Here is a 118914-nt window from a genome sequence, read left to right as displayed (position 1 = left end):
CCACTTTTCTGATAGTCTTCTATTCAATAAAGTAGGTAATCTCAATACTGCTTTTTAAAATGACACTTAAAACTACTTTCTAATTAAAAAAACATAGAAGCCCCAGGCCATGAAACTCCATCCCTCCAAATCAAGCCTCTGACAAAAAAAAAAGTCATTTTAACAGGACTGGATTAGATGATCTACCTCATTCAGGGCTAAAATGTGGTGATTTTAAAATCTGGAAAGATAAACCCAGATGAAACGACCTTCAGAAGCTTTCTTTGCACAAGGTCCAAGAACTGCAGACAGCTGGGCATCCATGTGTATGGGAGGAACTGTAGTAATATAGACCACAACATACGTTTGTATAAAACTTAAGAACCTAAACTAGAAACGTATCTCACAGCCACAACACAATAGGCTACTTCACTGCCTGGGCACACAGAATTTGAGGCAATTAGACTCAAATAAGACTCAGACATTCTCATCCAGCACAGTGCCTGAGATTCAGTGATTATCCAGTAAACAGTCATTGAACTGAAATATATTTTATGAAATACAGTTCAGTTCAGTTCATTCACTCAGTCGTGTCCGACTCTCCGCGACCCCATGAATCACAGCACGCCAGGCCTCCCTATCCATCACCAACTCCCTGAGTTCACTCAAACTCATGTCCACAGAGTCGGTGATACCATCCAGCCATCTCATTCTCGGTCGTCCCCTTCTCCTCCCGCCCCCAACCTTTCCCAGCATCAGAGTCTTTTCCAGTGAGTCAACTCGTCGCATGAGGTGGCCAAAGTACTGCAGTTTCAGCTTTAGCATCAGTCCTTCCAATGAACACCCAGGATTGATCTCCCTTAGAATGGACTGGTTGGATCTCCTTGCAGTCCAAGGGACTCTCAAGAGTCTTCTCCAACACCACAGTTCAAAAGCATCAATTCTTCGGCGATCAGCCTTCTTCACAGTCCAACTCTCACATCCATACATGACCACGGGAAAGACCATAGCCATACAATTACTTATAAAAAAAACTGAGCAGACACTCCGTGTACTAAAATTACTTTATTACAGTTGATTTTTTTTTAAACATTTCCTTTGCTATGATACAAAGGATACTTACAAACAAAATATTACATATGACCTTGTTTTCGCTCTTATGTTCTGACAACTTGGTAACAGCTTTAAATGCACAATCTATACAATTAATACAGGTTATATATGAACTATAAGGTATGTTGAACCAGAAGAATACTGACAATATACTGTACAATAAGCCTTACCAGTTAGTGCTGCAAACCATTTCTACCAAAAGGAAAATGCACATCTGTACAGTCACTTTTACCAGCTGGTGCTGACAGTAGGGGAGAGCTTCTTCTCCACTGGAACCCTTAGGAAGCCTCCACTGTGGGCGTCTGTTTGGTCCAAAAATTAAGAGGACTGTGTAGATTTAAAATTAGTCATTGAGAAAGTGGCAGAACATCACTTTCAACATGATTTTTCTCACCAAAAAAAAATCATGTCCCAGCTTTAAAAGACTACGGTCCTTTGTCCACCATGAAAACCCAACAGGCTCAAGGGCTTTGGGAGATGAGAAGATGAAGGCTGCCAAAAAAGGAGGCAATAAACCAAGCCAAAATCTAGGTTTTGCAAAATCTTTGTTTTTCCCCTTCACCAAAGGGAACTAGAAATGTACAAATTCATTGATGAACCTCAATGATAACATATCAGTTAGCTGATAACCCTCATTTTATCTGGACCCTTGACTTGTGGGAATAACTGAAAGAAATTGTGGATTATATACACCATTTTTAGAAAAGAACCTTTTGATTAGTTAAAATATTCCATTTAGTCACCAAAGCTGGTCCTGGTCTGTTACAGGTGTGCATTCATCTTTCAATGGTCTACTCAGAAATGATAAGGTTACAGCTTTTTTTCTTTTTTAATTTTTTTTTTAAATAAAAAAGCAATTGACTGAAGCATTTTTCTTTTTTTCGGTAAATAGCAAAAATAAAAATAAAAACCAACCCTGGCATTTGCATAAATAATGCAAATGGAGCGATATGGCCTTTAAGGTAACGGGTTAGTAGAAAGGGATGAGTGAAGAAAATTCAGAGAAAATGATGTATTGATTTTTCTTTTTAAAAATTTCTACAATACATGTGCAAAAAAATCATGCTGGTTGAGGAAAACAAAAGTAAATGAGTATATAAAACTAAAATCATAAATAATATGTTTGGATGACTGGTAAAAGCAGAAACCAACCTGGGTTACAAAAAGGATTATACATTCAAGATGCTCTTAAACCCAGTGGGATAACTTATGTTAAAACTGTGTTAATAGTTACGTTAAAAATCTCAAGTTTGTTTTTAAATCTTCACAATACAAGCAAAGCTGTTTTAAAATATACACTATACATATTTCTCATAGTCTCTCCAACCTCATTAATGCGCATTAGGCTATCCTTTTCATATACTAAAACAAGGGGTTTCTGAAAGCTAAATTGTTCAGAGCAACCCATCCATTATTTAAATGTTTACGTTTTAAATGGGTTAAAATCTTTAGCAGACGTACATAAATAGGATTTAGCAACACAAGTGTTAATTTAAAAAACTCTAAAGCATTTACAAATTATCAGGTTGGAATAGTCTGGGGAAGTTATGTGCACTATACTTCAAAATGTTATTTACATCAGACCATTGCTTTTGTAAAAATTTCCCTAAAAGATAAAAAACAAATTTGGAGAATTAACCCATTCTAACCTAGCAGGGGAGGATCATAAAAGGAGAGGTAAAACAATAACAAAATTATCTCTTAATAGAAACCCCACATATCCCTCTCCACTTGGATTTTGCCCTATGAAACCACCTGCAATTTCTAATAGGCTCATATATCAAATGTCAAGATAATGTGGTAAAATACCTTGTCAGATAAATTACTGGCCTCGAGTGGACGTAAAGGAAAAAAAATGTTTTTCTCACCTGTGTCTCCGGCTTGGATTATTTTGGACACATGTATGTAATTAATTGGAGGAGCATTCTATAAACAGGCACAATTCCCATTTAATATAGGATAAAAGGTATGACATATAAAATGCTTTAGAGAAGAGGTGGTGGTTTCTTTGATATTATGAAATGCAAGAAAGCACATTTGGAATGGACAGCAAAAAAGAGCTTTCTGGCAACACACCAGGGGCAGTCAATATCTTGATAAGCTAAATACACTTGTCTATGACTAAACAGGGGTTAGAAGGCTTCCAATATTTCCCCCCAGTTTTGTTTGATATGTGCCAAACAGTCACATGGCCAGCTAGAATCTGCAAACATCAAGCAGTTCCATCCTTTTAAGTCGCATAATTCATTCCATGACCATGTGTAATTATAGAAACAATAATGTTCATGCTGAGGCAATGTATTTGAGGGCTCAGAAAAAGCAAAATGTGCCACCGAGAGAAACCTGTTCCCGTACAACTGGTCTTCATGCTTTCAAGTGGCCCTAATATACCTTTGATGCTAAGCCAAGCCATGCAAAAGCAAAGAGTACACACTTTTCATTAATATTGGTATCTCATTTCTAAACTCCACGGACCTCAGAGTTGCCACAGAAACATGAGTAATGAAAGCATACAAGTGAAGGTTCATGGATTTTAAAAAACGCATTTCCCTCATCTATGTTTACCAGCTTTTAATACCTTAGGCTACAAGGCATATCAAGGGATAACGACAAAGGAACATATGCAGTTCTGGAAATAGGAAAAATGCTCCAGAAATGGGATCAGTGTGCCAGTAATAAGCATAATTCATTTGAAAATTCAGCAAGAGAGCCCAATAAACAGTTCCAAGCCATAATGTTATCACCTGCGTAATTTACACAAACATTAAAAACTCTTGCACTTTATAGACAACACACAGTTCTGTAAACATGGCCACTGGGGGAGGGAGGTTCCCTACCTCATTCATGACTGAGGACATGTAATCATTATATTAAATAAAATGACTCTGCTTCAAACAATTTTAAACCTGACCAATGGTTAAACTTAACTTCCCCGTTTAACAACATTGAAGCATTAATTCTAAAAATGTCACCTAGGATGGTTTCAGGGTTAGATGCTAGGACCACACTGGCAATGACAGCAACTCCTCTCTAGCTGGCACAGACTTATAAACTTTAGTACAAAAACAAAAAATACAGAAACTAGGTCAATTTGTTAGCTACATATTTACAGATAATTACATGATTTCTTCACTCACAATTGCTAAAAACTATGAGTGAAAAGGAAACTGTGCAGGTTGAATTACCCGTACTTTGGGGGGAATTCTGGGGTATCAAGATACCCTTTTCATTCATTCACAAGTCTCATCTTCTCTCCACTTTTTCATGGCAAACTACCTACAGATGTCTAGATTAATATATCCAATGGGCATCCTGTTTCAGAGAGGATTAACCTTTTTCTCTATTTAAAAAAGAATCTCTTGTATACTTAAAAATAAAACCCAACACAATCAAATGGATACACACACACACACACACACGCACACATCCTCTGAAACTTCAAACAGTTCTGATTGTTGGTAACAGTTAACAGTGATGGTGACATAGTAAATGGCTCCCCAGTTTTTATTCTCTGCCTTTATTTTCTTTAAAGGATATCTATTTTGGGGTGGGTGAAAGGGAAGTGCAAGTTTAAGAAACCCACAACAGGCAGATAAGGTGCAAACTAATTTATGATCTGAGGACTACTATTAGGCCAAATGGATTCTCTTCCCTTGCATGACTGAAATTTTGGAAATCTGAATATAAGTGAGGGAAGAATTAGTCAATGTGACTTTAAAAGGGGCTACCAAAATTCAGTAGAAAATATAAAAACACAACAAAGGAAGAGTTCTCAGCTTCACTTTCTTTTTCTAGACAGTGTTTAATAGAACTTCTTTACAAATTAAGTCATTTCCAATGTAGACTTATTGTAGTGATTTAATAAAAGTGCAGACAACATAACCAGACACACAGCAAAATAGACTTCAATCAGTAGTCCTTGCATACAAGAGGCAAGTCTGCTAAGTGTACAGCATACTCTTCATCCTTTAAGGAATCTGAGGATGGAAAATTTCCAGTTCTTAACAACTGAGGGCCTTTTCAAAGGTAATGCTACAAACTGGTTGGGGGTACTATCATGACAGATGAGGGAAAACAGAGAATCAGTTTCTCTTTAACAATAATAATCTGTATTTTGGTAAGCAACTCCAAGATGACAGCCCAAGCTTTAGATCTGTTCCGTAGAGAAGACAGTTTTTTTTTAAGACGTAAGAGCCTCCTCTTTCATCATTATAGGAGATTCACACTTAAAACACCTTAAATATATTATTTTCTGACTTGAATACACACTAGACACTTCACACTGTGGGCATGGAACAAAACGCAGGGCCATATAAACTTCCTAGAAAAGGGTTGCAGTGTGGGGCCAAATCTGTGCTTAAAAAGATTTGCCTCTGAAGGGGTGGACGGTACATGAAGAACTCACTATTAGCAAGCAAGAAGAGGCAGCTGAAAGGAGAAAGCCCCTTGCCAATACCAAATCCTTCTCTCCCAGTGGCCATTTCCTGTTGATTTTATTGTTTAGGAGAACCTTAGATGCTTCAGCAGTAATTCCTTTCTTGGATGTTTTGGTCCTTAGCAAAGTTTATAATTATTATCATCATTATTAATGGAACAAAAAGGGTAAGAGGATCAATGGCACCACTACTAAGAAATAATGTATGGAGTGCACATGAAGATTGTGTGATTTATTGGTTCTCTATCTCTGCAGAGGAATCACCACCAGTGTTTTTAGTTTCCATGGTTCATTTCTCTCTGCATCACTATCTTCCACTGCATCACGACACAAACTCACAGGAACACTAACTGGTTCCTTCCCCAGCACTACTTTACTGCAATGCAACTTATGGTTCCACGTTTTACTTAACTTTCTTTTCCACCCACTAAAGTGTTAAGAAAGGATCAAAAAAGAAAAGACCGCATCTAATGACCACCTTCTCATAAATATCAACCCAGAGTATTCAATTGTTAAGAAACACATGCATTCTTGCCTTAACTGAGGACTGAAATAACAAAAAAAAATAACAGAACCTTAAGTGCCCTGATGGAAATGTACAGTATGAGTTATATCCATCTATCTATACACACACATAGACACTCATATGTATATACAATATATACATACAAATGATAATAGCTATACCAAAAATGTGCATATTTAACACAGTTTTTAAAAGCCAGTAGATTATGGTATAATACAATTTATTTCCACTAGTGAATGGCACAAATGGAGAAATGCAAAGCAGGTGTTTCAAGTACAATAGAGTCATTTTTCACAGGTGAAAATAAACAGTATTATTCCAGTGTCCAACACAATGTATTCTATAAAAGTTTAAATGCCAGACATAAAGAAGTAGAAAGTTACTAAAGTCTGCCTTATGGTTTGAAAAAGATACTCAAAGTATTTTTGATTTTTGAAAAGGGGGAGAGGAAAAATAGGTGGGAGTGGGAGAGAGTCAAGGACAGTTTCTTTAGTGTAATAAGTGGTGTTTACTTGATGTCTAGGCAGCTGAAAATCATAATGACTATGCTAAAAAGTTCAATATACCAATAAACCCTTGGCCTAGAGTACCAAGCATCTCATATCCGTGGGTGTGGCTTCAATTCCAGGACTGTTCATCTCTAGGCACAGAAATGACTTAGAAAAGAATGGCAGCTCTGAATAAAATATAAACATATTTTCCAGCTAATGTTATCTATATGATGAAAATACTTTCAGATACTTTAATTTGGGGTTAGAGCTGACTTTAATAAGGGGAAATATAAGTGCAAAAGGAAGAGAACCCCATTAGGAACAATATATCAAGGTATGAGGTTTTGCATTTCTCAAATGCTAACTTAAAAAAGGGGGAGAGAATGAACGTAAGAAACTTACACTGCCAAGCCCTGGATGCCAGACATAGCATTATGACTTTCTGATATGCGTGGACAAATCTCCCATACTTTTTATTTTCTCAAACACATTTATATATAGTGAACACCAACACTGGGGAGGAGGTAGTAGTACTTTGATCAAATGTTGACGTCTGTACACTGATTTAGAAAGTGCCTGCTTCTTTCTTTAGGATCTCTCAAAACCTTTCAAATTTTCTTGCTACAAGCTTTACTGATGATTCCTACTATGTATGATATTCTTCAGAAGTTAGATATTACAAACACACACAAATCAATTAATTTGAACCATTTTTGCAAACTATATATACTTTAATTAAAATTAACTTAATGGAATAATCCAGGTATAGTCATGACCTACATGTAAAACTGGTTGCCACACAAATCAGATACAAATACCTATTGGATAGACATCTGGAGTCAGTATTCAATCACAATTTTACAAGTACATATGGTCTGCATGAATTCAATAACTCAATTTTCTCTAATTCAAGTCCACGAGTGGACTTTAACATGTATTATTGGTGGTATTTTTTAAAGAGTTTTCTATGTAAAATTGATCTGCACTTTTATTCCACCCCTCCAGTAGTACAGAGGGGCCAGATCTAGTAAGAATTTTTATAAAAGGTATCAAATTCATTATATTTTCATACATTTTATTAATTCTAAAGCTCTCTCCTATCATTTTCCTCCAAACAGGTAGGTAGATACCTCAGTTTGCTTGAAATACTGTATACAACATGAATGCAAAAAGACAGAAAATTAAAAGCCCCTTTCATTAGACAGACAAGCAAGTACATGTCATGTTCACCTAAAAACTGGTGACTTCAAGCCTGGCCAAGAGGACAATGTACCAGAGTGCTACCTGAAACACTGCCTAAAATTGTGTGAGTTCTACTGTGATCTTGGTTTTTAAAAGATTTACATTAATTTTTCTTCCAGTTACCTTTAATAAATGCCAGAAATTCCTGAAGGGGAGGATTCATGGAGATTAGACTGACATACCTGGGGAAGACTTAAATTTGGCTGAGAAAACCAAGATTTCAACAAACAGATTACTGGTTGGTCATTAGCCTGGATCTAGGTGAAGAGAATCATTGAGAGGGCCTTAGAAAATTCTACCTGGGAGTCCTCTGACTATATGAAAAGCAGGATCCAGAGTTAGCAGCAAGGGTTCTTCAAGACAAGGGAGGGGGCAAAACAATAACTTGTAAGAAACTCTGATCTATCACTGAAAAGAACATTTTTTTTTTCCTTCAAGTCATACTCACAGCTTCCTACCCACCTTCAACTCAACTTCCACACTAGCAGTGGAATACCAAGTAACATCTAACTTTCAGCACTGGGTTGATCCTTCATTGCAAAACAAAACAAAACAAAACAAAACATGCCCCTCTGTGGGAAAAAATAAAAAAGTTAGCGTTTGTCAAGAGATTTCCTGACCACTATAACTTACTTTTTTTCCTAATTTGCCAAACTAGCTAGTTCCTTTTCAGTAGTACTTTAGCACTGAGGCTAGAGACTTCTGGAAGTGGTGTTTCCTGTTGTGTGATGTCAACATGATGCCGAATGGTCACTAAGTCTCAAGGAACTAGAAGTTTGTAAAGTACTGCAGCAACAAAAACAGCAACTAAAAAAAAAAAAAAGGACCTGCACATGCAGCAAAATCTACAGTGGTGATGAGGATTAGTCAGCAGCTGGTAAAGTCATTGGCTCAGTGACTCCTGGTTCACTATGGCAACTAAATATTTAAATAATTGGCTATTCTACTTGTAAACAGGAAATCCCATAAGCCAAAAGGGGGTAATCAAATTATGTCTATGTAGTGTGGTGAAAATTCCAATAGATGGCAGTTTGCAAATATGGCATCATTCAAATACCTCTGGCATTTGATTTGTATTGGCTATATATCTTTGTTTTTGTACAAAGTAGAAGTACTGTTTGGGGTCTTGGAAGCTATAGAGCTTAGCTAGGATGAGATATCACAGTATAAGCAACGAAACGTCAGGATACAGAGGCTTCATCTCCTCACTATTGCTGCTGAACATACCCACCATTTGAACTTTCAGGGGCCTCTCTCACCCTTCTTGTCTTCCCCTTTAAAGGCTCACGGGTTCGTTGATACAATTCCCACACCACGTGTGATCTCCTTAAGCACCTCCATCTCACCATGCCACAAAGAAGGCACAATTGAATGCACCAAAAAAAAAATTTCACTGACAAATCTATGCAGCATTCAGAAAAAGAACTAAATTGTTTCCTACTCTCTGAAAAAGTCAATGCAATCCTTTAGTGTTCATGAATTTCCATGTTCTTTTTCACTCCAAATGAGGCTGAGAAGTCAGACTAATTTAATAAAGAAAATACGCTGGTAAGGGGACACAGATGTGTTTCAGTAAGAACTTGCTTCAGCATATGCCGCCTGCTGTGAGTGGCTTATAAGAATCTGGGGTATGTAGAAAGGCTTTAGATCTTTTCACACCGTTCTTAGGGTCTATCATTGCCCCAAAGTGATGACTCAAGATACACTGCTGCATTCTATTTTTGCAGTATTCAAAAATACCCCCTATCTACCCAATTTCTTATAACCACAGGCTTGATACATATATATGTATGTGTATGTATTTGTATACACACCTACACGACAATTCCCCTTTTCAAAATTTCTTCAAAAGTTAAAAAAAAAAAAACACCTGGCAGCCAAATACTATGACATCCCAATTAGTAAACACAAAACAGAACGCTTTACAAAAATGAGTAAGATATACCATATGCACTCAGCTTCCACACTGTAGTACCCAAGTGAGGAGGCTGCTGTGACGATGTCTGTAGGCAGTTTCTTTTGGCAGACAGCTCCAGCGGAATCGCCACTCTCAATTATTAAGTTATGTATAAGACATGTGTGACCCATTGGATATTTGAGAAGTGACACTCGTGCTTCTGCTCATGCCCTGCTCCGTCCGTCCCCCAGAAGCTGTCCGCCTTAGAGCCTGAGGGCTATTGCGGACTCCCATACTGCTACCTCGGGGTACCCCTTGCATTGGCCCTGAGGGGTGACCCCACGGCTGGGGTCCACCTTGCATTGGATGGCCCCAAGCTTGTGGTGGGCCACCCATGGGATGACCCCAGTGAGGTCCTGGACCCCCGGTAGGATTGTGAGACCAACCAGAAGCTCCCGGGTAGCTGTGGCTGAATGCCTCAGGGGAGAGATTAGAAAGGACCATGTTACTAAAACCTAGTCTCATGCTTTCAGAGTCAAAAGCTTCAATTTCTCTGGCTTGACGTTCCAGCAGGCTTCGTATTCGCTCTGTGCGTTCATTCTGCAAAGCCAACATTTCTTCTTCAATCTGTTGGGGGTTAGAGGGAAGCAAAAAGAAAGCTGATTTATTTTTAAAATCTATAAACTAATAAGGAAGTCATAATTAGTCAGCTTTGAACTGAATCATAAAAAGTTCACAATGGTTATTTTGTGGATGCATATTTAAAAATCAAAGAGATGTACTACAGAAATCATACACAATTTATATTTCTAAGATGTGTAAAACTAAGTTCTTAAAAGCAAAGGCAATAACCTCTACTGAAATAATAAATCAAGGCAATTATCATCAATGGCTACTAAATCATTATGTAAAACACTGCATCATTAGGGAAAACAGGGAAGACACCTGGGACTCTCCTTGGCCAATCTTGTAAATAACAATACCTTAGCCATCTCTGTCTCTAGATTGTCAACTGGATGACTTTTGAGTGAGTGAGTAACAGTCACTCAGTCGTTCCCAACTCTTTGCGACCCCATGGACTATATATAGAGCCTGCCAAGCTCCTCTGTCCATGGAATTCTCCAGGCGAGAATACTGGAGTGGGTTGCCATTTCCTTCTCCAGGGGATCTTCCCAACCCAGGGATCAAACATAAGCCTCCTGTACTGAAGGCAGAATCTTTGCCATCTGAGCCACCAGGAAAGCCTAAAACACTGACTAAAAAATGAAAATGGATGAAGGGAAACTAGCTTTATCAGACACACCAAAATATCACTCTATTAAATGTGGTAGTGGTGTAGGGACAAATTATTAGTGAAATAGAAATAAAGATCTCAGTTTGTAGGGTTTTAAAGCAGGACAAGAACATTAATTAATTCAATGGGGGAAAAGATGAAATTTTAACAAATAACACAGGCACAATGGCCAACTATCTGGAAGGAAAGAAAAATGGAACTCCATCTTACACCGTATTCCAGATATACCAAAGCCTTAAGTAAAAAGCAAACAAACACAAACCATAAAGTTTTTAATAAAAAGTTAGGAGACTCTATATACCTAGAAATCAGAGGTTGGGTAGCCATCATAATCAGTTCTGGAAAACGGAAAGGTATTACAAATAAGTGTAGTTGACTGTACATACATTTTTTTTTTAATGTAAAATAATTCATAATAAAGTCTGTAGGCAATGAAAAAAGTTCATGGAGAACTTTTTTATGAATGATCAAATTGAAAATTGCCTAAACCCACTGACCAATATTAATATCACTTAAAAGGGGGACAGCTAGACAGTATATATCTCCTGATGTAATGTAAAAGGAAGTACATAGTAACCCTCAAGAAAATTCCTTGCAAAAAATTTTTAAAAAGAGAAGAGAATTTAAATATAATCATATCTCTGGATCTAATTACCAGCTGATGGGAAATATGAAGTAAAAGAGAGGATACATTTTTAAATGACACCAGAGGGCACAATAAGCCAAAATCGGAATTCCTACAGAGCAAATGATCCAATTCAAATGGAAAAAAAAAAAACATGGGGGGAAGACGGTCCTATTATAGACTCAATGACTTAAAAGACAATTAACCAAAAGCAGTATCTGGACCTTGTTTGGACCCCAATCCAAAGAGGAATTTAACATTTATAGTTATGTTGCTATTTTGCTGAAATTTTAATGTAAATGAAATGAGAAAAGTCATAAAAGGGCTTCATGTGAGCCAAATGAGGTTTACTTGTTATACTCTGTTAGTGGTGGTGGTTTAGTAGCTAAGTTAATGTCCAACTCTTAAGACCCCATGGATTGTACCTGCCAGGCTCCTCTGTCCATGGGATTCTCCAGGCAAGAATACTGGAGTGGGTTGCCATTTGCTTCTCCAGGGGATCTTCCCAACCCAGGAATCGAACCTAGGCCTCCTGCATTGCAGGCAGATCCTTTACGGACTGAGCTACGAGGGAAGCCCTAACCCTAACCCTAACCCTACTCTGTTAGTGCCAAACCTAAAGGAACAATTCTTGATTATTTGGAGATTAAAGTAATCTTCAAAGAGAATTACCCAGCATGAAACAACTAATATTCACTCTGGTTCCACCTCTATTTTCAGATGACTGTTTCTTATCTGTATAGCCAGTACAGAGTGGAGAAAATATAGTTGCTAAGATTTTTTGGGTTTTGTACAGAGGGTACCTTGCCTTGGTAGCTGCCAACTGATCCCAAACTGCTTTACTGTCATGCGCTTCACTTGAAATGTAAATATTAGCCCTAAAAATCAAGGAGCAACTCAAAATAGATTTATAGATTTATCACTCTACTGTTCCTTTATTATTTGTAATACTAATTAATCAAACCTATTTTCTCTTATCAAATTAATATAAGCCATATTAAAAAAGTAAAATAGAGGGAATTCTTTGGCAGTCCAGTGGTTAGGACTCTGCACATCCACTGCAGGGGGCACAGGTTTGATTCCTGGTTCAGTGAATGCTGAATGGTATGCTGCATGGTATGCCCTTCAGTTCAGTTCAGTCGCTCAGTCGTGTCCGACTCTCTGCGACCCCATGAATCACAGCACACCAGGCCTCCCTGTCCCTCACCAACTCCTGGAGTTCACTCAAACTCATGTCCATCGAGTCAGTGATGCCATCCAGCCATCTCATTCTCTGTCGTCCCCTTCTCCTCCTGCCCCCAATCCTTCCCAGCATCAGAGTCTTTTCCAGTGAGACAACTCGTCGCATGAGGTGGCCAAAGTATTGGAGTTTCAGCTTTAGCATGCCCTTATTCCCCCACAAAAAAACAAAAAACATTCTACCACATTAATATAGCCACTACTAGCATTACTTCAATTCACTTTTATTCAATACATCATAAGCATTTTTCTATATTAATGTTATCTTTATAGCTATCATTTAAATGGTTGAATAAGATTTTATTAAGTGGCTTGGCTATAATTACTTGATTACAGCTCTGTTTTAGATGGTTATGTATTTTAAAACATTATGAAGTATGCTATAATTACCATATTTATGCATCTTATTTTTCCTATATTTGGATTTCTTTTCCTTAGAATAAATTCTCAAAGTCTTAAATATGTAACATTTCCAAAGCTCAATATATACTTCCAAGTTGTTTGCAAAATGCATTAACTATGTATGACAGTGTCACTGTACCTTGACCAATGCGTATCAGTTTTATGCACACATTTTACTAGGCTCTGCAGAACATGTCCACTTAGTTCATGTATTGAAATAAGACTGTGTAAGAAAGTTATGACCAACCTAGATAGTATATTGAAAAGCAGAGACATTACTTTGCCAACAAAGGTCTGTCTAGTCAAGGCTATGGTTTTTCCCGTGGTCATGTATGGATGTGAGAGTTGGACTGTGAAGAAGGCTGATCGCCGAAGAATTGATGCTTTTGAACTGTGGTGTTGGAGAAGACTCTTGAGAGTCCCTTGGACTGCAAGGAGATCCAACCAGTCCATTCTAAAGGAGATCAATCCTGGGCGTTCACTGGAAGGACTGATGCTATAGCTGAAACTGCAATACTCTGGCCACCTCATGCGACGAGTTGACTCACTGGAAAAGACTCTCATGCTGGGAAAGGTTGGGGGCAGGAGGAGAAGGGGACGACAGAGAATGAGATGGCTGGATGGCATCACCGACTCTGTGGACATGAGTTTGAGTGAACTCCGGGAGTTGGTGATGGACAGGGAGGCCTGGCGTGCTGTGATTCATGGGTCGCAGAGAGTCAGTAACGACTGGACTGAACTGAACTGAAGATACTAATTGGGGCTTCCCTCATAACTCAGTCGGTAAAGAATCTGCCTGCAATGCAGGAGACCCGGGTTCAATACCTGGGTTGGGAAGATCCCCTGGAGAAGGAAATGGAAATCCACTCCAGTATTCGTGTCTGAAAAATCCCATGGACAGAGGAACCTGGTAGGCTACAGTCCATGGGGTTGCAAGAGTCAGACATGACTTAGCGCCTAAACCACCACCAAGATACTAATTAGCACTAACTATGAACCACTAGGTGGAGCTAAAAATACAAATACATAGCCCTACTCCAGTACTTTAAATCATATCTAGATTATTTATAATACCCTATACAAAGTAAATACTATGTAAATAGTTGTTGGGGCTTGCAGCAAACTGCAGTTTTGCTTTCTGGAACTTTTGGGAACTTTCTGGAATTTTCTTTCCCCTGAATACTTTTATCATAATCTGTTAGTTGAATCCATGAATGCAGAACCCACCGGTGTGTGGGAGCTCACTGTAAATAGTGCCAATGTATTTCTTACAACACCATGGGAATGTCCATTTCAGTAATAACTTTTTTTAATAACTCTTTCTTGCCCTTTAAAAAAATTATTTATTTTAGGCTGCACTGGGTCTTCACTGCTGTGCGTGGGCTTTCTCTAGCTGCAGTAAGTAAGGGCTGCAATCCAGTAGTTGTGTGTGGGCTTCTCACTGTGTTGCCTTTTACTGTTGCAGAGCACCGGCTCTAGGTGTGTGGGCTTCAGCAGTCGTAGCACTCAGGCTTCAGTGGCCTCGCATATGGGATCTTCTCAGACCAGGGAATAAACCCATGTTACCTGCATTGGCAGGTGCATTCTTGACCACTGGACCATCACAAAAGTCCAATGATAATTTCTTGAAGCATAAGAGACAATATTTCAGAATGAATTTTATTTTTTTAATTTTTTTTGATTTCACATTTTTAATGCAGAGACTCTTCCATCTTGTGATCAGCTTCCAATGTTTTACAGGTGAGTAAAGTAGCTGAAACTGCAATACTTTGGCCACCTCATGCGACGAGTTGACTCACTGGAAAAGACTCTGATGCTGGGAAAGGTTGGGGGCGGGAGGAGAAGGGGATGACAGAGAATGAGATGGCTGGATGGCATCACCGACTCTGTGGACATGAGTTTGAGTGAACTCCGGGAGTTGGTGATGGACAGGGAGGCCTGGCGTGCTATAATTCATGGGGTTGCGGAGAGTCGGACACAACTGAGCGACTGAACTGAACTGAACTGAACTGAAAGTGAAGTCACTCAGTCGTGTCCGACTCTTTGCAACCCTGTGGACTGTAGCCTACCAGGCTCCTCCGTCCATGGGATTCTCCAGGCAAGAATACTGGACTGAATTTTAATAAGCAAGTTGGAATCAGATTTATGAAATCTGTTCATGGGACAAACTAGACTTTTCTCAAAATTTATATGCATTTCTATCTTTCCTACTATGAATGGGAAACATAAGTGAGATAATTTTTAGAGGCAAGTACCCCTTGAAGAAGCCAGTGATAAGAGTTGTGACAGAAAGGAATATTTTATTTAGGTATCCTATTAGCTCAGTTCAGTCCAGTCACTCAGTCGTGTCCAACTCTTTGCGACCCCATGAATCACAGCACGCCAGGCCTCCCTGTCCATCACCAACTCCCGGAGTTCACTCAAACTCATGTCCATCGAGTCAGTGATGCCATCCAGCCATCTCATTCTCGGTCGTCCCCTTCTCCTCCTGCCCCCAATCCCTCCCAGCATCAGAGTCTTTTTCAGTGAGTCAACTTTTCACATGAGGTGGCCAAAGTATTAGAGTTTCAGCTTTAGCATCAGTCCTTCCAGTGAACACCCAGGACTGATCTCCTTTAGAATGGACTGGTTGGATCTCCTTGCAGTCCAAGGGACTCTCAAGAGTCTTTTCCAACACCACAGTTCAAAAACATCAATTCTTCGGTGATCAGCTTTCTTCACAGTCCAACTCTCACATCCATACATGACCACGGGAAAAACCATAGCCTTGACTAGACGGACCTTTGTTGGCAAAGTAATGTCTCTGCTTTTTACATATGCTATCTAGGTTGGTCATAACTTTCCTTCCAAGGAGTAAATGTCTTTTAATTTCATGGCTGCAATCAGCGTCTGCAGTGATTTTGGAGCCCAAAAAATAAAGTCTGAAACTGTTTCCACTGTTTCCCCATCTATTTGCCATGAAGTGATGGGTCCAGATGTCATGATCTTAGTTTTCTGAATGTTGAGCTTGAAGCCAACTTTTTCACTCTCCTCCTTCACTTTCATCAAGAGGCTCTTTAGTTCCTCTTCACTTTCTGCCATAAGGGTGGTGTCATCTGCATATCTGAGGTTATTGATATTTCTCCCAGCAATCTTGATTCCAGCTTGTGCTTCTTCCAGCCCAGTGTTCCTCATAATGTACTCTGCATATAAGTTAAATAAGCAGGGTGACAATATACAGCCTTGACGCACTCCTCTTCCTATCTGGAACCAGTCTGTTGTTCCATGTCCAGTTCTAACTGTTGCTTCCTGACCTGCACATAGGTTTCTCAAGAGGCAGGTCAGGTGGTCTGGTATTCCCATCTCTTTCAGAATTTTCCACAGTTTATTGTGATCCAAACAGTCAAAGGCTTTGGCATAGTCAATAAAGCAAAAATAGATGTTTTTCTGGAACTCTCTTGCTTTTTCCACGATCCAGTTGGCAATTTGATCTCTGGTTCCCCTGCCTTTTCTAAAACCAGCTTGAACATCTGGAAGTTCACGGTTCCTGTATTGCTGAAGCCTGGCTTGGAGAATTTTGAGCATGACTTTACTAGAGTGTGAGATGAGTGCAATTGTGTGGTAGTTTGAGCATTCTTTGGCATTGCCTTTCTTTGGGATTGGAATGAAGACTGACCTTTTCCAGTCCTGTGGCCACTGCTGTGTTTTCCAAATTTGCTGGCATATTGAGTGCAGCATTTTCACAGCAGCATCTTTCAGGATTTGAAACAGCTCAACTGAATTTCATCACCTCCACTAGCTTTGTTCGTAGTGATGCTTTTTTAAGGCCCACTTGACTTTACATTCCAAGATGTATGGCTCTAGGTGAGTGATTACACCATCGTGATTATCTTGGTCATGAAGATCTTTTTTGTACAGTTCTTCTGTGTATTCTTGCCACCTCTTCGTAATATCTTCTGCTTCTGTTAGGTCCATACCATTTCTGTCCTTAGGAAAGCCCATCTTTGCATGAAATGTTCCCTTGGTATCTCTAATTTTCTTGAAGAGATCTCTAGTCTTTCCTATTCTGTTGTTTTCCTCTATTTCTTTGCATTGATCGCTGAGGAAGGCTTTCTTATCTCTCCTTGCTATACTTTGGAACTCTACATTCAGATGCTTGTATCTTTCCTTTTCTCCTTTGCTTTTCACTTCTCTTCTTTTCACAGCTATTTGTAAGGCCTCCCCAGACAGCCATTTTGCTTTTTTGCTTTTCCATAGGGATGGTCTTCATCCCTGTCTCCTGGACAATGTCACGAACCTCCGTCCAGAGTTCATCAGGCACTTTATCTATCAGATCTAGTCCCTGAAATCTACTTCTCACTTCCACTGTATAATCACAAGGGATTTGATTTAGGTCATATCTGAATGGTCAAGTGGTTTTCCCTACTTTCTTCAATTTAAGTCTGCATTTGGCAATAAGGAGTTCATGATCTGAGCCACAGTCAGCTCCCAGTCTTGTTTTTGCTAACTGTATAGAGCTTCTCCATCTTTGGCTGCAAAGAATATAATCAATCTGATTTCAGTGTTGAGCATGTGTAGAGTCTTCTCTTGTGTTGTTGGAAGAGGGTGTTTGCTATGACCAGTGCGTTCTCTTGGCAAAACTCTATTGGCCTTTGCCCTGCTTCAAATTTGCCTGTCACTCCAGGTGTTTCTTGACTTCCTACTTTTACATTCCAGTCCCCTATAATGAAAAGGACATCTTTTTGGGGTGTTAGTTCTAAAAGGTCTTGTAGGTCTTCATAGAACTGTTCAACTTCAGCTTCTTCAGTGTTACTGGTTGGGGCATAGGCTTGGATTATTGTAATACTGAATGGTTTGCCTTGGAAACGAACAGAGATCATTCTGTCGTTTTTGAGATTGCATCCAAGTACTGCATTTCAGACTCTTTTGTTGACCATGATGGCTACTCCATTTCTTCTAAAGGATTCCTGCCCACAGTAGTAGATATAATGGTCATCTGAGTTAAATTCACCCGTTCCAGTCCATTTTAGTTAACTGATTCCTAGAATGTTGACGTTCACTCTTGCCATCTCCTGTCTGACCACTTCCAATTTGCCCTGATTCATGGACCTAACATTCCAGGTTCCTATGCAATACTGCTCTTTACAGCATTGGACCTTGCTTCTATCACCAGTCACATCCACAACTGGGTAGTGTTTTTGCTCTGGCTCCATCCCTTCATTCTTTCTAGAGTTATTTCTCCACTGCTCTCCAGTAGCATATAGGGCACCTACCAACCTGGGGAGTTCCTCATTCAGTATCCTATCATTTTGCCTTTTCATATTGTTCATGGGGTTCTCAAGGCAAGAATACTGAAGTAGTTTGCCATTTCCTTCTCCAGTGGACCACATTCTGTCAGACCTCTCCACCATGACCAGCCCATCTTGGGTGGCCCCACACAGCATGGCTTAGTTTCATTGAATTAGACAACGACCCCCACGCCCAAGGTCAGGGTGGCGGCTGAGAGGAGCAACCCCATGTCCAAGTAGCGGTGGCTCCGTGGGCGCAGGAGGGCCAAGAGGAGCTACTCCACATTCAAGGTCAGGAGGGGCGGCCGTGAGGAGATACCCCTCGTCCAAGGTAAGGAGCAGTGGCTACGCTTTGCTGGAGCAGCTGTGGACACTCCATGACCAAGGTAAGAGAAACCCAAGTAAGATGGTAGGTATCGCGAGAGGGCATCAGAAGGCAGATACACTGAAATCATAACCACAGAAAACTAGTCAATCTGATCACACGGACCACAGCCTTATCTAACTCAATGAAATCTTATTAGTAATATCCTATTTATATTTTAAGAATATATTTTTAATTTAGTAAGGCATTCTATTTTTATCAGAAGAACTACTGGAAGTAGAGGAAAATCTATGGACCACTGGTCTAGAAACCATGACAACTTTTAATAAATTAGACAAATACTAACATACAAAAGATCATTGGACCTAAGACTAATCACCTGCTGGGAACTTATGGCTCAGGAATTCTGAATATAGCTCTGAATCCTGGGTACAACTGGTATTCTATTACTTCTTATGACAGAACTTTCCTTTATCTTTCAAAATTTAAAAATCTCTGTCCATTAGCTTTCCCCCCAAATATGCACACACACAGAAAACACAGCTATAATACCGTAAAGAATGGAAATAAATTTGGGGATTCTAGTTCTATTCTCTAATATATCTGACAAAGAATAAGTTAAAAGAGAGAAGAGAGAGAGGAAAAAAAGATACATCTAGAAGTAACTATTTCAGCTTGTGTAGAACAGGTTTTACCTTCTGTGTCCTAGTACTCTTCCACCAGTCTGTATAGTTCCAGGCCCAGGATTATAAGAGTAAAGTATATATTCCAAATCTTTTGCCTCTGCCTCTCTCAGGCAACTACTAAAGTTCTTTTTCTTCTAAGAAAAGAAGTTTTTTATCTAAGTTTTTCACCAACCTCTTTAGGTAGAGCTAGGTACACAAAAAAAGTGAGGAATACAGAGCCAGAGGTACTCACAATTCAACTGTCTTCACATAACCCCATATCCTTCCTCTAGCATTAACTACTTAATTATATTCCCTTGATGTTTAGAATTCATTAAGGTTCATTACTGAATCAATAATTTTAAAGAAAAACACTACAAAATTAGAATTAAGGAAATATGGTATGGGAAAACAACCTAATGCCACCTCTCTCAATATGAAAAATGTATTTATAAAATACTTCTGATGAAAGCAAATGTTACCACAAATAACTTCCTTCTATCATCTATACCTTTTGTTCTAAGAGTGCCCTGCGGAGGGAGACCCTCTGTTCAAGCTCCCGAAGCTCTCGATCATGCTGTGCCTCCGCTTGCATCTTGATTTTGCTCTGATACGCATTTAACAGCTCCAGTTCCTGCTGCAGCTGCATCTTCAAAACCTGGCACTCTGCTTCCTGTGCTTCATCCAAACGCAGCTGAAAGAGAGGGAAAAAAACAGATATATCCTACTGTGGACTATTTATTCAAGATCTATGGAAAGGAGGTGTGAGAAAAGGCAGACTACTCTTTTATAGGATAGACAATTGTTCTCTCTTGTGTCTTGGAGTAAACATCTCTGAAAAAGGAAGGCACAGTAACCAATGATGATAATAAGAAGATAAAAGCGATCATATGCTATTTGGAGGATGTCTGTACAACCATATTTTTCTTAAGAAAAATCTAGAATCTGATGAAGTGATAGAAGACCCTCTCTTCTCTGCAACGAAAATAATTATAGAACAGGGACCAGCAAACTACAGCTCCAGACCAAATTTCGACAGTTGCCTGTTTTAATTAATTAATTTTATAGTATGCTAATTAAGAATGGTTTTTATATTTTATATGGCTATAATATAAGTACTCACATAATATCCTCAATTTTGAATCCTGGCCCACAAAATCTAAAATATTAACTATCTATCTGGCCCTTTAAGAAAAAGTTCACAAAACTTATATAGAAAATACTTTGTATTTGCCTCCATTAAAATGTGACCATTTAGATTTCTAAAATAGTACCTCTTTTTGCCCAATGCCTAACAAAGCTGTTGCTCTAATCTTGGTATACTCTTGGGATATGCACTAAACACCTGAGAGGCACTGGCAAGGAGCCTATTTACAATCTCATGTCTAAATGTTTCAATGAGAATTCTATATAAATCATGCCTACTTCCAAACAACGCAGAGACAGGAAAAATACAGATAACCACTACTATTTCGCAGGCTGTAGGAGAGCTACCACTTCCTATTAGTGTTTTAATTACTGAGACTTCATTCAGGGGGTGGAAGAAAAGGGGCCCTGAATTTGTTTTGCCTAAATAACACAAACTCACTGCTTGGGTGGAGAGCATTTCATTAATGCTGTGGTCATATTGTTCAGCCAAGATGGCTAACTTCCGGGTCTGCTCCTCCTTGAGCCGTTTCAGAACAGCTTTGTGCTCACTCTTTGGTGTAGTCTCCAATAGGTGATTTCTTAATGCTTTGTACTGTCTGGTTTGGATTTTACAGGTGTCCTGAAACTGCTTTTTTATTTGGAGTTCTTTAGACTGAGAAGGAAAAAAAAAAGATATATATAATTTTTAACATATGGCATTTGGTACACCTTATGCTTATGAAAAAAAAAGACTATTAGGAGAAAGGGAGAGGGAAAAACAAAATGGTTAGATCATAAGGTTGCAGGTACAGTATGTTTCTACTTGGCTATTAGGTCAAACCATTAGATTCTACGTATTACAAGAGCTCCAATTTAAAACATTAGAATACCAAGTACCTCATCTTTCATATGACTTCAAGTAGTACTCATTATTTTGGTAACAGTTACAAATAAATATTAAAATTAATTTTGATTACTGTGTATATTGATGACAGAAAATTAAATTTCTTCTCATGCATTAAGAATAGTAGATATAAAAGTTTTTTATTGGCCAGACAATATCTTATCAGATTTCTAAGGCAGAAAATAAGCATATTTATTGTTTCTTATCTAAGACACCTTGCTCCAATTTCTTTTAATGACAATCTCAACTCTGACTACAGTCTGTGACAGACCCCACAAAAGCAGGCTACACTAACATTATTATAATTATCTTTCCCTTAAGGGGAATAAACTGTGGGGCAAGGGAGGGGACAGCCCTTCTTGAGGTGATGATAAAAGACATGAACTATATAAACATTCTAGAGATAAAACAATTTGAGTTCAGAGACAAAGGGGTTTGGTTTTAGTTTTTGGTTAATCACAGGTTAGTTATTTCTATGAACAAAATTTGAGAAGATGAGATATATTTCTATAAGGTATATTGTTCAAGCCTACAAGTGAGAATTTACTCATGTACTTCACTAAGGCAGAAGCTATAGTTGAAATATTGACTGGTTGATTCAGTGTGCAACAAATGCATATAAAACCAAAGTAACATACTTTTCAAGGAAGTAACTATTCATCCTCTCCACCACCTCTGCCAATAAATACCAAAATATCAAATACACAGCTTCCGTATTTTGTACCAACCATGTCATTAAGTTACAGCCATCCTGTGAAAGGTCAAGAAATGCCTCACTACAAAGAGAAACTCTTAGTGCAGCTATGTTTAGTGGTGCCACTCTTAAATACTGTTCCTGGTTAACAATATTGAAAGAATAGTCAAGTTAGCCAGGAATGGGACAATGACATTTAGCCATTCTTTTCTACCTCTGTATAACAGCCTTCAGTCTTTTAAAAGTTTTTATTTTTAAAATATTGTGTCAAGAAAACACTGCAATTATTCCACACCACTAGTCTAATGAGAGGGAAAAAAAAACTCCTTGAAAAATGTGCTTTTTCTTTAAGAAGAGTAATACTTGTACCAAGAATAAACTATACCCCTTAATGTTTGACTCAAGTGAAAACAAGAGGAATGTTAAGTTACAGTTGTTTCTACTCATCTAACATTGACAAATCATCATCTGGATGGCAGATGAAGAAACAACAGAGCAGGCAACAGGTGTGAATCACCTACTCTGTTGACACGGGTACCCCAGTCCTCCCCAAATCCCAGCTAAATTACATAAGTAGTAAAACTGATGTCCCCGTCTCCTTTAAATTCCTGGAGAAAGTCGAAAGATGCAACTATTAGGGAAACAAAAATGGGATAACTTGATGTTAAAATCAAGTCAGTTTTGTTCAAATTGAGTAAGTAGATACAGATACATCACTAAGAGGAAATGGTCATTTTCTTCCCTAGTAAAGTAACAGCAATTTCCTTTATGGAAAATCTTGAGCTCATTTGCCATCAAAAGCAGACACTCTATTCAAAGCCTGACTATAATTGTGAAACATTGTTTTTTGCCTCACTTTTTGTATAGTATCTGCAAAGATCACACTAGTGTTGACAAACTTTCAAACTGAAAAGGTAATAATAAGAAAGAGAAAGGAAATGTTAAACACAAACAACTCTATGCCAAGCCCTACTGCTGCTAACTTTAAAATCATCATTCATTTCACAGACATGTTACTTAAATAACTTTAGCTTAGGCTAAAGGTACCTTCAGACTCTTAGGCTGTTGTCGAACCTCCATGACATGCTTTCGCCTTAGCTCTCGTTCTCTTCGCTTATTATATTCTAGCTGGTTAGTGAGCTCAGTTTGATGCTGTAATCTGATCAACTCACAGCGCATCTTCTGAATTGTGTTGAGGTGGCGGAACTCCAATTCTTGCATGGATTCATGCTGTCGCAGTAGCATGGCATGCTCTAAGTCCTTCTGAGTCTGTCTTTTATTTAACTCCTAATCCATAATACAAAAGACAAAGGTATATTTATCGCTATACAATGCCAGGGGAAAAAACCCTAAGAAACAGATTAACCAGGAAACAAATGTAATCCTCAGATTCAATAATGACTGCACAGTAAATATCAGATTTTATGACCTATACAGTAGTAAATGGGCAATTAGTAAAGACAAATTTCCTTATTCTATTCATTTACTATTCATTAATACTAGTTTATGCCATAAGCTTAAAACATATCAAATCTCAGTAGATTTAATGTCCTTCTTTCTTTCCTTCTTTCATTGTTTCCCAATTTTATTTGAAGAGAACCCCAAAGCCATTTTTTTAATTTCTTCAGAATGTCCTATCCAATTCTATTACATGCAGTATACCCAGTATAGTGTAATGGATAAGAACATGGACCTGGCTCTGCTACCTACAGTCACCAAGTCCTTGGGGGTTAGTTGTTTAAACCTTACGTGCTTTAGTTTCATCACTTTTCAAAGAAATAATAGTATAACTATTGTATAGTTTTAATGTGAGGATGAAATGAATTCATAAACAGAAAGTTCTCAGAACAATACCTAGCACATGATGCTCAATAAATGTTCTAATTCCTTTTTCTTTCTTTCAGATTAAAAAGAACAAGTGTAAAACACACACACACATGTCAAACCTATTCCCTTTGCCCCTGCAAACCCTTTCTGCAAAGGACAACAGTTTGAAGAAAATGCTTCCCAATCTTCCCCATGTTACTGTGAAACAACTATTATACAAAAACTTATAGTTTTAAAAACTGAGTAACAATATAACAATACAGGCATATAATGTGCTTTCTTCAGCTAACAATATAATGGACATATAGACAGATCTGATCAGTATATACAGATCTTTTATTTAAGTTTCACCATAGGTTTCTGCTTTGAAATACTATAATTTTCCATTTTTTGCTTTATAAAAAATTTTTCATTAAATGTTGATGCATCATGCATCATATAATCATGTTATTATTTCTTTAGGATAGAGTTCTAGAAGTGGATTTGTAGGTAAAAGCATATGAGCTCCAAAAGGGCAGTATGTTTTTTTTTTAAATTAATTTATTTTTTTTATTTTACAATATTATATTGGTTGGTTTTGCCATACATTGACATGAAAAAAGGGCAGTATTAATTTATACTCTTACCAACAATGCACATTTCCCAATGCCGTTACTAGGATTCAATGTTGCCAGTTTGTTAAACTGTTCTTATTTAACTGATGCAACTATTTCAATTTGAATTTAATTATTAGTAAATCTGAACAATTATGCTATACTTGAAGTTTATTTTAAGCCACTCTTGGAAACAAGCTAATCTGTGCTCAGAGGTATCCCTGATACTGTTTGTCTTCCCTGACACAAGAGCTTCTATGTTTGCTCAATTAAGTACATGATTATTAAAAAAGTATTTAATGGTAACACATGGAGGATATAAAGACTGGAAGAAAACAAAACCAGTGACTTCATAAAATTTTCATTCTAGGCAAGAAGAGAAACTTCTCCCCCAAAAGTGTGTGTGCATAGGAGAGAGAAGTGCAGAGAAGAATCTTTAAATAAGAAGGAGGATTTGGATATCAGGGGAGGCATTTCTGAGGAGAGACGCGAGTGGGGGGAAGCAAGCCATGTAGATAATCTAAGAAAGAAGAATTCAGACTGAGGGAGGCACAAGTGCAAAGGCCCTGAGACTGAGAAGGGACTAACATATTTTCAGAAAAGATTCGAGTTTCACACATACCTCCCTGACAAGGTCCTGCTCTAAGTTATGACGCCCAAGTAACATTCTTCTCTTGAAGCGACGGCATTCCAACTCTAGATACTGTCTCTGACGCCGTAGAAGATTAGCCTCTTCTTCTGCTTGGAAATGCTGTATATTCTCCTTCTGCTTTGAAAGCCACTCCTGTTTTTCTTTTTTAGGGGTGCTCTGATTTTCATTCAGCTCCTGGCAACATAAAAAACAATTCAGTTCAAAATACATAAAAATCAATTGCATAAATGTATCATGTGGTATTTAGTATTAAATAAAAGTACCTCCTTAAGCTGCTCTTTTCGAAGTTTATATTCTCTTTTCTGAGACTCCAAAAAGCTGTTTAGTTCTTTCTTCTGTTGGGCCTGAATATGTTGCTGAAATTTTTTCTCTTCATTGGCCATCACTTTAGCCTATGAGAAATTTAAAAAATGGATCAAATTAGTTAAGTAGACAGATTCAAAGCAACAGTTTAATATATACCACTTAGGATAAAATCTGTATAAGCATTACCAAAATAAGAACATTCAACAAATTACTAATAAGTATTACTTAAGCATTTTATTTGCATTTCAGAGAACCAGTAAAATGGGACTAATCTTTAAAATGTTGACCTATTACAGAATTAAAAAGCTTTCACCTTTTAAAAAATTTAACAATATGCCCCCCAATAAAAAAATAAGTATTTATTCAAAATATAATAAAACCATATTTTATCTAGATTGACTTGTATATTAAATAATATACTCCTCTTCAAAGCAAACTCTGACCTTTAACTTATACATTAATTAACAATGTAAATATTAGATACATATATATCACACTGTTTTATTTCTGATTACATATGATTACATATGCAATGTATATTCATTGTGGATCATTTAGAAAATACAGAAAAACACAAAGAAAAATCTTGTATGATTTTAGCACTCAGAGAAAAACAATAAAAACAGTTTGGTACACACCTTTCCTATTTTTTCTATGTATGCATACATTTTAAATAAATCTGTAATCACACTGCATGTCCTATGTCATGATCTGCTTTTCTAAATATGTTAGTATCTATCTCTTCCCAAGTTATTAAAAATACTTTCTAATGCCCAACAGGATTCTAAATATCTATACATTCTTTACTCAAATTAACTCAAAATTAAATAATTATTTACTCAATAAATTATTTTGCCAATTCTCTACTATTGTGATTGCAGCCATGAAATTAAAAGACGCTTACTCCTTGGAAGGAAAGTTATGACCAATCTAGACAGCATATTAAAAAGCAGAGACATTACTTTGCCAACAAAGGTCCATCTAAGTCAAGGCTATGATTTTTCCAGTGGTCGTGTATAGATGTGAGAATTGGACTGTGAAGAAAGCTGATTGCCGAAGATTTGATGCTTTTGAACTGTGGTGTTGGAGAAGACTCTTGAGAGTCCCTTGGACTGCAAGGAGATCCAACCAGTCCATCCTAAAGGAGATCAGTCCTGGGTGTTCATTGGAAGGACTGATGCTGAAGCTCAAACTCCAATACTTTGGCCACCTCATGCGAAGAGTTGACTCACTGGAAAAGACCCTGATGCTGGGAGGGATTGGGGGCAGGAGGAGAAGGGGATGACAGAGGATGAGATGGCTGGATGGCATCACCGACTCGATGGACATGAGTTCAGGTAAACTCCGGGAGTTGGTGATGGACAGGGAGGCCTGGTATGCTGTGATTCATGGGGTCACAAAGAGTTGGACATGACTGAGCGACTGAACTGAACTACTATTATGAGAGTGGGTCTTTTAATTTTGGGGGGGGTGGTGGAGAAGGTGAACAAGGTAACTGTAATAAATAATGCCTCCATGTGGACTAACTAGATGTATTTCTAAATATTGTGTTAATTTACTGAGAAGCTTACATTTTACTTGACAAATGTGACTATCAAAATAAAATTTAACTGATGGGACATCAATATCATTAGGCTTCCCATAGAAGAATCCTAAAAAATATATACTTAAATCATATAGTAGAATGACACATTTGTAAATAAACAAAATGGGCCAAATCTTAATTTGAATCTCTCTTAACTTATTATCTCTAACATTTTGTTAAATTATAGTAATCTTTAATTTTTCTGATATTAAAATGCTACTATAAATTGAAGGAAGGTTTCTAAAAAACACACAAAGAGAATCATAAATGATTTTTTGAGACCTATATCACCTATTGATAGATGATTAAGAAACTCCTCATACTATCAGAGTACCTAGGGCCTAGAATGGTTGCATGATTTACCCACTGTGGTACAATAAAACTATGAGCGTTAGGAAATAATCCAATGTCTATTGGTTCCCAGACTTAGTACCTGATACTATACATGTTATATATAAATGCTTCTCCCTATTCCCAGTTGGAACTGGCTTGGTTTTAGGGAAAATATCCTAACATCAAAATGCCATCTTGGTTAATTCTGAGATGCTTATGATCTACAGTAAATAAAATAATAATAGTGAATCAGCCACCTCTTTTTCCATAGCAGCCTGATGTTTTTTGATAAGTTTCTCCATTTCTGCAGCAAAATTGTTACGCTGTGTTTCAAGATCTTTGTCTAATCTGAGGCGATGTTCATCCATCTCAGCCTTTAACTTATTTTCCAGAGTCATCAGCTGCTTTTGATGTTGCCGCCTCATTCTCTTATAGCCAGACATTTGTTCTCTAAGTTCAGAGTCCTGCTCATGTTCCTGCATTTGCCTTGTAACCTAGACACACAAACAATGGAGAGAAACAGTAAAATAAAGCAAAACATTTTTTCTTTCAGAAGCATTTTAGACCACTCTATTATTTATCCAAGTAGACAATTACTGTAAGAGATTCCAATGAGCAGTTTCCAATTAAAATTCCAGGCGATATTTTAAAGAAACAAATAAGCTAGTTCTAAAATTTACATAGAAATGTAAAGGAGCTACAAGAAGCAAAACATTCTTGAGGAAAAAAAGTTGGAAGACACACATTTCAGTAATCAAAATGGTGTGGTACTGGCAGAAGGATAGGCTGAACAGATCAAAGGAACCAAATAAAATCTAGAAATAGATCATATATATTTAGTCAACTGATTTTTCTACCAAAAAGTCAAGTTAGGTCAAAGAGGAAACAAATGTATTATCAAATTATAACTGCTTCTCTGTATATAAAACAAAAACAAAAACCTTGACTTCTATATCACTCTATACCAAAATTAATTTGAAAAGAATCATTTGATATAAACACAAAATCCAGAATCATAAAGTAGAAGAAATCACAGAACATCTTCATGACCATAGGGCAGACAAGTATTTTCTGGGCAGGACACAAAAAGCACTGACAATAAAGAAAAAAATGTGTAAACTGATTTTTTTAGTTGAGGTGAAATTCACATAATATGAAATAAATTATTTTAAAGTGAACAACACTAGCATTTAGTATGTATATGTATTTTCTTAGTTGATGGTTGGCATAATGCGTACCACTAAAAATACTTCAAACTGAATACCTAAGATCTATGTATTTTATTGTATAAAAAAAACCCCAAGGCAGAGCAGTCAGACTGACTTATAGTACATGGTACTTTTATTGAAAAATATAGCTACGTTTGTCTCTGTACACAAATCTACATACTGTATGAATGTTTTATCTGAAATAAATAGACTTAATAGGTTTAGGGATATGGATTTTAAGTTTTCCAAATCCATAACTTAAGAGAATTCCTCAGGAATCCCCTAGTTGTCCAGTGGTTAGGACTCTGTGCTTGCAATGCTGAGGGTGTGGGTTCAATCCCTGGTCCTGTAAGCTGAGTGGCATGACCAAAAAAAAAAAAGTTTCCTCAATTAATTTGAGGGAGCCAAAATTTGAGACAGAAGGCTTGCTTGGGAAACATTAATATGTGCCCAGTCACAAAGATGTTTTCCCAACAAGCTGGCCTTGTCCAGGTATTCGTTAAAATGGTCATGAAAAAACTAAGCAATCTTTGTTACTTGCTCTGTTCAAAGAATTATTTACATGTTGAAGAACAGTAGGAACGACTTATCATAGGGGATTGTGTTTATCTTTTTGTTTTTTAATTTATTTTTATTTCTGGCTGGGCTGGGTCTTCTCTAGTTCCTGACTGCAGGCCTTCTCTACTTGTGGCAAGTGGGGGCTACTGTCTAGTTGTGGAGCACAGGTTTCTCATTGTGATGGCTACTCTTGTTGCGGAGCATGAGCTCTAGGTGCTTGGGCTTCAGTAGTTGCAGCACATGGGTTTAGTTGCTCTTTGGCCTGTGGGATCTTCCAAGACCAGGGAATGAACCCATGTTCCCTGTGCTGGCAGGTGGATTCTTAACCACTGGACCACCAGGGAAGTCCAGGGGATGATGTTCTTGACCCCAGATGTCATTCAGATTCATGGGCCACAGCATGAGATTTACAAGATCTGTTATGTAGTTGATAATTCAGACAATTTCCATATATTTTTTTCTTTCTGTCATATTTACTAATAATCTATTTCCCTTTGATATCTTAACATCTTTCTATCCCCACCTTTATCATGTTTTGGTCCTACATCTCTGACTGATCAGGGTTATAAGCACCCCAGTATAACAAAATCCTTGTAATGAACAAATAATCCATTTTCATTATTTGGGAAGTCAGAAGAACTACATTTTAAGTATATCAAATTGGATTACTTGCTATTTCACAAACACTTCCCCTCATTTTTGTTAGCCTGTCAATTCTTAGGTGGAAACTACATTTTTTCTCTCCCCCGGTGCTTAAAACTAACCAATTATTAAAGGCTCAAATGATTTATAAATACTCACCCTAAATCAAAGGTAATCTGAATTCCTATTTAGTACCTTTTAACCCTCTGGATTGGGAAGATCCCCTGGAGAAGGGGATGGCTACCCACTTCTTTCCTGGAAAATTTCATGAACAGAGGAGCCCGGCAGGCTACAGTCCATCGATCGAAAGAGCTGGACACAACTGAGTGACTATCACTTTCAGCTCTCTTAAGCATTTAATATATTCTAATATATTTAGTTATTTGTATACATATCTCTCAGAGTGCTTTCTATAAGATCTTTCTCATAACAGGCAGTTAAATGCTGAATAAATATTCGAAATATAAAATACACACAAAAAAAGAGATATAATTATAGTGAATATAGATGCCAAGGTCTAACATGAAAAACGTATTTCTAATTTGGGGTAGTACATACCAGTGATGCGGTCCGTATAGTAGCAAAGTGTTCTCGATTACGGTAGTGTGATTTATGACGAGATACTTGAGGTGGAGACTGTGGATCCGATGCCCTTGTTCTAGGATCTCCCTCTTCTCTGTAATTTTCTTCCTCCTAGGCAAAGAAACAAACATTATTATCTGTTGTGAACAAACACAGTTTGGGTGAACTTTCTAGAAAATTAAATTTTAAAGACAAATGGATCAATAAATCTCAAAGACATAATTCTAAAAAGCAAAAACAAAAAATGGGAATGCTGACATTTTATTTTCAACATAATTTGAATCAGGAGACATTATTTCCTCAATGTATGAAACAGTATACAGAATCAGGATGATGAAACATTATGGCTAGATTTATATAATATTCATTAAGTGCAAAATTACAAAGCCTTAATATAACTTAAAAACAAAGATAATAAAACATGCAGCCAGTATTTTAAATAGCAGTAATAAAATTAATTACTCTAGGGCTCTTGGGTTTAAGAAGTAATAATATAGCTTAAAAAAACTTTATAGTACTCCTGCCACTGGTCCAAAGTAAACAAAAAATAATTGTAAAAATTTTAAGAATCAATGCCTTTCTTGATATATACATTACTTCCAATTACTGAAAAGGAAGTCAATTAGCAACCAATTAGTTACAGGAAGGCAATGGCAACCCACTCCAGTACTATTGCCTGGAAAATCCCATGGACGGAGGAGTCTGGTAGGCTGCAGTCCATGGGGTCACAAAGAGTTGGACACGACTGAGCCACTTCATTTTCACTTTTCACTTTCATGTGTTGCAGAAGGCAATGGCAACCTACTCCAGTGTTCTTGCCTGGAGAATCACAGGGACAGAGGAGCCTGGTAGGCTGCCATCTATGGGGCTGCACAGAGTCGGACACGACTGAAGTGACTTAGCAGCAACAGCAGCAGCAGCAGTTACAGGAATAATCTATTTTATGGCTGATCCTTTTGCCTAAGAATATAAACTCTTCATTTCATCCTCTACTCAGCCCCTGGGAACCTCTAATCCATTTTCTGTCTCTATGAATTTGCCTATTCTAGGTATTTCTTATAAAAGGAATTATAGAATATTTGTCCTTTTACATCTGACTTATATATCACTTAGCATAATGTTTTCAAAATTCACTGTTATATCATGTATCAGAATTTCCTTCCTTTGTATAACTGAATAATATTCACCATATGTATATACCATGGTTTTGTTTATCCATTCTTTCCACCTTTCATCTATTTGTGCCTAATAACTTTTTACGTAACACTACAAGCTGTGAAGTTAAAAAAGGAAGCATTCCTATTAATTGTTAAAAGGAGCTATCTGATCTTAAAATATTTTGAAGAACATTTAAAATTTTGCATTCAAAAGTATAATGACTAATGTAGTAAATACCCTTTATTTCCTAAACCCAGAATTTATATTTTTCCATAATTAGACTCTAAGTTTTATTTTAAAGCTGTAAACATTATATGGATAATGTAAAGTGACCAAAATCACTTTTGGTCACCATCCATCCTAATCCTTTCTCCCATGCTTCAAAAATATTTATACTAATATTACAATGAATTTCATGAGTATACCTACTATTTTTAAAGTACTTCATTTTCCATCTAAGTGACTTCAAATAATACATTATATATAGTATTTCTTCTAAGATATTTTTAAAATATTCTTTCCATATTCTGAAGACATTAGTTTTACAAACGCAGATATTACACTGGAAATTAACAAGCCTATTGCCATTTTCAAATAAGTTACTTATTTGAAACAGAAAAAAACATTAAACTCTAAACTAACCAGATGAAGAAAATTATTTACCAAAGCTGACTTTTTTTTCACTGAAATCCAAATACTCACAGGTTTTAAGTGGATGACAGAACTATTAGACATCACTGTGTGGTCTCCTTCCATCATGTCTAGCTCACTCTTGTCATCTGAGGCATCTGGAAGACTGTTAACACTACTACTTTGGCTACTGGCACTGATGGACATACTGGGAATAGACTGATTACTTCCAACACTATTCACTGTTCCCGTCCGTCCAACACCATGATCTTGTTCCTAGGGAAAAAAAGAGCAATAGGGTCAAATACCTCCATCTCTCTTGATTTCTTGAATAGAAGCATCAAGCACACTGCTTTACCAACAGTCTTTAGAAAGTCAGAGGTCTATCATGAGACATTCCCTTTATTTGGTGAAACCAGGAAGTTAATCCGTAACAGAAAAATAAACAAATAAAAATGACCAACAAGTAAACAACAAAAACCTGACCAACTATGTGAAGTCAATTTATGTTTTGGATTATTTCCAAAGTAAAGCATTTTCTCTAAATTGTCTGCCATTTTTTGAAATCCATTTTTACCACATATCTCACTGGGTATAGAGAGAGATTTTGCTCATTTCTCAATAATTCCCATGGTTAAAACAAGCCCCAACCATAAGAATTCCCTGGTGGTATGGTTTAGGAGTCCAGCACTTTCACTGTCAAGGAAGGGCCTGGGTTCAATCTCTGGTCAGGGAACTAAGAACCCACAAGCCACAGGGCGTGGAAAAAAAATAAATCAGAAAAAGAAGCCCCAACTTAAAAACAAAAAAAAAATCCTAGAAACACCTCCTTTCAGTTATTTTTTGTTGAAGTCTTTTGTAAGTATATTTTTCTTTCTTATGTAAAAATTCTACCACCAAAGAATTCCTATTTTTCTTAAACTAAAAATTATGTATTACATATACATATATACACACATATATATATAAAATCACAAGAATGTTTTTCTGAAGTGACCAGGCAAGCCAAGGTATCTAGGTACCAACATTTTAGTAGTGTTACCATACCAAAATTCTCTAAGATATGGAGAATTTAATATAGACATATGGTATATACAGAGGAACTTTTCTTATATCCCTAGCCTAACAGAGATACTGTTATAGATTTAACTATATGAGAAATTTATTAATTTCAAAACTTTACTTCATGTATCTAAGTTCAGTTCAGTCACTCAGTCGTGTCTGACTCTTTGCGACCCCATGAATCACAGCACGCCAGGCCTCCCTGTCCATCACCAACTCCCGGAGTTCACTCAAACTCATGTCCATCGAGTCGGTGATGCCATCCAGCCATCTCATTCTCTGTCGTCCCCGTCTCCTCCCACCCCCAAAACACCCCACAATAAAGTAGCCCAAAGCAATTTTCAAAAGACTATCATAAGAACTAAAAAATGAAAAAACCCAAAACTGTCAGTTAAGAAAATCTTGCATTTTATAGTTCAGTAATTTCACAGCACTATTAAAAAGTAACTGCTTCTAGTTTTCGAATGTAAAATGATATTTCTCACTGGAAAACAGTAAAAAACAAACCAAAGCTCTGGAATTCTGACAAAAGCAAAGAAAAGTGAAAATACTTATAGTAAAAAAGCTTTGTATGTCTATTTCAATGTGAGAAAGTTCTATAACATATCCATTGCAAATTTGTATTTCCATTCTCCCTAAAAAGCAACATGGAAAGAACTTGACCTTGAGAGTGAGAGCTATCTGAATTTGAACCCATATGCCTCTACCTACAGTGAGTAAACCACTGAGCCTTGCTTTACACATAGCTTCAATACTCTGGCTACTTGATGAGAAAAGCTGACTCATTGGAAAAGACCATGATGCTGGGAAAGACTGAAGGCAGGAGGAGAAGGGGATGACAGAGGATAAGATGGTTGGATGGCATCACTGACTCAATGGACATGAGTCTGAGCAAACTCTGGGAGATGGTGAAGGACAGGGAAGCCTGGTGTGTTGCAGACCACGGGGTCGCAGAGAGTCGGACACAACTGAGTGACTGAACTGAACTGAAAATAAGTATTTCAGAACTGTGTAGATGGAATGAAACTATGCAGAACTGAAAAGAAATGTCCTTGGTGATAGAGCAGAATGCTTAGTAACTTGCTAATGACTTGTCGGTGAGTACTGTCAACTTCCAGAGTCTATAATTTTATATATTTTCAAAAGCATGTCTCTCGCAATTGGGACAATAAGGCAAAAAAGGGTTCAGTGGCTAAGAAATTTGAAAGGGACAAGATTAAACAAAGCTGAATTTATTTATTTAATAAAAGACGTTGCTGAGTTTTACTATATATGCCAATGTGCACAACAAAGGGACTGAATTTAAAGAACACAAAACCGTTTTTCCCACATGGGATTTTATAGGACCAGTGTTAAGAAAACACAAATGGGAACAAGTGATATAAGAGATTCATGATGTAAAAGACAAGCTCCACAAGAAAAGAAGCTGATGAAGAGAGCTCAATATTTGATTCATTTCTAAATTACCTCCTCTTCTTCCTGTGCTTCTACTGCTGGTCCATTATGTGCCTCCTGGAACAGGAGTTTCTTCATCTTTCGATACTGCAGATTGTCCAGCTCTCTTACTGCATCTTTTGTCCTCTGAATAAGATCTATTAACACTGTTTCAGGGCGCTCCCGAAGAACAAACATGTGCTGGATAAAAGAATGTAAAAGTCAAGTTGAAACCTATATATTTCTCCACTAATACAAATGTACACCTCTCTTAGCTGCAGAAGGAAACGGCAATCCATTCCAGTATTCTTACCTGGAAAATTCCATAGACAGAAGAGACCAGTGGGCTATAGTCCATGGGATTGCAACTGAGTCAGACACAACTGAGCATGCACACATGCCCCCCTTCTTAGACTCTAGAGTTACTATCCTAAATAATCATCATAGAGAATGCATATAATCTATAGCTATTCTATTTCTGACTTCTTATACTTACAAAATCATTATTTATATATATTTACTCTGTGCCTACATTCTATACAAACTTTGGTCAACTAAAAATGTAGAGTTGAAATGATACAAGGGTTTAATTAAATACTAAGAAGTAAAGCACTATTACAGCCCTAAACAAATGCTAAAAAAGGTTTACATATTCTTAGAACTGTTGATTTCACAGAAAAGGCATGTCAGTTCTGAGTTTTACTAGGTTTCAAGAGAAATGCATTTACTGATGGTGAATTACGAAATATAAACCTGGATATTGTGGGTTCCTTTATATGTTACATAAACAATATTCTTCATAAAACACCAGTCGATTAAAAGGCATATTGTTAGTGACTTTCACTAACATTGAATAAAACTTTACCTTATCAAATACGGAAAAGTAGAAAGAACAATTCCACCTTTAGAATATCACTGCTACATTCTAATACATTTCTTTTCAGAAATTTTCTATATACAGATTTTTGTTTTCAGTTCAGTTCAGTCGCTCAGCTGCGTCCAACTCTCCACGACCCCATGAATCACAGCACGCCAGGCCTCCCTGTCCATCACCAACTCCCGGAGTTCACTCAAACTCATGTCCACAGAGTCGGTGATGCCATCCAACCATCTCATTCTCTATCGTCCCCTTCTCCCGCCCCCAAACTTTCTCAGCATCAGAGTCTTTTCCAGTGAGTCAACTCATCACATGAGGTGGCCAAAGTTTGTAAATTATATAGATTGCAGAAAGACACTTTCTGCTCTTGACTTCATGAGATGCCCCTGAATTTCTGTAACATTTACCTTTTTTGTTAGCCAAACTTACTTCTCTATGTAAAGAGTTCTAACTATACCGTAGTTGGTTCTGCTTCACTATCATAAGACTGTTACTTCAAATTCATAAACATAATGCCTACAGAATATTTCATCAAAGGTTTATGCCAAAGTTCCATTACCCTAATTCTGGACAGTTATTTTCAACTTTTAATTCAGAGATAAATAGCTTCATAGAATTCTTTTAAAAATTTAAAAATTCATTAGAATTTTTTTCTATTTTTTTTAAATGATGAATCATGAAAGAAATGTCAGGCCAAGGGGAAAGAAACACTTGCTAGATATTTCCTATCATTTCCAATAAGGCTGTGCCAATATATGCTATCAACTAGGTAAATGAACACCATATTCAGACCTGGAACCTAATCACCAAATACCAAATACCTGGGCTTGGTAGGTTGGGTTATACCCAAAGAGCTTCTTTCACCTATATTGGGCAAGTATGAGAAACAAGTCACATTTTTCCTTTTTCCTGAGCCTAGGCTTGGTATGTATCACTATTTACCAATACAATATTCCATCTTCTTATCCCAACATCATATATTTCTAAGTCTGCCAGTTTTCTACATACAGATCTTGCTTATTTTTCACTAATATAATTCCCAACTATACCAAACCTTTTCCTGCTATTGTGAGTACCAATATAGTCAAGTTTTCATTTCTTAGAGTATGAGCTTATTGCCTAAATTTCCTCAAGCATTACTGAAAATCAGTACTGCTCTTCTACACACTAAAGTTTCAAATAATACTACTGAATACATATAATATCCTTTCAAATTCTTTGTATCTTTAACTGAGGTGCACTGATGAAAATAAACTTAATCCATTTGAAACTGTAAAACATTCATGCAAAAATAGGCGACTTAAATTTTATAGTGAAAAACCAGTAAGACTTCTTAAGGTCACAAAGAAAATCAAATCCCATTTTACCACTGCTTTATCTATATGTTTTAAGAACTATATTAAGCTCAACACACTATTACTGCTATTGATACAATAGTCAACTGCCAAGTGAAATAACAAATTTTTGAGAATAGGAAGCATATAAATCTCATATTTAAATGAGGCAATGAACCTTTGTGAAATCTGAAGAGTTCACATGATTTAAAAAATCTTTTCATTGCTAAGTTAGAAAAATTTATTTTCAAAGTGGAAACAAAAATATGATATCCATTTTAACAATTTCTTTTAAATCTTTTCTCTCACAATATTTATATATCACATATCATTTCTATTTCCTTCATATTACTTTAATAGAATACACAATTAGTATTTTAGCTAAAAACCAGTAGCGCATACCTAACACTGATTCCAAATCAAAGAAAAATGACACAGTAAAAAAATAATTTCTTACGGGTAGAAAACAGTATAATTGAACTGACCTTTAAAAGTTCCTCTGATGTAGGGCGATCTTGAGGGATTTTCTGGAGGCAAGAATCTACAAAGTTGCGAAAATAATCAGACCTATTGTAAAGGAAAGTATCAAGTGAACATATTGCTATTTCCTTTAAAAACACATCAGCAAAACAAAGCATGTGCCTACTGGTGGGAGGGGGGATGGAAATGAAATGATAAAAAAAAAAGCAGACATAGATACATTTCATATATGTCTATGAAAAGTTATCTAAAGCAGCCAATGAGTCTTCATCATTTTCCAAAGATAAATTTGCACAGATTATTTTAAATTTCTACTCCCGCAATTAGAATATCACAGCGCATTCTATATTGAGGGAAAGTTAGAAAAGCCAATACTTTTTTTTCCATTCAAATCTAGGATAACTTTCTTATTATTTTTCTCCCTATAAACCACCTCTCTCTCTTCTTTGCCTCTTGGATCATCTTCTGTATAGTGTAATTCAGAGTATTACTCCATTTGCTTTGGGAGGAGCACTCCGTACAGCTAAGTATTTGTTATCCCTGAGGAAATGGATATAACTTCCATTAAATCCAGAAAGCCAGCTGAGATTTCTTTTTTAAACATTTAAAACATTGTAAGTCTGTAACCCATTACTATTGTATACTGTTAATGATGAGAGTTCAAAGAGTATTAAGTAATTACTACTCCATCGGTGTTTGTCTTCAATATCTAAGTAAGATTTTAAGTTCCTTACAGGCAAAAAAGAAATTCTCTTTCGAATCCCTGAAGTATCAAACACAGTGTGTAGACAATCTGTGTTCAATTTATTATTTATATGTCTCATAATACTAAACTCTGTGCCAAAAGATTCCTTTTATGTGTATTTACTTAAGTACTAAGACCTATGAATGTGCTAGTTGAGCCTTATCATTGGTCTACTAAATTATTTATTATTAATTATTTAGTAAATTATTTATTAAATTTCTTCAACAATTAAATTATTTAATCAATTATTAAAATAAATTATTGGCAACTAATGCATCTATCTTGAACTTTACAATATTTATTAAATATGCTATTTCCTTAGAATTTTTCAAATGTTTGATACCCATGAGGAATTAATTTCCCACTAAAATTTTCTATCACTGATGAAAATCCTGGTTTTTTAAAACTGTCAATCAGGTCTCTATAAGTTTTTACACGAATGAGCTTAATTTTTCAAATCAAGGAAGCAACAGGAGAGAAAAACATTAAGCAATTTGAATAATAAATGTCATAATGACAATTAGAATGATTCCAAAGTTATGAATTTATCTGCTAATTCTGATAAATCAAACCATTTTACCTATGTCATATGCTATATAAATTATAAACCATTCCCCAATTGAACATCACTACAGGTTGTGGCAATCTATGTTCAGTTGTAAAATACTATGTTTAAATCATGCCATTTATTATATAATCAGGGTTATATGTGTTTCCGAAGTTCAAAAAACTAAATATGTTTTTGTAAAAAGCAAATACTTTTTGCTTCTATGTGGTATCATCTATCCTTTATTTCTGAACTTATTTCTTAACTTTTCTGCTAAGAAAAGCACACACAATAAAGGATAAACATGATAGAACCTATTTAATACTTTTTCAGTAATACATTTTACCTAATTGAAATGAAATCACTTTGATAACATTATGAAAAAGCATTTATACAATGTTGAGTAATATATCTCTTAGCAATACTTACCATTCGTTAGACTGTAGTGTAGGGGATTCATTTTGGGCTATGTGATATAAGGCACTCATTGCATTCATATTAAATAAAGGAGGTTTCCTTTCCGCTGTAAAATAAAGAAAACTTTCCTGTTAAAATATATGCCTGTTAAACAGGGACACACAAGTACTGTTTTTTGTTTTTTTTTTAATAATTCTAAACTTCAAGTAGAGTTCAAAGAATTTTTTCAAGTCAATCAATGTGCAGTAAATCGCTGGCCAGATGCTCCACCATTCCTGAATACTTCAGTGTTTATTTTCTGAAACATATTCTCATATTCTACTAAAAAAAGTAACACATCCACTAAATTAGACCATTAACACTGATACATGACTATCATTTAATCCTCAAACCCCATTCAAGTTTCAATCAAGTATCCCAATAATGTCCTCAGTAGCAAAAGTGTCCTTTGGTCATTTGTATCCTTCAAGGAAACTATTTTATCTAAGTTGTTAAATTTATTAACATAAAGTTGTTCAGAGTATTTCTTCATGATTGTTTTAATACCTGTAAAATCTTTTAATACCTGTAGTGATGTCATATCTTATTTCTGATATTGCTTTGTGTCATCTCTCTCTTCTTTTCCTGTCAGTTTGACTAGAGGTTTATCAATTTTATTAATTTTCTCAAAGAAGTAGTTTTTAGTTTCACTGATTTTCTCTACTGCTTCTCTGCTTCTATTAAACTGATTGCTTTGATATTTTTATTCTTTGTTATGATTATTTTGGGTTGAATTTCCCTTTCTTTATCCAGACTCAAGGTGACAGCTGAAGTCATTACCTTGATTATTTTGAAGTTTAGAAGACTTTTCAATATCACTCAATTTTGGTTGGTTCTAATGATTAAATTTGGGTCATACAACTTTGACAGAAATATCACAAAAGTAAATAATATATTTTTCAAATTTATTCTATGAGATGATATATAATTTCAAATGGTTCCATTATTGATGGTATTCACTTTGATCATTTAAGGTAATCAAAAATGATGTTGAATTTTGTCTAAAGCTTTTTTTGCATCTATTGAAATCACTGTATGATTTTTAGCCTTCATTTTGTTAACGTGATGTCTCATACTGATTGATTTGTGGATTTTGAACCATCCTTGATCCTTGGAATAAATCCCACTTGATCATGGTGTATGATCCTTTTACTGTATCGTTGCATCTAGTTAACTAATATTTTGTTGAGGATTTGTGCATCTATGCTACTATTATTGTGTGGCTGTTGATTTCTCCCTTTAGTTCTGTTTATACTGTTTTATACATTTAGGTGATCCTATAATGGGTACATAAATATTTACAAATGTTATATCCTCTGCTGAACGGACCTCTTTGTCATTATGTAATATTCTTGTCTCTTATTGCAGCCTCTTTTTTAATTAAAAATTTTTTTCTCCAACTTTATTGAGATGTAATTAATATATAACATTGTGAAAGTTTAAGGAGTACAATGCGTTGATTGGATACATTTATATATGGCAAAACAATTCCCACCATAGCATTAGCTAACACCTCCATCCCATCACACAATTCTTATTTCTTTTTTGGTGATGAGAACATTTAAGGACCAGTCTCTTGCAACTCTCAAGTATATAATGTGGTGCTGTGATGAGGTTTACACTCAGGTAACTGACATCTTAAGATGTGACAAGAATTCCCTGGCTGTCTAGTGGTTAATAGTTGGTGCTTTCATAGCTGTGGGATGAAGTTTAGGGAACTAAGATCCTACAATCTTTGAGAGCCAGAAGCCCACCAAGCTTCTCTGTCCATGGAATTTTTCAGGCAAGAATACTGGAGTGGGTTGCCATTTTCTCCTCCACAGTCTCTGTTTTAAAGTCTACTTTTATAGTCTTTGTTTTTAAAGTCTATTTTGTCTGATATTTTTAAAGTCTATTTTGTTTGAGGCTTTTGAACTATGGTGTGGAAGACTCTTGAGAGTCTCTTGGATTGCATGGAGATCAAACCAGTCAATCCTAAAGGAAATCAACCCTGAATATTCATTGGAAGGACTGATGCTGAAGCTCCAATACTTTGGCCACCTGATGCAAAGAGCCAACTCATCAGGAAAAAAGGGAAAGATTGAAGGCAGGAGGAAAAGCAGACTACAGAGGACAACAGAGTTGAATGGCACCCCTGACTCAATGGACAATAAGTCTGGGCAAGCTCCGAGAGATGGTGAAGGACAGCGAAGCCTGGCGAGCTGAAGTCTATGGGGTTGCAAAGAATTGGACACAGTAAGAGACTGAACAAGAACCCCAGTATTCTTTTGGTTTCTATTTACATGGAATATCTTCTTCCATTCCTCACTTTCAGGCTACATGTGTTCCTCACATCTGGAATGAGTCTCATGTAGGCAATATATACATGGGTTTTGTTTTTTCATCCATTCAGTCATTTCTTTTGATTGGAAAATTTAGTCCACTTATAATTAATTACTGATAAGCATACGTACCCATTACCATTTTGTTAATTGGTTTCTGGCTGTTTCATAATTCCTTTGTTCTTTTTCTCTTGCTCTCCTCCCTTTGTGATCTGATGACTATCTTTAGTGTTATGTTTGGACTCCTTTCTCTGTATTTTCACGTCACAGTTTACATCTATCTTGTGTATCCATTAACAAATTACTGTAGTTAATAGTTCTTTTATTTTCCTTCTAATCCTTTTAAAGTTCTGAAATTTTATACCCTCAATATATACTTTTATAATCAGAAAAAGTGGTACATTTATTTTTATAAACACCATTGTATAATCATGCCTCAAAACAACAAACTAGAGATCTTTTTCATCAGATTAACTGTAGTCAAACATATAAACCCACCTATGGAAAATCTTGCACTTTAAGATTTCTTGGTCATAAGACATAAGCTATGAGATGGTCCACTGCTTTAAACATAGCTCCATTTATATGCAACAGAACAAAATGTATGCATAAAATCAAACTGCTACAATATGTGGCCAGACACATAGATTCACATATCTAACTCACGGTAGTAAGGACCTCAGGTAAAGGTAAGTAACTCATAAATGTTTTAGAGACCATCTGTAGATGGCAAATATAGAAATCACACATATAATCCAAGTGTTTAACAAGAATTTATTAAGACAATTATACAGTGGGAAATTATTTAAGATCTAATTTAACAGAGCAAATATAATATACATAACCTAATATATATAGAATATATATATAACCTAATATATATATATTATATATAACCTATATACAAAATCTAATATATATATATCAGATAACCAAAATGAAACCTTTAAAATATATTGCTCCCTTTAGCGACCAACATAAAAAATAAAAAGCTGTAATATGGTATAGAAATTGAGATAAACCATGGATCAAAACTTACTACATAGTAATAAAGAACACGCTTACCTAATTCAATACATGTTATACCAAGAGACCATACATCTACTTTTCCATCATACTGTCCTTCATCCATGGCTAAAATTACTTCTGGGGCCATCCTGAAAAACAAAATGTCACTTAAATTAAAGTTTAAAAAAAAATGTATGCTATTCTTTTAAAATGTAATGACTATCTATACGGAGAACACCTGTGTGGATTCCTGGCAAGACATCTGGATGTAATAATTTTGAAAAAGAGAAATAAATGCATTATAGGCTGTGAGGTAAATATTTACCTTTGCATGTATAGTGTGAGACTCATTCTCACCGTTTATCATGATCATGTAACAGCATCCTAAAGGACGGATGCTGGAGAGCAAGGCTGTATTCTGTATCTGTTCAAGTTTGTAGGTTCGAATATTGTATATCCTTTAGGACAGTGATTCTCAAACATTTTGGTCTCAGGAGTCCATCTAATTTTTGCTTGAAAGAGGAAATTTTATCACTGGCACTGAATACCATCAGTTGTTTCCCTTGAAATGACAAGCTCACTCCATGTATTTCATAAAGTATCTGTCACACTATCCAACAATGAATAACCATAGCTTGTCAGTCTTCTTTCAAATTAGAACAGTATTCCATAATAAAAGTGGCTAGGGTAGCTGGTAACTAAAATCATCACAAAATTATTAACTTTATAAGCAACCAACATGTGTCTTGGTTATAAAATGAAACACGGGACTTCCCCGGCAGTTTAGTTAAAACTCCATGCTCCCAGATCAGAGAGATCAAGCATCACCAGTGAAAAGCTAATTCCTGTCTTTCAGTTCAGTCACTCAGTCGTGTCCAACTCTTTGCGACCCCATGTACTGCAGCACGCCAGGCTTCCCTGTCCATCACCAACTCCCAGAGCTTGCTCAAACTCATGTCCATTGAGTTGGTGATGCCATCCAACCATCTCATCCTCTGTCATCCCCTTCTCCTCCCGCCTTCAATCCTTCCCAGCATCAGGGTCTTTTCCAATGAGTCAGTTCTTCACATCAGGTGGCCAAAGTATAGGAACTTCAGCTTCAGCATCAGTCCTTCCAATGAATATTCAGGACTGATTTCCTTTAGGACTGACTGGTTTGATTCCTTGCAATCCAAGGGACTCTCAAGAGTCTTCTCCAACACCACAGTTCAAAAGCAGCAATTCTTCGGTGCTCAGCTTTCTTTATAGTCCAACTCTCACATCTGTACATGACTACTGGAAAAACCATAGGACTAGACAGACCTTTGTTGGCAAAGTAATATCTCTGCTTTTTAATATGCTGTCTAGATTGGTCACAGCTTTGCTCCTAAGGAGCAAGAGTCTTTTAATTTCATGGCTGCAATCACCATCAGTAGTGATTTTGGAGCCCAAGAAAATAAAGTCTCTCACTGTTTCCATCGTTTCTCCATCGATTTGCCATGTAGTGATGGGACTGGATGTCATGATCTTTGTTTTTTGAATGCTGAGTTTTAAGTCAGCTTTTTCACTCTCCTCTTTCACTTACATCAAGAGGCTCTTTAGTTCTTCACTTTCTGCCATAAGGGTGGTGTCATCTGCATATCTGACGTTACTGATATTTCTCCCAGCAATCTTGATTCCAGCTTGTGCTTCATCCAGCCCACCATTTCTCATGATGTACTCTGCATATAAGTTAAATAAGCAGGGTAACAATATACAGCCTTGATGTACTCCCTTCCCCATTTGGAACCAGTCCATTGTTCCAGGTCCGGTTCTGTTGCTTCTTAACTTGGATACAGATTTCTCAGGAGGTAGGTCAGGTGGTCTGGTATTCCTATCTGTTGAAGAATGTTCCAAAGTTTATTGTGATCCACACAGTCAAAGGCTTTGGCATAATCAATAAAGCAGAAGTAGATGTTTTTCTGGAACTCTCTTGCTTTTCTGATGATCCAACAGATGTTGGCAATTTGATCTCTGTTTCCTCTGCCTTTTCTAAATACAGCTTGAACATCTGGAAGTTCACAGTTCACATACTGTTGAAACATGGCTTGGAGAATTTTGAGCATGACTTTACTAGCGTGTGAGATGAGTGCAACTGTATGGTAGTTTGAGCATTCTTTGGCATTGCCTTTCTTTGGGATTGGAACGAAAACTGACCTTTTCCAGTCCGGTGGCCACTGCTGAGTTTTGCAGATTTGCCAGCATATTGAGTGCAGCACTTTCACAGCATCATCTTTTAGAATCTGGAATAGCTCAACTGGAATTCCATCACCTCCATTTGCTTTGATAGTAGTAATGCTTCCTAAGGCCCACTTGACTTTGCATTACAAAATGTCTGGTTCTAGGTGAGTGATCACACCACCATGGTTATCTGGGTATGAAGATCTTTTTTGTATAGTTCTTCTGTGTATTCTTGCCACCTCTTCTTACTATCTTCTGCTTCTGTAAGGTCCATACCATTTCTGTCCTTTATTGTATCCATCTTTGCATGAAATATTCGCTTCAGTTCAGTTCAGTTCAGTCCAGTTCAGTCGCTCAGTCATGTCCGACTCTCTGTGACCCCATGAATCACAGCACACCAGGCCTCCCTGTCCATCACCAACTCCTGGAGTTCACTCAAACTCATGTCCATAGATGGAGAAGGCAATGGCAAGCCACTCCATTACTCTTGCCTAGAAAATCCCATGGATGGAGGAGCCTGGTAGGCTGCAGTCCGTGGGGTCGCTAAGGGTCGGACACGACTGAGCGACTTCACTTTCATTTTTCACTTTCCACTTTCACACATTGGAGAAGGAAATGGCAACCCACTCCAGTGTTCTTGCCTGGAGAATCCCAGGGACAGGGGAGCCTGGTGGGCTTCCATCTATGGGGTCACACAGAGTCGGACACTACTGAAGTGACTTAGCAGCAGCAGCAGCATGTCCATAGAGTTGGTGATGCCATCCAGCCATCTCATTCTCTGTCGTCCCCTTCTCTTGCCGCCCCCAACCTTTCCCAGCATCAGAGTCTTTTCCAGTGAGTCAACTCGTCGCATGAGGTGGCCAAAGTATTGCAGTTTCAGCTTTAGCATCAGTCCTTCCAATGAACACCCAGGATTGATCTCCTTTAGAATGGACTGGTTGGATCTCCTTGCAGTACAAGGGACTCTCAAGAGTCTTCTCCAGCACCACAATTCAAAAGCATCAATTCTTCGGTGATCTCTAATTTTCTCGAAGACATCTCTAGTCTTTCCCATTCTACTGTTTTCCTCTATGTCTTTGCACTGATCACTGAAGAAGGCTTTTTTTATCTCTTCTTGCTATTCCTTGGAACTCTGTATTCAAAGGGGATATCTTTCCTTTTCTCCTGTCTTTAACTAGGATCTAATGCTCCTATGATACTTTACCTTTTACTTTGTATGTAACTTGGTATTAAGCACAGTTGCTGACTGCGTCAATAAGATTATTACAGGTACACTTGCGTATGTGGGTAGCAGGTACCCGCTTGCATTTGTGAAAAGACATACAAATATGAGCTTAGTTTCTGTGTTCCAAATGTACTATACACAAATTTTAAAATATATTCACTCTATTGTAAACTTTCTATTGTCAATAGCAGGGTATTTCCAATGTGTTCTTTAAGATGTTGACAGAAGTTTGAGAAATTATAGTTAGGAAAAATTAAATGAGTAATTTGTTCTTTATTGCAGAACGTTTGAGGGTCTTTTTAATATTTAATATTTGTCACTGATGTCTAAAGAGGGGAAGCAATAAGAAACATCATTCGCTCACAGAACCCTTTTTTATAAAGAGGGGACTCTAAACTAGGGTTTTACGTAAGAAATTTTTGGTCATCTAGAGTAGTGGTCTTCAAATTTTTTATTCATTATTTACCTTCAATGAATTTATAAAAACTATGCATCCCTTGCACATTTTTGAATTGATACATAAATTTTATAAATAGTTGCAAAGGATATAATGCACACTGTGTGTCCACACACGCACACAGAGTATATGTGCTTTAACGATACTCAAAACTTGGGGTTGCAGAATTAGTTCATGCAATTTGTTAAAAACACTGCTGTGTAATATAATTAGCAAAGGCAGTCTTCACGGTCATATCAATCAGTTAAACCATAATCACTTTGTGCCAGAAAGTCTGAATTCAATGCAAATAACATGTTAATGCAGCCCCATGACAACCATGTCAGTTATAAATTCTACACTAGAAAAAAAGAAGGGAAGGGGGATAACTGGGGAGAAAGAAAAAGCAAGTGGTAAAAGTAACAGAAGAGAGATGACTGGAAAGGTACAAGGACTTGCCAAGAGTTTGTGTCCTGACTCTTCAATATATCTGACAGATCCTATATGTTCTCAAAATGTTGCTCTGGTGTTGCTTTGAGGCTTTGACATTCCAGAGCAATGAATCATTGCAATATTCAGGGTGGGTTAGAAGCCTTTCTTTTATAAAGCAGAAGGGTGATTTGAAAGGCAGATGAAAATATGACACAGTGGGCCTAAGACACCACTTTCGATATACACAGAGAAAGAGGATACATTTGAAAGTTGAAGATCTGGAAAATTATTCCCTTCAAATTCGCTGACATTAATAATAAATTACTTATGGGTAAAATTAGATGATTCTATTTTCTTGGGCTCCAAAATTCACTGTGAATGGTGACTGTGACCATGAGATTAAAAGATGCTTGCCTCTTGAAAGGAAAGTTATGACAAACCTGACAGCTTATTAAAAAGCAAAGACATCACTTTGCCAACAAAGGTCCGTACTGTCAAAACCATGGTTTTTCCCGTAGTCATGTACAGATAAGAGAGCTGGACCATAAAGAAGGCTGAGCATCAAAGAATTGATTGATGCTTTTGGATTGTGGTGCTGGAAAAGACTTGAGAGTCTGTTGGACCGCAAGGAGATCAAATCAGTCAATCCTAAAGGAAATCAACCCTGAATATTCATTGGATGGACTGATGATGAAGCTCCAATGCTTTACGTGAAGATCCAACTCATTAGACCCTGCTGCTGGGAAAGACGGAAGGAGAGGGAGCAGCAGCATGAGATGGTTAGATAGCATCACCAACTCAATGGACATAAATGTGAGCAAACTCCAGGAGATAATGGGGGACAGGGGAGCCCAGAGTGCTGCAGTGCATGGGGTTGCAAAGAATAGGACACAACTTAGCAACTAAGTAACAAACTTAGATGATGTCTAGAATTTCTTTCAAAGTTAGGGGAGAGAGGAAGAGAGGGAGAGGTGAATGCATAGGGCAAGACAGACCATGAGATAATATTGTGGGGCTGAGTGACTGGTATGTAATGGTTCGTTATACTTCCGCCAAGTGTTATGTATCTTTAAAATTCTCCATAATAAAAATAAAAACAAAAAAACTCCAGAGAACTCCAAGTCCACTACCAGTCTTCAGGTATTCTTAGAATGAAGATCAATGATATACAGTAAACATAAATCTAAAGAAAATACAAAAATTTCCACTTAGCATTTCTAGCTTCTTCCCACTTGAATTTTTATTAAATGTCCCCACACGCAACATGATGCAAATAATAGAAAAGAATGTAGAAAGAGGCAAATTTAAAAAATTGGGGGATATAAAGGGAGCACTCCAAATCTGTATTTGAAACTATAATATTTAAATTTAAAATGTCCAAAATAACATTTTCAGGAAAAACATAAGACACCTTAAAAAATGCACAACCATATACAACCACACACAATTTCAATTATGAGGATCAAATTCAGATAAGATTATTCTTACCAATATGGCGTTCCCACAAAAGAATTGGCAGGAGATGCCATGGAAGCAGATCCAAAGTCAGCAAGTTTCACCTGGCCTGGCTCTGTCAGAAGGATATTTCCTGCTTTGATATCTCTGAGTTTAAGGAACACAAAAAATTATTTCTCTTTCCTTCACTGGATTGTGTAAAACCATGATAAAAATAAAATAAAAATTTGTAAAATAGAAAAGGAGAAATCAAGATAATTAAGTCCTAGGATAACCTCTCAATTGGGGTAGAATTAAGATCCAACATAGAAAACAAAAAATACAAAATTCATACTTAGTAACAATTTTGTAAAAGAAGAGGCAAAACAGCAATAAAAGACAGAAATTTAGGTGATCAGTGTAAAGTCTATATTTGAGGTCCTGTTTATTGATACAAATAAGGTTTTAAATGGCTTTAAAAATTAAATGTAAATAGCTGACCACTTTTTACAATGGTAAGATTTCTGAGCCGTCTACTTAATATAAAAGAAAAAGAAAAGCATTTCATGTCCCCAGTCATTTCCAAACCTTAGGATAGTTTTCCTAACTAAATATGAAATGAAAACAAACATTTGGATAATATAATATCCATGATTGTAGAAAATTACGGATATTTATAAAATGGGACTGTAAGTCCAATGAGCACCATAACATACAATTATCCTTTCAAAAACAGAAAAACTAAGTTCTTAAACACTTACTATAGTACAGTTCTTACCACAGTACTGTAGCGAACATAAATTAATCTATGTTACTTCCATTCATTTCTTTTTTTAAATAAAGGGGTACTTTAGGGAATTCTCTGGTGGTCCAGTGGGTAGAACTTGGCGCTTTCACTGCTGTGAGCCCAGGTTCTACTCCTGGAGGGGAACTAAGATCCCACAAGCCGCGAAGTGCAAAGAAGTTAGGTTATAATTCCAGATCTTCTATTCACTTATTTACTAGTACCCAAATTTCTCCTGGACCTTACTCTAGGACCTGATGCTACTGTAAAGTTTAACATGTATTCCCTGATTCACATATATAATCAAAATATGCTAATTTTCTTCTAAAACAGGCAAAACTAATATCAACGCTAAAAATGCTTTATGGAATTGCTTAAAGTTACTATTCATTGTCAAGGATCATCAAGGATTAATACTCAAAAGCATAAAAAGTATTATCTTTTATTTATCCACAGCATGGAATCAATGGAATAAATCTGGCATTATCAGTTACCAGGAATTCAGAAGATTCAGGTTTAGTTCTAGTCTAAATCTATCTGGCTCTATAAACTTTGAGAAATTAGTCACAAATTGGGAGATCAGTTTCTTATAAGACTATGTAACCCTTATTGTCCTTTCCATTCCCCCAATTAAATGACTCCACAATTAAATTTCTACCACAAATCTATAAAGCACACATACAGGCAATATCTAAGAGATATTAAGGTTTGATTCCAGACTATCCTTACAAAGGGAGTATGCAATAAAGCAAGGCATATGAATTTTCTGGCCTCTCAGTGCATATAAAAGTTATGTTTATACTACAGTGTAGGCTACTTAGTGTGCAATAGCCTTACTTTAAAAAACAATGTATATAACTTAATTTAAAAATATTTTACTGCTTAAAAATGCCAAAACAATCATAATGGTAACATCAATGATCACTGATCACCATAACAAAAAGAGGGATGACAAAGTTTGAAATACTGTGAGAATTGTCAAAATGTGACAGAAATATAAAGTGAGCAAATGCTGTTGGAAAAATGGCACCGAAAGACTTGCTTGACACAAGATTGCTACAGACTTCCAATTTGTAAAAACAAGATATCTGTGAAGTGAAATAAAGCAAAGCACAATAAAATGTATGCCTATACTTCAGAAAGTCTGGCATCATGTACAGACAAAGATAAAACTTATCTTAAACAGAGAGATCAAGAGTACCAGTATGTTATTCTTAACATGGACAATCTAAAAAATGAATTTAGAAGAAATGCTTTTATTTGGCTAAAACCAACAAAATTTCAGGGTTAGTAAGTTTCAGGGTTGGTAAATGCAACAAGTCATTGCTTATTAGTATATAATAATTTTCAAAGTGCTTACCTATGGATCATGGTATGAGAATGTAAGTAGGCTAATCCCTGGAGAGCACCATGTGTAATTGCTGCTATTTCCACTTCTTGTAATGGCTTTTTGTGAACTTAAAATAAAAAAAGTTATTTGAAAATATTTTTTTGTTTAAAAATAAATATGCATACCTAATATCAGTTCAGTTCAGTTGCTCAGTCGTGTCTAGCTCTCTGCGACCCCATGAATCACAGCACGCGAGGCGGGCAATTTTTACAAACTAACACTGAGCAAGAAGGGATATTCTCCCCAAGATAATAAAATAAGCCTACTGAACTTTACAACTAGTATACAGCTGTACCTAGATGCTGAAGTATAGTTCACAGCCAATTTCTGTCTAACCTGAAAACAAATAAACATTTGGTAACTACAAAAACAAAAATAATAAATGTTCTCCCTTTATTCTCATATACCTTCACTGTGAACAGAAGAACAGATTAAGGTGAATGACAAAGAATACAAAAAAAACTTAACTCATACTGAGAGAAAAAAAATCACCTTTTTTATGCTACTATATAATATTTAATGATGACAGTGCATATTATGCTGAGAACATAGAAAAGGTCAAGATTTTATTCTTTCTGAAAAATTTGTACATTATTTAAGAAATTTCTTATTGAATTCTCATTTTATTGTGCTAATATTATTTTTTCTTAAAAATTAAAGGAAACCTACCTTCTAGTAAATCTGAAGCAGATCCTAAACAATATTCCATTACAAGCTACATGGGAAGAAAAGTTATGAAAGCATTAAAATATATTATTAAAAAGATTCTATTTGAGATTAAATAAATTTACCAAAGGGTTCAAGAAGACAGCTTAACGCAAAACAAATCCTAGTCACCATTTACCTTAAAAAATTAATATTTATGCATTTAGTAATTTGTCAAATGTGTAAGTAGTGTTAATGCTACATTAATCTTTTATAATACCAACATACAATTACTTGTACAAGATGTGTATTTCAGGTATAACTACTACTAAAATTATAAAGGAATATACATACGCTGTTACTATTAATCTATAGTATACAGCATGCAGCAATACTGAAAATTGCTAGGAAGCAAAAAACTATTCTCTGAAGCTATATATACAAAGCTTGGAAGTGAAAGTGAAAGTGAAGTCGCTCAGTCGTGTCCGACTCTTTGCGACCCCATGGACTGTAGCCTACCAGGCTCCTCGGTCCATGGGATTTTCCAGGCAAGAGTACTGGAGTGGGTTGCCATTGCCTTCTCCAGTGGATCTTCCCAACCCAGGGATCGAACCCAGGTCTCCCTCATTGTAGGCAGACGCTTTACTGTCTGAGCTACCAGGGAAACACACAGCATCCTGAGCATCTTCTACATGCCAGGTAAATCCTCACAACTATCTTATGAGGTAGACCCTATCACTATGCTTATTTTACAAATGGAGAAACTTGAGAGACAGACAGGTAATCTCCTCGAAGTCACTTTAAAAAAAAAAAGGTCAAAGTTATTCTTTAATCACAGCCTTGTATTTAAGTACCACCACGACCACCATCAAAATTAAACTGGATGAAAATGCACCCAAGGTTACAAATCTAAGTTCAGTATACTAAAGTGAAAATTAACCGTGACTTACTAATTATTCAAAATAAGGAATCATTCTTAAAGAAAATTTGCCTTTCTCGTAAAAGATACAGTTATTATGCCAACACTGTTACAATATTACTACCATCACCACCTGAACGGTAACAATGGGGCACAATCAATTCCCACAACTCTAACATTAGTATTATTCAGCCAAGGAATTATAACCAGTTCAAACTTCACCAGGACTCATCACGACTTCACCAAGATCTTTGTGGTTAAATAGATTACATTTATGTCAAAGATATGCTAGATTTCATCCTCAAATAACAGAACTGCTTTCACGAATGTTTGATAAACCATTTGAAGAATGGTCCTACTAAAAATGTCTGAGAACATTTTACCAGGTACATAAAAGGTCAGCTAAATCTCTGCAATAAATCTGCAAAACCTTTTATCTTCTTTGCCTAGGATTCTATGAAAAGCTGCTCTTCCTCTCAGTAAGAACTAACATTTCAGCCAACTAAAATTACAGCAAGGGGAAAGAATATACCTACCCATGCTGTGTGCTCACGTAAATAGCAGCCTTTGTATTCTATACTGTTGGGATGTTTTATTCTTTGTAGAAACTTGACTTCCTTAATAATATCCTGCCATTTCTGTGGGGAGAAAAAAAAACGAATGAAGGAAAAAATTATGAACAGCTGTTTTTCCTTAGAAAGTTGTGTAAGAAAAAAATAATTATTAGACTGAGATGGGTTATTGAGGATATACAACTTTATTTGTAATATTTAAATACCAAAATAATAAATTAGAAACTTAAGTTTATACAGTATATAACTCAATTTACACAACTTATAAAATTATTCCATTCAGGGTAGGACAAATTTTAGCTTTGTAAAACTTACCATCAACGGGTCTTATTAAAAGTTTACAACCACACATCAGATATGTTGATGAAAACTATATACTCTATTTAGTGATTTTTCTTCAAAACTTCAACTTCCCTTTCTTAAGTGCAGCTTTTTGGTGTATAATTTACATAGCACAAAGTTCATCTATTGTGTTTTTGGCTTATGTTTTCTGCTTTTTAAATTCAAATGAAGATTTTAAACCCCTAAGTGCACACCTTCTAAAATAAAATGTTAGAGAATAATTCATTACTATATGGGAAAGTTCAGAGCGAAAAAAAAAACCAGTATAAAAACATTTTCCTACATATTTTACTAACAGCATTCCTCAATGACACATACCAGGAAATACACATAAACTTTCAGTTATAAGCTACTCCATGACAACCTTAGACACTTAGGCCATGTCCTAAACATAGTTACTCTTAAGAAGCAACCAGAGAAATCTAAGAATACAGGATACTAGGTCCATATCCAGAGACTCCATAGGTTTGGCAGGTGTGGGATAGGAACTAGGAGTCTATTTTTTGTCCTTGTTTTAGTTTTCAATCTTTATCATTGACTTGGGCCATATTTCCAAAGCCAGGGAAACTAGCATAATAGAAAACTTTAGAAAATGTTTTGTACTAGAATGTAAGACCACATAATTCCAATGTTATTTCATAAGCCCTCAGCAAAATAAAGCAAAATATGCTTACAATTGTTTTATATAAAATGTGTAAGATATAAATGCTAAACTCAGAAAATGTTTCACAGCTTTTAAATTTCAAATTTGAATGATATTTGACACTTTTAAAACAAAACAAAACCCATCATTTTTTCAGTGTAAAATAATGTCAAGAAGGACATTAGTATTAGATGAGAAAAGATGACTTCTAAATGAAACTTTTTGTTCTAATCAGATTCCTACAGTGTGACTAATCAAACAAATTCCAACACAATACAAGTACACCTATGAAAGCTATTTCTAAAGTTGTGCTATAGAATGGAAAATAAAAGAGAGTAACTGTGTAAGAAATTGAGTTTTTTAGGTATCAAAATGATGGAACAGTAATATAATAGTGTTACTGTACTCATAGTATAATCACCACGAAAACAGGATTTATCATAAAATAAATTCCAAACAAGTAGAAAACCAAAATCTTTAAAAATTAAAGACCAATCCAGCAATTCCAACTCTGATCAAACACCTAACAGTACAGAAACTAAGGACTTAAAAAAAGTATTTGCATAACCTATGTTTATAGTGGCATTATTCACAATAACAAGGCAGCAATAGAAACCTAAGCATTCACTGACAGATGAATGGATGGATACACAAAATGTAGTACTTCATACACACACACACACACACACAGAGGAATATCACTCAGCTTTAAAAAGGATGGAAATTTCGACACATACCACAACATGGATGAACTCTGAGAACATTATGTTAAGTAAAAAAGTCAGTCACAAAAGGACAAATAATGCATGATTTCACTTACATGAGATACTTAAATCAAATTCATACAGACAGAAAGTAGAATAGTGATTTCCAGGGGCTGAGGGAAGGAGGGAATGGGGAGTTGCTGTTTAGTGGGCAAAGAATTTTAGTTTTTTAAGATGAAAAAGAGCTCTGGAGATGAATGGTGGTGATGGACACAAAACAATATGAATGCCCTTAATGCCAGTGAACCGAATACTTGAAAATGATTACAATGGTAAATGTGTTATATGTATTTTACCACAATTAAAAATAATTATGCTGAAAAATTAAAGACTTACAGATCCCAGTTTTTAAAAATAGACTATATTCCACAAAATAAACTCACGCAATTAAATAAATATACTGAAAAGCACTAATCATAATATTAATGAACAAACCAGTCCATTCTAAAGGAGATCAATCCTGAGTGTTCATTGGAAGGACTGATGCTAAAGCTGAAACTCCAATACTTTGGCCACCTCATGAGAAGAGTTGACTCACTGGAAAAGACTCTGATGCTGGGAGGGATTAGGGGTGGGAGGAGACAGGGACGACAGAGAATGAGATGGCTGGATGGCATCACCGACTCGATGGACATGAGTTTGAGTGAGCTACGGGAGTTGGTGATGGACAGGGAGGCCTGGCGTGCTGTGATTCATGGGGTCGCAAAAAGTTGGACACGACTGAGCGACTGAACTGAACTGAAAGTATACTGAGCATAGTATTAATAATTGTATTTAAAAATTTTTTCAGACTAGATGTATAGTTTTTTTAAATCAGCCCTTAATTTCCAAATCATTAAAAAAATTACATCCAATATAATTTACTATTAAATGCATCTTATTCTAGTTTACTCCTTTAGAAACTGACAATCCTTTGATGGTAGAATAATATATTATATCACAGTTTAAAAAAATTAAAAACTGGGGCAAGTTGGGAAGCTTCTAGGATGCCAGTAATGTGCTGATAATGGGTTCTAGGTACAAGTTAAATGGGTACACTCAGTTCGTGAAAGAAAATAGACTGAGATATACTCTTAAAATTTATATGTACTTTCAGATATGCTATACTTTTAGAAAAAAGTTCAAAATATCCTCAATTAAAAACAGCATGTCTTTTTCTAACATATCAATAAGAATGTAAATATTTCACTTACCTCAGTGGACTGCTTTCCACTATAAGACATTTTCTTGATAGCCACCACTTCATTGGTGCGCACATCTCGGGCCTTAAAAAAAACAAAGAAAGGATTATTGTAAAAATTAACAATCTGGGCAATAATTTCTTTGAGAATAAAAGCATTCATAAGCTACCTGTCAAAAAGGACATCAAAACTGCTTTTGAAGAACATTAAAAAAAAAACACCAATAACCATATACTGAAATTTATCGAATCATCCAGGAGCTGGTACTTTGGAAAGAAATATAAAGCAGGGTTTAACTTTCAGAGATCTAGTTAAGGAAAAAACAGAAATTTGAACAGCACTATAACAAAGAGACAACATGAGACTAGTATATATATATATATACAAGCCTATGCTAATCAATTTTGAAATTGCAATGAAATGGACAATTTTCTAGGAAGGAATAAATTACTACAACTGATCTAAAGAAGAAAATATGAGTAAAAGAAACAATGGTGGCAGACTGAAAAGAATATCAACGAACTATCTTTAAAGTACTCTTGAGTGGGGCATTCCTTGGCGGTCCAGTGGTTAGGACTCTGAAGGTGTGGGTTTGATCCCCGAACTCCATGGAATTCTCCAGGCCAGAATACTGGAGTGGGTAGCCTTTCCCTTCTCCAGGGGATATTCCCCACTTAGGAATTAAAACAGGGTCTCCTGCATTTCAGGCAGATTCTTTACCAACTAAGCTATCAGGGAAGCCCTTTCTTAACATGATAAATCACCTCTATCGTAAACAACTGTTAATCAGGCTTAAGACAAGACTGCTAAAATGCTATCACAATCATTATTTAATAGTGAAGTCAGTCTGAAAAAAAGTAACAAAATGTAACAGGAAAGAACTAGAAGTTCCAGTTTCTATTTAACTAGAGAAGAAAAAGCCAAACTCCTATGTGTTAAAAAATTATAATCTATATATTAAGAAGGTACATGAGAATAGCTGCAAAATAATTAAAGTGGGTTCACTAAAAGCATCAGAACCATCTTAAAACATCTTTTGGAAGAACTCATCTTCAATTCAGATTTTAAGGAGTTCCCAAAGATAAAACTTCTAAATTACTTTATGGTGATGGCTGCTAAACTCATATTTACTGATACTGACTGAAATGTACCCATAAAATCGGTGAACTTATGGTATGTAATTTATACTTAAAAAAAGATAGCACATCTGTAAATTATATCTCAAGAGTGGCCTGAACAAAAAAGACTCTGTTAAATGGGCCCTGGGAAACTAAATCACATTCCGATTTCAATTACCAGTTAATTGGTTAGGAAACTGGCACCACTTATTGTAATGGGTGAATCAGATCTATCCACAGCAACTCTGGCTTGAATATATAATAAATTTATTTTTCCAAGATATTCTCTGCTTATCTACAAACCCCTTTATTTTAATCAACATTTCTAAACAGCTATATTCCTTTCTTTTGTAACAGTTGCGATATACTTTACATACCATACAATTTTGGCATTTAGAATATTCAGATACATGCAACCAACACTATAGTCAATTTTAGAACTTTCATCACCTCAAAAAGAAAGTCCAAATTGTTCATTTAGAAATGGTTAAAACGGTAAATTATGTGTGTGTTATACAATAAAAATCTTCTCCATTAACAAAAGAAGATAGAAACTCCATACCCTTTAGCTAACACCCTCCAGCCCCTTTGCTCTGCCCATGCAACGCCAAGCAACAACGAATCTACTTTTCTGTCTCTCTAGAGATTTGCCCTTTCTGGACATTTCATATAAATGAAACCAGGTAGTATGTGGTCTTTTGTGACTAACTCTTTTCAAGATTCATGACTAATGATACTAAGCATCTTTTCATGCGCTTCTTAGCTATTAACATCTTTCTTGGAGAAACGTCAATTCAGACTTTTGCCCATTTTTAAATTAGATTGGTTTTTGATTGATTCAGAAGAGTTCTTTACATATTCTAAACACAAGTCCCTTATCAGATTATGGATATATGATTTACAATTTTTCTGTTCCTATTCTGTAGGCTGTCTTTTCACTACTTTGAAGCATAAAACTTTTTATTTTTGATTACAGTCAATTTTTTTCTTTTGTTGCTCATGATTCTGGTGCCACATTAAAGAATCCTTTGCCTAAACTAAGGACATGAAGATTTAGCCCTATATTTTCTTCTAAGAATTTTACAGTTCTAACTGTAACATTCAGGTCCATTTTGAGCTAATTTTTCTATACTACAAGGTATGTGTGAGGTGTGTGTGCATGTGTGCTCAGTTGCTTCAGTTGTGCCCAACTCTTTGTGATCCCATGGACTATAGCCCACTAGGCTCCTCTGTCCATGAGATTCCCCAAGCAAGAATACTGGAGTGCGTTGCCATTTCCTTCTCCAGGGGATCTTCCTGACCCAGAGACTGAATCGCCTCTGGGTCTCCTGCACTGGCAGGCAGGTTCTTTACCACTAGCGCCTCCGGGGAAGCCTAGGCTACTCTCCAGTAGCGGTGCACAGGCTTCTCATTGCAATGGTTTCTCCTGTGTTGTGGAGCACAGGCTCTAGGCACACGGGCGACAGCAGTTGCTGCATGTGGGCTGAGTAACTGCAGCTCACTGGCTTAGTTGCTTGGTGGCATGTGGGATCTTCCGGGACCAGGGATCAAACTGGTGTCACCCTGCACTGCAGGGTGGACTCTTAACCACTGGACCACCAGGGAAGCCATAAACTGCTACACTTCTAATTGGCCTAAGCTTAATTTAAAAGTGGTTACACTAAATGCCGGAGAAGGCAACAGCACCCAACTCCAGTACTCTTGCCTGAAAAATCCCATGGATGGAGGAGCCTGGTAGGCTGCAGTCCATGAGGTCGCTAAGAGTCGGACACGACTGAGCGACTGCACTTTCAATTTTCACTTTCATGCAGTGGAGAAGGAAATGGCAACCCACTCCAGTATTCTTGCCTGGAGAATCCCAGGGACGGAAGCTTGGTGAGCTGCCGTCTATGGGTCGCACAGAGTCGGACACGACTGAAGTGACTTAGCAGCAGCAGCAACACTAAATGCAATGTAGTATTCTAGATTCGATTCTAGAACAGAGAAGAGACAAACCAGGAAATCTGGAAAAACTCAGGACACCAATTCGATCCCTGATTGGGTAACTAAGATCTCACATGCCATGGGGCAACTAAGTCCACATGCCACAACTAGAGAGAAGCTCGCACTGTGCAACAAAAGATCCCACAGGCTACAACAAACACCTAATGCAGCCAAAAGTAAGCAAAAAATTTTTAAAAATAATAAAAATAAAACACTAAATAAAGAATACAAAAAATAACACATTATAATAATAATTACATTCATTTTATAAATATAAATAATATATTAATAAATAATACATGTTAAATTAAAACATGACTATTAATAAAATCCAAACATAATAATGACAGAATTCAAATTAAATGACCAAGTTAAAACAAGATAGGACTTTTATTTATTCGTATTTTTAAAAAGCAAAATACAAAAATATTAAATGTTCGTAAACATGTTTTCCTTCCCTTCAGGATCACATATCTTGCTTACTTATCATGTCCTACTAGGTTCATCTAATCTAGAACAATTTCACAACCCTTCTTTGTCTTTCATGATACTGGCATCTTTGAAGAATATACAGCAGTATTTTTAGAGAATGTAACTAAACTTGTGCTTGTCTGACAGTTTTTCAAGATTAGATTCTGATTATACACCCCTGGCCAGAACACTAGAAGAATATTGTGCCCTTCCCAGGGTATCTTATCTGGAGGTATACAATGTGTCCATTCCTTACTAGTGTTACCAATTTTCAGTTCAGTTCAGTTCAGTTGTTCAGTCGTGTCAGACTCTCTCCGCGACCCCATGAATCACAGAACGCCAGGCCTCCCTGTCCATCACCAACTCCGTTACCAATTTTACTCACCCTTTAAAAAGGCATTCTCTGGTTTTCCAATATGTATAGTTAAAGTTACCATTTCCTACCTTGTATTTAACAAGCAATTTGTGGAGAGATACTTTAAAACCCATGTAGATATCTTGCTCATCAAAATTTTCCCTTAGATTTAGCAAACAATGAAGCCCAAAACAAAATGATAGTTCACTATGATGATAACAAAATTCTGATTCCCACCCATAATACCTATACTATTCCCTTCACATGTATCAGTCAGGCATTCTATTTTAAGGAAAAGCTCTCCCTTTTCATCCATCCATCCTTCTCTATCATGGAAATTATGAATTCCCTTTTTATTAAGTGTGTATAATTCACTACTATCTTTATACTGATGTTCAAATTCTTTCAGATTTGGCCCGCCAAGCTGGCTCCATTTTCTTTCTGACAGGCCCCATTTTCTTTTCTTTTTTTTAAAAGCACTTTTTAGCTTTCTGATACAGGGTCTTCTAAGGCTTATCTTTTATGTTCCCTGCCCCTGCAAGAAAATGATACATTTCTCCAGAAAGCCTACATGGGAGGTGAGTTTGGGGGGAAATGGATGCAGGTATATGTTTGGCTGAGTTGCTCTGCTGTGCAGCTAAAACTATCACATTATTAATCGGCTATACTCCAATATAATATGAAACATTAAAAAAAATAACCTTCATGTGGAAGAATTCTCACAGAATATCTACTGAACACTGGCAGAAGACTTCATACAAAACAAACAAAAAAAGATCTCATACAACCAAAGTTGCAAGAATGATCACCATGTAACAGGGTAGGGTGAATTAAAAAAAAAAAAGGAATTGGGACAGGACTTGTGCCCCTGGGGGTGAGCTATGAAAGAACAAAGTTCCCTCAGTCTGGGAATCCCCTTCACCTGTTGGGAGATGGGCTGGGACAGTGAGCTTCACAGGCTCAGAGCAGAGTGCAGCAACCAGCCTGCGGGAGACAGGACAGGCGGAGACCAGCACAGATGGTCCTGGCCACCTCCTTGCACTCCCCACCCCAAAATGCACATCTGGGCCGCAACAGAAGTCACAAAGGTCTGTCTAGTCAAAGCTATGGTTTTTCCAGTAGTCATATATAGATATGAGAGTTGAACCATAAAGAAAGCTGAGAGCCAAAGAATCGATGTTTTTAAACTGTGGTGTTGGAGAAGACTCTTGAGAGTCCCTTGGACTGCAAGGAAATCAAACCAGTCAATCCTAAAGGAAATCAACCCTGAATATTCATTGGAAGGACTGATGCTGATGTTGAAGAACTTTGGCCACCTGATGCAAAGAGCTGACTCCTTCAAAAAACCCTGATGATGGCAAAGACTGAGGGCAGGAGGAGAAGGGGGTGACAGAAGAGGAGATGGTTGGATGGCATCACTGACTCAATGGACATGAGTTTGAGCAAATTCCAGGAGATAGTGAAGGACAGGGAAGTCTGGCGTGCTGCAATCCATACGGTCACAAAGAGTAGGACACAACTGAGAGACCAAACACAAGTTAACACACATGTAAAGGCCCTACCACAGCAGCCTCATTTTCTAGGAGCTCACAGTAGATGTGGCCCCACCTCTATGAGCTCAACACTGGTGGATTCACAGTGCTACCAGCAGCTTTGTAAGCTAAGTGTCTGAGTGGCATTACAGTGGATTACTGGTGCTTCCAAAGATGGGGAGGTCCAATATTGGCAACTGCGGGATTTGAGGGCACAGGCACACAGAGGCAGAGCCTGCGTCTGGACTGATTCCGTAGCCTCCATGGCAGGTCCAGGTGCCTGATTGTGGTCAATCTGCCCTATTGGTTTTGTGAGCACAGAAACTGAGAGATATTCAGGGTGATGGCCTGTATTCCTCAACTGAGGTGGGGCCAAGGATAGTGCCAACTACAGTGTACTTTGTGAGTGCACACAGCAGGAGACAGGCAGCACCACAGAGACCACTTCCTGGTGGATAGTTTCTGTGGAGGAATACACAGTGGCTGCACTCCCAGCAGAAGCACCCCAGTCCCACCTACCTCATACCACAGCTCAGAAACCAATTTGGGAGCTTCCACTGCAATAACTGGGGAGCAGACCTTATCCCCAACAGGGCTGTGACAATTACAGAGCAAACAGGAGGCCCTGCTCAACATCCAGTGCGCTCACTATCAAGACGATAAAAGTTACCACACACTGAAGAAAAATGTGGCAGGCATCCATATTAAAAACAGTCTTGGACCAAAAATTTCAGACTCACAAAAGCTACAAAAGGATGCTCTCACATAATGAAAAGGAAAAAGAAATACTATGTGAGCATTACCCAAGGAAACCTATCAATAATATCAAAAGTAGGTTTTTAAAGCAAGAAATACTATAAAAGGTATAAGAGTGAAATCTTAATGGTAATGGGACAATTCAACAAGATACAGTATTTCTAAATTTGTATATTTATAGTAACAGATTAGAAATATATAAAGTAAAACAAGATAGAACTAAAAGGCAAAATAGATATCAGTGTATTTTGAAAAACCTCTTTCAGTTACTGACACCACATACAGACAAAAACAAACTAGTAAAATCAAAGGACTCAAAAGATCTGAAGACTATAACCTACAAATATTAGCTATTTGACATACACAGATCACACCAACAAACTAAATTTTCCAGTGTACGCACTAGAAGAAAATAATCACAAAATATATATTGACTGATCAAGTAACCCAGATACACAAGGAAATACTGAAAACGCAATTAAAAAAGAAAACCCAATTTTCAAAAAATAGATGAAATATTTGAACAGATACTTCCAAAGACATGTGAATGGCCATTAAGCCTATGAAAGAGAGCTCAGCATCACCAATCATTAGGGAAATACACATTAAAACCTAACTAAAATACCATTATCCACCCATCAAATTAACTCCAAATGACCATCAACATCTAATGCTGGCAAGGATACATACACTGAATTCTCATGCACTGCACATGGGAATGTAAACTTTCTACTTAGTGAAAAAGTCTGGCAATTGGCCATAAAACTAAATATACACCTTCAACAAATCTTGGGTAATTACTTAGAAGAAATGAAAAATTGGGTCCACAAAAAGACTTTTATGGACTTTTGTAAATAAAAAATCTTTAAATTCAAAAATGTTATTAAAAACAAAGAAGGACATCATGAATTAATAAAGGTTCAATACATCAAGAAGATATAACAATTGTAAACATTCACACACCTATGGACAGATCATTATGTATAGACAGTTCTACAATAACAGTTGGAGACTTCAATTGTTATTTAGTCACTAAGGCATGTCCAACTCTTTTGCTACCCCATGGACTGTAGCCCAACCATGCTCCTCTGTCCATGGGATTTCTCAGGCAAGCATACTGGAGTGGGTTGCCATTTCCTTCTCTAAAAGATCTTCCCCCAACTCAGGGATCAAACCCACATCTCCTGCATTGGCAGGCAGATTCTTTACCACTCAGCCACCTGGGAAGCCCTGAAGACTTCAATACTCTAAAGGAGAGGACAACCAGACAGAAAATAAGTAAGGAAATAGAGGACTTAACATTATAAACCAACTAGATCTACAGAATGCACATTCTTTTCAAGTGCACATGGGATATTTTCCAGGATACACCATGTTGTGCCAAAAATCAAGTCTCAATTGATTTTAAAAGATAGGTATTATCCAAAGTATCTTCTCTGACCTCAACAGGATAAAGTTAGAAATCAATAACAAAAAACAAAAAAAAGGAAACTTCACAAGACTGTAAAAATTAAACAGCATACTTTTAAACCAATGTACCAAAGAAGTCATAAGCCATGTTAGAAATATTGAGAGTTGAATGAATAAAAAAATACAACACATCAAAACTTATGGAACCAACTGAAAGAAGAGCTCAGGAGGATATACATTCATTCCCATTTTTTAATAAGCCAAGAAACTCAATAACTAAAACTACTTTCATATTATATACACACAGCAATACAAGTGACTATAAAATGGACTATGGCCTCTGTTTCTATATTATTATATTTTATTTTTCCATGACTGAATTTTAAGTAAATGCTGGTCACTGACTTAAGCCTTTAACACTTACAAAATACACTGCTCCAAAGCTTCCATGGCCAATTTCTCTGAGATCTGTGAAGAGCTTCTCTGGATCTTCTTTGAAGAAGAGCTCTGCAATTTCAGGGTCCTTCAGGCTGCCCGCACGGTTGGTTGATGGCATCCTGCTGGGCAATCAGCTGTCTGATTCTAATTTTATACTGCTATCCCAATCCTTGGTTCATCTGCATGAATGAAGCCACGCTGGCATAAGCTATTGTAGAGAAATAAGAGAAGAAAAAAGTCAGGAAAAGATGCTAAGAATAATTTGTATAAGATCATTTTCTGATAGCATATATAAAATTACTTCAGGCCTAGAATTTCACTGAGAAGGAAGTGTGATCTGCTAGTGCTGCTGCTGCTGCTACTAAGTCACTTCAGTCGTGTCCAACTCTGTGCGACCCCATAGACAGCAGCTGACCAGGCTCTGCCGTCCCTGGGATTCTCCAGGCAAGAACACTGGAGTGGGTTGCCATTTCCTTCTCCAATGTGTGAAAATGAAAAGTGAAAGTGAAGTCGCTCAGTCGTGTCCGACTAGTAGCGACCCCATGGACTGCAGCCTACCAGGCTCCTCTGTCCATGCGATTTTCTAGGCAAGAGTACTGGAGTGGCTTGCCATTGCCTTCTCCGGTCTGCTAGTGCTGCTGCTGCTGCTGCTAAGTCACTTCAGTCGTGTCCGACTCTGTGTGACCCCATAGACGGCAGCCCATCAGGCTCCCCCGTCCCTGGGATTCTCCAGGCAAGAACACTGGAGTGGGTTGCCATTTCCTTCTCCAATGTGTGAAAGTGAAAAGGGAAAGTGAAGTCGCTCAGTCATGTCTGACTCGTAGCGACCGCATGGACTGCAGCCTACCAGGCTCCTCCGTCCATGGGATTTTCTAGGCAACAGTACTGGAGTGGCTTGCCATTGCCTTCTCCGCTAGTGCAGGAGTTCCTAAATCTGGCTCATCATCACAATCACCTGTGGGGTTTAAAATAATAAAGGATTCCTACTACACATAGGGTAAGCATTACCAAACACACAATTTTAAACATTAAATAAATGTTTACATCTTAGAAGGTTTATCTAATCCTTACCTAATTCTAAGGTAGTGAACCCACTGGCAGAAGACGCAGGCTATTAATATAGTATGCATGCCAACTTAAGGTATACCCATGGGAAGTTTCTAACAACAGAAAGATTAGATTCCCATCTATTAATGATTTTCAAATGTAAGAAAATACACAACGAATTTAACTCAGTAAGTTGTCTTTCTTTTCCTTTCATATGCCAGTGTTTAATCAACTCTGAACACAGACATTCCAAAGAAAAATGCAGTGGGAGAAAGTAATGAATTTAACAGACAACTAACTGCTTTCTCTATAAACATGACTCACATTAAAATATAGCCTTTATCAAATCTGCTTCATTAGTAAGTAGATATCAGAGATAGCAGAATTATTAGGGGATTTGTTGGTTATCAGTTCCTCTATATCAGATTACCTAATTTAAAAACTGGCTGTCATAATTGAGAAGCTTCAGAATCTAGGTTCTGGAATGACACTACCTGAATATGAATCCTGGCAACACTAATTACAAGCTGTGAACTGAGTAGCCTTATTTTCCTAAACTGTAGAATGAAAACAATAGCCTACCTAATACAGTGGTTGTGATGGTTAAATGAATAAATATAAGCATAGATTAGTACTCAGGCATAGTAAGCACTACATTAAATGTTAGCCACTTAACTAAATAAATTCACCAATTAAAAAAAAAATCTCCCAAAGCTATTTCATTTGCTTCCTAATTAATGTCATTAGATTCTAACTCTCCTCCACTTCATAAAGCTTTTAAGCAGATATCTAAAAAAGTCCAGAAACAAACCCATGTATGTGTACCTAGGAATTTAGCATACAATTAAAGAAGAAACACATTTTGTCAAGGGAACTAAGAACCCATGTAGAAAACATTACAGAAATTAAATCCCTATCACATACCTTATATAAACACTACTGCTAAATGGCTTAACCAGGACTCTCAAATCAAAGAGTGAAAAACAGTATTTGATAAAAATAAGTGTTGTTGAGAGACATCAATAGCTATTTGGAAAAAAAATAAAACACCTGTTCCTCAAACTAAACATCAGAATTACTTATGGGTCAGAAAAGCAAATATTAAACTTGGGAGGAGGGGCCATGGAAAGACTTCAAACAAAAGGGATAAATAATAAACTTGGAGGAAAAAATGTTTGAAACTTACATTTACAAAGGGTTTGTATTTCTAATATGTAAAAACTTTCAAAAAACAAGACAATAATCTGACAATCTTACATTCTTAATATATAGTTTCTAAAAACAGCATGCACACTCACACACACAGACACACACAAAGAAAACACTATCCCAACAACTCAGCAGAGATATGGGTAGTTCACAGAAGAAAGAAAAAAATACAAAGAAAAGCAACAGTCATTAAATATATGAAAATATGTTCAACATCACTCAAAGTATAAGAAATACAAGTTAAAATTATCCTAAGATTTAATTTTATACCTATCAGAACAGCAAAAATCTACCACACACTGATATGTGGTGGAAGAGAAATATGCACTTTTATACAGTGGCAGAAACAGTACAAAACCTATGGAGAAAAATCTACAAAAATCAAATGTAGATTTCACACAAAAATCCAACTTTAAGGAACCCATATCAAAAACACATATAAAATGTAAGAAATGATAAATGCACAAAGTGAGGGAACTGGGGGAAGTCCCTGCTGGTCCAGTGGTTAGGACTCTACACTTCCACTGCTGGGGACCTGGGCTGATCCACAGTTGGGGAACTAAGATCCCATAAGCATTGTGCACACTTCCCCCTGCCCACAAATTAAATAAAAAGATCAAAAAAACAAAGTGAAGAACTGGAACTCATTACACTGCTAATGGCAATTTGAAAAGGTACAACCATTCTAGAAAACCATTTAACAGATGCTTATCAAATTAAATAAACATTTATTATGTGATGTAACAGTTCCTTAATTAGTTCCTTATCTAGTTATCAAAAGTTATAAAAACAAAGGCACACAAAAAGACTTGTACATAGCAGCTTTATTCATAATAGCCCCAAACTGCAAATAATACAAATGTCTATCAACAAATATATATTATATATATATATATATAATAAAACTGTGGTATATTCACACAATGAAATTCTTTTCATAGCAATAAAAAGGAATAAACTACTGATCCATGCAGTAACCCAGAGGACTATCAAAAGCATTATGCTCCATAACTCCCTGGCAGTCCAGAAGTTAGGAATCCAGCTTCCAACTCAGGGAGTGGGTTTGATCCCTGGTCAGGGAACTAAGATCCCACATGTGGGTCGGGGTGGAGGTAGGGTGGAACAGCCAAAAAAACAAAAGGTATTATTCTCAAAAAAAAAAAAAAAAAGCCAGAAATCAAACAGTAAAAACTGTATGATTTCCCTGATAAATTTTCAAATAGGCAAAACTAGTATACAGTGACAGATTCATGGTTGCTTGGGTCAGCTTTGGGAAGAAAAGAGGAACTGACCACAGAAGGGCTCACAGGAACTGTCTAGGGTTCTAGAATGTTCTGTATTTTGATTTCAGTAGAGAATCACTCCTGTCAAATTCAAAATATATTAAAATGGATGCATTTATGTATATAATACCTCAATTAAAGTAACAACTTTAAAAAATAAAAAGGTTTAAAATCTAAAATATGTAAGTATATACAGCAAATTTATGAACAAGGTATAGAAGGATGTGTATTAAAATGCTAACATTTTCTTTGATAAAGTAAGGCTATGAACAGCATTACTTGTTAACCTAGATATCTATATTATCTGAATTTTTATACCAATCACTTCTAAAAATTAAAAAAAATTTAAATTTGAGAAAAATAAAATAGTATATTTAACTAGAAGCATACACACTCCAACTAGAGAGAACATCTAAAAGGTTATTAGCACTTTAACTTACAAAAGATTAATTCATTAAAAAAATCTGTATATAAAAAATTGAGTTGAACACAAAAACTGAAATATCTAGAGCACACAAAATTAAGGGTTATTATTCCTTAAATATAGTGGCATCATCCAAATCACTGAAGAAATAACTAATCCACCAAATATAAATGACCAAAGGATATATATAAACATTCCAAAAACAGGTAATATAAATGACCGTGGAGAGGAGTCAAAATTTGAAAGTATGGCCATGAGTCTTCTCATTCCATTTTTCTCCTTTAACCCTTTATCTCCCAGTTTTGACCTAAGAGTGTGATCTAAGTTACAAAACTATTTTTAGGGTGCTGACAAAAAACACTTAAAGAAATTCTCCCCCTGTCCAAAGGACCAGGGAAAGGGAATCCTGTGATCTGGAGATTGGCAGGAGGGAATGCCTTCTTTTTGGTCTTTTTTCTCTCCTCAGCCATAGAATAGCGCTGTCTCAGCAAGAGAAAACACCAATGAGAAAACCAATCTCTCTGGTCAGGAAAACTGGGAAAACAGGGCCTCTGTTATCCAAAAAGTACAAGGGGAATTCCCATTATTTTTTCCCCTCATCTCTCTCCTTTCTCTACTTCACTTAAGGGCAACCCCAGATATGGGGAGCTGTACAATGCAGAGGTCTAAAAGCTCTGACAGAAACATGTCTTTCTGGAACTGGGAATAAGGCTCTGGAAACTGAAGAGCATGGGGGAAATCATGGAGAGGAGAGAGCTGGACAAGAGATGCCCTAATTCTCTGTACAAACCAGTACAATTATGATTTGAAGTCGCTCAGTCATGTCCGACTTTTTGTGACCCCATGGACTGTAGGCTTCCAGGCTCCTCTGTCCATGGGATTTTCCAGGCAAGAGTACTGCAGTGGGTTGCCATTTCCTCCTCCAGAGGATCTTCCCGACGCAGGGATCGAACCCGGGTCTCCCGTATTGTAGGCATCTGAGCCACCAGGGAAGTCATGTTTGTGTAAAATAGACTCAAAGAGGTGCAGCAAAGACTATGCTAAAGAGGACCTAATCAATGATATACACCACTGCCCAAGTCTCAGATTATCACGGAGAGGTACACTGAACGGCAAATCCAGAGAGCACAGCAAAGGTTTTGAAAACAGAACTGATATTAGAACTACTTCCCACAGAAAGTGAGACAGAACTTGCCATCTAATTGGTAGCTATCTGAAACAAACAAATCAACACTCTCCAGAGGATATTAACAGGATCAGAAATGACAATATTCAAAATGTCCAGGAAAAAATCCAAAATTACTTTTCATGTAAAAGCAAATAAACAAATAATATACATAACTGGAAAGTGTGACAAAGTATCAAGTGAAAAGAGGGCCAACAGATGCCTATTTTGAGATGACTCACGTTGGAATTATCACATAAAGAAATTAAAGCAGCTATTATAATCATAATAAATGAGATAATGATTAACACTCTTAAAACAACTGAAAAAACAAAATTCTTAGCAGAGAAACTATTTTTTTAAAAGAAGAACCACATGGAAAATTTGGAACTGAAAAATACAGTATCAGAAAATTTTTAAAAAATTCATTGCATGGTCTCAACCAGAGAACAGAGATGATAGAGGAAAGTCAGTAAACTTGAAAGGAGAGCAAATGAAATTATCTAAACTGAAATAAAAGAAAAAAAATAAAAGAAATGAATGGAGCCTTAGTGACTCATAGGACAATATCAAACTAAGTTTCACATCACTGACATTCACATAACGAGAGGAAAAATAAATTGGTAGAGAAAAAAATTGTTTTGGTAATGGCAGAAAACTTCCCAGATTTGACAAGAGATATAAATTTAGAGATTCAAGGAGCTCAGTAAATTCCAAACAGGAAAAATTCAAAGAAAATCAGGGCTGTACACATCATAATCAAAATGCTAAAAAACAAAAGTAAGAATTTGAATGACCACAGATTTTGGTAAGAAACACTGGAGGTCCCAGAAAGTAGAATAATATCTTTAAAAGGTGATAAAAGGAGAATCTGTTCCTAGTAGATCTGCTCTAAAAGAAATACAAAATATTAAACAAAAGAAATCTGGAGTGGCTACATTAATATCAGACAACAGACTTCAGAACTGGGTAAGCCACAAGGGATAAGGAGGGACATTACATAATGATGGTATTCCATTATCAAATCCTAAATTTGTATTCACCTGAATAACAAAAGAACTTCAAATAAAATGAGGCAAAACTGATACAAATGATAAAGAGAAATAAGACAAGCCTATAATTATACTGAGAGCCTCCATCACTCAGAACTTTAAAAGTAGTCTGAAAATACACAGAACACTGTAGAACACCACTATCAATGAACGTGATAGGAGGGGGTAGCCGAGGATGAGACGGTTAGAGCGCATCACTGACTCAATGGACACGAATCTGAGCAAACTCCAGGAGACAGTGAAGAACAGGGGAGCCTAGCGTGCTGCAGTCTATAGGGTCCCAAAGAGTTAGACACAGCTGAACAACAACCCCAAAAACAGCTACTGACAGCCTACTGTTGAACAGAAGCCTTATTGATAATACAAAGTCAATTAAACATACTTTGTATGTTATATACATTATATACTGTATTCTTACAATAAAGTAAGTTAGAGAAAAAGAAATGTTGTTAAGACAATCATGAGGAAGAGAGAATACATTGACAGCACCTATGCGTATTTACTGAAAAAAAACCTGCATATAAGTGGACCCATGCAGATCAAATCCATGCTGTTTGAGACTCAACTGTAGTCTCTGCAAAGACTACACTTTACACTGTTTATGTGTTAACACAGAGTCATCAATGTAAAACTGACAAAGGTACTTGATTTGAACCTTATCCATCTTCAAAAGCTGTCGTGAAAAACTACAGGAAAAGAAAACAGCAGAGAGGAACTTTCATAGCAACCCTAACCATAAACTCCTTAATTTCTGCCGAACATAAATATTAAGTACATAAATACACAAAGTACAGTACTAATACAGCTTCCTAAACTATAGATCAGGCTTAAAAGATATGAGCATGTGTAAAAAGTTCTATGAGACTGCAATAATCTTCCCTTACAAAAGAAAAAAACAGACTATTAGATTATTTTATATCTAATCTGTTCTTCAGGGAAAATATCATTATTAAAACTCATCATATCCTTCCTACTAAAAGAGAATAGTAAAAGACATTAAGAATCCTATAAACAGCAAATGAGATCAATTTGCTTCTGGTTCCATTAAAATAGACCGGAGAAGCCTATCATTTATTAGGCTATTGAGGGCTGAATGTAAAAGATACACAGTTTCTGTGGATGAAACCATTTTATTCAATCCTAAAACACAAATCTCTAAGGAAGTTGATGCAACTAGAATTAAAACCCAAAATACTTTAAAATCTCAGGTTCTTAGGATTTTCAGAATTAAGTACTGCTCCACATTTGCAAAAATAGTCAAATAATTGACAATAACATCAGTCAAGCAATAGAAAGAAGGGGGAAGGGTACTGATAATCACAGCATATTCAGTATTACTTGAGGAATGCTCCTTAGATGAACAGTGATGATGTCATGGTATTCCATCTTTAAAGAACCTTCAGATTTTCACAAAAAGGACATTGTTGGCTTTAAGCAACTGCTTCAATACCATAACGCCCTTTTCCCTACATCTGTTACTCAGAGGGCTCAAGCTTAGAAATGAGCCAACTTAGTCAAATGTTCAATCACTTTAGAGAAAGAAAAACTGTCTCTTTACAGAGAATGGGCAGACACACATTATACTGTCTACTATGTCTTCCATCAAAAGAAACACACATGTATACCAGTTACTATATCAATAACTAGCAATGATAAATACAACTGAGAAATGCCACCAGTGAGATAAATTTGGCATTACAGGAACTCCCATCAGGCTTAACTGACACAGAACTCTTTTGATGTGTGCTTCAACCTACTTATAAATATTATATATAATTACAAAATTTTAGGATTGGAAAAAATTGAGAGTATTTGGTTTCAAAAGGTCACATGCCCTTCTCAAAACCACATGGTGAATTAATGGTGGAAAATACAGAATCAATCCCCTGAACCACTGTTAAGTATGTCAAACTGAAAAGAAGGAAAAAGGTAAAAAGCAAAAATAATATTGTTAAAGAAGTCACTGGAGGGACTTCCCTGGTGGTCCAGTGGTTAAGAATCCATCTTCCAACGCAAGGGACGTGAGTTCGATCCCTGGTCAAGGATCTAAGATCCCACAAGCTGCACAGCGCCACAACTACTGAGCACACAAGCTCTGAAGCCCAGGTGCTGCAACTAGAGAGAAGCCTGCACACCACAAAGAAAGATACCACATGCAGCAACGGAAGCCCAAGGCAGCCAAACAAATAAACGAGATGTCACTAGGTCATTGGGTAGGAAAGCCTACATAGGGCAGTTATGAATACTGTTTAATTTTGAGCATTGATAAAGATATGGAATGTATAAGTAATGTGTAGTCATAACCATGTCTTGTAGTCTTACCCTTTTGTATCTTTCTTAAACCAGCTCACTTTCCTCCATCTCAACAATCACCTATTTATTCCATCCAGGCTATTTATCTTACCTGGGCTACTTATTATCATGAACTTCAACAGGGTGCCACTGCATCCACTTTTGGCCCCCCTCAAATTAATTTGGTCTCCTACAACCAAAATGACCTTTCAAAATGCAAATCTGATTATGTCATCCCCTCTATTTAAGTGCTCAATGCCTTTATACTTTACTTTGATTGAAACAAAAATCCTTACCGTGACTTTCAATAAACTGTGTGGTCTGACACAGCCTACTCTTAATCATCCTCATCTCCTTCCAACTTCCCGTGCTCTGATGACAGGGGCTTCCCAGTTTATCACCATGCTCCTCTTTCTACAGAGCGGTGAACACACAGTGACTAAAAACACAGGTCCTGAAATTATATTATCTAAGTCCCCAAACTGGATCTGCCAACATACTTACGGTTGGCAGTTAACTTGTTGGACAAGTAACTTAATCTCTCTGACCTCAGTTTTCCCATCTCTAAAATTGTTGTTGTTGGAGTTGCTAAGTTTTGTCAGACTCTTGCGAGCCCATGGACTATAGCCTGCCAGTATCCTCTATCCATAGGATTTCCCAGGCAAGAATACTGGACTGGGTTGCCATTTTCTTCTCCAAGGGACCTTTCCAACCCAGGAATCGAACCCACATCTCCTGCGTTGGCAGACAGACTCTCAACCACGGAGCTACCACGGAAGCCTTTAAGTCATGGGAGGTTTGTGAGGGTTAAATGAAATATGCAGTTAAAACACAGTGTTCAAAATTATTAAGTCAAACTCCTCTGCTTTTTGATTTCTGGTTGTCATCTCCACAGGGCAACTTTTCCCAATCCAGTTCTTCCAGGCACAATTAATTGATTTTCTATGTGATACTTCCATAAAACTTGCTTATGCTCAACTAACACATCTCATTGTACTGAATTATTTAAGCATCTATCTCACCTACCACTGACTTCTTTAAAGGCAGAAGCTACCTTACTTCTTTGAATCTTATATATCTAAAAATATCTTTCATAGAGAGTAGGCATTCAAGAAGTGTCAGAGTAAAAAAAAAAAGTGTCAGAGTGAATATAGACATTACACAGGTAAACAATGAAAAATATGATTTTAACAAGCAGAAATTGAAATACTATATACACAATTTTGCTGCACATTCATAGTTTGTCAAAGTGTAATCCTTAGCCACCTGCATGGGAATTGTGTAGCATGTTAAGAGTCACTGGATTAGAATAACAAAAGCTAACCCAATACTGCAATACTTTGGCCACCTCATGCGACGAGTTGACTCACTGGAAAAGACTCTGATGCTGGAAAAGGATGGGGGCGGGAGGAGAAGGGGACGACGGAGAATGAGATGGCTGGATGGCATCACCGACTCTGTGGACATGAGTTTGAGTGTACTCTGGGAGTTGATGATGGACAGGGAGGCCTGGCGTGCTGTGATTCATGGGGTCGCGGAGAGTCGGACACGACTGAGCGACTGAACTGAACTGAACTGAACCCAATAATTAAAAGTAAATTTAAATAAGAAAATTAATCAAAATACTACTGCAAGGCCCCTAAAAATAATGAAGTTATTTAACTGAACCTATTATAGAATCAAAGTTGATTATTTATAAGCCAAGACTGTTGGTAGGTTCAACAATTTCTGAACAGGAGAATCTGTGGGATAAAATACAACTATCTTGAAATTATTTCCAATATGATATTTTCCCTAACACAGACATAGCTTGGAAGGAAAAAGGGACAACAACTTAAAATATATAAACTATTTAACCTATACCAAACCATGCCCAAACCTGAGAAGAACTAATAAGCAGCTATATGAAGTACTTTGGATTATTTGAGAAAACGTATATCTGCTCTCAATTATTTCCATTATAAATTCCACTACATGAAGATTCACTTTCAAGTTACATTTCTAAGCTTTATGCCCTCCCGAGTACTGCCCCTCCAAAAAGGCAGTTTAACAATACTCATATTTTATAACTTTCCTTTCAATTATTACACAACTGAACAGACACAAACCCTGCTTTTCTGTCATTTTTGTTCAAATGGAAGAAAAAGTTCTTTAAGTTTTCCCAAATCTCAATAAATTTATAGTTTTCCTTTAATAGTAAAGCAAAATTACAAGATACAAATGGAATTTTTTTTTTTACTGTCAAAAGATCTGGTATATGGATTAGATCTTAGAATCTCTTTCAAAAATAAAAACAGGGCATACTGTGTGACAGATATAAACAGACTCAGAACATCAACACTATAAACGGTAGTTTAGTTAAATATCCTTTAAGTCAAAATTTATGCATGAGGGTCTGACGGGTTAAGTGGTTTGCAGAAGTGGAATTTAAAATCTAAATTTACTAAATCCAAGGCAGTATCCTGAATTGGATCCTGGAACAGAAAAAAAGTACATCAGTGGAAAATTAGGTAAATCTGAATAGAATCTATAATTTAATTAATAGTCATATCAATGTTAACTTTGTCATTTCAACAAATATACCACGGTTATTTTGATGGACAGGGAGGCCTGGCATGCTGTGATTCATGGGGTCGCGGAGAGTCGGACACGACTGAGCGACTGAACTGAACTGAACATTAGAGGAAGCTGAGTGAAAGGTATGTGAGAACTCTCTGTATTATCTTTGCACTTTTCTATGAGTCTAAAATTATAAAAATAAAAGGCCTATTTTAAAAAGCCTAACTCTGAAGCTAATTTCTAATCCAGAATGTGTCCCTAAAAATCTCAAAACATAAAGGAATTAAGTTTTAATACTAAGTGTACAGAGTATATAATACCAAGTAACAAAGCACAGCACTTCCCTAAAGCATCTCCTAACAACAACAAAAAAATCAAAAGAAATCCTATTTTTCCATTTAATAATGAAGAGAATTAAAATTCACTGAATTCTTCTTATATTACAGTATTTTTCTTAGTTTATTGCATTGTCACAACTGTCCTAAAATAATTATCAACCCAAATTATACTTGAGGCTCAGAAAAGTTAAGTAATTTAATTTGCTCATTATATCACACAGCTTAGTAACAGAGCCAGGTTTCTACTATATGTCATCAACTTTCTTTAACTTTTGTTAACTTTAGTTATCTATATATTTACAGGAGTAAGAAGCATTTGTCACTAAATTTTAGATTCTACCTCCAGAGTATTTCATACCAAAACCATTACTAGCCAATCACACAGCCACTACCTTTTATTAAGATCTCTGTTACCTCTTCAGAAGTTCTTCAGGAGAAAGCCTCCCAAATGAGCATTTCAATCTCTAGTCTTTCCTCCTTAATTCATTATGATGTACAGTTTAGTAGTTGTTTGCTGGCCTCCCAACATCTATCCCCACTTTTCAATAATGGCACTGATTTCCTTTTGGGAAATTACCTCTCCTCTGCTTCAGTTCAGTTCAGTTCAGTTCAGTCGCTCAGTCGTGTCCGACTCTCCGCGACCCCATGAATCACAGCACGCCAGGCCTCCCTGTCCATCACCAACACCCGGAGTACACTCAAACTCATGTCCACAGAGTCGGTGATGCCATCCAGCCATCTCATTCTCCGTCGTCCCCTTCTCCTCCCGCCCCCAACCTTTCCCAGCATCAGAGTCTTTTCCAGTGAGTCAACTCGTCGCATGAGGTGGCCAAAGTATTGCAGTTTCAGCTTCAGCATCAGTCCCTCCAATGAACATCCAGGACTGATCTCCTTTAGAATGGACTGGTTGGATCTCCTTGCAGTATAAGGGACTCTCAAGAGTCTTCTCCAACACCACAGTTCAAAAGCATCGATTCTTCGGCGATCAGCCTTCTTCACAGTCCAACTCTCACAACCATACATGACCACGGGAAAAACCATTGCCTTGACTAGACGGACCTTGGTTGGCAAAGTAATGTCTCTGCTTTTTAATATACTATCAAGGTTGGTCATAACTTTCCTTCCAAGGAGCAAGCGTCTTTTAATTTCATGGCTGCAATCAGCATCTGCAGTGATTTTGGAGCCCAAAAAAACAAAGTCTGACACTGTTTCCACTGTTTTTCCATCTATTTCCCATGAAGTGATGGGACCAGATGCCATGATCTTTGTTTTCTGAATGTTGAGCTTCAAACCAACCTTTTCACTCTCCTCTTTCACTTTCATCAAGAGGCTTTTGAGTTCCTCTTCACGCTCTGCTTAGGCAGGACTATCTATAAAGATGCCAAATTCTCACATCACAGATGAATGGACATCAACCAAGATAAGCCAATAAACTATTTCCGGGGATTCTGAATGTTGAGAAAAATGACCAAAGTTATGGGGAAAAAATGGATGACATGCTTTCATTTCAGTGGCATCCCGACTAGACTATCAATTCACTCCTGATATCAAGACCCCAGGAAATGCCCGAGACAAGCTCTCCAGCCTTCCTTTTGAGTTTATGAGTAATTTAATACTCTTATAGTAAATATATTTTCTCCTTAAGCAGTCTATTTTCAAACTAAGACCTTAATGAATAGGGCACCCCCTGACTCATTTAAGCACCTATATAGCACCACTCAATCCTCCTACTCAAAAACTTTAAATGGCTCACAACTTCTCACCATTACAATCTTCACCAGACAGACCTTTCCAGGTTCTCCATATCTGAGTCAAATCTAAGTTTTTAAACTTATTTCTCATCAATGGCATTACATATATTTGTTAGTGCTATTCTCTCCACTTGCAATATTATTTATCAAATACCGTCTCTGCCTAAAAATCTTATCCACCCTTCTACATCTATTTCAATTGATCCCCTGTATGTAAATTCTTATCGATTCTACTAACTCCCTAGGATATTGTAGGAAAAACTCATGTCACTCTATATCTGTTTTATTACATATCTGCATTCACTTATTTCTATATGAGTTATATTCTTCCACTGCCCCCACTAACTTTTCCATAAGACGGAGTAGAAAAATGTCAAGTATGTGCTGTCAAAATTCAATCAATAATGATGCCATAACACTGGCCATACTATGATAAAATTTAAACCAATCCTAATGCAAGTTCTTCAAGCACGAAGAAAATGATACTGAACAGAAACTCAAATCTACACAAAGAAATGGAGAGCAAAAGAAATGGCAAATATATGGTATAAATACAAAAGACTTTTAAAAATAATTTTAAATTATCCTCTAAAATACAAAAGGCTGTTTACATGAAAATAACAACAATGTAACCTGAGTTTTTAACACACAAAAAAAATGTACAAAAACAATAGCACACAAGATTAGCGGGAAAAATATAAGAATGCCATTGTAAGGCTCTTACATTATATGTGAAGTGTTATAATATTTGAAAGTGAAATGTGTTAAGTTAAAAAGCCTATTGTAATCTTAGTATAACCACTTTAAAAAATATATGGCTTGTTAAGACAATAGTAGAGATAAAATTAAATAAATAAATATACTTAATCCAAACAAAAGAGGGGGAAAATGACAAAAGAAATAACCAAAAGATGAGACAAACAGAAAGCAGACAGCAAGAAAAAACACTGAAACCCAACCATATTGTTATTTTCATTAAATGTAAATGGTCTAAGAACACTCCAAATAAAAAGCAGAGACAGAACGAATTACAAAGTAAAGCCCTTTTCAAAAAAGCAATTAAAAAAAAGCTCTCAACAGGAAACTCACTTTAAATACAAAGATGAAAATATCTTAAAAATAGGAGGATATAAAAAGAATACCAGGGTAGCCTCAGGTACACACCCAAAAGAAATGAAAGCAGAAGCTTAAAGAATACACACACCAAGGTTTGAAAAAGCATTATTCACAATAGCTAAAAAGTGGAAGTTAAAAAAAAAAAAAAGAAGTGCAAAGTGTTAGTTCACTCAATTATGTCCTACTCTTTGCAACCCCATGGACTTTAGCTCCTCAGTCCATGGAATTCTCCAGGCAAGAATACTGGAGTGAGTAGCCATTCCCTTCTTCAGGGGATCTTTCTGACTCAGGGATCGAACCCAGGTCTCCTGCAGTGCAGGCTGATTCTACACCATCTGAGCCACCACCAACAAACCAAATGTCTATCAACAGATGAATGGATAAACATGTACATACAATGAAATATCATTCAGCCTTTTTTAAAAAGGAAATTCTGAGACATGCTATACCATGAATCAGTCATGAAAACAAATGATTATAGCTGACATTTCAATATTCCTCTCTATAATTGAGAGAACAAGTATAGAAAACCAACAGGTGTACAGAAACTTAACAATCAAATAATCTGACTTAATCCATATTTAAAAAATACTCCATGACTAAATGCAGAATACACATTCTTCTTAAGCTTTATGGAACCAATCTAGACTATACACTGGGCCAGGATACAAGTCTGCTGCTGCTGCTAAGTCGCTTCAGTCATGTCCGACTCTGTGCAACCCCACAGATGGCAGCCCACCAGCCTCTCCTGTCCCTGGGATTCTCCAGGCAAGAACACTGGAGTGGGTTGCCATTTCCTTCTCCAATGCATGGAAGTGAAAAGTGAAAGTGAAGTCGCTCAGTCGTGTCTAACTTTTAGCGACCCCATGGACTGCAGCCCACCAGGCTCCTCCGTCCATGGGATTTTCCAGGCAAGAGTACTGGAGTGGGGTGCCATTGCCTTCTCCGGAATACAAGTCTAGTAAATATAAAAGAATTAAATTCATTCAAAGTGTGTTGTCGGACCACACAGAATTAAAAATTAAATTAGGAACATTCCTAAATATTTGGATATTAAACAACATACTTCTAATGACACATGGTTGGTCAAACAGCAGGACATAAGAAAAACTAGAAAATACCCTAAACTGCTGCTGCTGCTGCTAAGTCGCTTCAGTCGTGTCCAACTCTGTGTGACCCCACAGACGGCAGCCGACCAGGCTCCGCTGTCCCTGGGATTCTCCAGGCAAGAACACTGGAGTGGGCTGCCATTTCCCTCTCCAATGTGTGAAAGTGAAAAGTGAAAGTGAAGTCGCTCAGTCGTGTCTGACTAGTAGCGACCCCATGGACTGCAGCCCACCAGGCTCCTCTGTCCACGTGATTTTCTAGGCAAGAGTACTGGAGTGGGGTGCCATTGCCTCCTCTGACCCTAAACTGAGTAACAATGAAAACATGGTATATCAGACTCTATAGTTCACAGGTGAGGAAGCACTTAGGAAATTTTATAACACTGAATCCTATTGCTAGAAAACAAGAAAGATGTGAAATCAGTAACAAGTTTCCAGCTTAAGAAACAAACAAGAAAATAGCAAATTCAACACAACACAAGCAGAAAGAAGGTAATAATAACAGTAAAAAGTCAATGAAATTAAAAACTGAAGAAACTAAAAGAGAAAAATCAATTTCCAGTTCTTTGAAAAGATAAAACAGTGAAATCTCTAGCAGACTGATACAGGAAAAAAAAAAAAAAGATACCAATTACCAGTATCAGCAATTCAAGAGAGGATATCACTACAGACACTAAAGACATTAAAAGAATAAGGGAATATTATGAATAACTTTTACCAGTTAATTTGATAACTCAGATGAAATAGACAAAGTGTTTAATAACCACAAACTATCAAAGTTAACTCAAGAATAAATAGATAACCTAACTTCAGTAGCTCTGTTTCTATTAAGTAAACTAACTTTACAGTTAAAAGCTCTGCAACAAAGAATATATGAGGCCGAGATGGTTTCACTGGCATATTCTACCAAATACTTAAGAAATAACACCAGTTATACATAAGTTCTTCCAGCATTTAAGCACTTACTAACTCATCTTATAAAGTCAACAATACCATGATATCAAAACAGAGATGAAAAAGAAAACTACAGACCAGTATCCCATATTGATATAAATGCAAAAATTCTGAAAAAATAAAAAATAGAATCCTGCAAATTATGAAAATAATGTATCATGACCAAGTAAAGTTCATCCCAGGAATGAATATCCATCAATGTAATTCACTCTGTTTGACTTAAAAAGCATAACCATATGATTTTGTCAGATGCAAAAAAACAAAAAATTGACACGGTTCAATTCATTCATGACCAAAAAAAAAAAAGAAAATAGAGACTTAATATTATTAAGTTGTCAATACTCCCCAAAATGAGACAAAGATTCAACACAATCTCCAAAGACCAGTAGTCTTTTCTAGAGAAACTGATTCTAAAACTTACATTAAAAAGCAAAGCACGTGGGATAACCAAAACAATGTTGAATAAAATACAGTTGGAAATCTCACTCTGACTGAACTCAAGACACCAGAAAACTACAGTAATCAAGATAGTGTGACACTGGCGTTAGAAACATTAATGGAATGGATAGAGACCAGAAGCAAACCCATAAATATATGGCCAATTGTTTTAAGACAAAGGTACAAAGATAATCAAAAGGGCAAAGGACAGTCTTTTCAACAAATGTAATGAAATATATATGTTTTAAAACCCTTGCTGCTGCTGCTGCTGAGTCGCTTCAGTCGTGTCCGACTCTGTGCGACCCCACAGACGGCAGCCCACCAGGCTCCCCCGTCCCTGGGGTTCTCCAGGCAAGAACACTGGAGTGGGTTGCCGTTTCCTTCTCCTTTAAAACCCTTACCTCAACCTTAAACAAAAACTCAGTCAAAATGAATAATGGACCTAAATATAAAACCTAAAACTTTAAAACTTCTAAAAGGAAATAAAGAACAAAACTTTTTTGTGACCGTGGTTTACACAAAAATTTCTTAAAAGAAACTGACAAACTAGACTTAATCAAAACTGAAATCTGCTCTTTAAAGGATACTGTTAAGAAAATAAAAATCAAGACACGACTGAGAGACAATACTGGCAAAACCTGTTTATATCTAATAAAGGGCTTATAAATTAATAAAGAATTTCTAACTAAATAACAAACAGCCCATTTTTAAAATGGAGATGGGCAAATAATTTGAAGACACTTAGCTGATGAAGAGTATAGATGGCAACTAAGCACATGAAGTGGAAATCGAAATATGAATCTCCCCCCTCTTTTAAGGGGTGACCTAGACTTAGTGGGGCTTCCCACGTGGTACAGTGGTAAAGAATCCACCTGCCAATGCAGGAGACACAAGAGACATGGGTTTGATTCCTGGGCCCAGAAGATCCCTGGGGAAAGGAAATGACAAGCCGATCCAGTATTCTTGCCTGGTAAATTCCATGGACAGAGGAACCTGGCAGGCTACAGTCCACAGGGTCGCAAACAGTCAGACGTGACTGAGCAACTGAGCACACACACAGACTCAGTAATGCACTTCCCAAGAATAGAGTAGGGAAAGGGAAAAACAGTAACTTTACAGTAAAACCTGGCCAACACTACATTAACCAAGTGAAGCATGCTAACGTTACCAGTTTGTCATGTGGCCTATCTTACACTCCATGATTTGATAAGAAAGGCACTATGGTATTCTTGCCCCAAACCCATCATTTCAGGCTAATCATAAGAAAAAAAAAAAAAACCTAGATTGGGGACATTCTTCAAGATGCCTAATCAGTAGTATCGAGGTCATGAAAACCAAGGACATAAAGGACAGAAACCATCATATTTCAGATGAGACTGTGACAGAAACAGAACATTAACGGAAAAACTGGTGGAGAAAAAAAGGGGGAAAAACCTGGTGAAATTCAAATAAAATCTGTGAGTTAAGTAAGTAATATACTCATGTCAGTTTCTTTCTTCTTTTATAATTGAGGTATAACTGATTTACAATGCTGTGTTACTTCATCATGTACAGCAAATATTCAGTTATACATACATATTCTTTTTCATCTTCTTTTCCATTATGGTTTATTACAGGATACTGTATATAGTTCCCTGTGCTATACAAATAAGACCATGTTATTTCATGTCAGTTTCTTAGTTTTTGACAAAAGTACAATTAAACACATAGTCTCAGGATATCTAATATTTCCGTTCTGTTCCGTTCCGTTGCTCAGTCGTGTCCGACTCTTTGCGACCCCGTGGACTGTAGCCTATCAGGCTTCTCCGTCCATGGGATTCTCCAGGCAAGAATACTGGAGTGGGTTACCGTTTCCTTCTCCAGGGGATCTTCCCGACCCAGGGATCGAACCCGGGTCTCCCGCATTGGAGGCAGACGCTTTAACCTCTGAGCCACCAGGGAAGCCCATATTTACAAAGGGGAAAATCACAGTACAGAAATGGAACAAATACCACCTTAATAAACCAGATTAACATCAACAGTAAAACATATCAACATCACATATCAGATCCCTGATATGATGCACTGAGAAGGCCACAATATACTCTACAATATTCTTAAAAATATATCGTCAGTCTAATCATGAGAAAACACCAGAGAAGCCCAAATTGAGAGACATTTTAAAAATAACTGATCAGTACTATTAAACATGACAAAGATAAAAACAGTGACAAAGACTGAGGAACCACCAACAGACTGGAGGAGAACAAGGGACTCACGACGAACTGCAGAGTGAAGTCCTGAAACAGAGAAGGGTTACTACTAAAAAAAATGTAAAATTCAAATAAGGCCTGAGGTTAAGTTCACAGTATTATACCAACGTTGACTTTCTTGTCTTGGTAATTATTTTATAGTTATGGAAGATTCAGTTCAGCTCAGTTCAGTCTCTCAGTCATGTCCGACTTTGCGACCCCATGAATCACAGCACGCCAGGCCTCCCTGTCCATCACCAACTCCCGGAGTTCACTCAAACTCATGTCCATTGAGTCAGTGATGCCATCCAGCCATCTCATTCTCTGTCGTCCCCGTCTCCTCCCAACCCCAATCCCTCCCAGCATCAGAGTCTTTTCCAGTGAGTCAATTCGTCGCATGAGGTGGCCAAAGTATTGGAGTTTCAGCTTTAGCATCAGTCCTTCCAATGAACACCCAGGATTGATCTCTTTTAGAATGGACTGGTTGGATCTCCTTGCAGTCCAAGGGACTCTCAAGAGTCTTCTCCAGCACCACAGTTCAAAAGCATCCATTCTTCGGTGCTCAGCTTTCTTCACAGTCCAACTCTCACATCCATACATGACCACGGGAAAAACCACAGACTTGACTAGACGGACCTTGGTTGGCAAAGTAATGTCTCTCCTTTTTAATATGCTGTCTAGGTTGGTCATAACTTTCCTTCCAAGGAGTAAGCGTCTTTTAATTTCATGGCTGCAATCAGCATCTGCAGTGATTTTGGAGCCCAAAAAAATAAAGTCTGACACTGTTTCCACTGTTTCCCCATCTATTTCCCATGAAGTGATGGGACCAGATGCCATGATCTTCGTTTTCTGAATGTTGAGCTTCAAGCCAAACTTTTCACTCTCCTCTTTCACTTTCATCAAGAGGCTTTTGAGTTCCTCTTCACTTTCTGCCATAAGGGTGGTGTCATCTGCATATCTGAGGTTACTGATATTTCTCCCTGCAATCTTGATTCCAGATTGGGCTTCTTCCAGCCCAGCATTCCTCATGATGTACTCTGCATATAAGTTAAATAAGCAGGGTGACAATATACAACCTTGACGTACTCCTTTTCCTATTTGGAACCAGTCTGTTGTTCCAGGACCAGTTCTAACTGTTGCTTCCTGATCTGCATACAGGTTTCTCAAGAGGCAGGTCAGGTGGTCTGGTATTCCCATGTCTTTCAGAATGTTCCACAGTTTATTGTGATCCACACAGTCAAAGGCTTTGGCATAGTCAATGAAGCAGAAATAGATGTTTTTCTGGAACTCTCTTGCTTTCTCCATGATCCAGCAGATGTTGGCTATTTGATCTCTGGTGCCTCTGCCTTTTCTAAAACCTGCTTGAACATCTAGAAGTTCACGGTTCCCATATTGCTGAAGCCTGGCTTGGAGAATTTTGAGCATGACTTTACTTGCATGTGAGATGAGTGCAATTGTGCGAAAGTTTGAGCATTCTTTGGCATTGCCTTTGGGATTGGAATGAAGACTGACCTTTTCCAGTCCTATGACCACTGCTGAGTTTTCCAAATTTGCTGGCATATTGAGTGCAGCATTTTCACAGCATCATCTTTCAGGATCTGAAATAGCTCAATTGTAATTCCATCACCTCCACTAGCTTTGTTCGTAGTGATGCTCTCTAAGGCCCACTTGACTTTACATTCCAAGATGTCTGGCTCCAGGTGAGTGATCACGCCATCGTGATTATCTTCATTGTGAAGATCTTTTTTGTACAGTTCCTCTGTGTATTCTTGCCACCTCTTCTTAATATCTTCTGCTTCTGTTAGGGCCATACCATTTCTGTCCTTTATCGAGCTCATCTTTGTATGCCATGTTCCCTTGATATCTTTAATTTTCTTGAAAAGATCTCTTGTTTTTCCTATTCTATTGTTTTCCTCTATTTCTTTGCAATGATCACTGAGGAAGGCTTTCTTATCTCTCCTTGCTATTCTTTGGAACTCTGCATTCAGATGCTTGTGTCTTTCCTTTTCTCCTTTGCTTTTCACTTCTCTTCTTTCACAGCTATTTGTAAGGCCTCCTCAGACAGCCATTTTGCTTTTTTGCATTTCTTTTCCATGGGGATGGTCTTGGTCCCTGTCTCCTGTACAATGTCACGAACCTCCGTCCAGAGTTCATCAGGCACTCTATCTATCAGATCTAGTCCCTTAAATCTATTTCTTACTTCCACTGTATAATCATAAGGGATTTGATTTAGGTCATATCTGAAAGGTCTAGTGGTTTTCTCTATTTTCTTCAATTTAAGTCTGAATTTGGCAATAAGGAGTTCATTATTATTATTATTATTATTATTTGGCAATAAGACAGTCAGCTCCTGGTCTTGTTTTTGATAGGGGAATGCAAACTGGTATAACCATTATGGAGAACGTTATGGAAGTTACTTAAAAAACTAAATACAGGCCCTTCCTGGTAGTGAAGTAGATAATCCACCTGCCAATGCAGAGGACACGGCCTTGATCCCAAGACTCCACATGCCATGGAGCAACTAAGGCCAGGTGCCACTACTTCTGACCCCACATTCTAGAGCCCACAGGCCACAACTACTGAGCCCACATGCTGCAACTACTGAAGCCTGCACGCCCTAGAGCCACAGGCTGGAATAAATGAAGCCCATGTGCATAGAGCCTGTGCTTAACAACAAAAGAAGTCACCGCAATGAGAAGCCTGCACACCACAGTGAAGAGTAGCCCCTGCTTCCTGCAACTAGAGAAGCCCATGCACAGCAACAAAGACCCAGTGCAATCAAAAAAAAAAGCAAAAATAAATAAGTTTTTTAAAAATTGGAAATGAAAACTAAATATAGAACTACCATATGAACGAGCAATCCCACTCCTATGCATATATCTAGAGACAACTACAATTTGAAAAGATAAACGCATCTCAATATTCACTGCTGCACTATTTACAATAGCCATGACATGAAAGCAACCTAAATATCCACTGACAAAGGAGTGGATAAAGAAAATGTGATACATATATATAATGGAATATTACTCAGCCATAAACAAAAATAATGCCATTTGCAGCAACATGAATGGACCTAGAGACTGGCATACTGATTGAAGTAAGTCAGATAGAGAAAGACAAATATCATATGATATTGGTTGTATGTGGAATCTAAAAAATGGTACCAATGAACTTTAAAAAACAGAGTCACAATTGTAGAAAACAAACTTATGCTTAGGGGGAAAAGAGGGAGGGATAAATTGAGAGATTGGGATTGACATACATACACTACTATATATAAGACAGATAACTAGTAAGACCTATGGAACAGCACAGGGAACTCTACTCAAGACTCTGCAATTGATCCATATGGGAAAAGAATCTAAAAAAGAGAGGATATATGTATATATATAACCCATTCACTCTGCTGTACACCTGAAACTAACAAAACATTCTAAATCAATTATACTGCAATAAAAAAATTTAAAACCTCTTGACTCTTCAGTGAAATCGCCAAACTTAGAACCCGTATCAATAATTATGTATTAAAATGGCATTCCACCATTTACTTTGATTTCTATAATTCAAACTTAATCCTATGGAAGAAATATTCAAATAATTAACACTGATTCCTCTGCAGTTAATGAATTTTTATGGTATGCCAAAATATTAACAAATTGAGATACATTTTATTCTAAGCAATTACTGTAATAGTTCAAGTAAAAGGATGATTACCTAAAATGAGGGGCAAAATATCCTTTAAAATATATAAAATTTTAAGGGGAGAAATATCAGTTTTGACCATACGTTAAAAGATATAATTATCTTCAGTTCAGTTCAGTTCAGTTCAGTTCAGTCGCTTAGTCGTGTCCGACTCTCCGCGACCCCATGAATCACAGCACGCCAGGCCTCCCTGTCCATCACCAACTCCCAGAGTACACTCAAACTCATGTCCACAGAGTCGGTGATGCCATCCAGCCATCTCATTCTCGGTCGTCCCCTTCTCCTCCCGCCCCCAACCTTTCCCAGCATCAGAGTCTTTTCCAGTGAGTCAACTCGTCTCATGAGGTGGCCAAAGTATTGCAGTTTCAGCTTTAGCATCAGTCCTTCCAATGAACACCCAGGATTGATCTCCTTTAGAATGGACTGGTTGGATCTCCTTGCAGTATAAGGGACTCTCAAGAGTCTTCTCCAACACCACAGTTCAAAAGCATCGATTCTTCGGCAATCAGCTTTCTTCACAGTCCAGCTCTCATCATTAACACTGAGGTGTAATAATGCTCCATGTTCCAATATCCAAATATATACAATACCTCAGACAGGAAGAGGAACTACATGTAAATAAAGCATTCTTATTTCTATCAAGCTTGAATCAATTTGCCTTCATCTGACATAACAAGACAATAGCAAAACCAACTAGTAAATCAGAATAAGCATAATTCATTCAGTATTTACTTGGTCTTTACCAAGTCTACACACCATCCTAGATGCTGGGGATTCAGAAATTATTAAGTGGCAAGGCAAATATAGAAGCAATTTGACTTAACAAGTATTTATTAAATATTGATAGTAGAAGATGAGTAAAAGATAACCCTACCTTGAAAAGTGTGCCCCTTTTAGAAAATCAATGAGTTCAAAATCTGCCTTTATGAAGTACCAAACAAGGTACCAAATTTAACTGCAGAGGGAAAGTCTTGAATCATTTTTTTATTCAACATATTAAAAGTCTTTTTTTCTGCTTTTCTTTAAACTGAAGTTCACATGATGTACAATATTATGTAAGTTACAGGTATATACAACATAATGACTCAATTCTGTAAAAATTATACTCCATTTATAGTTATAAAATATTGGCTATATTCCCCATGTTTTACAGTATTATGTTTATAACATATTTTATACTTTATAGTTTGTACTTCCTGATTTCCTCCTCCTTTTTGCCCTCTGGTTCCCTTGGTTTGTTCTCTGTATCTGTGAGTCTGCCTCTTTTCTTACAAATAGTTTTTAATTAAACAAGGCTAAAGGAGAGCAAATATACTCCTTCAGTTTGCGTTAATGCAAGAAGCTAGCTATTCAATATATTCTATTTGATTTATTGTAATAATTTCCAAAATATAACTACCCCTTCTCTAATGATCCAATTATTTTCTCTACAACTTCTCATGGAAGTTCTTCTCATTTGAGGCTTTTTTCCTCAAATCTAATAGGCACTGTGAATCTTATATGTGATTCTCTCCTTACTTTGAAAAAAAAGCAAGGAAGAATGAATTCTCAATCCAGTTTTTCCAATTGTGAATACCATTAAAATATGTTAAGAGGATGGGTCTCATGTTAAGTGTTCTTATCACAAAGCAAACAAACAAAAATATCACAAAAGAACACAAGGAAATTTTGGGAGGTGATGGATACCTTGATTGTGGTAATGGTATCACAGGTGTACGCTTATGTCCAAATCCATCAAAATGTATACACTAAATATGTGCAATTATTTGTATATCAATTGTACCTCAATAAAGCTAAAAATATCATGGATACTTTCAGAGTATTTTACTATAAGCCTCTTAGTATCCTACCTTTATTTTCACCTGCTTATTTTTATTGTCCATTTAATGTATTATATCTTTTTATGTTAGTCACCTGAAATCAAGTACTTCAGTATGTATAACTTCAAATTTTATGTTTTCAGGCACAAAATCAAACCAGCATCTTTCAATGGCAAGTCAGAGGACAATATTCAAATATCTGAAGTAAGAAAAGCCCCAAAGTTATTTTATCTGCATTAAAATTTATCACTGTAAATAATGTTAGAAGGGGTTTTAAAGTTTAAACTAGTCTTACCACATTTCCTCCTTTTAATTACCCATAGTATGTTACACTTACACCAGTTTGGAACTTAATTATATATTAACATCAAATATTTCATATCTTCAAATATTTGTCTTTGTAACCAAAGCATTCCTCTTTGAGAACCAAAAGTTTATTTTATGTTTGTCCAAAGAAGATATGGAAAAGGCCAATACACAAATGAAAAGATGTTCAATCAACATCATTAGTCACTAGGGAAATACAAAATAAAACCAAAAGAAGTAGCATTTCATATCCATGAGGATGGCTTATTATTTTAAAAAACTTTGTAATGAAAAATAACAACTATTGGAATTGATGTGATGAAACTGGAACCTCTGTGCATTCGGTCACTGTAGAAAACAGTTAGCAGTTCCTCAAAGGTAAACAGAGAATTATCACATGACCCAGCAATTTCACTTTTTGGTATATACCCATAAAAACTAAAAACAGGTTCTTAAATAAGTACGTATATACACATGTTCACAGCAGCGCTAGTCACAACAGCCAAAAAGTAAAAACAGCCCAAATGTCCATTAATAGATGAAAGGATAAATAAATGTGCTATATACACAACAGAATATTACTCACCCATAAAAACGAATGAACTACTAAATGTTCAGTTCAGTCGCTCAGTCATATCCAACTCCTTGCAACCCCATGAATCACAGCATGCCAGGCCTCCCTGTCCATCACCAACTCCCGGAGTCTACCCAAACCCATGTCCATTGAGTCAGTGATGCCATCCAGCCATCTCATCCTCTGTCGTCCCCTTCTCTTCCTGCCCCCAAGCCTTCCCAGAATTAGGGTCTCTTCCAATGAGTCAACTCTTCGCATGAGGTGACCAAAGTATTGGAGTTTCAGCTTCAACATCAGTCCTTCCAATGAACACCCAGGACTGATCTCCTTTAGAATGGAATGGTTGGATCTCCTTGCAGTCCAAGGGACTCACAAGAGTCTTCTCCAACACCACAGTTCAAAAGCATCAATTCTTCGGTGCTCAGCTTTCTTTATAGTCCAACTCTCATCCATATATGACCACTGGAAAAACCATAGCCTTGACTAGATGGACCTTTGTTGGCTAAGTAATGTCTCTGCTTTTTAATATACTATCAAGGTTGATCATAACTTTTCTTCTAAGGAGTAAGCATCTTTTAATTTCATTGCTGCAATCACCATTTGCAGTGATTCTGGAGCCCAGAAAAATAGTCAGCCACTGTTTTCCCCATCTATTTCCCATGAAGTGATGGGACCAGATGCCACGATCTTAGTTTTCCAAATGTTGAGCTTCAAGCCAACTTTTTCACTCTCCTCTTTCACTTTCATCAAGAGGCTCTTTAGTTCTTCTTCACTTTCTGCCATAGGGGTAGTGTCATCTGCATATCTGAGGTTACTGATATTTCTCCCTGCAATCTTGATTCCAGATTGGGCTTCTTCAAGCCCAGTGTTTCTCATGATGTAGTCTGCATATAAGTTAAATTAAGCAGGGTGACAATATACAGCCTTGACACACTTCTTTTCCTATTTGGAACCAGTCTGTTGTTCCATGCCCAGTTCTAACTGTTGCTTCCTGACCTGCATACAGGTTTCTCAAGAGGCAGGTCCGGTGGTCTGGTATTCCCATCTCTTTCAAAATTTTCCACAGTTTATTGTGATCCACACAGTCAAAGGCTTTGGCATAGTCAATAAAGCAGAAATAGATGCTTCTCTGGAACTCTCTTGCTTTTTCCATGATCCAGCGGATGTTGGCAATTTGATCTCTGGTGCCTCTGCCTTTTCTAAAACCTGCTTGAACATCTGGAAGTTCACGGTTCACATATTGCTGAAGCCTGGCTTGGAGAATTTTGAGCATGACTTTACTAGCATGTGAGATGAGTACAATTGTGCGGTAGTTTGAGCACTCTTTGGCATTGCCTTTCTTTGGGATTGGAATGAAAACTGACCTTTTCCAGTCCTGTGGCCACTGCTGAGTTTTCCAAATTTGCTGGCATACTGAGTGCAGCACTTTCACAGCAGCATCTTTCAGGATTTGAAACAGCTCAACTGGAATTCCATCACCTCCACTAGCTTTGTTCATAATGATGCTTCCTAAGGCCCACCTGACTTCACATTCCAGGATGTCTGGCTCTAGATGAGTGATCACACCATCATGATTATCTTGGTCATGAAGATCTTTTTTGTACAGTTCTTCTGTGTATTCTTGCCACCTCTTCTTAATATCTTCTGCTTCTGTTAGGTCCATACCATTTCTGTCCTTAGGAAAGCCCATCTTTGCATGAAATGTTCCCTTGGTATCTCTAATTTTCTTGAAGAGATCTCTAGTCTTTCCCATTCTGTTGTTTTCCTCTGTTTCTTTGCACTGATCGCTGAGGAAGGCTTTCTTATCTCTCCTTTCTATTTTTTGGAACTCTGCATTCAGATGCTTATATCTTTCCTTTTCTCCTTTGCTTTTCGCTTCCCTTCTTTTCACAGCTATTTGTAAGGCCTCCCCAGACAGCCATTTTGTTTTTTTGCATTTCTTTTTCCTGGGGGTGGTCTTAAAATGAGGAATCTCTAAAACATTACATTAGTGAAAAAAGTCAGATACATACATTTTACGATTCAATTTATATAAAATATTGAGAAAAGGTAAATCTACAGAGACGGAACACAGACTGGTGGTTATCAGCAGCAGGGAAAAGGGGGAAGAGGAAGTAACTACTTAATGTGTAAGGGTTTGCTTTTGGGGTCAGTAAAATGCTCTGGAACTTAGAAAGAAGTGGTAATTATGCAGCACTATGAATGTACTAAATGCCACTGAATTGTTCATTTTAGAAGTATTAATGTTATGTGAATTTCACTTCAAATTTTTAAAAGTCCATTCTAACCATCTGGGATAGAAATATTTACTAGCTGTATTAGACTCTTTCATATAGTCCTGTTTCTCTTTTTATAAAGAAAAGCACACTGAACATAATATTTTCCTGTTGACTCAGGATCATCATTGTGAACAACAGTGAATATATGAGTAAGACACCCCTATTCTGTTTTAATTATCTCTGAGCCTCAGTTATCTTATCAGTAAAATGTCATATTTTGGTTAGATCACAGGATATTTAACAGTTTGAGAGCCACAGACACCTTTGAAAGTCTAATTAAGCTACAGAGTATCTACCATAGAAAAATGTATATATGCATATACATAGCAAATTACATACAAACTCAAGAAGTTCACAGACCTACTGTAACTCATGCAAGCAATTCCCATGGGTTCAGCATTAAGCCGGGGGTAAGGACACCTAATTAGATTATCTCTATGATCCTTTCAAATTTCCCATTCTACTGCAGTCTAATACTGGAATAGCCTCAAGATTTCAGCAGGTTCATGAAGATGTGATTTTTATACTTTGTGTAGTTTTATAGTTATCCTAGTTCACTGACAAGCTGTTTATTATGACTGCTAGTTGCTATCCAATACTTAAGAGAACTTAAACATCAAAAATTCAGTTAGATTCTAGTCAACAATTAGTACTACGTATCCTATGCTAGCGGAGAAGGCAATGGCAAGCCACTCCAGTACTATTGCCTAGAAAATCCCATGGATGGAGGAGCCTGGTAGGCTGCAGTCCGTGGGGTCGCTAAGGGTCGGACACGACTGAGCGACTTCACTTTCACTTTTCACTTTCCACTTTCACACATTGGAGAAGGAAATGGCAACCCACTCCAGTGTTCTTGCCTGGAGAATCCCAGGGACGGGGGAGCCTGGTGGGCTTCCGTCTATGGGGTCACACAGAGTCGGACACGACTGAAGTGACTTAGCAGCAACTTAGCAGCAGCATCCTATGCTAGGCATCATAAGGGAGGAATAGAAAATAACCACAGTACCACTAAAGTTAAGACAATTAAGTAATTACAAAAAAAGAAAATACCTCATTAAGTACTAACCTGGGATACTGAAAATGAGACAAAAATAATTTATATAAGAACAAGGAAAGGAGGAATTCCCTGGCGGTCTAGTGGTTAGGACACTGCTCTTCCACCACAGGGGGCATGGGTTAAATCTGGGGTCAAGGAACTAAAATCCCACATGCCAAATAGCCTGGGGGGCCTGAGGGGACAAAGACAATAATAATTTGGACCAGTTGGGGACAATTTCATGAAAGAACACTGGAATGGATAGGAAGAACATTTGAGATCAAAAGGGTACTAACAGGACATCATGAACATAGGCAGAGCAGGTATAATAAAATCTGTACGCTGGGCAGTTAATGAGAAATAAGACCTCACAGATATGGAGGGGCCAATCACAGATAAGCTTAAAATTAAACAAAATAATTATTTGCACCAACAACAAAATAAAGACAATCTACAGAACACAAAAAAAATCTGTGAATCATAGATCTGACAAGGGGTTAATATTCAAATATACAGCTTTAAAAACTCATACAACTCAAGAGCAAGAAACTATATAATCCAAGTTAAAAATGGGCAGAGGATGTGAGTAGGTATTTTTCCAAAGAAAACATACAGAAGGCCAACAGGTACATAAAAAGCTGCTCAATATCACTACAGGGAAATGGAAATCAAAACCACAGTGAGATATCACCTCACATCTGTTAAAATGGCTGTTACCAAAAAGAAGAGAAGTGTTGGCAAAGATGTGGAGAAAAGGGAACCCTTCCATACTGTTAGGAGGAATGTAAACTGAAGCAGCCACTATGAAAAACAGTAGAGGGTCTAAAAAAATAAACTACATGATCCAACAATTCTACTTCTGAGTATTTATCTGAAGAAAATGAAAATTCTAAAAGATATGCATCTCCATTCTCACTGCAACATTATTTACAACAGCCAAGATAGAGAAACAACCTAAATGTCCATCACCGAATGAATGGATAGAGAAAATCTGAGATATACACACACACATAAATACACAGACACACAATGAAGTTCTGTTCAGCCAAAAAAGAGAAGAAAATCCTGCCATCTGGGACAAGATGGATGGACCTTCAGTGAAATAAGTCAACAGAGAAAGAACACCATGTGATCTCACTTATATGTGGAATCTTGGGGGAGAGGGGTCAGGAACAAGTTCGAGATACAGAGAACAGATTGGCTGTTGCCAGAGGCAGGGACTGGGGGTGAACTAAACAGGTGAAGTGGATCAAAAGGTATAAACTTCTAGTTATAAAACAAATGTCACAGGGATGTAATGTACAGCTGCGTAGCTGTAATTAATAATATTGTACTGCACACTTGAAAGTTGCTAAGAATAGATAATAGACGTTTTCATCACACACACACAAAAAAATCTTTATGTACAGCGACAAATGTTAACCTGACTTATTATAGTGATCATTTTACAATATATACAGCTATCAAATCATGTTGTACACCAGAAACTAGTATGCCAATTATACCTCAATTTAAAAAAGGACATATTTGCAAAAATAACCTATGGTAAAGAAGTCAAAAGGGCTTCTCTGATGGCTCAGTGGTAAAGAATCCACCTGTGAAGGCAGGAAACGCAGGTTCGATCCCTGCATCAGGAATATCCTCTGGAGAAGGAAATGGCAACCCACTCCAGCATTCTTGCCTGGGAAATCCCATGGACCGAGGAACCTGGCAGGTTATAGTCCATGGGGTTGTAAAGAGTCGGACACAACTTAGCAACTCAACAACAACAAAGAAGTCAAACAGATGTGGGAACAGAAAGGGACAAGTGGGAAGCTTCTGGAACGTTAGAAACTTTTATAGCTTAATCTGAGTGGTTGATAAATTTGTAAAATTTAATTTGTGCACTTTACTATCTGTATACTTTATCACAACTGAAAAAAAGAAAAAGACACATAAATAGTTGCCAAATAATACAGCAGTTTTGTAGGTTTGAATAGGTAACAGAAGAGTGGTGCGCTAGGAGATAAATCTTACTCCTATGTGGAAGAGTAACTGAAACGGGAGAGGAAAAGTCAGCCTTTTAAGTAACTCAGAATTAAGGTAACCATACTAGTAAACACTTATAGAACACAATATGCCAGGTACTGTTCTAAGAACTTTACATATAATAATGCTTCTAATCCTCTTAACAACCCTATGTGACAAGCCTATTACTATTATCCCCATTTTACGGATAAGGAAGCCAAGGTCCAGGTTAAGTAACTGGCTGAAGATCTGTTAGCAATAAGCATATCTATGAAAAAAGAACTTTCTTTTCGTCACTCATACTACATATATACCTATAAATAGACAACCAAACAAAAAAACTAAAAATGGCAATCTCAACCTACCAACAAGAATAGGGACTAAACAGTGCTTTACCAGGCAGGGATGGAGCGTGTTCAGCAGCAACATTCCTTTTCCCCATCCTGTAACTTCAATGTCAGCACCATCCTCTCCCCAGTTTCAGTCAGCATTCCCACCTGACTATAAACCTCACTTAGCAAGGACACCTTCTGCCTAATCACCCTTACATGCCCTATTCCTAAAATAAGGCTTCACAAAATTAAAAAACTTTTCAAGAATGCTAAAGATCTTTGGAAAAGAGAACATAAGGGTAAAACCATTAAAAAAAGAAACTCCATGACTTCATTATCTATTGGATGAACACAGGTGAGGAAAGAGATTAAAAGAAAGAAAAAAAACCCCAGTTTCTAGTTACAAGACTTTAGAAAGGTTGTAAAAATAAATAAAAATAAATGTCCACAAAAAGCTTGCATACAAATTTTCAAAATAGCTTTACTTGTAATAGTCAAAAACTGGAAATGATGCAACTATTAATCAATAAGTGAATTAATGGTATATCACAACACAGGGATATCACTAAGGAACATAAAAAAGAACTGCTGATACACGCAACAACATGGATAAATATCACAGACATTACGCCAAGAGAAAGAAGCCACGCACAAAACACATACTGTGTGATTCCATTTCTACATAACTCTAGAAAAGACAAATCTAATTCACAATAACAGAAATCACATCAGTGGCTGTCTAAGAATAAGAGTAGAATGAGACTGTTCAGCAATTTTTAGATGAAATAAAAATGTTCTATATTTCACTAGGTTGATGATCACAGTCACTGATCTGTAAGTTAAAAATGTGAATTTTACTGCCAAGTAAATTGTTGTTTGTTTAGTCACTAAGTTGTGCCCTTGGTAAAGTTAACTTTAAAAAAAAAAGTTTTGCAAGAAGAGATGAAAAAGATGAGCTCTTTTTAGATATGTCTAACCTGATGTGCCTATAGATAACCAAGAACTACAAAACTTCTCAGACAGGAAGTTGGATATACAGGATGGGGTTGGGAGAGGCACTGGAAAGAATAGGGAGAAAAAGACGACCAGAGAGAAGAAAAATATCAAGTGCTAAGAGACATCTACAGTTAACAGAAGTCAGAAAGAACCAGTAAAACAAATTCTTAAGAAGATGATCTAAAAATAAGCCCTCTTCTTCCAACCAAGGTAAGAAGACAGTTTTACAGATCAGACTTACTTGTTTCCTTTAATCTTTTCTAACGCTTTCTTATAAAAATCCCTACTCCTAGCTCAGCTTTCAACTTGAATTTTCTATTCTCAACAGCTAGACTCCCTCTTATTCTAATTATCAACACCCCTATGACTATCAATTCACATACCTAAAATGAAATGCTCACTAAGCGTAATAGAAAGGCATATCACATACACCAGTATTTCATGTACAAAGAACTGATGAAAGATTCTCACACTCAAAAAATTAGAAAAAATGAGGTGGATGAACCTAGTGCCTTCTATACAGAGTGAAGTAAGTCAGAAAGAGAAAAACAAAAATCATATATTAATACATATAGACAACAAGGAGATCAACCCAGTCAATCCCAAAGGAAATTAATCCTGAATATTCACTGGAAGGACTGAAGCAAAAGCTCCAAAATTTTGGCTACCTGATGCAAAGAGCTGATTCATTGAAAAAGACCCTGATGCAGGGAAAGATTTAAAGACAGGAGAAGGGGGCGACAGACAGGTTGAGCAAACTGCGGGAGACAGTGGAGGACAGGGAAGCCTGGCATACTGCAGTCCATGGTGTTGCAGAGTCGGACACGACTGAGTGACTAAACAACAACAATGGAATGTAGAAAGATGGTACTGATGAACCTATCTGCAGGGTAGCAATGGAGATGCAGACATACAGAACAAACTTATGGACGTGGTGGGGGGCAGTGAGTAGGAAGGAGAGAGTGGGACAGATGGAGAGTAGCATGAAAACATACACACTAACCTATGTAAAATAGATAGCCAGTGGAAATTTGCTGGATGACTCAGGGAACTCAAACCAGGGCTCTGTGACAATCTAGAGGAGTGAGATGGGGTGGAAGGGAGGCTTAAAAGTGACATATGTATATCGATAGCTGATCCATGTTGATGTACAGCAGAAACGAACACAATACTGTAATTATCCTTCAATTAAAAATTAAAAAATCTAAAAGAATGAAAAAAATTAGAGAAAAGGTTCAGTAGAGTGATACAAGCAGAAACCCAGAGAGAAGGTAGTAAAAAACAGAATAAATAAGACATGGCAGATATTAATCTGTGAAACTTTAAAATATAGTGAAATTAGTCTATACTTGTAACATTTCCCAAAAATCTAGGACAAAAAATGTTATTTACAAGAATACCACTGTTAATTCATTTAAGTCTAATTAGCAATATTAAGTCAAATCAACAATATTTGATTATTCAATCAGTTTTTTTCCCTCCTACTCAACCAAATAAGAGTACAACTCAGGCTTTACAGACACACCTGGCTCCACCATTTACTGGCTATGTGATCTTAAGTTATTTACCTTCAAGAGCATCAGTTTCCCCACTATAAAATGCAACTTGCTATTTACCTTTCAGGGATGTTATGAAAAACTTAAATAAAACATGTATTAATATATATATATATGTGTGTGTGTGTGTGTGTACACACACACATAAAGTAGTACCTGGCACACAGTTAAATGCTCAATAACAGTGGGTCTTATTACTACTAAAATTATAATCGTAAATGTCACATAATTCATTTCTGAAATGACTAAATAAGCTGTAAATCAATATATATTTATCATAGCTGAAATATTTCAGTTCTCCTCTTCTGGACATACTGCACTTTTTTACCCTCTCTGTGAAATCTCTTAAGACCACATAACTTGTTTTGGCCAAAAAATGATAAGCCAAAATGATATGACCCTCTTCTAGAAAGACACTTTAAGAACCAGTGAGTTATTAGCAACAGTCTCCTTCCCATGGCCAGAGATCATGGAACCATGTGATGGAATCTCCATTAATCTGAGATCCTACATCCGTTCCGTTCTGTCGCTCAGTCGTGTCCGACTCTTTGCGACCCCGTGGACTGTAGCCTAACCAGGCTTCTCCATCCATGGGATTCTCCAGGCAAGAATACTGGAGTGGGTTACCGTTTCCTTCTCCAGGGGATCTTCCCGACCCAGGGATCAAACCCGGGTCTCCCGCATTGGAGGCAGACACATTAACCTGAGCCACCAGGGAAGCCCATACCATCCTACATAGTAAGAACAAACAGAATGCCTCACCAGCCCACACTATATACACATCAGGTCAAGCAAAAAAAATGTGTCCTGTTAAAAGTCACTGAAATCTTTGAACTGTTTATTACCACTACATAACCTGGTCTCTCCTGACTAATACACAACCAAAGTCAAAATCACTATCTTTCCCTTTTCTTGAAAAATTAGTCATTCTTAACATATCCTTCCCCTACCTCTAGTGAACCGATTTCCATCAATATTTCTTCTTTCAGTTCAGTTCAGTCGCTCAGTTGTGTCCGACTCTCCGCGACCCCATGAATCACAGCACGCCAGGCCTCCCTGTCCGTCACCAACTCCCAGAGTTCACCCAAACTCATGTACATCTAGTCGGTGATGCCATCCAGCCATCTCATCCCTCTGTCATCCCCTTCCCCTCCTGCCCCCAATCCTTCCCAGCATCAGAGTCTTTTCCAATGAGTCAACTCTTTGCATGAGGTGGCCAAAGTATTGGAGTTTCAGCCTCAGCATCAGTCCTTCCAATGAACACCCAGGACTGGCTGCCTTTAGGATGGACTGGTTGGATCTCCTTGCAGTCCAAGGGACTCGCAAGAGTTTTCTCCAACACCACAGTTCAAAAGCATTATTCTTCAGCGCTCAGCTTTCTTCACAGTCCAACTCTCACATCCATACATGACCACTGGAAAAACCATAGTCTTGACTAGACAGACCTTTGTTGGCAAAGTAATGTCTCTGCTTTGTACTGTGCTATCTAGGTCAGTCATAACTTTTCTTCCAAGGAGTAAGTGTCTCTTAATTTCATGGCTGCAGTCACCATCTGCAGTGATTCTGGAGACCCCAAAAATAAAGTCTGACACTGTTTCCCCATCTATTTCCCATGAAGTGATGGGACCAGATGCCATGATCTTAGTTTTCCGAATGTTGAGCTTTAAGCCAACTTTTTCACTCTCCTCTTTCACTTTCATCAAGAGGCTTTATAGTTCCTCTCCATATAGTTCCTCATATCATAACTGATATCAGTATCTGAGGTTACTGATATTTCTCCCTGCAATCCTGATTCCAGATTGGGCTTCTTCCAGCCCAGCGTTCCTCATAATGTACTCTGCATATAAGTTAAATAAGCAGGGTGACAATATACAGCCTTGACACACTTCTTTTCCTATTTGGAACCAGTCTGTTGTTCCATGCCCAGTTCTAACTGTTGCTTCCTGACCTGCATACAGGTTTCTCAAGAGGCAGGTCCGGTGGTCTGGTATTCCCATCTCTTTCAAAATTTTCCACAGTTTATTGTGATCCACACAGTCAAAGGCTTTGGCATAGTCAATAAAGCAGAAATAGATGCTTCTCTGGAACTCTCTTGCTTTTTCCATGATCCAGCGGATGTTGGCAATTTGATCTCTGGTGCCTCTGCCTTTTCTAAAACCTGCTTGAACATCTGGAAGTTCACGGTTCACATATTGCTGAAGCCTGGCTTGGAGAATTTTGAGCATGACTTTACTAGCATGTGAGATGAGTACAATTGTGCGGTAGTTTGAGCACTCTTTGGCATTGCCTTTCTTTGGGATTGGAATGAAAACTGACCTTTTCCAGTCCTGTGGCCACTGCTGAGTTTTCCAAATTTGCTGGCATACTGAGTGCAGCACTTTCACAGCAGCATCTTTCAGGATTTGAAACAGTTCAACTGGAATTCCATCACCTCCACTAGCTTTGTTCATAATGATGCTTCCTAAGGCCCACCTGACTTCACATTCCAGGATGTCTGGCTCTAGATGAGTGATCACACCATCGTGATTATCTTGGTCATGAAGATTTTTTTTGTCAGTTCTTCTGTGTATTCTTGCCACCTCTTCTTAATATCTTCTGCTTCTGTTAGGTCCATACCATTTCTGTACTTTAGCGAGCCCATCTTTGCATGAAATGTTCCCTTGGTATCTCTAATTTTCTTGAAGAGATCTCTAGTTTTTCCCATTCTGTTGTTTTCCTCTATTTCTTTGCATTGATCACTGAGGAAGGCTTTCTTATCTCTCCATGCTATTCTTTGGAACTCTGCATTCAAATGGTTATATCTTTCCTTTTCTGCTTTTCGCTTCTCTTCTTTTCACAGCTATTTGTAATCGCTCTCAAATCCATCATATGAGTTCTGCTGTGACTCCTTATTTATAGTCTTCTGTAATGACCTTCTAACCAACCTCTCTATGTATAATTTTTGTCCATCTATTCTCTGCAATAATTACAGAGTAATCTTTTCAAAACATAAATGTGATCATACCATACCCTTGCTTTTATATCATTTTCATATCAAATAGGAGCACAGCAAAAATGGCCTTTCAAGAAATAACTGTAAGAGGGACTTGCCTGGTGGTCCAGTGACTAAGACTCCACACTCCCAATGCAGGGGGCCCTGGGTTTGATGCCTGGTCAAGGAACTAGATTCCAGCTGTCACAACTAAAAGATCCTGCAGGCCACAACTAACACCCAGTGCAGACAAATATTTTTCTAAATTAATTTAAAAAAACAACACGGATTAATGTTTCTTAAAAAAAGGAAAAAAGAAACAACTGTGAGAGATGCTGGAAATGTTCCATATGTTGTTGTGCATGGGAGTTACATGAGTATATAAATTTGCAAAAATTCAACAAGCTTACACTTAATATTTATGCATTTTGCGGCACTAATTATAACTCAATTAAATAGTTTAAAAGATACATGGCCCCAAAGTAGTTTTTCAGCTTCATTTTACTGAATTTCCATTCCAAACAACATAAATAGCCTACAGCCACAAACTATCAGTAATTACACTCTTAGACATTGATCTTTCATGCTCTCAGGTTACAATTTCCTTTCCACTCCTACTTTTCTTCAAGATTCATACAATATTTCACTCCCATAAGGGGTCACTCCACCTAAACATTCCTTGACTTTCCTTCACTTGTACAATAACAGCTCTTTGTAACTTAGTTATTCACTATGCCAGTGAGTCTCAATAAGAGGTGATTTTACTCCCCAGGGGGCATTTGACAATGTCTGGAAACATTTTTAATTGTCACAACTGGGGAGAGGGAGTGCTTCTGGTATCTAATGGGTAAAGGCCAGGGATACTGCAAACGGTCTTATACAACACAGACCCCCACAACAATGAATTATCCTACCTAAAATGTCAATACTCCCATGGCTGAGAAATTCCGAACTGTTTTTGTAAGATATAATTTGTCTGCAAGTCTATTTCCCTGCTAAACTGAAAAAACAGGAGCGATTAAATCGTACTCATTTCAGTATCCCAGCATAGTACCTACCAAATAGCATTCAAAAATGTATAAAAAGAGATGTCATCGTTGAACCTATTTTGATAATCACAGTGCCTAGAATGTAGCACTCAAAAGATACATAACAAGTACACGTGTTGTTATAGAATCTTATTTGATACTAAAGCTATACAGTATACTAGCTACACTGGTAGCCTTTAAATTTAAATTCCATCAATTACCATTCTGATTCGATGCTTTCATAGTACAAACCAACAGATCATAAACTATAATCTATGTATTTCAAGTAGTTAAACTGAAATTGATATCTATATTAAGCTTAGACCAAATATGAGTAAACCAAACAGCTTAATGACTATGTTTCAAAAAGATTAAAAGAATAAAACTTAAAAAGTTTTAATCACATATCACAATGCCACCTGAATAACATAAAGCAGAATAATAGAAAACTAAAATTTGGGCTACCATTTCTCTTAATGTTAATCCAATATAAGTTATATTAAAAAAAAACATAATGGTAGTATACCTTAATATACTGTCAAAAACAATTACAGTTTTTGTATCACTTAATAAACATTTTGGATCTCAACAACAGAACCATTTTATTGGTATGACTAGATTTATCACCTCTAAGATAACCATAAAATACATTTTAGATGTTTGCTTACTATATCTATTTCACTATTCCTCCCCTAATATATTCCATGCCATCTCCTGGAAGGTTGAAAGAAAATGTGTATTTACAAGGCTCTTAAATTAACCAGATGCCTTGTTAAATTTAGTTGTTTATAGTAGACAGACTGTAAAATGTTAGGAGACTAAGTATTCAATTACGGAAAATTTTTGAGAGAATGATTTATTATTAAAATATCTGCATTCCAAATCTGATAAATAAAAATGAAAATTCTTAATTTGATCCCTATCTAAAGTTCTCAAAACATTTAACTGCCAATGTGGGTTCATTCTCGTTGAGTGAAAAAAAAATGCAAAAAATCACATTCGGACACAAAACCCAATTCACTTCTGATACTGAAACTATTTTTGCCAACAAAGGTTCGTCTAGTCAAAGCTATGGTTTTTCCAGTAGTCATGTATGGATGTGAGAGTTGGACTATAAAGAAAGAGTCAAAGAATTGATGCTTTTGAACTCTGGTGTTGGAGAAGACTCTTGAGAATCCCTTGGACTGCAAGGAGATCCAATCAGTTCATCCTAAAGGAAATCAGTCCTGAATATTCATTGGAAGGACTAATGCTGAAGCTGAAACTCCAATACTCTGGCCACCTGATGCAAAGAACTGACTCACTGGAAAAGACCCTGGTGCCGGCAAAGATTGAAGGCGGGAGGTGAAGGGGATAACAGAGGATGAGATGGTTGGATGGCATCACTGACTCAATGTAAATGAGTTTGGGTAAACTCCGGGAGTTGGTGATGGACAGAGAGGCCTGGTGTGCTGCAGTCCAAGGGGTCGCAAAGAATTGGACACCACTGAGCAACTGAACTGAACTGAAACTATTAATACTAAATGCAAAAGCAAAACAAAAACCCACCACCCTTATCACTGATTTGGTGATTAAATAATAAACAATATCTATTTCTTATGTATTCAAAGAAAAACTCATTTGGTAACAAAGGGTTTTAGTAAAACTTTTACTACAGGAAGAAACTCTCTTGTATCTAATATACATTACAAAACAAAATTCACGTATCACTGTTTTTGTTTTCCCCTAAAACCAAGCTATTTTTGAACACGGTGATTTCTCCAGTTTACATTTGTATGCATATCTATAATGAGTTCAATCAAAGTATCACATAAACAAAGAAATATCCAAATTCTATACTTTCTACTGTTAGCATTCAAGTTTTTCTACTACAGAACATTTCTTTCCTAAGTAGAAAATTTTCACATCTTTTCCTTCTTAAAATCCTTTTTGCCTTAAGTTTAATGGCATTACTTCATAGAACTGAACTTTCATACATAATACACAAAACGATTTTGTCAGTATCTAAATTAAAGATAAAAGGATCTTTTCATTACTCTATGTTTAAATTATTCGTACTTTTCCAGGTAACGGAAAAATTACCATCACTAACAATCACACAAAGTAAAGAAGGTGAAAGTGAGCACATTATACTGCACCCCAGGACTCAGAACCCTTGAATTTTAAGAAACAACTAACTGAAATAGTGTACTCCTACGAAGTGATGGTCTCTCTCTATAAAACATCACAATCATCATCTACCATTTACACAGCAAGAGTTTATTTAAATTCTATATATTAAATACTATAATATACACCATACAGGGTTTTCTGTGCAACGTTGAAGAGTCAAGTTTCCTTATCAAGTACAATTACACATTAGTAAGTTATTACAATCAAGGATTATGGATGCTTTCGGCAAAGAAACAAAGCTTTTCCAATTTTGAGTGATACTAAATTCCCAAGTGTTAAAAAGGAAAATAACCTTGACCTTGTTTAACAATGCTGTATATTTTTCAAATATACTCAATATATTTAGTCATAATAATAAACTTTATTGAATTACATGTTACAATTAGTTTAAATCTACATATGCCTCAAATAAAAATAAAATATATTTTATTATGCTCAAAATAAAGTTTTGTTTTTCTTAAATAAATTCTGCAATTCGTGAGAAATTGCCCTCACGTAGTAAGATGTGACATTAGATATGTGATAATATATTCCCCAAAATAAAAACCTCAGAAGTTATCATCATACCCCAAACTGCTGGCATCCTGCCCAGGACTTACTAGACAGAGTCTTCAGTACCCTACTAGATTTAAGACCTAGGAAAGGTAAATATGTGCAACATAACTAACAGATGAGAGACTAGAATCAGGAGAGACCGAAAGTAGAGTTGTTGAAAGAAAAAGAAAAAATAAGCATATTCAGATATCAGGGTTCAAAAAGAAATTTCAAAACAATTTAACTGTGTACCCAGAACTCATAAAAATAAAGCCAAAAGAAGTTTCCCATTACAATGCTCTACTTACACATCACACTCTGACATTTCCCCACTATTTTTCACTAAAAAACCTGGTGCTGTGATCCACTAAATTGAATTGACAAGTCACTAACAGGTCACAACCTAAAATTTGAAAAGAACAGGTTTAGAGGAACTGACAAACACGGGAAGGTCCCTGTTTTCCTCTGAATATCTAGTTTGAGAAAACTGTTTAAGAAGTGAAAAAAATGAAAAGACAGAATTCCTCCAGGGCAGGGACAAAGTCTTATTGGCACATAATCATCACTTAACATTTGCTGAATTAATATACTGTGGAATATAAAGCATGTTCAAGGTGGGACATACCTACAAAACATACCTAGAAAAAGCCTTAGGAGAACATGACTACTTTGAATTCCTTCAAAGCCAGGGACACTGAAAAGAGTTCCAGGAAGTAGAAGTATGAGACTTAGAAGTCTCCCTGGACTGCAAGGAGATCAAACTAGTCAATCCTAAAGAAAATCAACCCTCAATATTCATTGGAAGGACTGATGATGACGCGGAAACTCCAAAACTCTGGCCACCTGATGCGAAGAGCCAACTCACTGTAAAAGACCCTGATGCAGAGGGAAACAAGGCAAAAGGAGAAGAGAGTGGCAGAGGATGAGATGGTTAGATATTAATAGCATCACTGACTCAATGGACATGAATTTGAGCAAACTCCGGGAGATAGTGGAGGGCAGAGGAGCCTGGCGGGCTACAGTCCATGGGGCTGCAAAAAGTTGGACACAAACTTGGTGACTAAACACCAACAACAACCAAAGGGAAAGGAAATTTTGTCTTCAAGACAAGGTTTACAGCAAAGGAAAAAGAAAATCTCTTACAGAACCACATAGTAGTTCATTATAGGTACTGAAAGTAAAGTTTGCAAGCTACCCTTGGTTAGAAAATGTAACCTTTTCTGGGACTTCTGTGATGATCCAGTGGCTAAGACTCTGAGCTCCCAACGGAGGGCACTGGGGTTTGATCCCTGGTCGGGAAACTAAATTCCACACGCTGCAACTAAAGATCCCACATGCAGCAAAGAAGATCAAAGATCCCACATGGTAAGTAGGACTCAGTCAGCTAAATAAATAAAAATAAAAATTAAAAAGAAATTCTAACCATTTCTTTCAAAAATATGTTATATGCATATACATATATACACATACACAGATACACAGAAAGAGAGCGCCAAATGTATAAATCCAACTTCAAATAAAAATTACGGAATATAATGCATTCTTAAAAATTAAGACTCCCTATCTTCATTTGTAAACATTTATTAAGTGGCCAGTATGTGAAAGCCAACATCTTATTATTGAGTGCTTACTACATATCAAGCAATATGTTAAGTACTTAACGAGGATTATCCCATCTAAACCTAACAACCTTATAAAGTAGACATTATTTTCATTTTATAGACCAGGAAAAAGTGTTCAGTCACTCAGACGACTCTTTGCAACCAGAGACTGTAGCCTGCCAGGCTCCTCTGTCCATGGGATTCTACAGGCAAGAATACTAGAGTCAGTTGCCATTCCCTTCTCCAGGGGATCTTCCCAACCCAGGGATTGAACCCAGGTCTCCTGCAATCCAGGTGGATTCTTTACCGTCTGAGCCACCAGGAAAGTGTGTCAGTCACTCAGTTGTGTCCAACTCTTTGCGACCCCATGGACTGTAGCCCACCAGGCCTCTCTGTCTATGGGATTTTCCAGGCAAGAATACTGGAGAGTTGCCATTTCCTTCTCTGAGCCACCAGGGAAAGTGAGGCTTAAAAAAGTGACATAAAGAAGTCACACAGCTAATAAATGGTGAAATTAAGACACATTAAGCGCCAGTTTATTATTGGTGACTACAGATCCAAATATTGTGCTCCATACCATTATCTGTTGATGCTTTTCTCAGAGGAGAAGGCAACGGCGACCCACTCCAGTACTCTTGCCTGGAAAATTCCATGGATGGAGGAGCCTGGTAGGCTACAGTCCACGGGGCTGCGAAGAGTCGGACACAACTGAGTGACTTCACTTTCACTTTTCACTTTCATGCATTGAAGGAAATGGCAACCCACTCCAGTGTTCTTGCTTGGAGAATCCCAGGGACAGGGGAGCCTGGTGGGCTGCCATCTATGGGGTCGCACAGAGTCAGACACAACTGAAGTGACTTAGCAGCAGCAGCAGCTTCTCTCAGAAACTGAACTTTGCATGTGTCTTCCTTAAATGAAGTAATTCATTTATTTCTGAATCTGTACAACACTATCATATTGAATAATTTTATCCAAAGGAAAAATCACCCCATTCTTAACTTTAAAGATAAATTAGGGTACATTAAATGTAGCTATGTTTATGTAACAACACTAGTGTCATTGATATTTTTAACAAGCTATATATTTATTATGTAAAGTATTTAGTAACCTGTACTTTCATTAACTCTATTTATATGCCAAGTACTTTACATCGTGAAAAACCTTTCCACCTTTTATGGGCCACTCAATTTTGTCACTAGGTAAGCGGATGCAGCCTTAAACTCTATTTCAGAACAAAAAGTCTTCTAGCACAAACAAGAGAGACTGATATAGGAATAATTGTTACCAAATGTTGACAGAACATCCCAATTGAAACTATTTCTAGTCTCTCCATACAATTTTTAAATTCATGTGGATTTTTAAGAAGGTGTGAGACACTTTAATGATATTAAATATTAATTTTTATCATTAAAAATTTTAATCCAATATAATGGATTTGTATTTTTTACACTTACATTTTATTTATTTTTTAGTTCTACCAGTTTATTGCTACCAACCCATCTCCCTCCACCCTCATGCATGTGCTCAATCATGTAACCCCATGGACTGCAGCCCGCCAGGCTCCTCTGTCCATGGACTTTTCCAGGCAAGAATACTGGAATGGGTTGCCATTTCTTTCTCCTACACTTACATTTTAAAATTTGAAACCTTGAACAATATAAAAAATAATCCAGCCATGAACAAGTACAGAAACCTAAAGGTGGATGAACATACATTGGCACTCTACTACAACAATCTCACTTTTATTTTTGACTACAGAATTGACACTTCAGAAGAGATTCATTCGTATATGATCCGGAACTGAACAGCAGCCCTTAACTAATACATATAAAAGAGCTCCTAATTCCTAAAAGGTTAAATTAGTATGAGTGCAATTATTACAACAGACTACTGATAACCAAGAAGATATACACAGGAGAGATAAAATGATTTTAATATTTGAAGTGGTCAAATGAAAAACAGAATTTATTTCCAGGTAATTTGAATAATATATTAATCTCAAATGTAAATTCAATGCCAACAGTTGGCCCTCTAGATAACTTCTGGATTTACTAAGTATTCATATCCACTGTGTGCATGCTAAGTCGTTTCAGTCATGTCCGACTCTCTGTGACCCTATGGACCATCACCCACCAGACTCCTCTGTCCACGGAATTCTCCTGGCAAAAATACTAGAATGGGCTGCTGTGCCCTCCTCCAGCTCCATATCTACTAAGTACTAGCAAATTCTTAAATTACACTTTTTATGGTTAAGAGTATTTGGTTCTTCTAGTATTTTGCAAGTAATTAGTTTCTTTCAAACTAGTGGGATGGCATCATAACACGGGATCAAGTATCAAGCATATACTTTGATATGCAGAAAGCATGGGGTATACTAACATGATCAATTAACTGCATATCTACTGTTCTCCCAAAATATATATTACAGAAAATACAGTAACTACTTTCTATTCAGTTCACTCATACTTTTGGTCCTGTATATTGTTATGTTTCTTTAAAAACTCTCAAGAGTTTAAATGTTTGAGAAAATATCCTTTAATTTGGAAAGATACTTAGTTACTGCCAAGATAAGTCTATATAAAACCTTTAAAAACCAAATTGATTCTAACAAATTCTTCCATCTATAAAGCATGAGAATTATAACAAAATTAGCAAATCAGATACGAGAATGCCAAAAATTAAGTCATTAAAAGGGAATTCAGAGAGTCAGTTGTGAAAGAACAGGAAGTGATGTCCACTGCCATTTTGTAGACAAACTACTTAGAAACACAAGAGGTACCATACTAATCTGGAATCAACCAACTCAGACTAACAGTTCTCAGTATTCTCTGACAGCAGCATCAGAACTCAGCTGCCATAACCCTCAGTTTTTCCCCTAATAATGAATTTATCTAACTGGTCATGAACATAATTTTACCACTTTTAGCAGAATTCCTACCAACTATAGTCAAGGGTCTCTTAATAACTGTTCTAAAGAGTACATCTTAGTTCCAGCAAGTCTTGTAGCCCTTATTGATGAATCCCCTCTCTCTGCATCTTTGAAAGACAAAAACAGACACTCTTTAATAAACAGTATGCTGGGGTTTACACATGCTAGTATATATGAATTAATTATCAACCACAAGCCATAATACAGAGAATGAAACTTTAAGTCACAGTTTGCCATACAGGGAAAAACTGCCCACCACAACATGCAGCATTGTGCCATGAAATAAAGATTCAAATGAAAAGTGCTGTTTAAGTTTAAATCCATTCAGATAAAAAATCAAGAGAATAAAGAAAGTAAGGAGAATTCCATTTGCCAAGTAAAAATAACAAAAACTGACTTAACATACCATTAATGTGTCCTCCTATATTAAAATCATGAAATAAGACAGAAACTAAATTAATGCTTAACACTACTACTGCCTCTAACATCTTTAAATCCTTGTCTTAAAATGGGTTTCAAAATGCAACAAACACCAAAAGAGCTCTGATGGACAATGTAAAATGTAGATGGCAGGGAAGTATTTAAAAACAAGTCAGCCACTAAGTAAAGCTTAAACACTAAATACAACTTGCTAGTAAAATGTCAAGACATGATCTCTGTATTTAGTCATCTTTATCACTCTGTGTAACAGTTATTTAATTATATGAATACTCAAGTATGGAACGTTTTGAACCCACTCCATCAGTAAAGAGAAAAGTATCAACTACAGACTTCAGACTACTCTTTGGTCACAAGAAGAACTTGGCAACATACTTATAGAATGTAAATTTTTTTAAATTTATTTCTATTCTACTAAACAAAACCAATAAGTACTACTGTAAACCAGATGATTTGTCTTAAACAAATATGACACGAAGCTAAAGTGGAAAATGACTTTTTGACTATAGAATATTCTATTACAGCATAATCAGGCAAATTAACGTTTTTTTTCCCTTACACTAAGAAACAAAGCATTTGCAACAGAAAGGTGTGTAGCCTAATCATTTTGGGAAAATTCCTATTTCGATGTATACAAAATAGTATTAACCCTAAAAATTCACAGCTCAGGGAGAAGCAATGTTCATCAGACATCCTGTCTGTACAGAATAATCTTGAATAAGTCTTCAAGTACTACAAAAGTCATAGCAAGAAAAAAAAAAAGGGAAATCAGAGAAAACAAAATTATTTTACTTGCATCTTAACGAAAACCCAATATGCTCACACAAAGTCAATCTAGTGTTCAAATGAGAGAGCAAGAGAGACCATCAAAACTGTTCCTAACATGGCAGGGTCCCTCTTGAGTGGCCATATCCCCCCCAGTAACAACAGGAACAGATACACCTCCCACGGACAGATCTCAGAGGAAGAGTATTAAACCGGTACTGTTGTCGATTTAAAACCAAAGGAAAAGGGGTAACCTTTCTAAGGGAAGCGCCATTACTTCCCTCTCCCGCTCCCCCTCCCTTCAGTTTATACACGGGCCTGTGTATGAAGAAACTGCCTTGGACTTCTGCAGCACTGCAGTAGACTAAAGGATGGGGAAGGGTAGGGGGAAAGAAACGCTTCCATCACCCCTACAGAAGTGGGGTACAGACTTCCTGGGGGGCGGGAGGAATCTACCCAGTAGACTACCCAGAGCAGTCTCCCTTCTCAAGAATACACAGACACTACAAAGGAGAAGGAGAGGGAGGAGCAGAGGGATCAGAAGGGAAGGGGACCTCGCGCCTTTAAGTCGGGGTGCACATCAACCCTGTCTCCCTAGGAGCGCCACACCTTCCTCGAGACATCCCCTTCCACCACCCCTTCCGGTGACCCTCAGGAAAGAGGAATGCAATCGCTCTTGCCCCTCAAAACAGGAGGGCGCCTAGCTCACCAGCTTCCTCACCCCACCCACAGAATCACAGACCCTCCTTGTCTCCCTCCCCCACCCCACCCCCACAAACCAGCTTCCGCGCAGCGGCCAGAGTGGGCCGAATTTCCCCGCCCCCTCCATGTCTCCCTTTCCCAAAGCAGAGGTGCCCTTACCCTTTCGCCGACAGGTCTGGGGCGGAGGAGGCAGGCGCAGCCCCCTGCAGCGCCGGGGAAGCCGCTACGCTGGAGGGCGAGGAGTGAGGAGCAGGAGGGGGCCAGGCGACAGACCGCCGCCCCCCCCCCGGAGCCCCAGCAAGCCGCCCAGCCCAAGCTCTGCGACAAGGGGCGGGGGGGGGGGGGCGAGGGGACGAGCGGGGTCGAGGAGGCGCCCTCAGCGCTTGGGCTCAGCTAAGATGGCGCGGGGAAGTGCCGGGAGCCGCCGCCGCCGCCGCCGCCTCGGGGGAACCGGCCCGGGCCTCGGCCGCCTCCTGTCCTCACACAGCCGAGGCCCTCTCGGTCCCCCGCCGCGGCCCCTCGGCGGGCGGGCCCACGCGCAGCCCTCCGCCACCACCACCACCCCTGGGAAGGGGGCGCTCACAAAGGGAAGAGAGGCCCCGGGCCGGCCGGCCGGCGGCGGGGCGGGGTCCCCAGGGGCCGGAGGCCTCAGAGGTTGCGGGTGCCTCGCGCTCTCGGCCCGCGAAGGGCGCAGGCAAGCGGGACCCCTCCTCTCTCCTTAGGCAGGCGGCGGCACCGACTCACTCTCTTTGCCACCCTCCCTCTCTGTCTCCGAGCCCTGAAGCCACAGAGCCCGGCCGCTGCCCAGATCCCCCCCCTTCCCCGACACCACTCCCCTCCTCCCGACAGTCATCCCAGTCTCCGATCTCGCGAGACTTCCCGCCTGACAGGCTCGACCCTGCGCGAGACAAGACTGCGGCCGCGTGCACGCCCTCACGGGAACGCGCGAGTGCTTACACTGGGCGGAGTCTCACGAGTGTCCCCGAGTTTACCGCCTCTGTCCAGCCCCGGCTCGCTCAGCTGGCGGAGCTCTTCTGCCACGCGGGCGTCAGGTGCATTTATTTCACCCTGAAACCTAAAAAAGAAGAGCTTATCTGCTCTCCTCCGCTTCTGCTTTTCCCACTCCCAAAGTACGCCCCCCACCATAACCCTGAGAATGTTTTCCCTGACGTGTTGAATAATCCCCTTCTTACACACCTTACTTCAATCCCTCCTTGAAATTCAGACATAAGATGGTCAGCGTAATCAGTATATAATTGAGTTTTTCAGATTCGAAAAGTTTATAATAATTTTTGGAACGGTAATAAGAGTTAGAAATACAGATCTACACCATCCTATATGTTAGCGATGGTAGAAAAAGGATAAATTCTTGAAAAGTTTTTGTGGAGTGAGTAGGCTGAGTAATAAGAGCAGTAAACAACCTGAAGAGTTCTAAGAGAAGAGGTAGTGCTTCTCATTTTTTGTAATGAAAACCTTTTAAAGGGGAAAACCTCTTCAGTGGGCCACAAAGATAGCAATTTTATTCAGGAACCAAAAGGTATGCCCAAAGTGCAGTCATAAAAAAATCTTTTTTCTTCAGTGTATAAAACTCAAATAAGTCTGTCGTGTGGGACTTGTGAGTGAATATGTACACCAGAACAATAATTGGAAGTTAAACAAGGCAAGTACGTTGGCTGTGATCAGAAAAAACTAGCTCTCTGCTTGAGCAGGATGTATGTATAATTTGTTCCCAATGTTCCCTCTCCTAGTAAGAGTCCTTGCTTTGTAAGTCAGTCAGTCATTACTCTTTTAATCTACATCATCAATCATTCTCAAAGGGGCAACTTCCCCTCATCATGAAAAACAAAAAAATGCCCTAATTTCTTTTTCTCTGAGGTTGAAGGAGAGATTACAATCTTCACCTTACCTCTCCTTCATAGAAAAGTTCTTGGAAAAGTTGTCTATCATCCCACCTCCGCTGAAAATGAAAACTTTGATCCTGCCAAGGTCAAGAGTGATTTCCTAGTTATATATAGTGGAGTATTCATTTTAATCCCTTCCCTCTTGACATCTACAGTAGTTGGCATAGTTGATACTCCTTTCATCTTGAAATTTGTGTTCCTCTATGACTTTCTCAGCACCGCTCAGAAACAGTTTTTCTTGTACTGTCCTGTCCCTGGAGCCCCTCTCCCACCACATACTCCTTAAATAATGCCCCGTCAATCCTGATCCCATTTTCTGAAAGTGTTACAGCAAGAATGTTCTCTTCTGGTTACTTTATACATTTGAGAATGGAAAGAGATTCATGCTTTCTTGTAGTATTTGTTCTTAATTTTTTATAGAAAAGTTCAAACATACAAAAAAGGAGTCAGAATAGTAAACCTCATGACCATTATCCCAACTTCAATGGTTATCACACTTCATCATTCTTGTTTCACCTGTTCTCCCACAACCTTTTCCCTCACCCCATGGGGGTTTGTTTGGCCGTGCTGGGTCTTCGTTGCTGCATACAGGCTTTCTCTAGTTGAGGTGAGCAGGGGCTACTCTTCTTGTGCATGGGCTTCTCATTGCAGTGGTGACTTTCTTGTTGCAGAGCACAGGCTCTAGGTGCACAGGCTTCAGTAGTTGTAGCATGAGGGCTCGATCGTTGTGGGGCATGGACTCAGTTACTCTGTGGCACGTGAATCTTCCTGGACGAGGGATGGAACCCCTGTCCCCTGCATTGGCAGGCCAATTCTTATCCAGTACCACCAGGGAAGTCCACCCCCATGCACTTTTAAGTAAATCTCTAATAAACCATGATAACTTTTCACCTGTAAATATGTACTTTAATATGTATCTCTGATTTCTGATAACTCTGGTATCTGAGTGTCAAAGAATTGATGCTTTAGAAATGTGGTGTTGGAGAAGACTCTTGAGAATCCCCTGGACTGCAAGGAGATCAAACTGGTCAATCCTAAAGAAAATCGGTCCTGAATATTCATTGGAAGGACTGATGATAAAGCTGAACCTCTAACACTTTGGCCACCTAGTTAGAAGAACTAACTCATTGGAAAAGACCCTGGTGCTAGGAAAGATTGAAGGCAGGAGGAGAAGGGGATGACAGAGGATGAGGTGGTTGGATGGCATCACCGACTCAATGGACATGAGTTTGAGCCGGCTCTGGGAGTTGGTGGTGGACAGGGAAGCCTGGCATGCTGCAGTCCATGGGGTCACAAAGAGTCAGACAAAACTGAGCAAATGAACTGAATATGTATCTCTAATAAATACTTTTAACATAACCATGATTTCATTATCACACCTTTACAATATGTCCTTAATATGATTTAATACCCAACTCATGCTCAGTTTTTTCCCCAATAGTTTCCAAAATATTATTTCACACCCCATTTATCTGAATCGGGATCTCCACTTTGCACTTGATTGATAAATATGTCTCTCAAGAGACTTTTCACATATAATAGTTTCCCTTCCTTTTCTCCTTCCTTCCTTTTTCATACACAGTTTATTTGTTGAAGAAATCAGATTATATATCTTAAGAATTTTCCACATTCTGGACTTGGCCAGTTGCATCCTTATGATGTCATTTCACATTTGCTTCAATCACTATTTTTCTTGTAAACTGGGAGTTAAATCTAAAGGTTTGATGTTGGGAACTTTCCTGGCAGTCCAGTGGATAAGACTCTGCCTGATTGGGGAGCTAAGATCCTGCATGACCTATGGCATAGCCTAAAAAAATGTTTAAAGACTAATAAAGGTTTGATGTTGTATGGGGAGTGTTTTTATAGTATTTTGTATCAGCCATGACCTTGTTCTCACACTTGTCTCTGCCTAAATTACAGCTCCCCCGCACCCAACTCTGTTTCCTCAATACATAGGGCATCTTAAGAGACTCTGGCTGTCTTAATATTATCATTATTATTCCAGATCTGTGCCTATGATCTTGTGCTAATAGACCTCTTTCCTCAAATTCTTTAAATTTCACACACACACACACACACACACACACACACACACACACCTACAGGGGCATATTCCAACATCGGTTTTGTTCAACATGAAGGTATTTTTAGTAGATACTGTAAAACATATAAGTTATTCAATTCTTAGAATTTATCCAAGAAAGAAAAGAAATTTACACTCATCAATGGTAGTCAGTGCTTAGAATGGTTGCAGGAACTGTGCTTTCTGTGGATTTAACTCCTGAACAGTTCTTGAATTGGCCTGGTTCCTCATCCTCATGGCCTCTGCTGTGGTGGTTCATACCTGTTTCTCACCTGAGGTACTTGAGGTCCCCCTGTACTGGGGTTGTAGAGTCTCAGCCACTGGACCACCAGGGAGGTCCCAGATTGTTCCATTTTAACACACAGAAATAAATGCTGGGCCAAGGTCCCTAAGGATGGTGGAATACAATTTAGTTCAAGAAAGTCCTGCCCTAGAAAACTTTCAGTCTCAGGTATCTATCAGATAAGCATCTGTACCAAAAGCCATGAATAAATTAAAGCAGCTGTACCGGAGTCTTAAAGAAAGCCAGCCCTGAAGATATCAGGCAGTGGATGTGAAGGTAGTATGGCCAGAGTTAAAAACACGGACTGCAGAGGTCCTTTATCAGATGTACATGATGTGCAAATAATTTCTTACAGGCTCTGGCTTGAGCTGAATCCTTTTCATTGTATTGTGAGAATATAATTAGGATATTGTCTATCTTGTTAAATGTTCCATGTGGTACACTTAACACAATATGTTATAAACAATGTTGCCAATAAACCATATATGTTAATATAACTAAAAACATAAAATAAAATTATTTTTAACAACTAAAAACAATGCATGTATATTAATGAAGAAAATTAAAGTGTCTAATGATGTTTTTGAACTGTGGTGCTGGAGAAGACTCTTGGGAGTCCCTTGGACTGCAAGGAGATCCAACCAGTCCATTCTAGAGGAGATCAATCTTGGGTGTTCATTGGAAGGATTGATGCTAAAACTGAAACTCCAATACTTTGGCCACCTCATGCGACGAGTTGACTCACTGGAAAAGACTCTGATGCTGGGAGGGATTGGGGGCGGGAGGAGACGGGGACGACAGAGAATGAGATGGCTGGATGGCATCACCAGCTCGATGGACATGAGTTTGAGTGAACTCCGGGAGTTGATGACGGACAGGGAGGCCTGGCGTGCTGTGATTCATGGGGTCGCAAAGAGTCGGACACGACTGAGCGACTGAACTGAACTGAACTGAATGGAAAAAAAAAACTGTGGAGTTCCATCTCCCCCTCTTTCTCCTGTGAGTATGTTACTTTGTGCTGACTTCATAACCAGGCTGAGTTGTGCTTTCCTTTTCTCTAAAATGGGGTTGACATTACCTCCCTCACAGGGTTGTGTGAGGATTTAAATAAGGTAACATGGGGCTTCCCTGATGGCTCAGTGGTAAAGAATCCACCCACCAAAACAGTAGACTCGACTTCGATTCCTGATCCAGGAAAATCCCGCATGCCTTACAGCCACCAAGCCCATGTGCCACATTGACCCTGTACTCTAGAGTGGGGAGCTGCAACTATTGAGCCCACGTGCCGCAACTACTGAAGCTGGGTGCCCTTGAGCCTGTGCCATGCAACAAAACAAGCCAGTGCAATAAGAAGCCTGTGCAGTGCAATGACAAGTAGCCCCCTCCCACTCCAACCAGAGAAAAACCTGTGCAGCAACAAAGATCCAAGACAGCCAAAAGTAAATAAATTTTTAAAATTATTAAAAAAAAAAAGGTAACATGTATAGGGCCTAACCCTTGGGAAATGTTTTTCAAGTGGTAGATGGTGTGTGCGTGTGTATGTAGGTAAATATTCATCACACTTCTCTGATGCTACTGTCTGGCAGGCGCCCATGATCAGTACATCACAATTGTCTGGGACATCTGTGAATGTGGTAAGGGTTGGGCTGCATGGTTGTGGACTGAGAGGTTTTTGGAATGCACTTCTGGATCAACTGGTGATTTTGTCATGCCCTTGTCTTTGGCTGACATCTGCCAGGATTAAAAACAAAAACACAAAGTCCTACGGGAGTTGTGCTACATAAGATATGAAACAAACAGTTGGCAATCAAAACATCAAATAAGTTGATATTTTATTGGCCTAAGATTGTCTTTGGGCTTCCTCTTTGAGCCTTCTCTTTGCTGGGCAGTAGTACAATACTAGCAAGAAGACTTTGGTTGAAAGTGACAATTCAAATCAGCTTGGAAGGGGTGAGGGGGACGAAATGCATTAAACCCTGTAACTGAAAAGTCCAGTGCCTCAGGAATTTAAAGAATTTTGTCAGATGTTTGCCCCTTTTTGTCTCTCCTTTCCTCCTCTCCACACGCCATACCCAGCTTCCAAATGCTTGGCTATTTTTCTCTATAGATTGGATTTTTGTTATAAATTTGTTTGTGTTTGTATTGGGGAGGGGGGTATGCAACTAGGGGATCCAGGTGCTTCCCACTGCTATCATCTAGTTTAGTATACCCCAGCACTGAATACTGCCATTAATACTGTCTATACACAGGAAATGAATCAAGAAGACTTCTTTCTTTCTTTTTTCTCTTTAGTTTGGCTACACTGGGTCTTAGTTGTAGGACATGGGATCTTTAGTTGCAGACTGTGAGATCTAGTTCCCCAACCGAGGATTGAACCCAGGCCCCCTGCATTGGGAGAGTGGAGTCTTAGCCACTGGACCACAAGGGAAGTCCATCAAGGAGTTTTCTAGTATTGGTTTTAACCAGATACTTCCCGTGCTGACACGACTCTGTATTGTGATCACTAGTAACAGGAGCCCCTGTTCCAAAATTGAGGTTTATACAACCACTTAAGTTCGCCTGCTATGTGGCCTTTCTTGCATAACCTGCTCTCTCTCACCTGTTGCCCAAAAACACTAGACATCTAGTCTAGTGATCAAATGGTATCATACAAATGGTTATCATGAAACTCATCCTTTATTTCTCCTCTTCACAAATATTCTCAACACAAAAATGTTACAATATTGTAAATGTAAGAAATTGAGGTCATTTGGGAGTTTGTGAGAATGAGCAGATCAGAATTTAGGGCATATGGACCATAGATAGTGTTTCCAGGAGACATGTAAGCAGGCTTCACATAGATCATATTAGATGAACTTCCATCTTCGTAGCTGATTCATGTGGCAGAGGGATGGGGCAAAGGAGCAGAGGGGAGTGAAAGGAATGACCACAGAAGTCCAGATTGACATCATTCCAGTTTAGTGACCCTAAAAGTAAAGGAAAGATTCTCCTTCTCACTTAACAGTAATAAAAGCCAAAGGAGGGCTTCCCTGATGGTCTAGTGGATAAGAATCTTCCTGCCAATGCGGGTGGGACATGAGTTCGATCCCTTGTCCGGGAAGATTCCTCATGCCTTGGAGCAACTAAGCCAGTGCACCATGCCACAACTACTGAGCCCACACACCTAGAGCCTGTGTGTGCTTCGCAACAAGAGAAGCCACTGCAAGAAGCCTATGCACTGCAACAAAGAGTAGCCTGTGCTCATCACAACTAAAGAAAGACCTCATGCAGCAATGAAGACCCAGGGCAGCCAAATATAAATAAATGAACAAATAAATTAATATTTTAAAAAAATCCAAAGGAGCATCGCTGAGTAGCCCAGCTTGGACCCTGTGTCATGTGTTCCTCCATGGGCTAGTCTTTCACCAAGGGGTGAGACATTCTGATGGCCCTAGCTGGGATTGTGCGTTCACCCTGTGGCAAGAGGCTCAGAGTCACAGCTCCACAAAATTACATGGAGTGATGGAGAGGAAATTCCTTAAAAGAATGTAGGGTACTTTTTGCCAGAAGATGAGGGAGAAATTCTGGACAGACAAAAACAACAGATGTTCACTACAAGAAGAATAGAACTGCTGGCAAGGCCAAATGACACGGTTTTGTGGGGATGCTTCTTAGAGTACAGTATGTAAGTGTTTGCTGTGGCCAGGTAAAAGAAAGCAACAGTCATCCGGAAAGTTACATTGTAGAATGTTCATATCTATTACCTCTTCTGACTGTCACCATAATGATGAGAATTGGGCAGGGCACACTTATTTTACAGAATGTGCTTTTGAGAGTCAAGCAACACAGGGAAGCACAGTGGAAAACGCATGGTTCATATGAGAGTGCCAGGTATAAATCTGGTTTGTACATCAGTTTGGGAGGCAGGTGCCTTCCAGACATTCTCAGGACATTAGACAATCCTCAAAGTATCTGGCATCTGTAGGAACCCAGAAAATGCCCTGCCCAGCATCCAAGTACATATTATCAAGGTGACTGCAACTTCCTGGAAACCCTAGCACACATGTGCATCCCTAGAGTTCTCTATCACATTAACCTTTATAGTTGGTATTCTTCCATATACTCCAGGATAACAACTTTCATTCACTCATTTTATTTCCATCTCCCACATCTAACCCAGTTTACACATAAACCACAATAAGTGTTTATGAAATGATGCATCGAGAGATAGCAATCATTATTGAATGTCAGTTATGTGAATTATGCTAGACTTTATGGATATAGAGATGAATACCATATTCTCAAGAGAATACCCTATTCTCAAGTCACAGCTTAATGGGAAAAGTCAACAAATAAACA

At 37.6% G+C, this 118914-nt stretch overlaps 1 protein-coding gene across 2 annotated transcripts; it reads right to left on the bottom strand.

Annotated features, from left to right (window-relative positions):
- Positions 1-1025: 1025 nt before the first annotated feature.
- Positions 1026-111119, bottom strand: TAOK1 (TAO kinase 1). Of its 2 annotated transcripts, XM_055402510.2 has the most exons (20): positions 110469-111119; positions 63580-63801; positions 55543-55614; positions 52565-52666; positions 51134-51179; positions 50435-50531; positions 48345-48458; positions 42622-42713; positions 39209-39302; positions 37493-37574; positions 34830-34997; positions 32373-32576; positions 30489-30623; positions 27780-28016; positions 25562-25690; positions 25269-25472; positions 23274-23513; positions 21089-21301; positions 20012-20194; positions 1026-10310 (listed from the first exon to the last, which is right to left on the bottom strand). In XM_055402510.2, the coding sequence occupies exons 2-20, from the start codon at positions 63709-63711 to the stop codon at positions 9849-9851; spliced, it is 3006 nt and encodes a 1001-aa protein (XP_055258485.1). In that variant the 5' UTR covers positions 63712-63801; positions 110469-111119; the 3' UTR covers positions 1026-9848. The 2 variants fall into 2 exon arrangements, with proteins under 2 accessions (XP_055258485.1, XP_088684868.1); XM_088828742.1 differs by lacking the exons at positions 48345-48458; positions 50435-50531; positions 51134-51179; ... (2 more) ...; positions 63580-63801; positions 110469-111119 and having other exon boundaries at positions 37493-37548.
- Between the last annotated feature and the right edge of the window lie 7795 nt (positions 111120-118914).

This window comes from Moschus berezovskii, chromosome 20 (assembly GCF_049115385.1).
Source record: "Moschus berezovskii isolate FMDL1 chromosome 20, NW_MosBer_1.0, whole genome shotgun sequence".
NCBI lineage: Eukaryota > Metazoa > Chordata > Mammalia > Artiodactyla > Moschidae > Moschus > Moschus berezovskii.
This window is presented reverse-complemented; position numbering and strand designations above follow the sequence as displayed.

What these genes read in the sequence shown, in the direction of transcription:
- TAOK1 (XM_055402510.2), bottom strand. Translation starts at nt 63,711, where the DNA reads ATGCCATCAACCAACCGTGCGGGCAGCCTGAAGGACCCTGAAATTGCA. An exon ending in TTTGTGGGAACGCCATATTG is followed by an intron (nt 42,714 to 48,344) that starts GTAAGAATAATC and finishes TTTGTTTTTCAG; the next exon opens with GATGGCCCCAGAAGTAATTT. An exon ending in CTATACGGACCGCATCACTG is followed by an intron (nt 28,017 to 30,488) that starts GTATGTACTACC and finishes TTGTGTGTCTAG; the next exon opens with GTTACAAGGCAAATGCAGGA.